We start from the raw sequence: 120097 nt of genomic DNA, 5'->3' as shown, positions 1-120097 counted from the left end.
TGTTGTTGTGTGGGACAATGTCAGCTTCCACCATGCACAGCTGGTTCAGGAATGGTTTCAAACACACCATATTCCCCTTTCCTCAACCCAATTGAGAAATTCTTCTCTACATGGAGGTGGAAGGTGTATGATCGCCATCCCCATGAGCATGTCTCCCTTCTTCAAGCCATGTGTGAAGCTTGTGGTGATATAACTGCTGAGCAATGTCAAGCCTGGATTCGTCATGCCAGGAGATTTTTCCCACGGTGCCTGAACAACGAAGACATCCACTGGGATGTTGATGAAAACTTATGGCCCAATGTTAATAACCGGCTTGATTAATTGTATAAAAGTGATAAAAATAAAATAAAAAATATATTGTGCTTATGTAAATGACTTGTTGTTTTTTCTCCCTTTTTCGTGTGTGTGTGTGTGTGTGTGTGTGTGTGTGTGTGTGTGTGTGTGTGTGTGTGTGTGTGTGTGTGTGTGTATATGTGTATATATACATATACATACATATATATATATACACATATACACACATATACATACATATACAGTGGGGCAAAAAAGTATTTAGTCAGCCACCGATTGTGCAAGTTCCCCCACTTAAAATGATGACAGAGGTCAGTAATTTGCACCAGAGGTACACTTCAACTGTGAGAGACAGAATGTGAAAGAAAAATCCATGAATCCACATGGTAGGATTTGTAAAGAATTTATTCGTAAATTAGGGTGGAAAATAAGTATTCGGTCACCTCAAACAAGGAAAATCTCTGGCTCTCACAGACCTGTAACGTCTTCTGTAAGAAGCTTTTCTGTCCCCCACTCGTTACCTGTATGAATGGCACCTGTTTGAACTCATCATCTGTATAAAAGACACCTGTCCACAGCCTCAAACAGTCAGACTCCAAACTCCGCCATGGCCAAGACCAAAGAGCTTTGGAAGGACACCAGGAAAAGTATTGTAGACCTGCACCAGACTGGGAAGAGTGAATCTACAATAGGCAAGCAGCTTGGTGTGAAAAAATCAACTGTGGGAGCAATCATCAGAAAATGGAAGACATACAAGACCACTGATAATCTCCCTCGATCTGGGGCTCCACGCAAGATCTCATCCCGTGGGGTCAAAATGATCATGAGAACGGTGAGCAAAGATCCCAGAACCACACGGGGGGACCTGGTGAATGACCTGCAGAGAGCTGGGACCAAAGTAACAAAGGTCACCATCAGTAACACACTACAACGGCAGGGAATCAAATCCCGCAGTGCCAGACGTGTTCCGCTGCTGAAGCCAGTGCATGTCCAGGCCCGTCTGAAGTTTGCCAGAGAGCACATGGATGATACAGCAGAGGATTGGGAGAATGTCATGTGGTCAGATGAAACCAAAGTAGAACTTTTTGGTATAAACTCAACTCGTCGTGTTTGGAGGAAGACGAATACTGAGTTGCATCCCAAGAACACCATACCTACTGTGAAGCATGGGGGTGGAAACATCATGCTATGGGGCTGTTTTTCTGCCAAGGGGACAGGACGACTGATCCGTGTTAAGGACAGAATGAATGGGGCCATGTATCGTGGGATTTTGAGCCAAAACCTCCTTCCATCAGTGAGAACTTTGAAGATGAAACGAGGCTGGGTCTTCCAACATGACAATGATCCAAAACACACCGCCCGGGCAACAAAGGAGTGGCTCCGTAAGAAGCATTTGAAAGTCCTGGAGTGGCCTAGCCAGTCTCCAGACCTCAACCCCATAGAAAATCTGTGGCGGGAGTTAAAAGTCCGTGTTGCTCGGCGACAGCCCCAAAACATCACTGCTCTCGAGAAGATCTGCATGGAGGAATGGGCCAAAATACCAGCTACTGTGTGTGCAAACCTGGTAAAGACCTATAGTAAACGTTTGACCTCTGTTATTGCCAACAAAGGTTATGTTACAAAGTATTGAGTTGTATTTTTGTTATTGACCAAATACTTATTTTCCACCCTGATTTACGAATAAATTCTTTACAAATCCTACCATGTGGATTCATGGATTTTTTTTTCACATTCTGTCTCTCACAGTTGAAGTGTACCTCTGGTGCAAATTACTGACCTCTGTCATCATTTTAGGTGGGGGAACTTGCACAATCGGTGGCTGACTAAATACTTTTTTGCCCCACTGTGTATATATATATATATATATATATATATATATATATATATATATATATATATATATTAGGGGTGCAACGATACACAAAATTCACGGTTCGGTTCGGTTCGGTTCGATACTTTGGTGTCACGGTTCAATATTTTTTCGATACAAAAAAATGTTCATGCCTTTTTAATTTGTCATTTATTAAAATTATAAATATATATTTTAACTCAAAAGTACAGTTTTTAAATTTAATGTTGCTGAAACAAAAGTAATTAAAAAAATAAATATATCTCAGGGCTCTCAAAATTTCAAAATCCCTGGTAGCCCTTCGGGCAGGGACTCTTCCGTTTTTGGTAGCCCAAAATAAATTTAAGTAGCCCGAATAAAAAAGAGCAATTTTTTTGATTGATGTTTTGTTTCCTTTACAATATTATACTTTAATGTATAATATTGTAAAGGAAACAAAACATTAATCAAAAAATTGTTTTTTTTTTTTTTTTGTTTTTTTTTAATGACATCAGAAACAGCAGTATGCGACATTACGTGATGGCAGAGCTTCAGTTCATCCTTTGTCTTTTTTTTTTTTTTTTTTTTTTTTTTTTTTAATAAATAGGACAGGGGGAATGAATGAGAGAGAGAGGGGGAGAGAAAGAAAGAAAACCAAAGGGGAGAAGAGACGGTGAGAAGGGGGGGAAGAGAGACAAAAAAAAAAAAAACTCCTGGGTCACCTGTATGGAGAAAAAAAAACAAACAAACAAACAAACAAAAACAAACAGAGGAGACAGCAAACAACAAAGAGCAACATAATAATAGAGAAAACAAAGCACCATCACAATAAACTAGCTAGTCATAGATATCAATATTTACTAAGTAATAAACGATATTGTGCAGCACGCAAGATAGACAGCGCACAGTGTGCTTTGAGGCAGCAGCCAAGAAAGCTTTAGTCCGCGTCTGTGAATACCCATGTGTGCATACCTGTGTGGATCAGCATGCTTGCATTCCAAAGGTTTCTCCATGTAATGATCTGCTAGGGAGTGTGGGGGGGCCACAGCCCCGTCCTCCAGGGTGTGAAGCGGGTATGGAGGAGATCAAAACTCCAGACATCCAGAGGCCCCCAGAACACAAGAGACCATGGAAGACCAACAGAGGGGCAGCCGCGCCACTGTCCCAGTAAGAGCTGAGGAGAGTCCCAGATGAGGGCTCGCCCAGCAGCCGCGGAGCAGAAGTCAGGGGGAGTTGCAGTGACGCGCCCGTGAGCTCCGCCGGCCCCCAGCTGCGCCTGAGTGACCGAGCCCTAGGCCGAGAGGCCGGGGGCACCCCACCTCCAAAGGGGCCCGAGCGAGCCCCAGGCCCCAGGCCCCGACAAGCGGCCGCCAAGGAGTGAGCCGGTGTGTACCCGGACGCCCACCCCCAGACACAAAGAACCACCAACACACCGACACCTGAGGGAGTCCGCCACCGGCAGGGGAAGTGGTGGTGGGTGGAGATAGGCCTCCAAACCTTGGAGGGCCTGAGGTGTCCCCAGAGAGGTGGCGTCTGATACCCAACCTGACATATAGACACAGACATACAGGCACACACAGACACAAACATCCATTCCCACCCTCATGCTCTCATATGCACTCACTCCACACTCAACCAACGTGGAGACAGACATAAAGAGACGCTGTACACACGATCACACTCCCCAAGCGTACTCTACAAACCGGGTCTAGGTACCCTTGCCCCTGGAGGGGGGAATTGCACCCAGACCCAGGTGGTGTTACCCTTTTCCCTGCGGTGGGGAGAGGCAGACCACCCCGACTCCGCAGCAGCAGGGAGGCCCCACACCCCAGACCGCAGTCGGACGGCCAACTCCTCAAATCAAAAAATTGTTGAAACACAAATTACAACATTGTATAAAAATTACAATCATCAACTCAAATACTTGGTTCTAATTGAACAGAAGTTTCTATCAACTTGTAAGAACTGTGTAGGACATGAATCAGTCTGTGTCAGATCCTGAATTTGAAATTTCCACTGAAGTCACGGGTAAGAGACAAGTGGAACCAAGATCTAGGACATTTGCTTTTTGAAGTTTGCAAAGACTGCTAAATTGTGCCAGTGGTAGTTCACTCTTTGCAACATAGTACGCTGTTCTAAACAGATTTTTTCAGGTTTATTTTTAGTATGTTATTTGCAATTGGTGTTTGTTCTGGGAAAAATATTGCAGACTGAGCAATAATGCATTTCTTGCACTTCTCATGGGTTCTAATGGGGGCCTTTCTTAAAATGACTGGTCCCAGTAACAAAGGCGCTTGTCGACTCAGAAATCGAGAGAAAACCAACAACACACCCGGCAGAACATCATGTTATTTACACGGGTGCACATAAGTGGTCCGCATGTGCGCATTCGCTGTCAAAATAAAAGACGCGCACCAGATAAGAAGTTGCAACGCGCGTTTGCGTCCATATAAAAAGCACTGTTTTTGTCCGCTAGAGTGGGATTTTCACGGCACATTCCGCACCACATCTCTGTGCGTTCATCATTTGTTTGAAGCCAGCTCACCTCCTGCAACCACTTTTCCGAGAATACGCGCTTCTTTTGTGGTTCGGACTCCTTCTGACATTTGTTTGGAGGTGGAGGAACACCAAAGCAATTGCTTAAAGGAGCTTCTTCAACATCTTTAAGAGTTCTAAACAAATGTCTGTCCACCTCCAGAAAATCTTATGTATGCAAACGCGCGTTGCAACTTCATATCTTGTGCGCGTTTTTTTTTTTTTTTTTGACAGCGAATGCGCACCTGCGGACCACTTATGTGCAGCCCTGGTTATTTAGCTCGTCATATCGCAGCCACAGAAATTCTTTTGTCCATGAAACCATAAAGCTGCACTTTCTTTTTGCCTTATAGTCTGATTTGTCATAACTTTTCCGTTTTGTGGTAAGCTTTTCTTTGGCTGTCACTTCTTCACCCTGACCTGTCTTATTTGGCTCAGCAGAACTAAAATATATATCCTGCTGCTTTTACACACACACACACACACACACACACACACACACACACACACACACACACACACACACACACACACACACACACACACACATAACGGTCAGCGATTCTATGCGCAATGAACCTCTCATATGTTTAAGCTTGCTGCAGGAGATTTCACTTGTCATGTTTGCATAGTGAGCTAACGATTAATAAGACGATGTCAGAGGAGTTGGTGCGCAAATTATCATCACTCACCAATCAGTACTGTCGCTCTCTATACACAGTTCGCGCGATTGCAAAGTGAAAGCAAAAAACAAGCGCAAATTCAAACGCGATTTCAATATGTCACATATTGACAGTGGCTCACCGATGCCAATGACATAATTACCCAGCTACATTTCCGAAAGAATGCAAAAGCATTGACATATATTTTCCCTTCCTAAGGTAGGCCGACGGGCAGGGCAGAGATAGATTTTGGTAGCCCGACTGGAAAAATCGCTAGCCCCAGGACGTCGGGCTAGCGATTTTGCGAGCTCTGTATCTGATTGAGGAATCACTCGTCTTTGGAAAAGAGAGTTTATTACAGAGAAATGTCTCTTTCCAAAATAAAAGCTATACTATATGCTTCTTCTGGGCTATATTCTCAGCAGCATATTGTAGCGGGTCAGGGCTGTTCGGGGTTCTGTTCGTACAGTTATGTTTTGTTTATGTTGCCATAGTGACGGGTGACGCCTTCTCGCTGCGACGGTGTGTCCTTCCGGGGTCAGAGGGCGCCCTGTGTGTTGTTGTTGTTGCCGTGCTGAGCAGTTAGCTAGCCAGTGTTCGTCTGCAGATGTCAATAAACGGCTGTGCTCCCTGGCTAGCTCACGGGAAGCAAGACCAAACGGCACCTCCGTCTCCACCTTGTCTGATTAAACATATCAGGTCCCCATAAGGAGAATCATGTGCTAACGGCTGTCTAAATGACTCGGGTAAAGTTTGTAGCATGCATGCTTGTTGTTTTTGTCTGCTTCCACTTGTCTTTGTACTAGGATTGATGTGGGCATAAACGTGCAGTCATATTCGTTGTGTTCCCACTAGTGCTGTCAGCGTTAATCTCGTTGAAATGACGTTAACGCCACAACACGGCAAATCTCCGTTAACGAGCTACCCCTGATCGCCCCATGCCTGGGGCTAGACCGCCAACATGTTAACGAGCTAACTGCGCTAACACACTAGTTCCCACCCATGTAATTGAGCATTGCGTGGCACATCCAACATACTGTTTTACTTTAGTCCATGACTCGCTTACCTTCAGGGTCATACGTCACATGAAAACCAAAATAATTCCAAACGCCAGATCTGAATGAGGGTGGGGGAGGTTCAATTTGCCATGTTGCAAGGAGAGCTTAACTTCTGTCTCGCTAGCTTGCCCTGCGCTCTTCCTTCTGACGATGCTGTCTGTGTTGAGCGCTCAGTGGATCTGCGCTCGACAGTGCAGCCTAGGCGGTTATGCCTGAACATAAGTGTAATATTTGCTGTGTAAAGTTTTACAGTTCAGTTACACTCATTCATCACCAAGGACAATTTGAAACGCTTACCTTGTATTATTTGCTCCTGAATGAAATGATTGGTAAAAGTACTACGTTGAAAAAAGATCTTACTGTTTTGTTTGGGTGATTAAAGCAAATGTTCTCAGAATATATCACAATGATCATATGTTCTGCAACAATGATTAAGTGGAATGAAAATATGTGCAAATACAATGAACTCATGACATCAGATTTGAAAGAATGACTAGTGGTGTTACAAATGTGATCAAATGTGAGTTTTGTACTGAGAGATTTGAAAATGCACACTTTAGTTGTGAAAATAGTACCAAACCAATTAAAAAAAACTGTAACATTTTACATTGTTCACACCAAACAGTTACTCTGATTGATCATCTGCCAGTTCCGAATCTGCTTCTTCAAACTGACTGTTGAGTCATTTCACCTCTCGGGGTCTGTCAAAATATGTTCTCCTGGCTGTAAGTTTCTGTGGCAATTGTGGTGATACTATGGTTACATTATTATAGCTATTGAACAGGATATCCACTCACGTCCCCTCATGCTTAACCACTCTTGGCTTTAATGATATACAGATGTTCAGAGCTCATCAGCTCTAAGGGAAAAGTAAAAGGGTGATTTGTGAAATTCTGCAATCTTTGGGGAAACGCTGTAAAAACGTTACACAGTGTAGCTGAGATTTTATGAGGCGGTGTGAACCTGATTGAGTTTTGTATAACGTGGAGGGACACCTCCCTCTAGTGGTTAAAGAATATTATTGCTTTAATGGACTTGTTTAAAAAAGTTTTATTTGTAAAAAGTTATTTATTTACAAAATGTCTGGATTGAATAAATACAATAAAATATGTATCTATTTTTAATCGAATGAATTTTAAAGCATGTCAAAGAAATGTTTTATACTGAAAAATAGAAATGTACATAGCATTAATGATCACTTGTCAACGTGCAGTTCATTATATGTAATATTTCGCACGGATCGCATTATTTGGTTCTTAGCACATTCTGATGGTACGCAATCCACAGAGAGCGCGATGAAGCAGTTTGCACTGTCATGTGATAGGCTTGTTATAAACGCCCACTAGAGGGCAGTGTTGCACTGTGTAAACTGTGAGTCACAGCCTGCTCACTCGAATGATCAGATGCATAAACCAGCATACAGTTCCATGACTAACCTCAGGAGGTTAAACTTTCAGTTGAACTTTTTTTGTGTGTGATTTGTGCGTCCACACCAGAGGATGTGAATGAACAGGCTGGGTCTCACGAGGTTAAAACTGTGCAGACGCACAACTTGAATTTTGCTCATTTGCTACATTAAACACGTTACAGTGCCACTGATGATAACAGAGTCGGCACGCCCTCCTTTCATGAATCTTCCTTTCTCTTTCCTTGTCGCTCTCATATAATTTTAAATCCGATGTCACAAAAGCTAGAAAGGAAGTGTCATCCCCTATAATTTATTCTTGATCAACAATTTCCAATTAAATGTGTCTTTATTAAGAAGCTATACTTGACTGAGCCTTTTTATTTTTCTTTATTTAAGATCATCCCTCTTTATTTCTAGATCCTTGCAAATGTGCATCCGTATGGTTAATCTGAAGAGTTACAGACTAACCATAGTTTGCGGATTTGAAGCACAGAAGGAAATAATCAGTCCATATACTGATTTCAAAACCGATCACAAAATTTTACTATAGCAGATGTTACTTTGTATAACGATTATCTGACAGTTGCCCATTTTATGCAAACTATAAGTCTTCCTCACACGTGAATGATAGTTAGAGAGCAAACATGCTGGCCAAGATATGTTCTTTAACTGCCACATTAAACAAATCTCTACAACTGCCTTCTTTCACCTGTGCAACATTGTACAGATTAGGAACATCTGGTGTCACAGTGATTCTGGAAAACTAGTCCTGCGTTTGCCAGTTCAAGCCGGAATTATTGTAATTCTTTATTTTCCTTATTCCTTATTGTCCATCATCTCCTGTGGAGTGTAGTAAAGATGGCAGCCACTCTCTGTGATGATGCAATGCATAGGGCTGGTTCCGGTGCTGCTTTGCATGTCAGTAGCTTTGTGTGTTCTGTGTCAAATCGCTCCTTGTCTGTCTGTATATGGCCCTGAGTCTGAAGCTGCTCAGTAGTTACTGATTTAAAACAACAACAAAAACTGCTGTTTGTTTGGTTTGCCAGTCAGTGAAGACAGATGGCTGTTTTTCCTGAGAAAATTCTTTTGGAGCTTTCTTCCTGTTAAAGGAAGTTTTTTCTTCCTATACTCCCCACAGAGTGTTTGCACAAAGGGAATTTTTTTAATAACATAACAAAGCCTTCATATGGCATATTTTTAAAAAAGCAAGCAAGATTATTACCACACAAAAATACAGTTATAACAATTTGATCAATGCAAGATGCCCAATGTAACTAACCCCAGTTACAGATCCTAAGATTCAATTATCTCTTTACTTCCACTTACCTAGTTTGAGGGGTTGGGGGTCGTTTTTCACGCCATAAACAAAAAACAAGATAAAATGTATGGTATTTATCCACAAAACTGTGAAATGATTGTGCTACAGCATGCAAAACATTAAGCATACACAAATTAAGTAGATATTAAGTAAATATGACAAAATAACTCAAGAAAGATATAGTAAAGAGACAAAAGCAGAAGTACAATTACATAAAAATGAATTTAAAAAAGTGAAATAAGATAAAAGAGATTGGTGAATTTAGCAAGGAGCTTCTAGAGATCAGTAGAGCGATGGCTGAACAGTACCAAATTTGACAAGTTTCATCAACTCATTAGCATAAAGTCTGTAGCTCAGGCAATAGAACGGGTCAGCTACTAACTGGGAGGTTGGTGGTTCGATCCCTGGTTCCCGGTTGCTCCAGTCTGCATGTTAAATATCTCTGGGTAAGATATTAACCCCAAGTTGCCCCATATAAATAAGAGCACTTATGTAGAAGAAAGTGCTTCTATGAATGAAGTGCTTCGAGTGCTTGGGTAGAGTAGGAAAGGCCCATTTAAACGAACTGGGAACAAACTTCTTCCTTCTTCCCCTCTTAATTAATAACTTTGTGTGATTCTCAGGATCAAAAGCTTTAAAAGCATAAAACACATAAAGAGTGATGAGTTTCTCACTTTATAATTATTTACAGTCTCCCTTAAAGAATAATTACACAAACCAGAGTCACATTTACAGACACACTGGTTCTCAGTAGTTCATAAAACTATTTAATCTATCCAGCAGAATTCTTACAGTTACCAAGACTGCTGACTTTAACATGAAGCGTCCTGAGATATTGGGAACTGGCTTTTAGAAAAACATTGTATAAAATGAACGCAGGTCTGCAGACTCAGGCCTGCTTACCTGTGTGTTTATTGTACGTTGCATCATGTTCGTACACTGATGCATACGGTGTACTCGAGTGGTTCGCAGGCTTTGAATTTCTGAAATATAAAGATAATCAAAGGAACTACAGAAACACTGTGTGACTAAACCCTCGTTCTTTTCCCTGTTGACTCTTCAAATACAGTCTTATCACGATGACATACCATTTCTGTTGACAAAACAGTGCTACAGTTGATTTGTCAGAACATTCCAGTCCACGCGGAGATATGTGACACACACTTCCTCTCAGTTTGATATGTCTGTGGGACTGATAACGCTGGGAGAAAAAATAAAAAAAGTCCGGTGTGTAACATGTGCATCATAATGTGATGCTTAAACTGTAATAAGCAGGCAGCTTGCATGGTGTCGATCGTTTGACTTGTAAAGTAAAATGGAGAAAATGTGGTCACATAACGAGCCTCGACATATTTCTATCATTCAATCTGAAGCACAAAGGTTGTCTGTGCTGGTGTTATCTGTTTCAGAGTGGAATAAAATTGCATTATTCACTTAAGGAATAAAAAGAAAAAGACTGTGCAGAGCAACAAAATGCACACTGTTCTGAGCGTAGACGTCTTGAGAAATCTGGAGGAAGAATGCACACGCTCGTATTCATTTATCAATGTGGGAAACCTTCTGTGCCTGATTCTCAAACAGCTGTGCAGGAATGCAGCCCTGGTGGTGACTCTTGGTCAGCCTTATCTGGCCCTGCGTAATCTCCCAGAGGTGTTTGGGTTCTCAGGAGAAACACGTACTCAAGAACATGCAAAAAACACAGCAGCATTTCGAGTGTGCAAGCAAATGCACGTACACACACACACACTAGAACTAGAGGGAGGAAGAGGTCACCTGGAGGTTTATGTTATTTGAAAGATTCTGTTAAACATTATGCGACAAATTCAAAGCCAAGCACGTGTGCGCACGTCTCCGGCTACGTGTATGATCTTGTTGGAGTCTCTGGTTTGTCTCCAGTTCTGTGTTGCACTCGAGTGTAAGAAGAAGTGTTCTTGATCCAACAGGGGAAAAAAAATGCGAGTGAGGATGCCAGCGTGAAATGTAAATGCCCCGTCTTAACTGTGGGCTTTCGCAGTCAAGTTAACACTTGTTTATGCTGTCTCTCTGTACGTATATGGAAAGTACTGAGACTTGAGCTATGAGAATACACGGTTCACGGTTAAGGATCATAACAATTCTTCTGTTTGGTTTACACCAGATCCTGAACAAAACATGTACAGCACGTGCGAAGGATGTTTTCCTGCCGCACATGGACACTTCTCACTTGGCCAAGTGGATAAAAACATAGATGGGTATGTTAGCTCCCCCCTGCTCTCAGCTCTAAACCCTGGAGCCCACCCCACCCTCCCTGCTTTGCCACATGACTGCTCTCCTCATTGTAGGGTCTGCTGTGTCCAAGCCAGGACAGCTGTGGTACAACAGGCCCCATTGTCTTCTGCTATATGACACTATTATGTAACAAACAGGACCGCGGGTGAGATCACCAAGATCTACCAAGCCTCTCTGGTCCCATCATGCGTTCACTGGTGTGGAGTAAACACAGAGAGCCGGCGATGAGGGGAAGCAAAAATGGAAGTCCAGTATCAGTCTGGAGCTGAGAAGGTGTAATTACTTGGAACAAACTGTTGTGCAAACAGGCGACCGAGCAGATTATGGGGGATCTGAAGAGCAAAGCCAGAACAAAGCCACAATACTTTGGCGTGAAAGTTGGCCGTGCTGTGGCCCTCCCTGTTTCTTTACAATTACATAACTCACAGGACACACACACGCGGTTATTATTTTAATACATTTAATAGTGCACTTTGATTAACCTGTACAGAAATAATATTATTAAAAAAGATAAAACATTTTCATTTACGTAACACAAAGCTTAACATGTACAATAAAACAGTATGATACAAAACAAACATATCTGAGGTATAAATATATTGGCTTTAAATTAACTGTCATTGTCATGCATTATTATTTGGCAGAGACACAGTTAAAACACTTGCGATGCGAACAATGGCTTAGTGGATTAATCGGACACGTCAGCGCGAACAACGCACAACCTCAGATTTAAGCACGAGTGTTACGAGTGAAGGTCAGCTGATACAATGTCTTTATTTTTTGAACACAGACGAGACAGCACAGCGAAAGAAGCTCACGCAAAGATATTTTCCTTCCTTCAAATTCACACATTCAGTCTGCCCTCCTCTTTACAGTAAAACCTGTAAAATCACCACCTTTATAAAAGGACCCCTCTTTTTTTTCCCCCTCTACTTTTCCTGTCGGACTACCTTTCTGTTCTCGTCTACATCAAAGCGACTGCGAAAGCATTATATGTTTTTAAAAACTTTGATAGCATACAAGCCTAAAATCTCAAAAACTGTGCTGTGCTTTAAACAAATCTAACACTTGTGACGGTGAGGAAAAGCTCACTGTGGGGAATCTACTGTTTTCATCTTGGGTTTTTAAAAAGAATTGGTCCATTAAATCAGTTTGGTCTTGCGTTTCGGTTCGTGACATCCATAAAGTGTGCCTATGCATCTCCGAGAACGCAAACAATGGCATCACACGCTCGAGAGACATTTGCCGCTTACTCAATTTGAATTCTTCTTGATGGAATTTAAGACATCTATCTGTATGTTAGTAAATGAGGCCCTTCCTTTGATCGCTCCTCTCAGTTTGGTGAGCCAGCCACCAGTACTCGTCTGTCTCTACCCTAAAACACTAAAACCCTTTGTGCTACCGGCCACCTGTCGTCTCACAACATCCTATCTATTGTCTCCGCTCAGTCTGCGCATTACCGTCTTTCTTCGCCCGTGGATTTATCAATCGGCTGACCATAATAATGTCTGCTGTGCTTTGCTGTAACAGAAAAAAAGGGGACAGAGGTAACGCAGGACATACGCCGACCTTTACTTTGAACAGACTACTTTATGTACACATTTTTCTGCTACTGGAAACCAGTATGACGAATCTGTGTTAACTGACGTATTCGCATACACACTCTCACGCATACATTAAATCCCTCTTTTGCTTCTCAGAAGCAATAGCACCCTTTGGACAAACCATACATCCTGTATCAACATCGCCTCCTCTGGCCCAGATAAATGTTTGTCTGACATAAGTCCTCTTGGCAGCACGCTGGGAGGCCCCAAAAGAACAGTTTAAAAACATAACATCAATCTTGTTTGGACATAGGGGGGGGAAAAAATCACAAAAAAAGTCCTTCAATCCAGGATCCAGAGTTTGTCCTGATGTGAGGATGGAGGCTTGGACTTTGACCTCCCTGGTGGGATGGAGGTCAAAGTCCCACCCCCCAAAAAAAATTCCCCAAAACTGCCGCCGTCCAAATTGCACAGCGCTTTCTCATTTGTCCATGGGTGCAGTGAATGAGTCTCGTATCCGTGCCACCTCGGCAGCGCACAAGTGTCCATACAGTTTATTGTACCACTCTGGGAAACGACCCCTGATTAGACAAAGAAAGAGAGGAGGCTGTTAGCCTACTGCGTTGCTCTAAAACTTGATTTGTTTGTGGCTCTGGAAGTAATCCACTCACCTGCAGTCGGTTCGGGAAATGTGTGTGAGTCGGGATTTGCTCGCTCCACAGGGCTCTATGAAGTAGCGTGAAGTAAGAACATTGGCTCGGACGCCCACCGCAGACGCCCCTTCGTGGTCTACAGAGGTACACACCAGTGCGCATGCTCCCTTTGGCAGGTCCGTTACCCATGTTCTGTTAGAAACCAATAAAGACACTTTAGATTAGAAACAGCATTAAATTAGATGTAAGATGAAAGATAAAGACAAAAGCAAAATAAACACAAAGAAGAGAAAAAGACAGCGATCTACCTGAGCACGACATGGTCTCTGGTAGGATGAGGCGCCATGGAGTTCCTGACATACTGGTAGACCTCTGTCCTGTCATCGAGGGTCTCCACTACACGGCTCTCGAGCAGGTCCTCATCCCAGTGTCCCTGCTCTCGCAGCACCCGGGTCAAAACCTCTTCGGGAGTTGCGGGAACCTCCACCGTTACTTTCCACAACCGCAGTGGATACCCATCATGGACCTAGAGAAACAGATGGCGAGACCCAGTTACTTTACTTGCAGTCCATTGATTTAAAGCACTTTATGTCATTAAAATCACAGAACAAAGACAGGAAATTACAGCAGACAGGAAATGTCATGCACACAGGTTCCTGCAGTTAGTTTTAAGGGCTTGAAAAGAAGGTGACTGGACTTGTTTAAGTATTTTCAAGACATTTCACCTCTCACCCAAGAGGCTTCGTCAGTTCAGTTTCACTCACAACCTCTGGTGGTAATATCTGACACCTTTTTCACAGTCGTGTAATAATGCACACGATTAATAATCAGTCAACGAGTGAGATGTCCTCAGCAAACTTAAAGAACACCAGTTGCCTTAATCTTATGCACAACAGCTAGGCTGTGTTTCAACATATTTCACTGCGCTCTGGCCAGGTCAGCTGCTTCTTTCTGCCATCATATGATAAAAAGCACACACTCTGTGCCTTGTGACTTTAAACTGGAGAAAAAGATAACCTCATCCAGGGCCTCGCAAACTGGACACAGGAAATGTAAGCCTGGGATAATGCAGAGGCTCTGTACGGGTTTGTGTTTGTGTGTGTGTGTCTCTATGTCAAGCTGATGTCATTCTGGGATGGAGTCCAGTACTGGGATGGGAATGAGATGCCAAGGGGCCAGGCCACTTTCGCACGGATTTGTTTTTACACAGGAAACCCTAACTGCAGGTTTTCCACTCGATATTTAGAGTTAAAAGAGAGGCAGGGCAAGGACTGAGAGGAAAAGAGAGGAGAGGAAACAGAGATGGTGTGCATGTTTCAGGAGTGACAGCTTGTTTACACTCTATAGAAAGATAATAAATCTTTCCTGTGAGCTGTCTGACAATTTTATCAATGTTTCCAGGCTGAAAGTAGCCGCACAGGCTGAACAGATGACATTTAAGAGGACCTAGAGATAGATTTTTAAAAAAAGAAAAAAAGAGGACCTACCTTCCTATATGCCAAGTCAGCATGCTCTGGCGTGGAGCAGCTGTCATATCCTTTGAACTTGTCTTTAGCCTCTTTGAGGAGAGTGTCCAGGCTATCTTGTAGGTACGCCCTGTAGCCTCCATGCGCAGCTTCTTCACCTGCAAGCTCCTCCAAGCGCTGCGGCAGCAAAGCCTGCTCCATATACGAGTTTCTGCAGCGATTCATTTCTTCTGGGATCTGTGAGAGAAGAGGAGATGGATGGTTAGAACAATTATTCATCTGCTTAGTCTGTTAGAGTTTAGGATAAAGAAATATCTTTTGGTTTGACAGACTTCTACAATTCCTACTGATGTTAGAGAAAACAAAGCACAGAAAACTTCAGAGAAAAAACTAAAAAATTAATTAAGACCCCCTTCACTAAAAATGATTGGCAGTGTGAGCTTACTGTGGGGAAAAACTATTATGTAAAACAGGTCTGATTTTAAAGATCTCAAAGCATTTCTGAATACGTGATTAACACTGAAGTCATGGTTTTTCTGGCTTTGTCATTATTACATTAATCCCATTAAACAAACTGGAAACACATCCTGTGTTTGCCTAGTGTATCCTCAATATAGTCTCCTTCATATCTTCCATTGTTAATTGCATCCTGACAGTGTTATCGTCAATCTTCCCTTTAAAAAAACCTCCATAAGCAAATGCAAATGTAATTAAAGAAATCATTTAAGGAGGTTAATTCGGTTTACTTGTGCAATGTGACCATGACAGGAAAGCAGGAAGCCTTTCCACAGCCTAATAGAATTTTAAACGACCTTAATGACCCACAGTGTGCAGCCTTTTAACATTTACTCTACCATGTCCAGAGAAGATGGCACAAGGCAAAGCACATTTCTGGCTTAATGTCAGTTTTAATTGGATCTGTAATGCTGTAGTTTTGCTGATTATTTCCTGTTGTGCTATCCATGTGGAGATGCCAAATCTCACTGACATGAATTTATGGATTTCTGACCCCTGTGATACTATGCTAGAGTTTGGGGGGCGTTTACTTGAACAGAGCTCTGGACAACATAGGTATTCAGCCCCCCGTAGCATGTTCACTTTCCATAATCCAAACTCCTCTTGAACGAATAACTGCATGAATTGGATCAATACCTTACATAACTGGGACTCTGTTTGTTGACAGGACAAACGCAGGGACACGAGGTATGCGGCAGGAAACCGGAGGTGACATTTATTCTGTCAGCAAACATACCCTCGTTACCTTAAATGGCAGTTTACTGTGAAGGTAGTAGCCAGTAACTCATTCTGCTTTTATTTTTTAAGCTAACTTTAAAAGTGAAGAGTTTGCTGCACAGGTTCTGCTACACGATTTTTAATCACTGACCCTAAAGAGTTTCCTGCACTCCTGGATCATGTGCGCCAGGCCGTGAGTGGCAGCAAGGTTTTCATTCAGGTCCCTCTGGTCTGGCTTTCCGAGTGTCTGCTTCCGGTTCATCACCCTTTGGGAAAGAAGGAAAAAGAAGAAGACATAATGAGGCTAATCAGAGCAATCACCACAAAAGAAAAGTAAAAAAAAAACTGGAGGAAACGGTTTAGCTGTATAAAGCTGATAAACCCTCACCTAGAAGTGCCAAATGTGGAACAATGCATGTGTTTTTTTATTTAGGTCTGGACGTTTATGTAACCTTTCTATTTCCTCTGTCTCTCCCCCTTCCTCTTCTCACCGGCTTTGCTCTCTTCCACACTATTCTGCCCTCGTGCTAGTTTGGAGTGACCCTTTCCTGTTTTCCAAAACTGCACAGGCATATTGTGCCCTTATGCAAGATGCTGCAACAAAAACTATTTTGATTAAAGGCATGAAACTGAACCGATTACAACGGCGCGCACTCAGACACACACCTCGGCGAGGAGCTCTCCTTCCGTCGAAGCGTGTTGAGGTGGAAAACGGATGGGGCCAGACAAACTGCTAGGTTGGTGGGAGTCATCTGATTCTCAGCCACGCTGGCCGTCACATCGCTGAGCAGACACAGCAGCGTCCGGAGTGCCTCTCGGTTCTCATCCGGCAGGAGCAGCACAGCAGCGCGAGCTGCCTGAAGGCGGAGCTCTTTAGGCATGTCTGGAGAAGAACATGGACTCCATCATCATTCCTTTTCAGTTCAATTTAGCACAAATTTATTTAGCTCCACAATAAGATTATCATATATAAAATTAAAAGCTCAAGGAGAGTCAGTCAGTACTAATATCTGTTGTCATACTACATCCTGTCATCGTTCTTTCCAGCTGTTGTTTAATTCAGGAAGTAGACCGTATCGGGCCTCCAATTACCTGCCAAAAACGAGTTATGATGGGATCTGTGTTGACCTGTTACATAAGCTATGTTACATAAGCTTATATGTATGGGTCCACTATATGCTTGACCTCTCATACATCACCTTACGCAAACGGTGTAGCGTCCACAGATGTGTGCTCATCTGTCTCATGTGTTTTTAACAGCTCTATGGCTACAACATCTAAAACAAAGTATGTCAGCTGTGCAGTTGCATACGTCAAGCTGCGCGAGGAAGACGACGTAGACGAGCCTGGAAGAACATTTTCTGTGTTTTGTGTCTTCTTACACTGATAGATCTGCAGGAAGGTCTCTGAAAGTTTGCTGGTAAGCAAGGGCTCTGGTAAATCTCTGAAGTACTGCTTCAGCATGTCGGCAACGTCATAAGCTGACTGGCCCTCGTAGTTGACTCCTCCCCCGTCGGCGCCGCTCGCTTCATTCATCTGACGGAGGGCTTGGATACGAGATTTTACGCCCGATTTCCTGAAAAGACCCACCTGGGCGGGGAAACAAAGAAGAAAAGGGTTACGTCTCACATACCATGCAGAAACCTTTGAACTATAAAGTACCCGATCAAAGAGTATCAAAAATGACTCTCACAAACACACACGTCTTTTATTGCGTTAGGCTGTTGCATTAGGAAAATAACATTCTTGACTTATCCACAAATCCGCAGCTTACAGTCAATATGGTTACATCACAACAGATCCTGTTGACTGTATTTACAAGGAGCTCCAACAACAGCCAGTAGGCATTCTTGTAGTGAATGCTGTGTAGGACCTCATCAATGGCCTTTTAAGGCTGTGTGAAATGGCAATGTTGGGGAGGAGAAAAGAAGAAGACTGCTGGCTTGTTCACTGAATATTTTCCATGAGCTTTCACACTTCCAAACAGAGGCACTTTGTCTGTCCTTGAAAAGAGAGCCATCATTCTCTTTTGCATGATGCCATATTAAAAGCCATTTTTCAATTTGACTGCACCTTTCCTTCCTTTATAAATGCACAGACTGTGACAGACTGGGTATAGATTAAAGCGACACAGGTGACTGAGCACACTGACTCTCCCCTGGCACACAGAAAGTGTTTACACACTGAGTGGGCATCAGACTTTTTCCAATTCCCTGCCTCATGTTATGTAACACCAAGAGAAATATGCACATGTATTTAAATTGATATTTTATGCCGTTTGAGTAGCTTAAAGAAAACAAGTTAGCTAAAATAGTACTTAAAGCTAAAGCTGAGGTGGCCATTACATGTAAACTTGCAATTCCAGTGTATAAAAAGGTTTTGCACACATCTGTGCATATTTCTGTACTATATGTTACCTGGTCGAGGCACTGATTTCGTAAGTAGCGCATGGCCTGCTGGATTCCTTGAGGCAGGGGCTGTCCCGTCCGCTGGACGATGACTTGTAGTGGCACACCAAACACATTCCTGTCTTTGTAGTCGCGCACCTTGATGCGCTTCATAAACTTCGGCACAGCCCTGCAGCATACACACAAATTTGGATCTTTAAAATGGGTCAACATTATAATGACATACCTTCATTCTCTCTTTACTAACTGAGAGCCTAGACTGTAATCAACAAAAACACATCACAGTAATCAGGGCTAACACAGACATTCCACAAACACCTATTCATACACAGAAAATTGAATCACAGCCGCGTCAGAAATGCGTCAAATGGTTTATTTTTAGTTCAGATGCAATGTAAAACTCAAACAAATCCAATTAGGCCTTTTATCACACAGCGCTTGAGCCTTTTATGTGTGTGCAAGGCGAGTGTGAAAGTGAGCGAGTGCAGAGGTCCATCTGCAGGGTTACGGGGGGCGTGGGTAAAAAGGTAAGGGAAAAATGGGGATCGTGGAAAGGAGATGTACAAACCCGCTACTTTGTACATCTCCAGTCGACGTCCGTCTCCAGATTTGTCACTCTGGGCGAGCTTGTGTGCAAGGATTTGGTTCCTAGTGAACAGCAAGTCTCCATCCACAAACCCAGAGTTGAAACATGCAACCCTGACCGTTTCACAAGAATGTGCCCGCAGATTTATGGCTGAGTATCTGTCTGCATGGGTGTGAGTGTGTTTTGCACAGAGATGTTATGCGTGACTCAGGACAAGTGTGTCTTTGTAAGTGCTGGGGTTCACAAGACTCGGAGTGCTTCTTAGAAGCACGGTTTAGAAAAAAAAAACAAGAAGAAGAAAAAAAAAGAGCATGTTATGATCCCGGGCAGAATTCTGACTATGTTGTGGGCCTCCAGTGGCCAACAATTGGACACTGTCTTTCAGTGAGCCTCGACCTGTCATAAGACTGTCATAATGCCTTCTATTCCCGTTTAAAAGAAAGCCTCGAGCAGAAAAATAACACAGAATTAATGTGATTTTTCCACTTCTAGTCATCTTTTTTCCTTAACTTTAGCTTCTTCAAAACAGCCAATTCTAGGTAGCACTTTGGCTTATAGCAATTTAGCACAATGACACTTCAGTCTACTGTAATGTGAAGAATGTTCAGTGACATTCAGCTGCTTTCATTTCAGGGAATTACATTAGCCCAGACCTTAAGCTTAGAAGTGGTACAGAAGATAGCTTGGAAGGACAGTTATTGCGTGCAGCTCTTTTCAGCCTCGAGCTCAACACCTCGCGTGTGAACTGCCATGATTGCCCCGTTGAGAAAAAGACTATGTACGCCCCTTCCCAGCAATTATGGGCCTGGGAAAAGAATGTGAAACCCAACCTCTGTGGACAGCCATCCCCACACTATACAACAACCTGCAGATGGAGAGGATTTGGAGATGGGTAGGATTGAGAGGGTTAATAGCTGGCTGAATGGGTATATTAAAGGGCATTACTTAGAGGAACAATATGGCAGTGGCAGAAGCCATTTCACATGAAGCTTTAAAAAGAAAGAAAAACACTTCTTAATGCTTTCACCCTCCATTTCCCGTCCACAAGCCTTCCCTACAGTCCACTCACCAACTGAAGCCATGTTTGTTTGTAGGAGTGTGTTTCTCCAGTAGAGCAGTGAGCTGCAGAAGGGAGAGTTTCTGCAGCAGATTCATCTGTAGCACAGACTGGCAGCTAATCTGAAGCTGGGCGGAGGCCAAGCTGGGCCGATGGGAGTTCTGGAAGCTGGGCCAGCGGAGTTTCTGTGGTCTGGAGTACATCGGAGAAGAGCAGAGCACAAATTGAGATGTGAGAAGAATACTGACGATTGAGAAAGAACAAGTTTAACCCTCGGGATCTGCCTCATGCTTTTGTTCATGCATAAACGTTGACAATAAAACCCACGGCCACACACAGTATTTGTAGTTGTTATGTGCCAAGTGATCAGTTTGGGGATTACAAGGACTTATGTACACATCAATCAAGAGATTGTCTTTGAGACTAAAAGCCCGCCGAACGCAAGTCTGCCTGTGAATTCCTGAAAGCACAGGAACGGTCCCCATGGAAACCAAGCAGCATTCCAGAGCGCTCGGTAGCATTACATAAGGAGAGAAGTCTCAGCGTGTCCCCCTGTTTATCCTATGCTGTCACTTTTTATGTAAAACTCTTTTTGTTGGTACCTCAGTGCTGCATTCAGGTTTGCTTTGTCCTTTTACAGAAGAAAGACTGGCAGCATGAGACTTTCCACTTAGTATTAAAACTAAAAGTAGCACATAAAATTTTTCTTATATAAAAATATGCATGAAATTGTATTTTTGAGAATGGCTAACAGTGTGGTCTGGGAATTATTTAGAGTCAAAGTTGCTGTTTAATCTAGAGCAGGAGTATGAAATGGACCTGAGGGCCAGAACTGGCCTGGCAAAGACTTCAATCTGGCTCACTCCATATCTTAAGAAAATATGTGGAGGAGAGCATAAATTTTAGACTTTTAACTGTAGTTTTGGCTCCAAATAAAGATTCCCCCCACAGTTATTTATACAGCATTTCTTTATCATGTAGAAAAAGAGACATTGTGTTGAAACTGCACTTCTTTTTCTTACATCTCAGGTATTAAAAGTGTAGTTAAACTTCTTTACATTGATAAAAAAAAGAGGGGTTTTACTGCTCGACCCACTTAAAATCAAAGTAGGCTGTATGTGCCCCATAGTGTAAAATGAATTAGACATCCCTGATTTAGGGACTATAGATATAAATGACCACATGTACTCTAACCTGGCATGTTTGCACCTTACTATAAAATGTAAGGATTTCAAACCTCTGATTTTTTTATTAAAATCTGGATGAACCGACCCTTCATTGATGATCTGCATTTGTAAAAAGATGGTTTTGAATTTTCTTCCCTCACCTGCTGGTTCGGGTTAGAGATGCTCCGACACCAGAGTCTCTTCTCTCCCTCATTCCTTCCTCCCCCTCGCCCAAGGGGTTTCCTGTGCTGTCTTGGTCGCTTCCGTTCTCGGCCTCCTCCAGGCGGTTCTGCAGAGGAGAGGATGGGCACGGGGAGGCCGAGTCCAGTGCTGAATCCGAGTCGCCTTCTTCCTCCTCATCTTCCTCCTCCTCCTCTTCACCAGCCGCATCCTCAGACCAGGCATTAACGAAACGCTGCAGGCCGCTGACGTGTTGAAGCACTTCCTCTAATTTGTGCTCATCCCCCTCTTCCTCCTCTCCCTCCACTCTCTCCGTGTAAGGGACGTTGTCATAAAAACTCAGACGGCTGTCGACCGAGCCCGATGAGCCACGGCGTTGACGTCTGCTGTGCCGTCCCCTGAGGATCACAGAGTTTCCATTATCATTAGTGCGTGAACTCCCATCCTGGAGGGCCTTGGGAAAGGTTCCAGGCTTATGGCCTTCTGGTAAATAGAAAAAGATCATGCCCTCCTCTTCCTCTTCTTCTTCCACTTGTCTGCTGCTGTCTTGCACGCTGTAGTTGTTCTTGCGGTTCTGCTCATCAACTGTCATCCCATTACTAGCGTGGCAGGGGATGGGTGGGGCAGATTTGGGAGCTTGCTGCTGATCTGAAGCTTGCTGGAGGAGGCTGAAAGGATCAAAACCTTCCAAATACATGCCCCCTCGCTTACTGGAGGTCGCTGCCGCACTGTGGCTGCGAGCTCGAGTCACTGGGCTCGGCGTGCTCACCGCACTCCCGCTGCTAGCTTCCGACTGGCTGCTCCCAGTACTTCCAGTACTTCCGTTGCTGGTCTGAGTGGAGTAGGATACAGAGCGATTGCGGTTAAGTGTCATAGTCTGGGTATTATTGCGATGGTGATTAAGATTCTGGTTGAGGTTGAGACTGGAGATGTCCACGCAGTTGAGCCTCCGCAGTTTGTCATCATCGAGACCCTCTTTGACGACAGGGCCGCTGATTTCTATTTTGCCTCCGCCGGTGCCCCCCTTCTTCTTTCTCTTAGAGGAGCTGCCACTGCGGAGCCGCAGACTCTCCATCCTCTTGAGAAAGCTCTTAGCTCTCGAACGTGTGCTTTTGCTGCTGCCGGATCCTCGGTCCAGACTTCCCCCTCGTCCGGCGACCCCCGTCTTTACATCAAAGGTAAACTGCCTGAGAGTCTCTAGGGGCGATGGAGGCAACCCGTCAGACAGAGAGTCCTCATTAGCACATCCTGACCCACCCGTGCCTGACGATGAACACATGCTAGCTATTGAGCTGGCACGGGTGGCATTAGGGGGCACAGCTTCGTTTACCAGAGCAGCACCGTGGGTCTTCTCTTCTCCTCTCCCTCCACTCCCACTGCTGTGGATGGAGCCGACTTCGGGCTGTTCACTGAGGTCGGTCAGCACACTCTCCGAGCTGTTGCCTTCTCGGAGGGTGAGCTTGCCCTTCTGGGATGCTTGGTCATTGGGAAAAGGGGGCTGGCAGGCATCTGTGGGCAGCGCGGAGAAAACCTCCAGCTCATCCATCCGAGACCAGCGCTTGCTGTCCCTCTGGAAGGTCCAGCGTCCACTGATGGCACAAGGCTCATCCTCATCTGAGTCCTCACTCTGAATGAATAAGGGGGCCAAGGAAGGGAGAGGGGAGAGAAAGGAATAGCAAGAAGAGACGGGGAAAAAAGAGAGGGAGGGAGAGAAACAGTTGGTGACATTATTCACTGCCACATTTTCCACTTCTTTTCCAGTATTCCTCACCTTGATCCAGGAAACTTTCTGTAGTTATGGAACTTATTTTAGAATGGATCTAATTTTAACCTACATGAAATATAATTATATACAATGGCTGTCAAAAGCTTCCATAACACAAGGCCTTTTATAAGAAGACATGTATAAATTTCAGCATGAAGCATGAGGTAATTATATTCATGGTCAGTCAGAAAACCTCAGAAAAATAAGTAGAATAAATTGGCCATTGCTGAGTCACATTTAATGTATATGAACCATTACAAAAATGCACACACCTCCCCCAGTTTGGTTAATCTGTCTCAGACCCCGAAGGGCGTTGAGGAAATTCCATTTTGACCCCATAGCTCTCAATGTAGCCGGCCAGACTGGGGTCACCCCCCGCCTACACCCACCTACACAGTCGTTATCTGATTGTGCACAGGCACTCATGGTTGGAGAGTAAAACAAGCGCCGTCACTGATATATTTTAAAATTTCTTATACAACCCACCTACAAAACTGGCGTCTATAGTATACAATCCAAGTCAAACACAGGCCTCAAATCTAAAATCTGAACTCATTAGAACACCAAAAACTTATAAATGAAGTTCCTATATAAAGGATCCTGGAGATAAGCACTTTGATTGAAAAAGGAAAAAAAAATCATCATTTTCAGAGTTCACAAAGGGCTTTATTATAGGCTTCGTTTCAAATAAAAGTGAATAAAGATTGTGATCTATCCTGGTACAAAGAGGATTCACCTAAAAAGAACAATTTAGTAATTTTGGCGACACTGCTCTATACGACCGTAGCCTGTTTCTCCAGTTACTCCGGTTGTAATGAGAGGTAACCAGCACTCACTGGTGATCATAGCTGGAACCATTTTTTACTGTCCACCCAGCAAATCATACTGATTGATACGCTGATTGCCACATCAATGAGGTCGCAGAATGAAAGCTATTCTTATAATCATCGGACAGTACGAGCAAACCACGAAGAACAGGAGACGAGGAGATGGAGATTTAAGAGAGGGAATGTAAAGACGTGACGAGATCAATGCATTCCTAAGCTGTCTGGGCGTGGGGGTGGGAGGCTGTTGTCCCGCAAGAGCGGAGGAGTCGAGGAGGCAAATAACCTCTTTGACTCCTCTGCTCTTCTCTGTTGACTCCTGAAATGAAAGGTGACACAGAAAGGGTCATCCTAATGAATACCACCACGCATAGAACAAGGATCTTCCTATGTAGCCCTTAAGGGCATTAGATTTGGTTGATTTGTAGAAAACAGAGAAATTCTTGTCACAAAGTGACAGTGTCTGTCAGTCTAGACTTTCTGCTTTAATTGAAACATGAGTGGTCTAAAAGTGGGATTTTTACATAATTATCCTAAGGAGGAAAAACACTTTCCACTAGGACGGCTTCCTTAAAAGAGACATTTAAGAGCTGGTGTTGGTGGGGGTTTAATTGGTGCGAAAAACTGCTTGAAAACATGCCTTTATAATACCTCTGAAATCATTGAAAGATGTATAAATACGAGGAAGTATTTTAGAAGAGAGAAGGTGAGCATACTTTAAATGAATGGGGGAGTTTTGGTCAAAGAAACCCCTTCATTTAGACATTAAAGCTCTCCTCCCTTCCCCTACTATCCCACAACCCATTTGGTATAGAAATGAACTCAACAGGTGCCTTCTCATTAAACGAGATGAGAGAAAATGCAGCTTTGCCCTGTGGCCAAGTGCGAACTGTGGGTTGAGGTGAGGCGGTGCAACTGTGGATAAGGAGATGTGCAAAGTGGCTTTTCACAAAGGAGGGTAGTTCAAGTGCTTGCATGTAGACTTACTCTTTTTCTTTGTGGCGAAATCTCCAGTCTCATTAAAGCGCACTTATTGAGGGTGTTCAGTCTCCTGCAAACACAAACACATGCACAACTGGTTAGATTTGAATTGCGTGGGCTTTAAATATTAAACCTCACCAACTTTCACTAGAACACAAGGATGTGTAAAGGAAGGAAAGATGAAACAAGGCAAAAAGGAACTGCGGTGCATCCAGTCTGGCTAATGAGATGCGGAGGGATAATCCCTACGTGGACAGGAAGAGAAGGAGAGAGTGCAAAGAGAATGAAATCTGCTGGAGTGCCGACGCAACCTCGGGGAGGGGACAGAAAGATTATCCCTTTAGCCACCTGGAGAAGGGGGTCCAACCTCTGAAGAGCTCTTAGAGCAGATCATGTAACAATGGAGAGATGAAGTGATGGGAACTCAAGGATAGCTGCGGATGTGGGGAAGGGATGAATGCTGCCAAAAGAGGAGACACTGAGATGATAGCTTCCAGATGTATGGAGGAACACCTGCTGTGGTTTATTACTTAAGGATCGAGTTCTGATGAAGAGGCTGAGTCCATTAAAGAACCATTAGTTCCCTCCTCATATGCTAAAAAGGACGGCAGGGGGACAAATTGAATGCAAACCCAGTCGTCTTCAATGATAATTGCAACCATTTGGATCACTTCACATATAAAATGAAGGCTCACAAAGCTCAGAGCCTTTTAAATGTTTATGTTTTAGGGAACAATTGCAGTCTAATTTTTTTTGTCCCCTACAACATAAAAAGAAAGATGCAGTGATGTAAGGAGAAAGATATGTGCCTGGGAGGATGGTACAAAAGACTCTAACGGCTAAGATAAACCCTATCAGTCCCAGATAAAGAAGAAAATAAAGGCGGAAGAAGGTAAGAACATAGTGAAACCAAACAGGGAGGGGAAGTGCACGGTTGCTTATCGTGCGATTCTTTTATCTCATCGGCAACTTTCCAAAGCATGGCTCTTTTTGAAGTCGTGCCCTCATGGTTTCATCAGAGGGAAAAGTAGTGATAGTACAAAAAAGAGAGAGAGAGAGAGAGAAGATGATGAGGAACAAGAAGAAAGGAACATACCATCAAAAGAAAGATAAAAGGCGTATGAAGGGTTTTAAGCATGACTTGTAATCTCACCTGCAGAGAGCCTCAATAGCATCCCGATCGAGGAAGTCGTGGTCTTTGGTGACTGAAGAAATGTCAATGGGAAACTGGGCGTCTAAAGAGAGAGAAGTGAGTCAGGTTACGTGAGGGCATCTCCCTGCCACTGATTGGATCAGTATGTTCAGATAAAACTAAAAGATACCACCCTCAGCTCCAAAGACACCCACCTACTCAAACACCCACCTTCCCCCTCTCACTCCCACCCACCCATACAGCCCTGATTAAAAGCTAAAAGAGGAAGTAGCGTCTTAGTCGACCAAACAAACACAGCTGCAGCTTTCAGACCCAGCAGGCAGGGGGGATATGCAGCACAGGGGGAGAGAACAGGGGACTGATTGAAGAATGACAATAGGTACTCCAATGTGGCTCAGAGGTCCCGCTTCCTTTTCTGCTTCTCACTCTTTCTCTCTGGTCTACCTGAATAACAAGGTCACTTGTTCACCCAGTTGCTGGGCTGGTAAAAGCAGAGTGAGTATGCCTTGAAATTCTGTCTTGAATGCCAAGAATGACCAACTGGATATTACAAGGTTTTCTGGAATGTCGGACCAACCCAAAATGGGACTGTTGCATCCAAACCCTCAGGGGTCATGTTGATAAGAAAATGCTATCATGGGGCCAGCACCTTTAACCTGTACTGTACTGGAGCAGGCCTATCAGTCTGCCTATCTTTAGTGGGGCAATAGTCTCGACGGCACAGACAATAAAGAATCTCTTATGGAAATAAGGAAGGGAAATGTGTGTCACGTATCAACAGAGCAATTCCTACTACTACTACAAATGAGTCAAGCGCAGTTTTCAGCACTTTTGTATTGCTTTTTTTTTTTTTTGTCTGAAAGGTCTCAACACCTGTACAGAAACTCAAATAGGAAACCTTTCACAGTTAAGTGGAAATAAGCAGTGACCTGCTGACAATGGCAGCTCGGTACTGCTGTCATCATTCTGTAATTACATAAAGGGAACTGGTATGCCCCTGGCATGCAGTAGTATAGAAGACCTACAAGGAGTGAAGAATGTTTTATGTACTTTGGTGCTTATTTATATTTCAAGGGTCATGCAAAGTACTCTTTTTCAAGCAGTTGTCATTGCAGGTGTAGCTTTAGATGGAGCAGAAAGCTATAATTATATAGGTTACACTGTATTCAAAGCATAGGCAATGTTTGCAATACAGTACAGCTCGCTGGGGCTTACATGGATTTCTTTTCGGATGTAGAGCAAAAAAAAAAACCCCACACACATCTCATTTGCTCTTCTGTAATGTTAGGCTGTGTGTTTAAATTTTGAAAACTAAATATAAAAATTATTCTTATTGCAAAGTGATAAAACCCAAACCCATCAGTCATGTACCAGTTTTGAGCAGGCTGCGGTGTCTCCTAGTGTTCCTTACCTTCATAAAGTTGGGCGTATTGCGGGAACCCTGCAGCTCGGAGCCACGTGCAGGCCTCTTTGGCTTCGATCTCTATGGAGAAGAACAAGTGAAACACACGTTAAGGGTTACAGAAGAACAGCATCATGTCAAAAAGCGTGTAGTAACATGAAAAGACATGAGCGTGGCTTTGGTAATAACATCACGAGTGTAAATGAAACATCATTTAATAAAGTTATCAAGTTTAAACACCAATCCAAGAAAACACTCTGGAACCCTCCAGCATGTTAGCAGCTTATCCAATGTGAACTGATTGACCTTATTAGCTATCTAACACTCCGTCACGCACGCCTCTCACATGTTTCTAGAGCTAAGAGCAACATACGTGCAAACTTCACACCATCACACTCTCAAGTGTCTTCCACTTAAGCTTCTTAGCTAGGTAATGCAGTGGAGTCACATATCTCTGACAGTAAACGTTGCCTAACCTTTTCCTCACGTGACACGAACAATGGTTGCCGTGGATCTGCATCCATGGAAAACATTTATTCTTTAAAGTATTAACATGTTACATTTTCTTTGCTTGTTGTCTAAGAGCATCTGTTTCCTCCTGTTACCATCACAAGTAAACTCTGAAGATTAGCGTGAGTATAGGAAAGGGAGTTTAACATTCAGATGTGTCATTCTGAGAGCTCGTACAGATTCTCCATAAAAGCCATTATTCCATACTTCTTAAAGGCTGACAAACAAATTCTCCCATAACTCCCTTAGAACACAAGCTGAGGTCTATAGTGTGTCACCGGTGCCACGAGGATGTCTCCCAGCTATCTGTGAAAGCTTTTTAGATGACATGTGCCAAATGGCTGCTCCAATCGCCATAAATGCTTCATTATCCCTGCAGCTACCTGTTTTTAGACAGGAGACTAAAAGAAGAGTTTTACAGTGTCCTAGTTCCTAGAATGATAGCAAGTACACACGCAGATCAACCTTGAGAGAAACAAAGCCTGAGTGACAAAACTGGTAAATGGCCTGTATTTGTATAGCGCTTTACATAGTCCCTAAGGACCCCAAAGCGCTTTACACTACATTCAGTCATTCACACACTGGTGATGGCAGCTACATTGTAGCCACAGCTGTCCTGGGGCGCACTGACAGAGGCGAGGCTGCCAGACACTGGCGCCACCGGGCCCTCTGACCACCAGTAGTGAAGTGTCTTGCCCAAGGACACAACGACGAGACTGTCGGAGCCGGGGCTCAAACCGGCAACCTTCCGATTACAAGACAAACTGCCAACGTTTGAGCCACGATCGCCCCCGAGGCACAAAGCAAGTAAAAGACTTGGAGGACAGTCAAAAGTTCTTGCTTTTACAAACTGCTACACTGGCAAGTTTAATTGGGTTACTGTGTCTGGCTGAGTGTAATTAGCTAATCATAACCACCCGTAAAGAAACTGGATTTAGTGCATTATATCTTTGGTTCGCGCATTAAGCAGTTACACCCCATTTCAAAGCTAAATCGCTCCACACGTTATATATATCTTCCCACAAGAACACAAAAAGAGAACAACCTGAAAGGCAAGAAAAGTAACGAGAAACAGAGAGGTCAAGGAAGACTACAGCTGCAAAGGGTCTGGACTAAGCGATATGCCGACATTTACATACCAACAACAAGCCTAGACGGCAGACAAACCCACTAACAACAAGGTGTGACACGACCAAGACAAGAGTCTCCCCACTGCCACTGCAGAGGCTCCAACTTCCTTTAAACAACTACCATGACACCAGCGCGCACCGCAGTGTCAAATGGCACATTAACAACTACACTCCGGCGTTATTTGTCAAACGTGCGCTATTTTTCCTCGTGGATGTGAAGCTGTATGCCTGAGAAAAAGTGTGTGTGTGTGTGTGTGTGTGTGTGTGTGTGTGTGTGTGTGTTTCAGCTGAGTATTTTTGGAGCGTAGTGAACCCAGAGGAAAGTACAAACCAAGCAATAATTATACCAGCATTCTTGAAAGCAAGCAGTGCACAGGGCCAGAGATTCCTGTGCTCGCTCGTGTTTAAATGTGTGTGCACAAGTAAGTCTGTCTGTGTGTGTTTGCATTGACTAACCTCATGTTTAAAGACAAACCACTCAAAAGACAGTAAAGCTATTGAAATGCAAATTAGACATGCAAACACATGGTTGGCCTTCCAACCCCACGCCCCCCTCCAGTCCCCAGAAAAGGAGCTACGCGAGCCAATAAGTGCCTTTTGCTGGGATGCTATGCAGTGACACACCCTACTGGGCTAGAATGTGTGTCAAATCTATTTTACAGTGAGATAATGTGAACTTAGTGTGCCGAGGAAATAAAATAAAGACAGCAGCATTCACCCCGCAGATGGATCCGACTGAATAATATTTGTCACTGAGCTACATTGTGTCCATTCATTCACAGAGTAAAAGCAAGAATATTTTTGTCTTTTGTTTGGCCACAGGAAGTGGACAGGGGCATGGGGCATCTGGCACAAACATTCTTAACAATAGAGCAGCACCCACTTGCACTAACATGCATCTGGAAGAATCAAAAGCCGGATCAACAAAGCAACAAAAGGAATTTACAAGAATATCCCAGGAACTCAGGCCATAAAAACATCATCTTTAACCAGACCTCCTAGCAATTAACATTTATGTTAGCTTCGATAGAAAAAGATTTGAGGGTGTATTTCAAATTTTTTCTTCACTCACTGTCCACCCTGGTTCCCTAGCCCTGATCAGGGAACTACCTCACTTCCCCTTCCTGCTTCCCTCACAGGAAGAAAGCTTAGCAGCGTGCAATGGCCACCGACCACTTGGCTGTGCAGCCCTGCCTTCATTTGTTCCAGACCAGATAATAGACGGGGAGGCAGCCAAGACAAACACGGGCCCCGGCGATTGTGTGTACTTACCAAACGTCCTCGTGGTTAAAGATGGCTACAAAGCCACTCTAAACAAATATCTTGCGGCACCCACTTAGAGCCTCAACATTGCAGTGAGAAAGCAGAAAAGAGAGTTTTATCACCCTGATAATGACCGCGTTATTCAGCACGCGTGTGCCAAGTCGGCTCAAGAAGGGATAACACATACAGAGTGAGTCAAAGGTTCAAAGCCAGTGGCACCACTCAAAATGCTACATGTCCTGGCAAGCTCTTTACATCCAGCTCACTTCACTTCTCATCATGTTCAGTCTAATTCCTGGAGGATTTATCTTCTTGCTTTTGAAGGAAACTTATTGTACACCACTCTATGAGAACTTTGTCACTTCGTGCCATTAACTCGGGGTGTGAATAATGATGCGATTCTCAACTGGAAAAGATAATTATGCCAAACATCTCCCATGTTTGGCTGCTTCTTTTTTTTTAAGCCAGTTGCCACATGGTAGGTTTGGCACACTGTGGCCACTACAAGTGGGACCACTGATGATTAGTGGGAAAAAATAGGCCTGAAGCCATGTATGATTTTTGTTTGAAAACTAAACAGGACTTTGCTGCTATAATACTTTGCTCCGTTTTGAATTTCAGTGTAGGGTGTGTTGTTTTTTCAGCTTCTAAGAACAAGTCTGAGAACCACTGGCGAGGTGACGGGCGCAGAACTTGGATAATCACAAGTTCAGAACAGACAAGAACGTCTGAAAGGAATGAGGCTTTGAGGTGACTTCGTCTAGACTTTCCAACAAATAATAAATATTCTGACATAATTAGCCACATTGATTTCTGAATCTTATAACCAAAAAATGAAGACAAGTCAGCTCCACACTAATCCTGACTGATATGAACAAGCAAAAACAACTCAGTGGGACACACTCCCTCTTGCTTGGAAAGATGAAGATGATTACAGAAGAACAGCAGATAACACAACTAATAAGATCCAAGCTGATGCTAATAGAGATTTCATATGGATCACGAGAATCTTTTCTCCTGCACATTGCCCAAAGCTAATCTGGTGAGCACCCAGTCAAGCTTTACCCACTTTCCCGAAGTATCAACTTCTAAAATTATCCACCACAGCTTTTCTTTGCTTTCCTTTTCCCTGCTCTCACCTTCATCTCCTGCGCTGTCTCTACTTATTTCAACTCTGCTCGCCACTTCTCTTCTCTCCCTTCCGGTAACAGGAAATTCTCACAATTGCCGACCACAGTCCCACCCCACCTCCCACCCCCAGTGCAGGAGGCAACGGGGTCTGGCTGGCTGAGTCTGAATGCTCAGCTCCAGTGGGAGTTTGTCAGCAGCAAGCAAACAAAGGATGCTGCTCCCCCACCTATAGCAAACTGGAGGTCAAGAGTCTCTATACAGTTAACAGTGATGCTGGGGCTTTGAAGCTGGCAGACTGAGAATAATGCTTGACTAACCACTGTTGTGAATTGAGGTGGCTTATCTTGAGTCATCTGATCACTGCTGAGTTTCCAAGTGCCCACTGCATAACAACCCAAAAAGCAGTCGTCAGATCCTAATGAAGTTCATTTCAGAGTGGGCCGTTCCAAAGGGACCGCAAAGTTGGTTTATATAGGTGATGTGATAAACCAGGCCAGACTGTGTGGCTGGCTCAGACGTAATAAGCAGAGCACCAGAGCCTGAATGCTGCCTTGCTTTTGTCCTTCACATAAGCACCGACAAGGATAAGCCTGTAAAAGACTTGAAAAAAAATTGAAATCACAACACACACATGTGAGAAAACCCAAGAACAACTGGACGTTGCAGATTTTTTAGCGTGACCAATGTAAAATCCCTCCTGTGCTCCACTAGTGGAATGTAAGGATGGACATTTTTTTTTCTTTCCTGATGGGTATCATGTTTTGTGATTCCACTGTGGAGACAGCTGGTGCTCACAGAGAAGGCCTGGCTGTTGGCTAAGTGATACGGTGCCAGGAATATTACCATCTGGCTGTTCTCAAACTATATCCCACTGACACAAACAAAAAAATAATCAAGTTACTAACATGCTCCATTCCAGTTATCAACCACCAGCTGGCGCAGGCATGCAGGCACGGATCCACGAGCACATCCACACGCAAACACACGGCTGTCCCAGATGGGTCATCGCAGCGCTAACCCCAAAGACCCCCTGACGACAGATTTATGCTCACATGGAGGGCCCTAGCCCTGGATCAGGTGACCAGGCATATTCAAAGCTTCTGAGAAGCTTTCAGCAACCAGATGACAGTCTACCTGCCTGCACCCCTCCCCTCCCTCCCTCCCTCCCCTGATAGCAATCCATTAACATACAGATCCCAGGACAGCCCAGTACCTTCAGCCAAAGGAAGGTGAGAGCAACAGCGAACATATGACTTTTCTCACAGGACATGAAGAAAACAGCTGGATGTAAATCTTCCAGATAAGGTCACAGCTTCTTCCTGTTTCACAAAGAATCCAGATGAAGCATGTTTCCTTCATTTAGAACAACCCCAGTCTAAGGTGGTTTACCTCATCCCACATAGGCTTGAAAAAAGAAAAGAAAATGTGGTCTCTTTTACACTTTTGACTGGATAGTCCTTCTATTCCTAGTTTGCATAGTAGAATGATATCAGCATTATACTATTCCTGGATTAGTGGTTACTGTAGATAAAGTTCATTCATCTTGCATCATAATGGCTGGAAATGAGTATATACTGTGTGTGCGTGCGCGCCTTTGAGCACGTTCTTAATGCCTTTATGGCTCAACTGAACCTCAGCGCTCATATCTGTTCCAAACCTCAGGCAGCTGATAAGAAGCCATGTGTTGGAACAAACGTTGAAAACGGCTGGGACAAAGGAGAAGCAAACAAATCAAGCTAAGCCTGACAAAACTAAACTGAAAACAGGACTTAAACAGCCACAAAGCACCCCCTCAATATCCCCCCTCCCCTGCTTTTCGCAAAAGGTCGGCCGTCAGGCAGTTAAGCAAACTGGAGGCGATAGGATGGCACTACTGTCGCGGGCTGGTACTATACCCAGGATAATCTCAAAACCAATTCAATATCAATAAGGCTACTTGAAATAGGCACATTTTGGAGAAGGTTTCATCACCACTATCGATTCTAACAGTGAAGTGTGCGCTGCTCTGCTAGAAACTTCTCTTGGCTGAGCGCGTAAAAGGGTCAGTCTTACAGTAGGTTTTTGGTTATGTGAGAAAATAGTCCCCATTTAGTATTGTGGAGGTCACCGATAAACAAACATACGAACAAAAACAAGCAAACAATCAAAGAAACAACAACAAAAACCGGACATATTCAGAGAATTGTGAACAGAGGTCGGGACTCCGTACGCGTCAGGCTGTGAGAATTTCTGACAGTCCGCAGCGCTGCGCCCCAAAGACGGTTTATCCAAAACCTCCACTCAAAACTAAACCTGCAGTAAAAGTTTTAAATCTTAAATTCCGAAAATAACCTTTAAAAAGTGCACTTTTGGGAACTCTTCACTCCCCGACGAACAGGAAACCGCTTCACTGGACGGACACGTTATTCATACAAACTGAAAACCATCACTTATCTAAACGCAGTTCGGTGGATAAGAATGAAATGAACTTACGTGTCAGTATCATTTTTAAGGTCTCAATTCCACCATAAAACCAAACTCCCGGCTGCACTCTGGCAGGGTAGACAGTTCAGTCAGATCTACTCCACCGTTAGGACGAAGTCCGCATGATAAATCCACTGTAGATAAAAGGCAAACTAGAGAATCGGGTGCAAATGTTCTCCGACCGTTGGGCAAAGCGGTAACTCCATAGTCCTAACTAATCTTGCTGCGGCAAACAGAATTCCACAATATTCAAATCGTCCCAACACCACACCGGACCTTGAATGAAGCGGTTCCCAGCAGGAATGTGAATGGAGAGAGTAAAGTGTGATTCAAGCTTTAGGAATGGGCAGCTCTGCCGTGGCTCCACCCCGCCCCCCCCCCCCCCCCCCTCACTCTGCTGCTCCACACCTGATAAGGAGCTGGAGACATGCAGATGCACTCAGAACAACCTCTGCAGTTCATAATGTGCAGGGACTGGAGTTTGTTTGACGATCAGAGACACAACTTTGTGTCCAAACGCACTAACAGTTACAAACTGAGTTCCCCGCTACAAATGGCGACTTCATTCGATGATATCCGTTTCTAATTCATTTGCAAATGTATTTGCTCAGAACCGTAAAATATATTTTACAAATGTTACATGTAGATAAACTAAAGTTATTAACCGAGTTATATATTTTTAAAGACTTGCGTACTCTTTTCAGCTGCAGGATCTCTCCCGCTTCTACCACTCCCATAAGAAGTATTTGACTTGTAGGTTGGCACCCAGTTTGCATATCATTAGAAACTAATGGAGACAACTGTGAGACTCTCTTTTGTGACGCGGGATTTAGTCTGAAAAGCGCAAGTGGTGCCTTGAAAAGAAGTGTTGCAGGTATGGTAATGGCTGTGTCCATGACGCGCCAGGCGCACGTACACCATGCTCAGGCTGACTGCAGTGACAACACATTTAAATTCCTGACCGCAGGGCACATAGGACGAGATACTGAGATAATAAGACTTACAGTTCACTCGTTTATGTTTGGTATACTTAGAAACAGCCAGTTGAGTGTTGCAGATTCTGCCACATGCTCCCATGTGTGGACTTCTCATCTTTTCCTAGATCTCGTCAACTCTGTTATTGCCATGGTAACTCACAGCGCTGAAGTGGTGCAAATAAAAAAAAAAGGGAGGCGAGTCAGTGGCACGGAAATATGTCTAATCCAGAGTTCGGACTGCCAGAAGGGGGAAAGGATGATGCAGAAAATCCTGGCTCTGTGCGCAGTCTGTCGCTGGCATTTATACCAGAACCAGCTGACGATGGAGTCACAAGTGATTCAGTCAGAACAGAGCCAGCCAACTACTGAAGTGAGCATGTTAGAGGCATATTGTTTTCATTTCTGATGGGTGATGAGAATAATTTGGAATTTTTGCCTTGAGTTTTCAGTTTTAACAAGAAGCAGTTTTTTTGTTTGTTTTTATAGCCCACAGAAGATTTCTAAACATTTAGTGTATGACTCGCAAAGACTGTCTATCATACATTTAGCACTGGTAATATGTCTAAAAGTCCCCAACACAAACATATTATTTCATTATATCTGGTCTTTGCAACCCTACCTCTAAAACTATAAAAAAGCGTGTATTGCTTGTGTTCTGCACTACTACTATTTGCTAAGTACTTTAAAGGCCTATCTTGTACTTACACAAATAATCAATAAAACAAGAGCAGTCCTTTATACATCCAACAAGACCTCCTATGTATACATTGAGTCACTAGCTCCTGAATTATGTATGGATTCAGATCCATTTGTGACATTTTCCTTGAAAACATAAAGACCACATTTCACACTTTTTCCTTTTTAAATTTAGTATGTATTTGGGAGGCTATATGATATGAAAATATTAGGTAATATGTCCAAATAATTTCCTGGATCCAGATCCGAATCAGTCTATGCAATCAAACTCCACCTTTGGCAAAATGTTCATGCCAAACTGTCAGCAAGTTTTTGCGTAACCCTGTAATAAATACACACACCACACATAACCACCTTGGCAGGTATTAAGCAGAAACAATGGATTTTCTCATATGCCACATGTGTGTGATTGATGCTGCCCATAATGTTTATACAGTACTATCCCTCCAAAAACTCCTGTAAGTACTTGTTCACAAGCTCTACAAGAGAGAGTTACACCTTTTTGGTGAGTGATGGAATCCAGACATTAGTACCTTCAGAATGACTATAGCATACACTCACCTTATCAGGTACACCCATTCAACCGCTCATTAGTGCAAATATCTATAACTGTCAAGATGACCTGCTAAAGTCCAGACTGAGCATTAGACTGGGAAAGAAAGGCGATTTCAAGTGATTTTGAATGTGGCATGGTTGTTGGTGCAAGATGGGCTGGTCTGAGTATTTCAGAAACTGCTGACGTACAGGAATCTTTCTCTCTAGGGTTTAAAGAGAATGGTTGAAAAAGACAAAATATTCAGTGAGCAGAATGAAAGGAGCCAAAGTGCTTTGAGCCAACAGAAAGGCAACGGTATATAACACAATATGAGAAATCTTGAAATCTAGGTAAGAGCATTGCTGAATGCAAAACACGCCTTGAAGAGGATAGGGTATAACAGCAAAAGACCACACCAGGTGCCACTCCAGAAGACTGGAAAAATGTTGCCTGCTCTTTATTGATTCCCAATTTGTGTTTCAACATACATATAAACAACAAGAGAACATTCTACCTTGTATCAACAGTTCAGGCTGCTGGTTATAGTTTCATGGAGTGGGGAATATTTTCTTGGCACACTTTGCAGCCGTCAAATCTGCAGTAACTGTGTGATGCTATCACGTCATTATGAACCAAAATCTCAGAGGAATGTTTTCAGCACCTTGTTAGATCTATGCCACAAAGAATTAGGGCAGTCCTGAAGAGAAAAGAGGATTTATCTCTGCTGACTTTTGGGGAGATGAAAATATCACATTTTCCATGTCCATTCACCATAACTATAAAATCTATGGTGATTCACGGTAGGGCAGTTTCGAGTGTTTGGAAAGAGCACAACAAGAAGCTCTTGGCCTCGAATCTGGTCGAGGCCTTTCTGTGTGTCCTCCCCAGGTACTCCAACTTCCTTCCACAGTCCAAGGATGGCAGTTAGTAGGTTAACTGGTAATTCTAAAGTGAATGTGATTGTATATGGTTGTAAGTCTCTCTCTGTTAGTCTTGTGACAGACGTGAAACTTGTCCATGGCAACTGAGATAGATAAGCACCCCTGGTGACCTTGAATTGAATAAGTGGAAGAAAATGGATGGATGAATGGATAAAATTCACGGTGGTGGTGATCTGTATAGTTTTTTTTTCTTTAAAATATATGTTTTAGCAATTTCTATTTTTAAACATTCCACATCAGATTTGTAAAAACCCAAAACAATCCAAAGTAAAGCCAATCTAAGCAAAACATACGGGACGGTACAAGCAGTCATACAAAAACATAACACACTCATATAAAAGTTCCTGATCCTATCTGATTTAAAAACTGAAGCTGTTTTCACACATGATATCCGGACAATGTCGGGACAGTCAGGTCAGAACACGGTTTACAGTTGTCAAATACAGCACAAGGCTGGAGAGACTTTGCATCAGCTGCACTCTCACTGCAGGAAACAGTCCAGGTTAAGCGATAAAGCATAAGCATGCAAATTATGCAAAAAAGATCAGCGTGATCACTGATGCATGAACATCAAAATATGCAATTTTATGAGCTCATAATCTGAAGGAACATCTCTTGTGATGACTATCCTTAACTTGTTACCTGAAGGGAGGAAGAAAGCTAATTGGGATTATTAGTCTGTGTGCGAGATAGAGGAAAAAGAGAGAAAGAGAGGGGAAAATGATAGAAGAATAGAGAGAGAAAGCAAAGAAAGGGACAAAAAGATGAAGACAGATTGCCAAACAAGGCCAAATCCCTGAGCCACATAACCCGACCACCCAGAGGCTGCAACCAAACCCCTAACCCAAAGCTACACTTGCTTGAGATGGGGCAACAACCCTGCAAAAAAATGAGGGGGGTGGGGGTTAACACTCTCAAGTTGGTTTGTGGCGATAAATGCACAATAATGCAAGTTGTTGTTGATGTATGTGTGTGGTAAATTGTCAAGAGATCAGACAAGCAGACTGCCGCTGCTGCCAGTTGCTCAGGGGAAAATGAGTGTGTCTCTCTCAAGTGTCTACAATTTTCATTCATCAAAGCTCGTCAGAGTCAGGCGTTTGTTTGGCTTATGATTCAGATACAGATCAAATACACATAAGTATAATGAGGGCTTTGGACAAAAGAAAGGAAATGGGGAGATGCATCAGTGTTGCACCAGACAGACACAGCGGATTAGAGCCGGCATTATGTGTAACTACCCTTTAGCAAAGGAATTAGAAAATACAAACATTACATTTAAGGCGGGGCAGTTTTAGTGGATTATCTTGTATAACGTAGTAAATTTTAAAACATGTCCCCTAGTGGTTCATAGTGATAACTTCCATACTGAAAGAAAAATAAGACCATTTTTAAAAACAAAACAGACATCATCCAGCGTTTGTAGCTGGTTGTCTTAGGTGATGCTACTGTTGTAGGTTGTAAACTTTACAGTGTCACCCCTGACCCCGAGACACAGAGGGAGGGCCTGGAAGAGGGAAACGGGGAAAAGGAGGGTTAAAAAAATCATAAAAAATGAGTTGAGAAGAAGAAGAACGACTCAAAGCCAAATACATCAAACAGCAAAAAGCTTGAGAAAAATGAATGAAACTATTTCCCCTGCTGTAGAGACATGGGACAGCCTCGGGGTTTACACTCAGTCTTTTGCCATTCCTAACCCCGAACAGAAAGGCCAAGTGAGGGTCAGTGCAGGGAGGTGTCAGTCCAACTCACACATACACAAACACCCAAAGGCCATGTCAAAAAAGACTCACATAACAGATAACCAAACTGTGGGTTTGCAAAGGTCAATGAGGTCCACTGGAATCGGCAAAAAACTGAAGTTCTGTATTTATGACGGCACCACTTTGTCAACTTATTGTGTGCCTGTCATGTGATCTATTCATAAGCAAGGTAGAGGTAATGCATTTGCTTCTAAATTGGATCTACACAACTGTGAAGTCGAATCCTCTGATGGCAAGCGTTTGTCCTCTGCATTTCACTGATACAAAATGAGTTAAAGACTTTGAGACACAGAGAGATATAGTGCCATGAAAAAGTATTTGGCCTCTTCCTGATTTCTTTCTTTCTTTTTCTTTTTGCATATTTATCACACCTGTATGTTTCAGATCATGAAACAAATTTTAATATTAGCTCTACCTTCCTGGCCCTGTGTGAAGGAGTAATTGCCTCCTAAACTTAATAACAGGTTGTGCCGCCCTTGGCAGCAAGAACTGCAATCAAGCATTTGTAATAACTGGCAGTGAGTCTTGCTGGAATTTGGTCGTATTCATTGCAGAATTTTTATAATTCAGCTGCACTGGAGGACTTTGGAGCATGAACAGCCTGTTTAATGTCATATCAAAGCATCTCAATCTGATTTAAGTCCAGACTTTGACTAGGCCATTCCCAAACCATCATTTGGGGATTGTGGGATTTTTTCTTTGTGATTCAGAGGTGGATTTTATGGTGTCTCTCAGATCATTGTCCTGCTGAAAAGACCCAAGTGTGCTTGAGCATAAGGACATGTACAGATGGCTGAACATTCTCGTGCAGGATTTTCTGGTAGAGCACAGAATGAATGGTTCCATCAATTATGGTAAGTCATCTGGATCCTGAAGCAGCAAAGCATCCCCAGATGTTTGCACTATCACCACCAGGTTGGACTGTTGTTATGATGTTCATTTTATAAGATGCTGTGTTAGTTTTAGGCTAAATGTAACGAGATTCATACTTTCAGAAAAGTTACATTTTTGCAGTTCATTGGATGTCGTTTTGGGTTCTTTTGTGACCTCATGTGATTTTGGTAGGCTGACCACTCCTGGGAATGTTCACCACTGTATCATGTTCCATTTATGGCTCACACCATGGTTCAATAGAGTCCCCAAGCCTTTTGCAACCCTTTCCAGACTGATTGATGTCAATGACTCAATTATTTCTCTAGATCATGCTTTTTGACATCTTTTAGCCTACTTCACTTTGTCATACAGGTTATATTTCAGTGATTTCTTGTTAGTGAAACTGAACTAAGCTTTCCAAAAAATGTGGTTAATCGTTTGAAAATGACATTCTGTATTTACTTGCATTATCTTTGTCTAATATTAAAATCAGTTTGATGATCTGAAACACGTAAGTGTGTCAAATACACAAAAAACTTAGAAATCGGGAAGGACGAAAATACTTTTTCATAGCAATGTATACAGAAGAGTTATGGCGTTTAGGTGGGGTGGATGATCTTTTCATAACAGGAATCTCCAGAAATAGCTCATCCAGAGTCTTGGGGATCAACCCAATGAGACACTGATTAGAGAAAGAGAAAGAATGAGAGAGAGAAAGGGAGAGCGAGCATATGCTTCCATACACACAATGGCCGGGAGGAAGTGTGAGGAGACAGAGGCTTGGACCAGCACTCACACAAACACACACACAAACAAAGGAAGTGTGAAGCAGACAGTGGACCAAATGCCTTGCCAATACCTTCTCCGGGCTTTGATGGACTGACCATGATCACAATAGAGGCAGGAGCTAGTCATACACACACACTGACACAAACAATGGATCTCTGCACAGGCGACTAATACTTTGTATTTTCATCCATAGGGTGTGTTTAAAAAAATATACATACTATGGTGGATCCAGTTATCCCTTTGGTTTTACTTGTACATCACAGCAGAAGGAGTGTATTTAGATTATGGAGGTACAAAAACCTAAAGCAGGAAGAATGAACTATTGAAGGAGGGCTGCTTAAGATCTGTATTGTGCAGGGATAATGGGCTTTTAAGCTCCACAGTCTTGCATGCGGTTTGTTTTGCACGTCCACTTGAGACCACGTACTTACGCACATATCGTATCGAAGGTTTTCAGAACATCTCACATTTGAGATAACAGTTTCAAGACTTTCATTTATACATCACACATTTGCACATTAAGTCACAAAGCTACAGAAGATCCAGTCTTGGCTAGCATCGATGGGTTAACTTGGGATCTGGAAAACAAGTTCAGGCCCAAATTAGAGATGTACCGATCTAAAATCTGCCAGGTTTGCGACTGGTGAAGGATTGGTCAGCCTCACGTATGCCTGATTACGAGCAGCCCTTTTTATTCATGTCCAACATGCATACAACACTGCAGGTAAATTATCACATACATACAGTAACACGCTAACATGTCCTTAGCAAGGAAGCTCTTCACTGTGATCCAGAATGATCCAGCGACGTAACGTAGTAACGATACGTACAGTTAATTTATGAAATTACTGTAAAATTATGCAAATACTTGACATTTGTTTCATTACATAATTCTGTTGCACATGCTTAGGTAAAATATGTCCGGTAAAGGTTGATGTAGAGCAACTCATTTTTTAGTTGCTTTTTTGTTCCTCTTTCCAGTAGCAGAATATTTTGTTTTCAGTTATTTAAGTGAGAGGTGATCTTGTAACTTAGATCAGTTTGGTGGAAACTGTAAAGTGTAATAGTTTCATTTATATTTATATTATATTTTATATTTTATAGATAATATTTTGCATTGGAGAAAAGCCATTTTTGTTGCATAAACTGCTGTAGTCATAGCTCTGAGAAAGAGAACTTCAGCATCGGCAGGGCAGACTTTGGAATTGGGCAAAGAAAATTGCAATAATTGCAACTCTAGTCCAAATTATTTCCAGCCTGATTCGATTTTAATTTGGGGATTTGTCATATTGAGCCCAAGATTCAGGTGCTTGTGTTAAAATACAGATCAAATAACAAAGAGGCTGAATGATGATGATGAATAAGTAGAAATTTAAAACTATACAAAATTTATAAAACTTCAATTGTAGCCCAGATCTGTTCAGATTAGCCTGACTTTTTATAAAGCTTAAAAGTGTGTGTGTGTGTGTGTGTGTGTGTGTGCGTGTGTGTGTGTGTGTGTGTGTGACTAGAACTATCCGAACCCTTTGAGCAGGTTTTCAGTCTATTTTTAACGTCAGAATTAAGAGAATCTTGTTCTTGTCATCACTGATGTCTTAAAGGAGTTAAATCACTGTTTTCTTGTTAAGCGCTACCATATGTGGTATCTACTCAACCTTGGCTTTCGGACAGTTGCAGAGGGTATTACTGGCGAACACTGATGTGTAAATGCAAATGCAAACTCTGTGTAATGTAGCAAATACACACGTGTACACCAAATGCACACATAAGAACTGGATATTTGCATAGATGTTCATGTAGATATTTTATTCTGCACATTGCTGCACTCTCTTGTGTGTAACGCTTCATTAAGTGTTTGCCTACAAAAAACAAAAAAACCAGTCACTTTGTACAGAGACCAGGGGTGTCAAACTCAAATACACAGTGGGCCAAAATTCAAAACGGGAACAAAGTCGCGGGCTAACAGTAATATTTATTGAAATATATTTATTCCTCCAGATATAAGAATGAATCTTTTCTTATGGACTCAAACACGTTTTCCTGAAAAACTGAATATGGAACAAGCAAAGCTTAATACTAAACAATATATATATTAGCTGTATAATACCAGCAGGCCAGCTCTAATAGTAATTTGGTATGGCTTCGCGGGCCAAATGTAATTAGGCTGCGGGCACAATTTGGCCCGCGGGCCAGAGTTTGACACCTATGCTCTAGACGCTACACCGAAACAGGCACGTACAACAACGCAGACATTTAACAATTTCAGTGATTAGCAAACCACTTTAATGTTCCGATTAACATGAAAAAGGAACACACACATGCACAGAGCTCCAGATTACCTTCCATAGTTTTCATATTAGTCATGCTTGAAGAAAGCAGATTAGTGACGGTTTGCTTTTGGGTGAGAGATGGGCGCCAGAGGAAGAGCAGATCCAAAGGTACATTTAAAGATGTTTCCAAAAACACAGATCTCTCATGGAAACAAAAAGCTGGGCGTTGAATTTGAAGGACATGTGAAAACAGTAAAAAGGTTGGAAGTCAGTGTTATAAATGTGCAATGATCGTGGAAAAAAAAGAGAGAAAGATTGAGAGAATCTAAAACAAATAATAAAATCTGTTATCACTAAGTGTTATTCCACAGTACGTGACATTTTAAATAAGAAGAAGACTTTATTCCAACTTCCAAATTTGGTAAAAAAATAACTGTGGTGGGCTTTCTGCAAACACTGGTTGATTAATGCCATTAATTTCACTGCAAAAGACTGAAAAACAATGTTTTATTACAAAGTGCAGTTGTTACTGGCCTAAAATGAATGAAACAATTTGGCTTGATTTATTTCTACAGGCTGTGGGACTGGTAAAATGGCACTTAATCACATAAAGAGTTACTGTGTGCGCAACCACAGTTTCTAAGAATTACAAGAGGTGGAGGTCTGCCTGGGAAACTGAGATGAATTCTTAGGGAGTGGTTAATGATGCCAACCATATGGCTCTGAAATGAACACATATCCGCAGCTCCTCCGTAATGCCTGGAAATCTCCAGAATTCCTATTTCAACTAAGTGACGTACAATAATTACTCTATGGATTAAGGTGTACTCTTACAGGCCAGGCTTTCCAAACTAGAAACACAGAGAGAGCAAAACAATCCAAGTGAGCTCAAGTCTTTCATCCCATATCGCTTCAAGTTTAACAAACTAAAAAAACGACATCTCCAGCTCCACATTACTTATACAGATCACAATATCATCAATGTTTTAGAACAGCGACTTGGATTTGTCATAAAATCAAAGAAAGACTTACAATAATCCTCCGAGTGCACTACAGAAGCGTAGTGACACACGTCTGTAAGAATGTACGGCCTGCTGATAGCGTCTGACATCATGATGAATTGCCCTGAATGAAGGTGGGGTTGGTATATATGCAGCACTTGGAAGAGTTGCATGCCAACTACCTTTCAGCAACAATGAATTGCAAGGCCTTGGGTGCAAAGTTTAAGTTGCAGTGAGATTGAAATAAGCCCAGCAGCTATTGTGGAAGTTTGAGTGTGACTGAGTGAAGGGCAAGGTGAGAACAGATGGACGTTTGATATGCCAGGAAGATGAAGAAATATGACATCTGGGAGAAAAAATGGCTGCATGCCTGTATATGTTTGTGTGCCTGTTTTGTTTTGTTTTGTTTGTGTGAGTGGCATGCTTTTTTTTTTTAAACATATCACCGCATCCTGCACGTGCATGTTCTTGCTGAGGCATCCAAAAGAAGCTCTAACAACTCCCCTCGTCCCCTTTCTATTTTCTTTCCTGTTTTTGACTTTTGTCTTGGAGTTCTAATTGTGTCGTGCAAAGACCGAATTCCAAAGTACCATATATCCATTCTCTCTCTGTTTCTCTCTGTATAACCTGCCTGTGAGTAACACAGGAAGTTCATGCTTTGGTTCTTCCCTGCCCTGACCTGTGACCTCCTTTGAACCCTGACCTACAGCGAGCCACGTGACAAAGCATGCAGACTCGAAGGCTGTCACGATAAACACAAACCAGGTTCAGCTGGGAGATTATCACTGATCCTGGAGCTTCTTCGGCCATAGAGCACCAAGCAGGTTTCAATTTCAGAGTGATTTCTGCCAGCTACTACTCCTGTTTCATGTGACATTGTTCAGAAAATGAGTGAAAGTGCTCCTGCAGATCAAAGACAGCTGGGATAAATGACAAACATACCATGACAAATAATATACCAGAAAAAATGGAAAGAAGTGCATGAAATCAATTTTTTCACCTTTCCGTCGTAAAAAAACAAACAAACATTGTTTTGAACTGAAAGAATTTTAAACTAGAAATTTTGGTCTCACTGGAAATCTACTTGTGAATCTACATGAAACATAATTTCTTTTTGTAATATTTTATTATACTTCAATCAAGATCACATTGATTAAAAGATGATTATTATTTGCATCTATAGTAACATGCTCCCCCCATCCCGAGAACAGAGGAGGCATCGACGGCAGTGACCTAGTCGGACACAAGGAGGAGCTATAGTGGAGGTGGGTTGCAAAGCAGCTTGCACAGAAAGCAGAAACTATAGGGTTGATACTGTAAATCAAACAGAGACCTCTATAAGATCTGTCAGTTGGATGTATAGACGGGTATCAGCTACCCGTACCTTCCAGCAGGTTTCTCTTTTTACTAGAGACCCTGCAAACAATCTTAAGTATGGAAAAGATAAAAAACTTGCGATGCAACTGACCATTGCATTTACTTGATAAAAATGCTGCATTTACTACATCAAATGCACAGTAGTGCAATAAGTGTTAGTGTTTACTATATTCTAGAAGCTAGAAGACTTTGTCTTTTTAAATGTCTCTTTGAGTTGAAGAACTTTGCTGATGAAAATAATAACCTTCCTCCTCTGGGTAAAACCCTGTGATTATTATTATTATTATTATTATTATTATTTTTTATCTCTCATTGCTCACTACTCCATTTCTGTGGGAGTAATTTTCTTCCCTTCGGCTCTGGTCTGTCAAATCACAGCAGGAAGGTCAGCCTGTGGATATTAACTCATTCCTCATGTGACAGTCTGACCTACTAAACTAGCGATGGACATGAGATTCACAAGACAAATGTCTGGCACACACAGGAACCTAAGGAGATTCAAGTAGAAACAATTTCACGTGTGTGCCTGTGCAAACCTACACGTACATTTATTTGCATGCTTGGCATTTTTTTACGTGGTCTTGTGTAAGCGCTGACCAAAAAAAGAAGCTTTTTGATATGTTTATGAAGGGCTGTAGTTCAATTGGGGAGTCTAAATGCTTGTCTTTATGCATAGCTGACCTGATTCTAGAGCATAGGAATCTAAGGAATCTGGTAAGCTAAATACAAATAAACTGAAAGAAGTAAGTGTATGTGTATAAGGAGAAGAAAGCAGCTCTGCACTTAGGCAGTGAATGGAAACATCTTGTAAATGGACTGCGACCCAGATGCAAATAGGATAAACGGGAATCAGGGTCAAGCACTTAATCAGCCAAATAAAAATGATCACTAATAAATGTGGTCCACTATTCTTACCAATTCTATTAATGAATTCTGTTTTAAATATAGCAGACTGGAGTTACATTAGATATAAAATATAAAAGTCTAATGTAGAAGGCTCTTATTTCTCGAGAGATTCTAAAACACGTTATGTGATTAACACTAATGCCCACATTCACCTAGACTGTCTTTTTGGCCTTCACAAAGCTGGTTTATTTACTTTGGGAGCTAATGGAAAGCACTGAAACGCTTTAGGGTGGGAAAACTATGTGATGAACAGGAGCCAGAGTTTAGACCTATGACTCCCCCCTCATCCCTCTGCTCCTCATTGGTCCCTGGAGGATGATAGCTCAAGCCTTGAGTACGGAGGGGGAATAATACCATCCAGCTGGAGGCTGGCAGCAGCGACAGAGCCCTCCATATGTCCAGCAGATTGGGTTATGGCTCTCATCACTGACCTTCCCCCATTCCTCCAGTTCTTCACATGTGAAGGAAGAAACGTGAGCAGATGGAAAAATTAAAACAGAGATGCTCTGAGAAAGAACTGTTTGAATGTGAATGAACACATTTCTGGCAACTTTGTGCTGCTGGTTTTGAATCTATCAGTGAGAGAATAACAATCATATAACAATCATATCATCAATATAAGGACCCACAAATATCAGCAGATACCTGGAGGTAGATCGCTGAAACTATAAAAGAAATTGAATGTAGTGGAAACAAATATGGGGAAAAATGTTTAACTTCAAAAAGAAAAAAAAATACCTGTAAAGATGAGTGGTGACCCAGGAGGGAAAAATGTCCCAGCATTTGGCACCACATATGAAACAACAGCTCATGACCTTGCTGTAATTAACATGTAATGCACCAGCATAAACATAAATGTAGGCAACAGCGTCGGTCACTGCAGAAGTCTTAATGAGGCATTAAAAGGTAGTATTTACGTGTAAATGCTGACATCATAAAATTAGTAAATAGGGATATACCGATTGTGAAATCAATAATTTTCAAAATAACAATTTAATTCTTGCTTATTAACCTATATAGGCCAAAAAGTGCGATTTTGGATGAAAAAAAAACTAGCAATATGCTCACAATCATAATGCATAAAGCATATAAGGCGTCAGTCATGCATGCATACTTGTCACCTCCAGTTGCTAGGGAACAATGTGTCCTCCATGCATACTATGGACATCCCAGAAATCTGGTCGTGACCACAAGGGTTTTTGTGCAACAGCCTCTTTGCAATCAATTTCATCCACTAACTACAAGGAACGTCCACCAACCACCCATCAAATAAGTTGGGAAACATAATTTTTTAAATCTTGAGTGGTGGTTATATCACATCTGATGTGGCGGACAACACTGAAGCAATGTGTGAATGATGTCACACAATGCGAGAGACCCCTGAAAGAGAAATCTGGCTTTCTTGCATTAAAACTGCAAATATAAGAGTTTATTCAAAGAAAAACACATGATGCTGGCACAAGACACAAACACCTGCCATTTTCTTTTTTCACAAACAATAATGTCCTTGTGACCAGGCAACAACCACACAACAAGAAACAACAAACAACAAACAAATTCCTCTTTGCGTCTTCAGGTGTTGTGTTAACAGCTTCATTGTGCAGTATTGAGGCATGTGAAGAGAAAAGGTTTCAGGGTTACTGTGCTCTTGGTTTATTCACACATAGTTTTAAATTTGATCTTCAAAAATGACATGCTCGGGAGGCACGAGTCATGTTTCAGTGAGCGCACATTGTTAGAGACACTCAAGTGGTTCACATGACAGCTACACTGACCCCGAGGAAAGACAGGAGAAGAAAATAAAAGACCTAGCATGTTTACCATTCATTAAGTTTCAAGTGAAAGGCATTTCAGAAAGAGACAGATGGTTGTGTTAGAAAGGAATTAAATAAATACTGCAGGTCCAAAGTCACCTCCAGAAGACTCAAACAAACCCTTCCTTTCATTATATCCTCAGAGAGATTTGTTCAGAACATTATAAACCTGCTGCTTTTATAACCTCGGGATAAAAAATGACTGTGTTCTTGGAAGCACGGGGCTATTGTGTAATCTGTCAGGGCAGTTAGCCCAAGGAACACTAAGTACACAATGCTCACTGACCCTGACCTCTACCACACAAGAACCAAAGACATTAAGGTGTCAAAATGTCACTTAGCTAACACGCTAACGCTAAGCGCCCCAGTGCTTCTTTTATTAGCAGCTATAAAGAGTTAAATGAAGTTTGGCTTGGATGTGGGGAGTGACAACACTTGGCGAGTAGCCTTGTGTTCACCTATTCAGGGTGGTAAAGAGGGTTAGGATCCCTGTGAAACCGCAAGGTAAAAGGTTGCAGGCAACACTTCCTGATGAAAAGGAGGAAGAAACATTCAAAGAGACTATTTTCAGGCTCCACGGAGGTCTCCATTGAGGCGTCTAGGCAACACAACAGAAATGTAAGTTCAGCTGGAGAGACCATCTGAAGATGAGATATTTTAAACAGAATAAAAAGCAAGCACTTGCTTAAAAAACAAGAAAACACTGTAGTAACCTTTTAGCATCCAACGCAACTTGTGATCGATCACACTGTTGCCCTGATAAACCTTTTCCTTTGAGATTCTCAGAAAACAGTCTTTAAAAGACCAGAAGGAGCCTGAAGGCATCCTGTCTCAGCAGCTTATCAGAGCAGCTGATGCATTTTTATTGGCGCTGTTCATGGGTACAGACTTCTAACCAGTTCCCTGACTGATGACCAGATTGTTCTCAGATTGATCAAAATGGCATTTAGGTAATAGTTTTGTCCAAGCAAATTTAACGAAAACTAATTAGGACATGGAAAATGAAGAACATCCTTGCTCGAGGACCCAGAGTGTCTGCAAGCCATCTCCAGAGATGGGCAGTAACGCGTAACGCGTTACTGTAATCCGATTACTTTTTTCAAGTAACTAGTAAAGTAAGGGATTACAATTGCAAAAAAGGTAATTAGATTACCGTTACTTTCCCATAGGAACGCTGCGTTACTGCGTTACTAAAACCGTGATTTTTTTGCGAGAATGTCTCATGACAGTGACGTAAGCAAGTGCGACGTTCGTGACAACAGCTGTGTGCAGATCAACAGTGGATCATATATCGAGTGCGGGAGACAGTATGAGCGTGCAGCGTTTAAAGCGTGGAAGTACTGACCTTACTTTGAGTTTGATTCCATAAAAAGTGACAAAAACATTAGTGTCCGTTGTGCGTGGGAAGAAAACATCTTTTTACAGCGAAAAAAACCCCTAAACGTCCAAGCAAGCACCGAGTGCGCAACGACGTAATGGGAAATTCAGAGAGAAACTCGCGGATTCTTCCACTGACCGCTGCGGCACACCTGCACCAGGGTAAACCTCCGCCTACCCCACTCCTGCTTTACAGGTGAAAATAGAGCAAAAGGACCGCTGAGTCTTTGATTTTATTTATTTTCTGCTGTGTTTTACTTGCATCTATTTGAAAGACTGAGTGTAAACACACAAAAAAATTATTTTATTTTATGTGCTGGAATGTGCAGAAAATAGGTTTAAATATTAAACTAATTTATTCAAGTCAGAGAATGGTGCAGATAATTAAATTTTTGCTTGATGCCTAAAGTTAAAAGATTAAAACTAATAAAACAAGTTTTAAAAAGAGACTTTTCCATTTGATTACATTTTGTATGATGGATTATGCAGAAAAAGTAGAATTGGGCTGAAAGATCTATCGCTTTATCACCTATTTGGGTTGTAAATCGTGTTTTTAAAAAGTAACTAAGTAACTAAGTAATTAATTACTTTTGAAAATAAGTAATCAGTAAAGTAACGGGATTACCTTTTGGGGGAAGTAATCAGTAATTAGTTACTGATTACTTTTTTCAAGTAACTTGACCAACACTGGCCATCTCACAGACAGAAAATAGGAGTCACTTTCCAGCTTTATGAAAATGAGTCAGAAACCAGATCTGGCATAAGTCGCAGGAGGTTTTTAAGCAGAGCGTCCTTGATTCTATTTCTAGATTTTGGAAATCCATCTGTAATTGATTTCTCTCGCTCCTCATATATCAATGATCTTCTCCCCATTTTCTATTTGGTTAAAAGCAGTATTTTAGCAAGATACCGGAAAGAAATTCAAACCACAACACTGGTACAGTACTTGAAACAAAATATGGGCCGTTCTGTATTAGCATGGTTTCCCCGTGTCTCGGGGTACTCCGGTTTCCTCCCTTAGTCCAAAGACACGGGCATGGGCTGTACCTTTCTCTTGCACTGTAACATGATTTAAATTGCACCTTTCCTATTCCCAACAACAAAACTAGATTTAGAGAGAAAGTTTCCAATTAATGGTATTCAAAGGGTCAAAAATATAAACAAGAACAACAAGATTAGCCAAAAAACTCCCGTCGACGGCTCAGTAAATTAAAGATAGCTAACCCCCTGAGAACTGTTAGAGGGCTGAAAGCAGCAGACACACAGGAAATGAAGGCCCACTGGAGAGTAAACAAGCAACATACCATAAGATCAGGCACCCCAAGAGGTAGTTAACTCACGAGAGATGAGACTGTTTTAATGGGGCACTAAAACTTGTTTTAAGTACACATCTGGAGTAGATTCTTCCAGAATGTGGCTGTTTTACAGCTAATGACCGGTGACGAATCGTCACGCCATCATCCTCTCTCACAAGTCATTTCCAACTATGAACAGCTAAAAAGGCAGGCACTAAAACTTGGAGCTTGTGAGACACAAAGACCTTGGACATAAAGTATTAAAAAGATTCTGACAGATGTGTAGATACACCTGTCTTGTGCAACTGCAGTACAGTTCATAGTGGGATTAATGTGCATTCACTGTGCAAGTAAAAGATGCTCAAATCGTTTTAAATGCACAATCACTCATTCTTACAGCTTCTATCCAGAGTGAATGTATCCTCATGATATTATTGTTTTTTAATTTTCACTAAAGATTATTATCTTATATAAAAGATACGAAGGCCAGATAAGAAAAATCTACGGCAGCAAAAACCTTAATAAAATATGGAGAACACAATAGTTTGCTCAATCATAATTAAAATATAAATATGATGCAAAAAGGAGCTCAAATCTACGATGAGGTGTTGTGGTTTGAGTTTTTAGCGATTTTAAGTATCTGTTCTTGAGGCAGCGGTGATGAAAGACGTGTTAGTGAAAGTGTTCAGCTGCATGTCTAGTAAGTGCTGGAGAGAATAGTTTGGATCCATTAATTATCCACATCCATTCGCCACAGATGCAGCCATTTGGATGAACTCTGCACCAACTGATGGAGCGTGTGGATTCAAACAGCACCAGCAACGGTGATTAATATGAATTTGCATTCCAATTGCATGAAGTTCAAAAATTCATCCCACAGAAATGTTCCTTTGCATTAGCGTGTCCGCGATTATGCTGCTTTTCAATTACGTGCAACCCCTCTGTATTTCTTCGTTCTACTCAGTTTAATGTTCCTGTACAGCTGAAAAGTCCTTAAGCCAGCTACGGTCACACTGCATTCCAGGAAATGTGAGTGTGGCAATGTCTTGCTGCAACGCTCCATGACATCAAACTACACTCGCTGTGTTCCCTCTGGTCTTAATCATCTCACGAGGCCTTCCATATTATTGATATAGCCATTGCATAAACACCTCCTTTTATTAGAGCACAAAATCACATGACAGGCTCACTTTGTCCTCCAGTGTATATTACATTTTTATATTGCAAACACAAGCATTCTATTCTCAAGTATTTATCGAGCCATAAATTCTAGCCTCCCTTTCTAGCCATAAAATTTATGGATTAAAGAAATAACTGTAGACGTGTCTGCAGACGTGAAATACGTGTTTTGCTCTGATTTACTCTCTCTCCCTGGTTCTGTAATTGACAGTGCATGACTCCTCTCAGCACGACACAACCTGCTGTATTGATTAAAGCTGGGGAGGCACATATTACACGGTGACTCAAGCTAATGTGAAAAGGTCCATGTCTGCTGACAAAGCAGCACTGCCCCAAAGAGAAATCACACATTTCTGCAACTGCAGGGAGTAAAGACGTAGGAGTGGACGGGCCACAAAAGACTGTGGTATGAAATCAGCAAGTACAATTACCAAGTAAGCAGGAGTGAACCCCACAATGTGTGCAAATATTTGTGCACATTGCTTTAGAATTCCCAAATTTTTGCCAGATCAGGAGTTCTGTGAGTGTCGACTCTGCAAGCATCTATTCAGCAAACAATTTCAGAGGATACTTGAAATGGCAAAGCTTGTTGTTCCAGCTCAGTCGTGCCCAGCCATTTGAGTCTGTGAGGAAGTGTGGGAGACTCTAGGAGCAGAGCACTGGCAGTGAATGGGACCATGAGAAGTCAAGAGCACGCATAGAGTGGGCCACTTGTGATCCTGCTGACAAGTGCTAGACATCCCACTTGAGTCATGGCTAGGTCTAGAGAAACAGAAATCAAAGAAAAAGGGTGATTAGGATTCTGCTCACAAAACAGCAGACTGAAGGTGCAGCTCCTCATAACTCTGGAGCGAACCCACGCAGACACGGGGAGAACATGCAAACTCCACACAGAAAGACCCCGGCCTGATGGTGAAATTGAACTCAGGACCTTCTTGCTGTGCAAGATAAAAGGCATGGTTGACCTAACTTTTATTTCACAAGCTCAAGAGATGCTCCCATGATCAAACATTTTCTCTTTAGAACTAAAGACAGAACTGATTCAATATAGCTGGATCAATGAAACATAATGGGAGAGTCAAAAGAGCTACTGAGTAATTTCATGGCTTTAAAAAAGAAAATGAGAAAAGCCTGAAGGAAGGAGAGGGAGCACGGGAGAACAAGCAAAGTAAACAAGCTTGGCTTGAGCCTACTGGAGTTACTGGGTTTAGCAAAACATTCCAAAGTCTTCGAAACAGGCGGCCTTGTGAGGGAGAAACAAGTGGGCTTTAAATCACTGAACAGGAACAGTGTTCATGGCCTCTAATTCAATCATGATACTAAGAGTGTTCACTCTCACACACCAGCAGTGACACTGAAGTGGCTACCAGGGCCCTATTTCAGGAAGCCGGTTTAGAAAACTCAGAGTGAAAAACGATACTCAGGGTTGAGTAACCCCGAACTGTCCAACTCGGAATATTCGGTTTCAGAAAGGCTGATAACAATTAGTTCAATCAACACGGAGTTGCTTTAACCCCAAGTTAAGCGCGCGCACGAGGATACATAAAGCCCTGATTAGTGGAGCACAGATTAAGTGAGTCACCATGGAGACGGAGGGAAAGAAGGCGCGGTCAATGTATTTTACAGCACTTGAGGCCGAAATTCTGATGGCAGCATATGCCGATAACATGCAAATTTTGCGGAAAAAAAGTAACACAGCCTCAGCTGCAAAAGAAAGGGAGCATGCATGGCAAAACATAGCCGACAGAGTCAATGCGTGAGTGTTAATTTAAACATTGATCTAGGGATTTCCACCCATTTAACACGTTATTTTATTATATTTTATTTTATTTTGTATTTTATACATTTTATTTTGTGACGTGATTTGAGCGCAGGTGCAACCCAACAGGCCCCAAACGTTCCTGGCAGCAAGTAAAAATGAAATATAAAAATATAGTCCAAACAGGTAAGGTGTAATTGTATCATGGGCCATAGTGCTTGGTCTGTTTGTCCGATGTAAATCAATTGCAGTTAGAGGCTACATTAATTTCCCCTCTGTAAGCACTTATTGAAATTATCTGAGCACATTACAAGTACATATTTGCTTACTCTGTATGCTCAAATGTGACCCGTTATAGCCAACAGAAAAAAAAGCGGAGGCCCGAAAAACAGGTGGGGGTCCTCCACCACCACCACTCACAGAGGCTGAGCAGTTGGCTTCCATATTTGTGATAATGTTGGCAGCATCACATATGATCTTCACAGTGCAGAGAACACAAATTAGCATCCATTACTATAATGAAATAATTTGTTAGTTTGAAATGCTACAGGGAACTATGTACCTGTGCATTAATGCTGTGGAAAGACTTCCTGTTCACATAGTCTCCTTCATTTACTGAAGGAGCAATGATTGGAATGTGAGTGCCATCTATACAGCCAATCACGCCTGGGAACCGTGAGAATAAATGTAAAATTTAAGTAGTAGTTCAAGTATCACCACATCATGAATTAAGTTTCGTTCATCCTGCTACCTGCAATTTTGTGGCATCCCTCTTTGATAAATCTTGTGGGTCTATGACCGGGGAACACCACAAACGAGTACAGGAGACGTTTCAGTGCAACTGTAACATTCCTGACTGCCCGACAGACGGTAGCCTTGGAAACGTGCTCAGCGTCACCAATATTATACAGAAAGCTCCCGTTTGCAAAAAACCGAAGTGCGATACAAATAATATGTACAGAACTGAGAGAATGTCCGTGATGTGTCACATGAGCAATATTAGGCCTGAGGATGTTATTCAAATAAATTATAGATTGTGCTGAAAAACGGTAACGTTCACACAGGAAATCATCAGGAAATGATAAAATGTCCAAACGCGCTCTAATCACTCTCTCCCGGCGGAGAGCTCTGCGGAGAATTTGGGCTTCAACATCTACTGGCTCTTCAAGGAAGGGGCACGCCATGTCTGACACTTCCTACAGTCAGGTTTCTGACAAAGAGGCGGAGAAGGTCAGGGTTAGTTGAAGTAAACCTGCTAGGGGGCAGGTTAGCTTCACGGAGTGTGTCGTCATAGTAACTCACTCAGAATTAATCTAAACTCGCTTTGTGAAACCGAAAACCCAGAGTTTTCGTTAACTCAGGGTATACTTACTCAGAGTTTGCACTAAACCGGCTTCCTGAAATAGGGCCCAGTACACTAACGTATAGAACGATGGGACACAATCAGTGACAACAATTGAGCCAAGCCTAATAAACTGGGAGAGGACAAAGTGATTTACTGACATGAAGGCACAGGGGATTTTACATTAAAACATATACATGTAAATATGAAGTAATAATACGAGGGGGAGGTTAATGGATGTAGTGAGGGAGTGAATGAGGGATGGTGCAACAGAAGAGGATACAGAGGAGGCAGATGATCCACTTTGGCGACTCCAAAACTGAGTAGCTGACATAAAAGGAAGAAAGACACTTGCAGCCTCAGAAACCATCCATCCATCCATCCATCCATCCAGCCATCCATCCATCCAGCAGCCAACCAGCAGCCATCCATCCATCCAGCCAGCCAGCCAGCCATCCATCCATCCAGCCAGCCAGCCAGCCAGCCAGCCAGCCAGCCAGCCATCCATCCATCCATCCATCCAGCCAGCCAGCCAGCCAGCCAGCCAGCCATCCAGCCAGCCATCCATCCATCCATCCATCCATCCATCCATCCAGCAGCCATCCATCCATCCATCCATCCATCCATCCATCCATCCATCCATCCATCCATCCATCCAGCCAGCCAGCCAGCCAGCCAGCAGCCATCCAGCATCCATCCGTCCATCCATCCATCCATCCATCCATCCATCCATCCATCCAGCAGCCAGCCAGCTATCCATTTTACAATTCAAGGTCTGGGGTGGCTGGAGCCTATCCTAGGTATACATACAATAGGCAAGCTAAAAAGAAGTGTCAAACTCTGATAGAGGTGATATATGCATTAAAGTAGATGGTATGAAAAACAGCATGACAATCTCAAACCTCGTCCATGAAACTCAGACAAGGTGCATTTTTTTAAAAAAAGGCAAAATATTTGGAATGCATAGACCTAGCATAAGGCTTTAGACACACATAACGCATTAAAGGTGTTACATTTTATAATCCACAGAAAGCTTGTAACACATTTTTTGAAAACTTGGTAGTACCAAGGTGGAAACTCAAACTTTTACAGCCCACTGCCCACAGAAGCTGGAGAAAAACAGACTTTTCGGCAAATTTAATTCATTTCACTTTCTCCTTTAATGAGGGAAACACACTGAACTGAAAGTGTGGTGTTTACTACACAAAACAAAAATCATGCAGCAATGGGAAAAGGTTGATTACGAGGCTGAAGGAAAATACAGTGTGTCCCTGGCATGTGTCCCATAGTCATGTCTAGTCAGGAATGACTGTAATCTTATATAGCAAACATACTTACGCTAACGCGGTAAAAGGGTCCGTGCATGCTTTTGCGTATTCCCTCAATTACTCACACACTTACACACCCACAAAAACAAACTGTTTTTATGGCTCTTTCAGGAGGTTCAAACATAGCACATATCCCTCAAGAGACACACGTGGGATTTAATAGAACCTCTTCCACTGAGATCACAGGAAAGGAAAGTAGTGTTGGCCTACTTTTCTTCATCTTCATGAAGGATGAAAAACACGCAGAGAAGTAGACAGCGGAGTGCACTTGATAAAATAATAAAGCCGTGCTATTTATAGTCACAAATGAGCAGCTTGACCTAAATGTCACAGCAAATGCTCAAATGTGACGTCTGAAACTGGTGGGTGCCCAGAAGGAACATCACAAGCCATTCTGCAGAATGCACGAATGGACGACCACAAGACAAATCACCAGAGGAGCATCTGCTGCGGCAAATTAACGATACAAAGAAAACCTTAGTGGAGAGTTTTGTCCTGAAGCCACTTTGACATCAAGATGGGAGTAGAAAAGGTCAACTTTAGAAACAAGGACCTCTATTAGAGTTGTAGCCAGGCTCGAAACCCTAAAAGATGCACGCAGCTGTGATGTCAGCCATTGGTCTGTTGACTTCTATTTTAAAGCCTTAAGATTAGGCTCAGCATTTGCCTTTCTTTTGGAATCAAGTGATCATATTCACAAACAGGGTCAAGTGATCCAGTTCAGTGATGTCAACCAGGTGAAGTGAAGCCTAGAAGCTGAGACTGGTTGGAAAACACCTCAAAGAGGCCACACCCCTCACAAAGCAAAGTCATAAGCCTTAATACAAGCTGAACACACCTACACAGGTATACTTGTAAACATAGCTTTTCTGGGTGTTTTTGTCTTTTGTCCTCTCGTAAATGGCTTTTCAGATCACTGAAAATGGAGCTTCTGAAAAGTTCCTTGACAATTTTAAGAAACTGTCAAAGCTGTGCAACTTAACCTCCTTTGTTGATGTCAGACTGTGAACTCCTTGATTGTCTGTAGGCTTCTGATTGGCCAAGATGAGATGTGACAACCTGCACAAAACCGTCTGGTACATTTTCATTGCAAATTTGAGTAACAGAAAATGAGTATACTTATACTTAGTATAAAAACCATAACTATGTAACACATCATATGTAGATCCCATATCAAATTAACAACTTTAAAACGAGATGGGACAGTAATCATAAGCTTTTCTTTTCCAGTTTATAAAATCTGTGCATTAAACATACTTTTCTTTCTCCGGGAAATACAGAAAACTTACATTTAGCTCACATGTACATATTGTGACAAACTGCAGAGAAACAATTAGTGTGACTGGTTGGTTTGTTGAGCTATTAGAAAAGTTGCACTTGAAATGACCTGCCACTTAAAAAAAAACCTTACTCCATTCATGCTTGCTCATCTTCAGTAGAGCTAGCTAGATGCTGAAAACGCGACTATTTACACGCACAATGAACGCATCACTGACGTGAGAAGACAACGGAGATGTGCTAAAGGTGTAAACAGCCGTGGGATGTCATTATTTTCTCATGACTGATCAAATAACTGGCTATCAGTGCCAGGTTACAGCACATGGCTAAATAAACCAGTGGACAACAGTCTGCCAATCACACTTGAATACTCATTAGTTGAAGGTGCAGGAACGCTGCTCTTGATCGGCTACCATTAGCCATTTGAAACGTGCTATAGACAAGTGTTGCGAAGACAAAAAAGTACAAGCTGCAACCCAACAAATAGTTCAGAATAACAACATAAAAGCAACAGCAAGGTGAACATGGTGAACAAAGTAGTGTGTGATACAAGCTTTTTCAGTCCCAGCAGTTAAAATGGACTTTGTCGAGAAAACACACAGAGTGATTTTGTCTTGTTTATCTGCAGCTAAAACAGCCGCTAAATTTTCCATTCTTGCTGTGAATGTATGTTGTTGAAGCTAATTTGTTACACAGTTGCCTTGTCGGTTTTCATTCAAAGAGGTCTATGCTGATGTCACAGTGGTGCACCCATTCTGACTTCCTCTTTGGGCGTCCTTCAGGCGTGAAATGACTCTGTTGGGTCCCTGTAGAGCCACAATAGGTCCAGAACATCTGTGTGGTTTAACAGTAGACAGAGTCTGAGCAGACCGGAACATGTCTATGGGCACCCCACTGACCCACCCTTCAGACCCATACAAAAGCCTGGCTGCCACTTAACAATCACACATGGACAAGCAGGGGCACAAAGACGCTCCCATATTGAAACACTAGCACTTAAATGCACTAATTCCTAACAGATAATTTTCAAAGTAACATGTCATGACCTTGATGTCTCTGTTTTGGCAGTGGTGAAAAATTTTAAGTAACATTATTCTTAGCAAGTGCTGCAGAGTTATTGGTTTCCCCAGTCCTTCATCACGCCCACACCACTTTGGTCCAGATGGTTATGTGTCAGCACCTCGTCAGCTTCACGTGGCACAAAGCAGGTTTTTGTCTCTGTGTGCTTCTGGTACAAGATGGACCCACTTATATAGTTCAAAATGGATGGAGCGGTAATGCAGATTTGGAAGTGCAGTTATTTTTGGTTTGTTCATTTTGGCGTTGAATTATGGCTCCACAAAGACTCGGCACAAGCAAACACAGTCTGTGCTTTTTTATAATTAATAAAGCTGGTGAAGCTGCACACACATAACGGCTGCTGTACTCATTTAAAATTTCACTAGTTCGCAAGATCTTAACAAGGGACACTGTAGTCACGCCAAATAACTTATTTACTATGCAAAAACCCCAAACATATATGTAATATTCATGGAAAAATGTGGCTCTTTTGGATAGACTCAAATATGAAATAAAAAGTTAGGAATAGGTTACACTATATTATACGGTTACTGGGACCTTAAAAGTCAAGGCTCGGACAAGAAGTTGAATTCTTTCATGAAGATATAGATAAAAGTTAAGCTAATTTCAACACGGCAACCGATTTAAGAGGTTGCTGTGAATAACAGTGCCTTAGTCTTGTAGTAATATTAAAGAAATTGCTGAAATGCTCTAAAATAACCAACTTAATACACCTGTTGCCTCCCTTCATAAATAGATTTATTGATCAAGATCTGGTTCTTATGCAACAGTATTACCCTATGAGCATTACAGTAGAGATAAAGTAGTTAGACCTCTATGGTAGCTGTCCAAACATGGTGCAAATGTAGAGCAGAAATAAGCAATCCATGATTACATCTCAGAAATGGCACAATGTTAAAAATGAGGTTCAACACAAAATGTGAATTTTGTCTAAATACAGCCTTCAGAGAAACTTCAGGTCACATGCATTGTTTTAGTGCACAGTTAGCATATGTATAGATGACACCTTTGTTAGGCTGATAAGAATTAAATTCAGCAAGATTTGATTTAAAAAGAAAAAAAAGGAATGTCAGACTGGCGACATGCGGGTGTACTGCGTCTCTCGCCTTTGACTGAGAAAACATTCGAATGGCTTTTGTCTGCAGCCTCATTGGTTTACTATCTGCTGACTTTCATGGTTAAATTTCATACCTGTGGCCTAAATGTTGCATTCATTGCTTCTTAAAGAAACGCTGTACTGAAAAAGTAGGCAGATTTAAGTTGGTCTTGAGAATAAATAGCTTGAGGAAGCGGTGATCTTTTTGCTTACGTCTCCAGTAGACAGTGTGTACAAAGACTGGACTAGAAGCTGGGCTTTGTCAGTGGATGAACTCTGCAGTTGAGTACATCTTTCTCCTTTCAGCTGTAAACACACTTAAATATGTGATGTAAGTGTAAGGATGACAAGGGTGGGAAATGTCAACAAGGCTATTGAGTTTCAGGACGTGTGATACTGTGCAGAAGTGAGATCCTTGAGGATCATACTGTCGGTGTTTGTTAGAAAATGCACATGCGTCATCAAGGTTTACAGACCAAAATCAAGTCATTGTCATGAGTTAAAGTAAATAAATATCATCTTACCCATCTTTTGTCCTCTAGAGGTCAATTTAGATGAGAAATCATTTTACAAGGGACTAAAAAGAGTCTTGTTGAAATGCTGTCATCTCCCACAGCAAGAGAAAATGTTGGACTCACACATAAAGATTATAGAAAACTTTCATTAAAGCTTCATTAAGGGGCTGAAGACGTGTTAAGCCTGTTTGGTTCCAAACACACTAAGGCACAACTATGAATGTTTCGGTTCAGAACAACATGTTCCTGCACACTAATGTCATGAATGACATCACGCACAGTCAAAAGTTAATTACATACACATTTGCTGTTGAAAGCCTTAAAACTGAGCTTAAATCTTGAGGAAGTGACGTGTATTGAAAAAACAAAAGGGAGAAATTAGTGTCACAACAGGAGAGCTGTAATTAGATCCTGTCATAATTCTTTAGCCTACTTCTCTAGTCTTCTCTCTTTCATGTAAGATAGTGATCTATGCTGCAGTGTGAGACATATCTGGAAGTGTTTGTCGATGGATATTTATTACCTGGTGCTCTTTACTTCTACTGAGGTTAGGTCCACAGGGCACTCACCTCTGGATTGATGGGGATTTTGTGTGACCCCCTTTGAAAAGGCACATCCAACAACCGAGCTGAGTTGCAAAGAACACAGATTTTAAACATGACGCAAGGACATAATGTGGCCTTAAATAAAGATACCTTTTTCTTAAAAGCACTTTGAAAAGACCTGAACTTGTAGTGGATGTCAGCCATCTGGGGCCAGCATTCCTAAAGAGCATCTCTGTAAATGCACTCTCTGTGCTGCTGCTTTTATATGATCAGGGACTATTTGTATTATTTAAAAGCAAGCTTACCAGAGACCTGGAAGTCTATTCTAATGGACTCAGTCCTATGTGTGCATAACCAACTCATTAGTTATACATGGGCCAAACCTGGTCACTAGAGAGACAGAGTAGGTATGACAGCAACACTGCTCTCTTTAAAAAGAAAGCGTCAGCCATGTTCACGAACATCTACCAAAAACGAGAAAGCTCTAAACATGACACAAACCCGTCAAAACAATCCGAACTGCTTGTTTCCTTCTCTGAGCTTCAGTACCCCACCCATCCATTAAATCCCAGTCAGCTGTTGTTCTATTGATCTGTTTGTCAGAAATACAGCTGACTTTACAGAAGCCTGGCCATAAATCCTGCCTCCTCTCTGAGACAATGACAATGCATTTTTGTCATAATGTTGCGCATCATCTTAGAGATGATAAACTACACGTGTATGTTTTGTATCTAAACATTCATATATGCAAACCGTTAAGAGGAAAGTAACGAGAAGAAAGGATGTGCACACTGAACCAGCAACAACACGAACATGCTTTTGCCACTCACCTGCCAGACGAGCCTCTCGAGCGGGCTTGCTGAGCATATCTAGGGCTTTGGAGGTAGAGGACCTGATGTGGTCACTGAAGGACCTCTGCAGTAGCAGCAGCCTCATGGAGCGAGACATGGTGATCCACCTAAGCTTACCAATGTCAGACTCCCACTCTATCTGCACACTTATTCCTGACTAAGTTGTCTTTTGTGCATTTCCCTCTCGTCAGTTAATTGGATAATATCTATCTGGAATAGCTTAAACATCACTATCATCAGTGCTCAAATATCCAAGCGTAATCTGACTAGTTTCTGCATCTACCTGGTTTTGAGCTATCTTCTGCATTGGGCTGCTTCTCCTTCTCCTTCTGTTCTGTTCGAGTCTGGACTGTACACTCCCGTCTGCTGCAGCAGGCATCAGTGCGGTAACTGCTGGGACACATCCAGCCAGTGCTGCAATGCTCTCATATTCTATTCTGCCAGAGTGTGTGTATGTGTGTGTGTGTGTGTGTGTAGTGCTGTGTGTTAAGGTGAGTAAGTGCTTTCTGACAGAAGCTTCATCCCTCTCTGTGAATAAATGAGTGGGTCACAGTCACGACTTGCATTTTATCCTGTATGTCTCTCTATTTTTGCCTCTTAACTGTTCCACCTTCCTTCACATCCAGTCTATTTACACCTGCCCTTCCCTGTCTAGACACAAGGAGCATCAATGCCTGTTATATAATGTATTTCCAAGCCAGCATGCTTGTTCTGAAGTTCCACCTGCCCTCACCTTAAAGAAATAATACGAAATGGAAGTGACGGCAATGAAGGGGTGCAGGATAACATCTAGATCCACTCAGAGAGGACAAAATGTTAGAAGCAATTAAAGAGTGAAAAAAAGTGAGTTTAACTTGCTTTGACCACAAAAACTTCTGTCATTCCCAACAGTCAATAATCACTTTCCTAAGCCAATCCTGTGTTAAACCGTCCGACTCATAGCATGACTTACTGTAAATATATTATGGACAGACGAGAACATACAGTGAACACATACAAACACACACGTCCATAAACACAAGCTCAAGTAAATTCTATTAGTTATTGAGAAACACACATGCACTGCTGATTCTTACATAACCAAACTTAAGCTTCTGAAATGGCCAAAAACAGCATAATACAATCCGTTACTACTTGTACCACCGCGGTGTTGATCGGATAATCATGATTTGGCTTCTATTTAGCAAGTACAACTCTCTGAGATCAGCGAGGAAGCTTAAGCATTGGCTGAATTTAAAAAAAGAAGCTGTAGTAACATTTCGAAACCTTTAAACTGATTTTTGTACTCTTTTATTTTTTGGTGTTGATTTGGTGTCACATTGCAAAGGTGGGGCTACACAAGCTACTTTAAGCCTTTGAAAGATCAAATCTAAATAGGAATGTGCCTTTCAGTCAAATAAAAGTTTGTTATTACATTTTAAATGGTTTTAATATTTCATGCAAATTTAATAAAATGCTGTAAAGACAAAGAAAACACAAACTTGCACGAGAGCTACGCTGTGTTTTTAATGTTAATGCTTAGTACTCTATTTTTACATTAAAAAAGGCTCATATTGTTACCTGTATGTGAAATGGTAACTTCTTTTTAATTGAATGCTTTTAGATTCACCAATTTGCATAAACTGCAATTGTAAATTCACCAATCAATAAACTAAGGGCTGTGGTTCAAAAGGTGGAGGGTCATTCACTAATTAGAAGGTTAGTAGTTTGGTACCTGGCTCCTCTACTCTCTATTTGCCCTTGGGCAAAATACTAAATCCCAAATGACCTCCTATGCATCCATTAGCATGCTTGCTAGGAAACTGGGAGATACTTGCAGTATTTGTTATGACCACCTTTATTCTTCAACCTATCTTTCTTGTAATCTTTTCAGGAACAGTTCTCCAGATTTATTTCTTTCTGAGATCATTGTCATGCTGACAAATCGAGCTGTTGCCAATCAGATGTTTTCCAGATGGTACTGTGTTATAGATTAAAATCATAATGTGGTTTTCTGTGTTCATAATCCCATAACTTTTAAAAAGACTTGCAATAACATTGTCACGATCCTGGGTCTTATGACCCAGTGTTTTGAGTTTTAGTTCATTTTGATGTTTTAGTTTATGTAAGCCCTTCAGGTTCCTAAGTTCATTTGTTATCATGCTTAAGTGTTTCTAGTTCTTATTATTTTCCCCTCGTGTTTCCAACTATGGTAAATCTCCCCTGCTTTTCATGTGTTTCATGTCTGTGTCTTACATTGTGAAGTTTGGGTTGTCATGTCTACGTCTCATTATGTTTCCTGTTTTATTGTGAAGAGGTCTGGTGTTTCTGTGTTAATCGTGTTCAGTTTTACTCTTCCCCTGTGGCGTTGTTATGTTCATGTTGATCTACTGTTCCTTTCTGTTCCATGTTTCAGATCCCTATGTTCTGTCTCCCCCAGTCTGTTAAGTTCACATGTCTTGAGTTCCGTCAGTGTGTTTCCTGTTTTACTTTCACAGTCTGTTCTATGTTAATGTTTCTAGTTTTGCTTCCCTTGCCTCGTCCTGCTTAATTACTCTCAGCTGTGCTCTCCTCCTGTGGCTCATTCCCCCTCGTTATCCCTCAGTGTATTTAAGCCCCATGTTTCGCTTTGTCAGTGTTGCGTCCTCCATCATAGCTGTGTGATTTTTCCCTGTGGCTCCTTGTGCTTTAGTTTTTCCAGTTTAGTTTATTTTGTATTGTTTTTCGTGTCCCACTCCACGCCAGCAATAAAGCTGTATTTTTTGAGTTTACCTTTTGTCTCTGTGAGTTTGCGTTTGGGTCCTACTTTTGCCTGCACACAGCCGTACTGTGACAAACATTGGCTAAAATGCAGCTCCAAACTACGACAGGCTTCGCCATGTTTTACAGATGGCTGCAGAGGCTCTGTTGTACCTCTCTCCTGACCTCACCTGTTGTTGTGATAAAGATTTGTTTCAAAGACTTGGATGTATCACTACATAAAAACTGTTGCCACTGGTTTTCAGTCCAGTTCTTGTGTCATATGTCATACCTGAGTCAAAGTTGTGCTTGAATGACTCATAAGTCAGTATTTAGTGAGATAACTGTGTTTTCCAGCTACAACAGGACATTATTTTCAGTACAAAGGCAAGCAACAAGCTAGTGATTGCAATGGAGAATTTAGCAGCTAAAGCGCAACATATTTTCTTCAGAAGATAATGAAAAGACAAGACAAACAGTGATTGTTTGACCAGAAAGAAGACTGCAGAAAAATATATTATAAGGTGATAATAATTTCATTTGCATTCAGTTTGTTATGCTGCCCCCAAATAATCATCCAACCAGAAAAAAAGTTAATATCTCACAGTTTACTGAACTTAAAAACACTCTATCGTCTTTTAGACCCAACAGTCTCATACTCGTGTGTGTGTGTGTGTGTGTGTGTGACTATTTGTGTTCTGCTAAACTGCATTTTGTTACATTTCACACTAAGCTCACACTTGAGAAAGATCAGCCAGTCATGCTGATTGCTCCAGCAAGTGAAGGTAATGCTTAGGCTAATTGCAGTTTCAAGATAGCATTGTGCTCATCACGGCCAGTTGACTTTATGGTCTCCCGGGGTTTGCTGAGACTCATAACGTTGGATTGTTGCATCTTAACCTTTTCACAACCTTTTAGTTCATGCTCCCACAACTGTGGACTGATGTCCTGGACAACCTAATAAATAAGGATTAGGGCGTGATAAAGAAAAAGAAACTATGGAAGTATCAGAGTTTCCGTTCCTCCTTCACACACTGGTTTGACTCACATGACATGAGTTGTTGTTTTCAGGCGAGTGCACTTGTGTGCGTACACCAGGACACAAACAGAAACCCTCTGGGTCAGTGTGTGTGTATCACAACATATTGGTGGACTTTCCCTCTCTGTCTCCAGTATACCTGTGATAGGGGGCAATACGCAGACTGTAACCTGGATATGAGGGTAAATATGCTGAAGCAGAAAACAATGCAAGTCTCACACCTCAGGAAGGAAAGCACTGCCAAATGCCTCCTTTGTCAAACAAGTGTACAGCCTGCCAGGAGTGTGCACGAATACCAGAATCCACAGAATACAGTCTGGAGAGGGTTACATGCCAACATACTGACCCAGATATGGAGACAGGGGTGTTGTGCTTTGGGAAGACTTCAAACAGTGCATAGGAACAGTATGCCAGGGTCTTCCATCAAAATGTCTATGAAAAACAATGCGCCCATTGCAGAAAAGCCAAAGATGTGTTATGTGTGTGTGTGTGTGTGGCACAGTGTGACTGTAATTGTGTGCAAGTTCCTTTGATGTGACCACCCACTTGATTTCTTAAGCTTGATTTAGACTTCTGTGATAAACCTACATCCTAACTTACATAGTAACCGGAAACTTCTTTTGTCCCCACATTGCAAACTTCCACGGCATTCTAGTCATTGTGCTACGCGTTGACCTGACGTGTAGATACAATTTTCAGGAGGTGCTCGTCAGGTTACGCAGAACTTTGCTGCGTAGGGTTAAAATGGAGTTCCCGTTATGGCGTAGGTTATGATGTAGATGCAGAACTATACACTCCCTCACATGCTAGCTACCAGTTAATTCAAGGTATAAAAATGAAGTTTCCGAAATCACGGAAAAAAAAAAACCCCCCAGACATCTTAAGATATATAAAGGAAAAAAATCCACCGACTGAGTGAGAATCTGAGTGAACCTCAGTCTCTCTCCCTGACAACCAAACAAGGGGAATAAACCAGCCAGGGAGTGACAGAGCCTGCTGAGCCAGGACTGATTCATTAGCCTCGGGACAGCATTGGCATGCTACACCATCATCACTGGGGAGATTTACAACCTCCTGGCTATGGATGAAAATTCCTCCAGGATTATTTAAGATAAAGAATATATTTAAGAGGATATACACCTCTTTGAAAATGATAATAAAGAGAATAGGGAGTGACATATCCAGAATGGCATCAATTGGTTACTTAGTTACCTCCCAACTTATCCATGTTTCTTATTTGAAGCAAAAACCAAAAAATATTTATTTAATGTGATGAAAGCCTTTGCAAAAAATATTCTCACATCCGATGTCTAAAACTAACTTTTTGGTTTCCTGACCAAGAGACAGACAAGCCAATCCACTGGCTAAGCATCGCAGAGATCAAATTTACATACATACATTTACATAGATATTTAGGTAATAATTATGTATGCAACCTTAAAGACATGGTCATTATTTGAAACAAATTATGAACAAACAGAAGGACCTGTATAATTCATATAAATCTACTTTGCTATTAAATGTATTCAAGAATGAAACCAACTTGATGGTTTTGTTAAACATGTGATGTTTATCGACCTTCTATACACTCTCTGCAGTTACCCTGTTCCATTTACTCACCTTTGTGGTGGACAACCTCAGAGAATTACCCGCCAAATGGAAATTTTTACCCACATTACACCTGTTACCCGCCCTTCACACAGGGAGGTAGAAGGTAAGTGCCAGAAAGGTCAGAGAGTGTTTTTTAAACCACAACAGAACTTATTACCTCAACCTTAACCTAATGTCATGAGTTTCTATAAATGGTGACATTAAAAATAAAATACAACCAATATCAAAAAGGTTTCTTTATGCAAAAAGACTAAAAAAAGACAATTTTCTTTTACGTCACAACAGCAGGTAGCTCCAAATGTTTGATTTTGCTGATGTTTTTTTCCTGATGCAACCCCAAAGGGATTTGTGTCTCTGACTGGGATCAAGCCTAAACCCATTACCAAAAAACTAAAATAAAAAATCAGTGACAAATATAAATTTCTCACCATCCATGTAGAACATTTACTCGGCAGCTTCCATGATAGTCTTCTTCTTCTACATACGTTGCATGTATTGTGGGTACTGAATCAATAGCTGTTGAACAGCTATAATAAGACTGATGACGCAAGGCCTCTTTCACCTCTTCTGGCTTATTTCTATAGAACAGGGGAGACTTTTGTTGTTGTAGGTTCGGGAGTTTCAGGAGGAGTTCCTGTTGTAAATTCCCCTTCATGTGTGGTTTCCTTTTCACAGTAAAGGAGATGGATGCCCAAAGAAAGAGCTCTCAAAATTCACAGGAGGAACACTTACTGTAATACAATATGATTCAACCAGAAATCTGAAGTAGCAGAACAGTGAAAGATCAAATGCTTCCAAACTTTTTTAAAATTCCAAACTATCCCAGATATCCTTTGACATCAAGCATGAGGAAACTGGATTATGTACATTCAAAGGGAACAGTTGTGATTTGCAGTTGTAAATCTTTCCACCTCAGACTCAAAAGTTTGAAATATAAACCAACTCAGCTGCAGTATGTTACACTACAGGTCTCCATACAGGAAGTAAAGGAGAGGGTGTCAAATGGGAGGGGAGAGGAGGGGCTGGTTGGGGGGGGGGGTTAGGCCATCAGAGACGGATGGGGGAGGCCAGGAATGTGACCTTGCACAAACACATTGACTCCTGTACTTGGTATGAAGTGGGGAGGGCAAAAAGTGGGATAAGGCAGACTCAATTAAAGAAGAGGAACAAGCAGCAGAAAACAAACATCAGTCATGAGCTGCTGTTGACTTGGCTCCAAATACGAAGAGCTTGTTTACATCTGTCAGAGCGCTTTCTCAGATGACAGCGCTGCCGTTAAGAGGGCACGCAGCTGCAGGAAAGAGGCAATTGTCGCAAATGAGAAAAGCAAGTTGTTCAACTCTGCTAACTGTGATGTTCTCTGAATTAAGTGGGACGCTGTGTGGGAACGTGGTCTGTTGGAGCCAAAATGATCAGTCACAAGATCTGCAGAGAAAACGTGATCCTTAAGACACCATCTGTGCTCAGAGGACTGATTTACTTGTTTGCACAGATGACTAAGTCTGTCACATATTCCTCACAGATACACCATATTTCTAAGAACTTCTACTAAAGGAAAAAAAATAGAAAAATATACTTAAATTTCTTTTTCCCCCCGTTTTATTAGATGAGTGGATCAGTTCTGTCTCTTTTACACAATAAGCCTTCTGTCTATTTATTGAGCCTTGTTCTGCTGAAGGTGTATTCCTCTTAAAAGGGAATTTTTCCTTCCCACTGTCACCAAGTGCTTGTTCACAGGGGTCACCTGCTTGGTGTGGTGTTTTTCGCTTATTGTAAAGTGTATTACTTATATTATAATAGACCACTTTGAGGCAACTGCTGTTGTGATTTGGTGGCGTATAAGTCAAACTATTAAATATAGTTAAAACATCTTTTTAGCTGCTTCTTTCAGATTCAAATCTTCACATGAATCATATTGACATTACAGATCAGAAACTATTGACTTTATCCACACGCTGATATCTTTTCACTTGACCAGACGGCTGTGCCTTCAAAAGGGAGTTTTTTTGATGTGAGATTTTCTAATGATTCATTCTGGGTTCCCCACAATTTAACGCTCAGGTCACTTCAAATAAACAATTATCTTACCATCAGCCGTAAATACCAGTAACATCACTGTAACTGGAAAGAATAGTGACTAACAGGGAAACAGGAAAAAAAAACAGCGCCAGACAGACATGATGAGGCAAGTTATTCACAGTCGGAGTATGAAGAATCCCACTGAGGGTATCTAACCCTCCAGTTTCCTTATTCTTCTTATCGCCAACTGCTAGCCAAGACACGTAGGTCCAGGTAAAAAGCCGGGATTTGACCCTGCTATTGGTTGGATGCCCATCATTGTGTTTTATATTTGCACTGGTTTATATTTAGATCAGTTAGGCAGATCATGGTGCCTCTAAACTCAACTACAGCCAAGAAAAAAACACAGAAGACAGACCGACTTTGCTATCAGTAATCTGCAACGTGGATTTCTGACATGTTTACAACATTGCAAGTTTTCACATCAGTGAACATTCAGTTTAAGCTTGTGTGTTATTACCCTCAACAGTGTCTATTATTATCAAACTTAGTTTGGATATCAAGTTATATTGTGGATCTGGATCCCATTCAGCAAAGAACCTGGATTCGTTTCATTTTGTAGGCAGCACATATTATCTTGTTTTGGCAAGACCACTGTCACTGGTTCAAATAACAGAAGCTGTTGTTTGAATCATAAACAATAAAAATGCCAACATTTAGCTTTTTTTGTTACTTTGTGCTCTATCTGCTACACTCTGTCTTCTCTGTCTTCAAAAATTAAAACACCATCATTTAGCTGTTAGCTATTTTCTCTTTAGCTTGCAAATTATGAAATATAGATAATCAAATAATTTAGGATATTGGTAAAAAAGATTTGTTTTCAGTAAGATAATTATCATTACTGTACTGGATACGGATTTAACCAAGTGCTATAATAAACAATTATGTTTTTCTGCTTTCACATTTCAGTTTCTGGTTATGACATGGAGGGCGATGTCTACGACATTTCTAAGTCATAAATTGGCAATAAAGGTTACTCCCAGATGATCCAATAGTACTGTAAGAAAAGCTTCACAGTAGCTAACCCTAGTTGTTAAACCTCACCCAGCCATACCAACTATGTGCTACCTTAACCTGCTCAAATAAAGAGCAGATAAAGGAGTGCTTGAAGTGTTCAGGCCTACAGCAGAAAGCATTAAAAATATTAAATCCTCCAATATAGGCTGTCTTTGCTGTTTTCCTTGTTGTGTTTTTACTCCACGAGGCAAGTCTGTCAGCTTCCTATCTTTTATCCAAGAAAAAGTTGCCTCTGAAGATAAACAGAGGCTTTTTTTGTTTAACAAAAATTGCCTCTTTGTTATAGTAATAATACATTTGTGGTAATGAATAAATAAATGAATAAATCTGAGTGTATTCTTAGTTTCAGCAGCATAACATACACATCGCATCTCTCACCTCATCATGACTGTCCTTATCCTCCAATGGTATGCGGTATGTCTTGTGTCTTTTCTTGCTATTACAGTTAACTGGTACTTTGCAGGCCCTGTAAAATCAGGCAATAACCAGCAGGACAGGAGCTGTAGCTCTGCAGAGCAACAGACACATGGTCTTTGTGCGCAGCCAAGCCATAACACTGGCTAAGGTACATCCAGTGCCACAGGCAGGTCATCAACCGTGCCATTAGGGAGCATGGACTGTGGAAACGTCTTGTTGATCACTAGTGAGCTTCTGTTGTTGCACACATAGTAAAATTAACCATGAATGAGCTGTCTTTCATAGCAGTGCAGCAGGAGCCTTCAGGGCATGGCGTGTGATGTAACACTGTCAGAAATGTGTCATTCCAAGAGGCCTTAAATGCTGGCGATACAGAGAGGGCTTTGAAGTGCCACAATGAACACTGGGCCTTGTGCACCCCCCCCCCCCCCCCCCCCAAAAAAAAAAACAAAAACCTCCCATTGTAACCCCATCCTCCCCCTCCATCCACATCCACGGGCCCTATCACACAGACGCAAAGATTGAGGTTACATAACTTGCTTACAGGGAGTCAGAGTGATTTAATTTAAGAAAAATGAAGAACAGACTTTGACCCCATTGAAGCTGGCAAAGTACTTTTTTCCCCCAAGCTTTAACTTAGAATGCAGGTAGCACTCACATATGCACAGCATGCACACACACACAGACACAAGGACATATTTGGGACATTTTCCATTCAATAGTGGTATTAATTAGAGAGAGAAAGGGACAGACAGAGCAAGCCTGAGTGAGGACTCTCATCAGGCTTTGAGACAGCAGGGGGCAATATGAAAGCCTCATCTCCTACGTCGAACCACCTCTCCGGTATTGTTTACCAGCATACTGACGACATGGGGGGGGGGGTGTTTAATGAACACTGCTCCCCTGCCGTCTGTCTGCAAGTAGGTCTGTACATCCACAGTTTCCTGTGCACTATGTGATAGAGAGTGGAGGGAGCATTCACTACAGATTTGAGTTTTTTCTTTAGATCGATTCATAATAAAGTGGCCCATTGGGAGAATTGCAATGTAATGATATAACATGTCAATAGAAATAAGTCTTTTCATCAGATTCATTCATTCAGAATAGATTATTTGTATTGCTAAATTATTCGATAAATATTGCTTAGAGAAACTTGTGTGCTGCTGTATGTATTTGATATAAGATCATTATTTCTATTTGCTTTTTTCCCCCATTTTTCTTTTTTATACAGAGTCTGGAAAGTGAGGGCAAAAGGTAAACGAGGGAAAGGTTCAAAGTTTTGGGCACAGACTCGACATCCAGTCTGGCTCTTATCTCGGAAAGGCGACAGGCTTGATGGTTTCGTAGATGAGTCTAGGATCTTATCTACACTCATATCCAGAGCCTCATAGCACCACAGTCTGTCCTTGTTCAGTCAAACACTCCACCTTCTCTTTGCAACGGATCCATCGCAAATTGTCAAGAATCTCCTCACATAAACCACTTTAGGCGCAGACCAGACACACTGAAGACAACTTTCACAACTTCTACGTGACCGAAAAATGAACAAGGTAAAAAATAAAAAATTATAATAAGATTCATCTAGGCAGGCACAAATGATAATGAAAAAACAGCAAGCACTTACCAGCTTTTTCTTTCTCAGGAACAACGGGGGTGCTCTGGGAAAAAGAGGAGAAAAAAAGATTATAGTCACGATAGCTTGGCTATGATGCATTTCCATGATACTTGATGCCACGGAGTGATTCACACAGGAAACTCGCTTGATTTTTCTTAGCACTTGTAAGCATTCCTAAATAAACCTTGACCTAGAGAGTGTAATTAAAATAAGCATTCATCCTGTGTTATTCCAGTGTTTCAGCAGCTACTTATTTCATTCCTTTACATGTTATCCCTCTTATTTGAGGAGCATCTGCAGTTTTATAAACCAGTGTTTTAACACGAGCTCAGCAAATTGTATGTATTTGCTGAACTGCTTGTTCGTGTCGGTCATCTGGCTAAAGAGAAAAGCATGCCAGTCATTGCATAAAAATAAGTGTTGATCTTCGGTATTAACCATATATGCTTCTAAGAATCTTGCCTAAATGGAGCGTATAATTACACCACATTGTTTCATGACATACCGGGTTTGAGATACCAGGAATGTGGTTGCCAAAACCCAATATGCATAATTTTATGATGTGTAAACATTTTAATAAATGGTTACAGTAGATAACAAACCTACCAAAGAATTCTGAAAAAACCACATCATTAAAAGTGTTCACACAGCACACTTTCCTGTGAGTTAATGTTGATTCAGCTCTCACGTAGGTCGTCTGGAGAGACATTACTGATAAAATCACAACACATTTTGTAGCTGTAGTAGATTCTTATTATTCTAGTTGCTTAATATGACCTTTTTTGGATTTGTTGCAGGTTTTAGAAAATAATGCTGCATCAACAACCTTTCTGGGTAAAAATAGAACAGTCTGTGTGTCGTTTCAGTGGTAAAGTGCATGTGTGTCTGCACGTGCGTAGAGTGGAGCATTCAGCTGGAATGTAAAGGTCTTTCTTGGTGCTGACTTTTGACCTCAGGGTCTTTTGCTGATCTCCACACCCTGACCTGTTTAATCCAAACTCCCCTGGAAGAGATCAGACAAAGTAAGCAGGACCATTCTTACAATGCTCTCACACTGCCCAGAGAAGAATTCTGTTTTCATAAAGTCTAAACATTGTGATATTATATGCGATATGATATTTGTATTAGGATGAGTTTACAACTCAATGTTTATTTTCCCCTCAGAAATAGCTAAACAGCTTTAATGATGTTTAAGTATGCTGTTACAACTTTGACCTCTTTCATTCCATCCTTCTTTTAGAGCGATAATGCCTCAAATGGCACCAAAATTCAAATTAATCACATTGAGTGGAAGCAAAAGAAATGAATCATTCTTGTTTCACCTTCAGGTGATTAAAAAACAGCAGAAGTTAGAAAACGTCAGCCAAGAGACCAAAGGTTGTGTCCTGTCTGAGAGCTTGGTTTCACTTATCACTCACTGATTTGTTTCATTTTCACTCGCTTATTAGTTTAGGTTTAGACACCAAAATCTACTTGGACAGGTTTAGGAAACGCATGTTGAAAAATAACACTTTCCTATTGCATTTAAATGTGATGCCAAGGGTGCACCCATATGCAATGAGTTTGGAGTGAAAGACCTATCCTACTAATGCCTAAACCCACATTGTGGCACAAATACCACAGGACAGCTGGCTGGAAACATGTAGTTTGGGTTAACAGTTGAGGCAATTGCCCACACACTCACTTTGGCTGAAGAACGATCACATTCTGTTCTTCCGAGAGTCCTTACTCAGTGATACTGGCATCAGAGATTGGCATAAGGAGTCCTTTGGTGATGTGCCATAATGGACTCAAAAAAATGAAGATCCTTTAAAGAGTGACTATTTCCTTAAGGAAAAAACTCCATTCAAGAAAGAAGATATTTAGTGTTTCCCTAAAAGACCAACTTGTAACTTGTGTTTTATCCTTTCTGTACCATCCGTAAGGTTGGGAAACACGTTACCTTGTAAACATATTTCATTTCAAACATTCTGGACTAATGCTGCATTTCATTTACCTCAGAGATCGGGTTTCAGAGCTGTGAGTGATTTCACTCATGAATTGAGCAAGTTTTAGTAGCAAAGTCAGTTGTTTTACTTCCTAGCAAGGTAGAACTATTCATGCATCACAAGAAATACAGCACAATGATGCTTTTTTGCACGTAAAAGATCTCCAGCGTGATCATGGAAAGAGCCTAGTCAGAGCTCTGCGTATGGCTTATTTATCGAGTTAGAAATACACAATAGTGGCTGTACAGTTTTAAATCTTTACTGTTTTACTACTGCATATGTTCACGACTGCCATCATGTCTTGTTAAGTCAGTGTTGGTGGGGCTGCTCTAACTATTCGAGTTGGAAATTTGATTTGAGGGGGTGTTCCAGTTGGAAATTCTGACTAGGAATTTTGAAATTGAGCTGGAATGCACTACAATGCAATACGATGCCTCTATCATCATTTATCACATGTAATTTTTGGATGACGAGATACCGCAATAAGCTTACAGAGAACCGGCGTTACGCTAGTAACCAAATAATTTCCACTGTTTCCTGAAATTTGATGTCAACACTAAACTTTACAAATCTGATTAATACAAACTCCCGGCCTTGTAAATGTTTCTTTTTTTCTCTGTTAGTATGAGCACAATATATTTTGCCATAAAGGGAGCATTACTTTGATTATTAATCACTTTTAATTTCATTGGCATCAGGCTGCAGTACGGTCACATTCAAGAAAGAAACATGACTAATCATTACAGAGCAAAAAATATGGCTACAGGCGATTTGCTCCTCCAGTCTCAGAGGCAGCCCCTGTATTTTATGACTGAATAACCACAGGTATGACACGGTCTGGCGAGTATGAACACAATGGCTGCTCTTATGCACGAGTTTGTTTTTGCTAACGTGTTTGCTGATTCACGCTGGATAAATGAATTATCTTGGTCCTAAATCCAGTTTTTAGAATCCAACGAGTGAATTATCTGCTCACACATAGTTTAAACTAAAATCCACACAAAATCGTAACTAGATTTTTATCTGGCGATGCATTTGTTTATGGTTGTTGAGTATGCATGTGTACGTGTTTATGTCTGCACATGTGTAACATATCATATGTGTGCTGAAACAGCAGTAAATCATTTGTCGGTCACTTTCAGACGTAACACGGGTGAAGTTTCCTCTGTGGACAAACAGCTTCACAATTTATTGCTAATTAACAGCCTAAAAAAGACACCAGGGAGAAGCTGAAGGCTCCTGTCATTAAATTATCCGGAACAAACAGAACATCAGCAGTGAGGTGATGCCAGACATACATTTATACTCAGTGCTGTTTCAGCTGTTGCACACGGGTAATATTAGCTCTGCTTTTTCAGCCACAATGTTTTGTTACAGGAAAACATTATGAATGGTATGAGACTCAGCTAAGATAACACAAGCCACCTGCCCCATTTTTGCCTTTTCATCAGCTGGATATAGGTTAGAAACAGTATTTATTATTCTTGTTTCGCCACAATATACAATTTTATTTGAAATACTACCAAAATGCCAAAATATATCCTCAAACAGCGTTTTATATTTAAACAGCACCACATTAACTCAGATTTTGTACATGTACAAGACATGTTATTCCTTTATATTGTAGCAAAAAGGTTCTTTTTAAAAAAAATCTGAATGGCTAATGTTTTGTATTTTCATCTACAACTCTGAAGGATGGAAATATGGGAGGTCTGTGTGGCTTCTCTGTTTAGGTCTAACAAGACATTTCAGTTCACCAGTGCACCCATCTTATTGTGTAAACACGACACCTTTCAGTGACCCATGAGATCACTTACACACAGTGTAAACCTCAGCTTTCACATACTGTTGCGTTTCACTTTATGATAGCAATTACAGATAATGAATACATTTAGAAATATGTTCATATATTTATGAGAACAAGAATGTTAACGAATACACGTAAGTACCAGTGATTTCACTGCACCACACTCACATATTTTCTTAATGCTTTTCTGTTCTCCCCCACTCTGCATGCCACAGTGCAGGTTCTCCCAGTGTGGGGTCGCCCAGGCCGTGTCAAGTGTCCACTGGGGAGCTGCAGGCTGCACAGCACACAGGCATCAGCTGCCTCATTTACTGCCACTAATTTACTGGAAGTGGTTGGTGTTGGGGCACAAGGGGTACGGTATGCGTCTGCCTCACATGAGTATGTAGTGGCCTGCAAGCATGCGTGCCTGCATGATTACACACTGTAGGGTTGTTAATTAGGGTCATTACTCTAAGCAGCAGGCCGGTGAAATTGTTTTTGTCTTGGTTTGGGTTTTTTTCTCCAACAAATCACTTTTAGTGAATACATTTCAAAAATCCAGGTATGAAACTTTTTTTGTATTTATGTATGTATTTACTTTACTAAACATTTTGGATATTTTGATTGGAATAGTATGGAGAACTTTGACACTTAATATTACTGCCTTACTCTAAAAGCTGTTCAGTTATTCTAATGTTTGTTAAGTGCTCCTGGCAAGCAGGAATCAGGTATATATTTTTAAAATATTTATCTAACTATTTGTAGTATATGTCCCCAGAACAGATGCTTGTGACACCCTTTGATATCAAAATTCTGGAAACATGATGAAAACACAACAGAATTTGTTCTTGTAGTAGGAGGAAGCAATAGTGGAGTTCACTGGGAACAGGAGAACTGAGTAAAAAACTCCAAAGATTAAACAAATATAGCATGAGAGCAGAGAAAGATGCAGTGGACACTTTTCATTGCTTTTAACACTTGTTTTCACCTCAGCTTTTTGTAATGTTAGAACTTCACCCTTCACTCTTTCTTCCTGTCCTTTGTGCTGGTGTAACAAGTGAAGTTCCCCAGTGTGGAGTTGTTGGTCAGTCATTTCTGCAACTGACTGACCAACAACAGCACAAGCAAGCATGGCCCAAGGCCGGTTGTAGCACTTACTTTGTACACTCTCTCCATCTGACAACAGAGCTTTGCGAGCTGGAGCAGAGTTACATGCATGTTACCTCTGCTGGACCATCCTTGTATAATGGAAATATGGGAGGTCCTATTCACCAGGGGTCGCTACAACGGATGAATCCCGCAGGTTTGATTTGGCAGATTTTTAACACCAGACGCCATTCCCGAGGCGACCCTCTCTCACTTGAAACAGGGCACTGCACAGCTACAAGCATTTTACCTCATGTCATACTTTGCATGGTTGTGTGTGTGACAAATAAAATTTGAATTTGAACATTCACATGTTATATGAATATGTTAATTACAAACCTTCAATGTAAATAAGTGTTAAATAAATGGTCTGCTACAACAATGCTGGTGATAAAAAATTACTTTTTAATACAGGAGTTTACGTTAAAGTACATGGGTTTGGTGCTGTTACCAACTACTACATTTCTGGTATTGTGACATCAGCCCTGCTTCTGACATTCATCTGGTTTGGGACGTCGGTCCGTACTTGCCCAGATTTTCTGGTAATGAGAGGGGATTACAAAACCACTCTTAACCCTCCTGGAATGCTCGCAGACTCATTGGAGCGTTCTCAATAATATATAGCTTGTCTGATATTTAAGAGTTAGAATTTAGATGATAACAACTGCAGTTACACTGGGACATCCACAACAGCCAATGTGAGAAAATGTACAACTAGACAAGTGAATGGGAAGAGGTATGAAAGGTAAGATGCTAAGGACATACGAACGAACAACCAGTAATAGGTGTGTTAATCAGCATCAGACACCAACCTGTCAACCTATTTTCAAGGAAAAAAAATGGCTAGATGAGTCAAATAATGTGTTACTTGTGTAACAGACTGACCACTTGAGAAAAATGAATGCTATCTTTAAAGAGGCTTTGAAGCATGGCCGATGCTTCCTCACAGATGGTCTGCTGCCTGCTGAAGAGACGTTCAAAGCCTGGGTTCAGTAACTGAAAGGTTAATTTATCTTGTACTATGGAAACATGACAGCTTATAGACAAATAAGTAAAGACTTTCAATACTCAGTCCTAGTAACAAATATTATTTTGTCTCTTAGTAATGGCCCCTCATTGTGTGTGGCATGCCTTTCTGTGTGAGTGAGGTAGTCAGAGTTGTTAAGCAAGCCACTGGCATGTGGCTCTTGCACAACAAACCCAAGCAGTCCACCAGGCCTGTTCCAACCCCACCGCCAACCTCTCATCCCCACCCCCCTCCAGCACTGCAGCTGCAGTGTGTGTATGAGTGTGTGTGTGTGTTTGTGTGGATGTGCGAGTGTGTGTGACCACCCATGGTTTGTGCTGGCCAAGGATTAGGGGGCTCAGGCAAACCCAAACTTTTTTCTCAGCCACTTAACGCGAATGGCTAAATCGGTGCAGATGGCTTATGCCCAGGTAAGCTTGAGTCTCCAGCACTAGATGCTTAAGGTGTGTGTCTGACAGAGGAAAGAGAAATGCATCTGACTGTGTGTGCGTGCTTTCCTAGGAACATTGGAGATGTTATCTGGAACTCACTGTATTTTGACTGGCATTCATGTGCTCTTTTTGCCCTGCATTTACAAAGGAATTTATTCAGAGCCCAAGACTCCATGTGTGCAGGGAAACGTGGGAAACAATTTCATTTAACCTTCTCCTTTCCAGAAAAGCCCCCCTCCCACACACACAGTTATCCACCCCACACATTTTCTCCTTTCTCCCCTGCATCCCCTTCCCTCATTTTAATAGTCTCCATATGTCACACTTAGAATGTGTCAACAGGAAGTGATGCGATGACTTGGTTTAATGATCCACTGGAACATTTCTTGTAGAAAAAGTATAGTAGCGTCCAGATGTTGGATTTAACAGTGACCTCGCAAAACGAGGTGATGCTTGAAAATGTCTCTGTGACGTTTACTGTGATCTTTTAATGCAGTAAAAAGCTCAAGTAAAACCTACAGCACGAATGGGTGCACTTTCAGTCTTTAGCTGTGTGACGAGGTTAATGATTTCACCGTACAACCTGTGCACTTACTCACATTCACACACATGCACGAGACTGCCAGCTGAGACTTTGTTCCCTCGCCCAACCTTGAGTCATGAGTTATGTTCTGTACGTGCTGATGTCCACTGAAAGGGAGTAAGAGAGGGTGAGATGTGCACAAACGCAGACAGCCCCATACATCTGACTCTGTTTACACACGTAAGCCAAAGCAACGGACTTCTGGTTTCAGGCGCTGTTGTGGAAGGGTTTAGTGGTGGAGCGTAAACTGTGAACTGTTCAGTGGCCCTTGGATTCCATCACCAGACAAGACAATAACTCTTCACTTGTCCGACCAGGACCGTTTTTCTCCCAAAAGGAAAATGTTGTATTTTTCTCTCTTTGAATAATGCCATTGCTTTACCTCATATGAGTAAAGCATTAAGGAAACCACTTTATGCATCTTAAGGGACAATAATCCTTTTCATGCTTGTTGTATGACCAAGCCTAATGAGAGCAGCAGAACCAGAGCAAGCAGGTGCCAAAAAGAATCTGAGCTGAAAATGTGCAAAGTGAGAAATATGATTTTAAAAGTTTTAATTTTTACGAATAAAGAAACCGATAAGGTGCTATGAAAGCAGGCAGTCTAATGTATATGTTTTGACAAGTAGAACAAATAACCACACCTTAGGCATATGTTTGAACATGCAGAGCATATACTGATGCAGCTCTTTTCCCTCCATTTTTTGGTTCTTTCAAAACAGAATGGTTGGCACCAGATCGAGGCATACGCACAATCATATCTAAAACTAATTAATCACTCTGTAAGCCTAGTTATTGCTTTTTGGATTGTACTCTAAAGTAGCTCCACAAAGGGCAATGTGAAAAAAGTGGGATAAAAAGTTCGGAAACCACTGATTAAGCCACACAAACTAGTTTTATAATTTTAGTTTTACATCTCTACAGTGTCACTACGCTCATTAAGGCACTAAATGTGTCACCTGCTTCTTCTCACCAGGTCACATTTGTGGGTTATGGACCAGAGTTAATAGAGATAAGCTAAGATCCCAACTGCAACAACAATGCTGCCCACAGGATTAGGTGCTGACATTTTTAAGGACAAAGCTGAGAGTAGGTTAACAAGGGGGATTAGAATATCCTCTGCACAAGATTATGGTGGCCCTGTGCTGTGGCAAAAACAGCTACTCGATCGCGGGGGTCACGGTTTTGTAACATCTACTTTAGGTTTAACCATTCGCTTTTCAGGGCACTACATCCAGTCAAAGAAGGTCACTCAAGTCTCTTCTCTTGCATGACCTAACTGTAAACCCCTCACCTGTACAACTTCAAATGCCACAAGCACATCTAGCTATAAACACAAAACACCAGTGGGCTGCATTCCTTCCTTAAGATATTAAGGAAAGCTGAAGAATTGAGCAAGAGGTTCAAGTATCTCTTGACTGAGGTAATCTAACTTCAAGGCAAATACGGATGGAAAACAAAAAAATGCAAACACACGCTTGACTTAAACGTCCCAATTAAAACCTCAAACCGCACGCCTCAGTGAGTGTATCTTGAATTGCACCTGGTTTTACAGTGGGTTCATGTGTGCGTCTGTGTTCCTGAGACGCTGTTTATTTGTTCTGTGATTTACTGCACTTCATTATCTGTGTATCTGTAGGGGTATTTCCAGATGCCTGCATTTTACAGTCATCCTCATGATTTAGTGTCAACAAGTACCATCATCTTGCAAATATTTGCTACACGTTCTGCAGTGTCCTCTATGAAATCGATTCACGCTTCAATTCACTGACTCAGTGCGTTCCACGATACCAATAGTGAAGCGATTTTTTAAATGTAATTATGGATGAAAAAGTATGATTCATTTAAGTAAAAAAAAAAAAAAAAGCAGCGATATCCATATGGAGGCAGTAAATCGCATTGATGATTGGGCTGGTGTGATTTGGGGGCGGTGCCACGACATGTTATTATAAAAACAGAGAGTTGCCGTTGAGCTGAGTGTGTAAACACTAAGAATCATGTGATATTTGACATTCATGACACTGCTGAAACAGAGCACTCCTTCTGTTAAAGAGTTAAACACATCAAATGCGTCAGGCTCATGTATGTGGACAATACCAATATCTCTAAAATACACCATGTGTTGTGCTTTCTATTAGAGTTTCACTTGTGATTATATTAATATGATATTATGGGGTGGCTGCAGCTCAGGAGATAGAGCAGGTCATCTACTAATCGTAAGGTTGGTGGTTTGATGCCTGGCTACTCCAGTCTGCAAAATGTCCTTGGGTAAGATCCTAACCCCAAGTTGATTTGTGATGGATAGTGAACATTGGATAGAAAGCACTTACGTTTCTGTAAGAATTAATCCTTTAGTTTGTATAATATCTTTAATCAAAATTATATTTTTAATGCTAAAATATCAATCATTGCTGTTGAATTGGGGGGCGGGGCTGGACCAGCTACCATAGGGCAAGAGGCAGGGTCCACCCTGGACAGGAGGCCAGTCTCTTTCAGGACTAACACATAGAGACAGACAACCATTCACACTCACATTCACACCTATGGATAATTTAGAATTACCAACTAACCTAACCCCCGTAATTCCATGTCTTTGGACTGTAGGAGGAAGCCAGAGTGTTTACCCAGAGAGAACCCACGCAAACACGGGGAGAACATGCAGACTCCTCACTGAAAGGCATCTTGCCAGGACCTTCTTGCTGTGAGGCAACAGTGCTAATCGCCGTGCCACCATGCTGCCCCGTTTTACAAAAGAGCAGAAAAAAATAGTTACACACAGTTAATATATTTTGATTACAATGCCAAATTACAGTTGTTTACTTAAAAATAGAATTTTAGTGGTTGAATGTTATGCACAATTCATTTCTTACTGAGTCCAAGGTGCTGGCTCAAATTTGGATATAAACGAGTTCAGATTGATAAATGATAAATAATGATACATTTTTATGAGTTTTAAATATGTTTTCGACAGTTGCTTTCTTGTTTTTGTGACAGGTAGTCTAATACATTTATTGGGCACTGAATCAATTCCCTTGGAGTACTTTATGCACTGCCTTTAGCCTTGATTCAACAGGAATTTCCTTATGGGGCATGAGGAGAAATTCATTTTCCACATCCTGTTCCAAACATAAGCCTTTTCTTTTTTCTTACCCTCTTTTTGGAAACCACAGCAGGTCCCTGTTTGTCTCCTTGTTACAGCTGTGCTCAGCAGAGAAGTGACCTTGAGGACAATGACACTACACAAAGCTGCTAGCATGGCCATGGCCAGAGCCACTGCTGGCAGCCCTTGACAGACTGAATGGTGACTGGTTTCATAGCTCCCTGACTCATTATGGCCTACTACAGCCTTTAAGCCAATACGTGGGTGGAATGTAGGCAAACATAATTACGCCTGTTGCCCATTGTGTCGACTATTGACCACAGACAGGAGTGGGAGAGAGTGGGAGTAAATGTAAAGATAAATAAAAGGCAGTGAAAGTAGCAAAATACTCAGACTTTTATCTGCCTGGGACGCGGAGAAGGTGTGGTCTGGATGTAGGATGTTTGGGGACTGCGAGGCTGCCAAACCGGAACATGGAGGAAGGACAGAGCAGAGATCTGCCAGTGACCTTAGCACGCAAACCACAGCACTTCTATTGTCCACCAGACAGATAAAGAGCCATGTTCATACATAACCTACTGACAGGGAGTAGAGTCTTTCCGTCATTCTGAAATAGAAATATCTCTCAATCAATCATCCCTCCCAGAAAAAAACAAAACAATCCCATGAACCCAGATATGGAAACTTTTACTTTCTAAATTCACTGGCAGTGAAACCAGAGGTAAAATTGAATACTGTTGCTATGGAGATAGAATACAGATCCAAACATACGGTCAAAGGTCACCGCTCCATGGAATGTTCACCGAAGACGGATGAGAGGTGGTGCCCGCCAGCACCTTCCCTGTCATCGTGTGCATGACATGGGAAACACCCCTGTGCTAAATTTAATGGGCAGTTATGCGATTTGTTCAGCAGCTTCTGTGTTACATGCCTTACTCATGGGAACTGTCGCTGCCCAAGGTGACTGATATGTTGTTTCCGACTAAAAAATTAAAAGGCAGGTGGATAAGGGTCAGCAGGCTCCGCCTGCCTCTGTGACTTGGCACATCCTTTGCAGCGGCAGAGCCCTAAAAATAGTCTCATAACAAATACTTCTTGCACTGCGGATGGTGCAGTAATGTCACTACAGAGTGCTTATCTACTCTAATTTTGGACAAATAAATACTCATTTTTATACTAGGATTGTATTAGTTGAAAATTATTACACCTGTTTACTGGTTTAAGATGGTCAAGCATGAATAATTTTATACTTTTTACTGTTCTAGTCCTTTATAATGTAAAATGAATGCTCTTGTGACTTTTAGAAAACAGTTGATGAAACCAACTTGTAATGTAATCAGTGCATAATCATCAAACCAAAAAACAAAAATAATCATTATTTACAGCCATGAATACAATATACATTTGAATCAGTGTACCCACTAGTCTATAAACCAAATAAAACCCACCTGTTGCAACACAATAATGCAAGCTAACCAACAGTTCAAGACACCTGCCACACTAAGCAAGTAATATAAACCTGCCAACAAAAACACTCAGAGTAAAGAATAGCAGTTCCAGCATAAGAACAAACACCTGCTGCAGCACAACATCCGCTAAGTGTTCGGCTCACATTCTATGCAAGAATAACAGCCACCTGCTGGAGGCTAACAATACCCACCGTCTAAACTTGCAAGGAGCCAAGAATGCATTCGCATGAACCCAATACCTTATCCACAGCAGCAAAGGAATGATACTGCGCATGCCAAGTGAATGTCCACTCATCACAAACAGATACAACCCCATATCACCTTTAGCGTGGTTACGTAAAGGTCGGGACAGCATGAGACAGTGCTTCAGTAGATGCGGTGTGTTTACACCCGAGTGTTGCACTGTGTTTATGGAGGTGTCATGGGGATAGTGTCAGCACAAACACCAGACACATCTTGCATAATCCAGCTGAAGAAATGGAAGGAATGTTAATGCAAAAATGATAAACACTTTACTTTTAGCACATCCTGCACAAACATACACACGCAGAAACGCATGCATGTCAGCGATGAGAGTGTCACTCTTTTTCACCACAGCTTTCCTGATGCTTTGATGTACATGTGGGAATCACAGAGAATTCAGAAAGAATTAGAACTGCAGTTAGACAGTTATTTCAAATCATACTATGCCCATATTTTACTTTCTCAGATGGTCCAGACTGTGCTCTAATTGCTTCAGCTTGGCTCCTCTCTCTCGTAAATTACAAAAGCGTGCATGGTAGCGTTTTACCTTCAGTCAGGCTGCGCTCACCCCCCGGTTTGCTAAAGAGATATGTTGTTTGCTCTGTCCTGTGTAAACTTGCAAATACCTTCCTGACTGATGTCAAGAGATGCTCACGGCAACATGTACAAATGTTGGTGAAAAAGCGATGCAGAAAAGGGCGAGAGATTTCCTAATAGGGTTATTTTTTTCCCTTTTAATTTTACAGCAGGCCTATCTGAGATTTTGGTTGTTTCAACATTTTTGTAGTGAGACAATACAAGGCTTGTTTTATGGGTATGACCTGATTGTTTGGATATGTCAATTTACTGTGTATGGGGCAACTAAAGTACAGGTACCTCCTAACTGTATATAATTCAGAGGCTTTTCAATAAATCCTATTATTCTATTGTAATGCTTAAATATTGGCGACAGTGTGTCAGAGGGGTGGTAATTAAACCTGATTACGATTTAGATGCCTTTTGTGATGATGCATTTGTACTTCTGGCAATTCAGTCAACACATGTACAATCTATAAAAGCTGTCATTAGTACAGAATAAAAGTTAATACTAGGAATTAGGATTAAGCTATTTCCTATTATAACCTGAGATTACACCCACACAAAAGAAAAATAAATCTTAGACAGTTGCCTCGTACTGCCTTTCCTGTAATCTCTATTTAGAGTTGCATGTGTGTTCATGTCTACAGGTAAGTGACAAGACTGTTGATAGTAGAAGGTTGTTTTGCAGTCTGAATTTATATTAGAGCAAACACTGGTTGCATGTCCTGGTAAGGAGTGGAAAAGTAACATCTCAAGTGCAATCTCAAAACTACCAGTTAACCAAAGTTATTATACGTAACTAAAGATAAAATAACAATTAAAACTATCCATCCATCCATCCATCCATCCATCCATCCATTCATTCTCTTCCACTTATCCTTATTAGGGGCATCGAGAGGCTGGAGCACTATGCTAGCTACAATGGGCCTACCCTGGACGGGTCGCCAGAATATTGCAAGTCTAACACAGAGAGACAGGCAACCATTCACATCTATGGGCAATTTAGAATCATAAATTTACCTACTCATATTAACTTCATGTCTTTGGACTGTGGGAGGAAGCCAAAGTACTCAGAGAGAACCCACGAAAACATGAGGAGAACATGCAAACTCCACACAGAGAGGCCCTGGCCAGGTGGTGGATTCAAACTTGCAGTGAGGTGACATTGCTAACTACCGTGCCTCCATGCTGCCCCACAGTTAAAACCAGTTTTTACTAAATAAAATAAAAATAAAATGTTAGCCAAAGTTGTTAGCCAAAGAGTAAGCACTTATAATCCTTCGTTTTAAAAAATATCGTAACCAAGATTTACAAAACAGGCTTTATTTTTTATCTACTATGACTCAAAATGTGTCTAAGGCCAGAAACCCAACAGGAAAGTGTTCCCAAAGGTCAAATCAGAAATCTGTTTATCTATACACTTCTTTAATACTTGAAGTCTTTTTGCAGCCACAGCCATCACCATCTGGTGGCCCTGAGATAGAATGCAGGTTTAACCCTTCTTCACTGGCTTCATTTTTCCACCCAGAAGCTTTGTTCATCTTTGATAAAGTCTACAGACCTGACAAATACCAACAACCTGTCAGTGTTAAAAAAATGAGTCTAAGCTGAACTGAAGCATTTAAAATAAATAAAAATAATCAAACAGTCTTGGCACAGATATCTGCTGGCTATATCAGAACCCCTGTCCTCTCCAGAGGCTGAACCCACCAGAAATAGCCAATAGGTTGCCAGATTGCCTTTCCTGTTTTCTTTTAGGAAAGGCCAGTGGATTTGTATTGTGTAGGTAAAAAGATTAAGTGGGTGTCACAACATTTTATGTCTGAAAGGACCCCTGCAACTATGAACTACTGAGATCCCCTTCACCAAGTCTTCATCTCTTTGGCCTCAATCAATCACTCCACAGGGCCACCACTGTAAAAGGCCTTCTATTAGGCACAGTGAAAGCTGTGTTTACCCAAGCCTAGTGAGTTACCTTGGGTTACTGTAGGAATGGAGGTTGTGGAAACTGCTGGCTACAGACATAATAAATCACACATCACTGAGGATGTTGATATGTACCCTTTAAATGAACCAAGAACTGTTCTTATGTTTTTTGACGGCAGGGAAGATAAACAGCACACAGCAATGTCAACTGTGGCATTGCAACAGATAAATCGTGAAATTAATATATATATATATTTTAAAGTAACTCAGACACTTCTGTAAGGTTACAAAGTTATACTCTATGTCATTTTAACCAGTTTTGACATAGAAAGGCTTGCTTGAATGTAGGCAATGGCTATGCAAGGCTGACAAAATCATTAAGTGAGCATGCAAGGGTTTTAGACACACGTCTCACTCGAAGCGTGTCCCCCACTGCTCCCTCTTGCCCTGGCTTTTCACCTCCCAGACCCCCCCTTCTGACCCTTTTGATGGGGTGAAGGGATCTAGATCTTTGGAACCAGCCAATTAGAGAGTTTTAACGTCTGCTTTGCTAAGCCCTGAGAGCTGAGGGACATTCCTACAATTGGAAGATTGAGTATGTGTGTCTGTGTGGTCCAGATATTACTAGTGTTGTGGGGACCTAAATCTGTTTACTCAGTAAGATTATGGACCAATTTGGAGTGGAGGTCATAGTTACATCATTCTGGTGGCAGTAAAGTAAAGGAAAACCAGTGAAAGCCCCAGAATAGGAAAACATGTCTCTTTTTTTGCTGCTGTTCATCAAAAAATATTGAATGTATTTTTCTAGTATGATATGATAGAAGTGGACCTCTGAATGGAGACAGATTGTGACACAGGTCTAGTTTCTGTGCAAGTCTTACCCAGACTAATGCAAACTAAGGTTTTGTTGCACGGCCTATAAATATTAAATGGCATGTATAGAGTAAGAGGAAAAAGTTGTACACTTGGTGTGCGTGTGTGAACTGGGAGCCTAACTGAGTGTCCAACTCAGTGATTCTCAAAGATCAGGTTGCAACACTGTTATGTGTGTGAATGTGTGTGTGAATGGGTGGATGACTGGTTGTGTAAAGCGCTTTGGGGTCCTTAGGGACTAGTAAAGCACTATACAAATACAGGCCATTTACCATGTTTTATCTATAGAGTTGCAACCAATCTCCAGCCACTTGATTGGAAAGACAGTAAGTGCACTCAGTTTGGCAACCTTTACTTTTTTTTTGCTAAATGTTAAAACCTAGAGCCTTCACGGGTGTTCACCGGATGAAGCAGGTGACCAATATACTGTTAGGCTATTCCAGAGGTCCAGGTTCAAATATGCCCGGGGACATTTACTGTGTGTCCTCCCCTCCTCTCTTTCCAAAGCTTCCTGCCCACTATCAGACCATTATCTCATCATACATCTCAGTGGAAGCAAAAAAAAAGTCTTCACACCCAAGCAAAAAGATAACCCAAGACCCTTCCTCTTTGCCAAATACTTGCATTGGGTATTTCTCCACCATGCCATTCTGTTTCACACCTGCAGAGGATGTTAACTGCATCAGGTCTTTATGTCTTGAATTACATGCCTGAGATTGGGATTCTTAGTAGCTGTCTCATCTATTCTAGCACCACTGAGTAACTTAACCACTATACCACTTTAGTCATATGATAGGCATATTTGTGTCCTTGACATTTTACAATGAAACACCCGTGTCAGCTCATGTCTTGCGAAATAGGCCTCAGGACTAAAATCTGGCATCAGGGGCCCAGTTTAGCCAGTGTTTCGGAAGTTAAGAGTAGTGCCTGATTTGTAGTGTGCTGTTGTGGCTATAGAGGCACAAGCAGGTTATCGACTTATTGCCCAAGTATCATCGAGCAGATCACCAGACTGTAAGCTGATCGAGATCAGGCGGGCGCCTTCTGTGGCAGCTCCATTACAACTGGCATGTGAACGGGTGACTCACATTGTAAAGTGATTAGTTCGAACACTTAAGCTAAACGCGAAGACTATTTCCTGTTACAGTTTTTTTTTTTGGGCATACTGTGAAAGAAAAAAACTATTTTATGTTAGAAATGTACCTTTTTATATGCAGGATATTCTTTATATTTCATTAACATTTATTTGATCTTTCACCTTGAAAAATTAGGTGTTTTATTGTCACTGCTTTTTAAGTTGATCAGTCAGTTGGAATCTGGAACATTGTTTTGATTTCTATATACATTCGGGTGCTGACTTACCCCACTCTTAGGCTTTGCTCCAAGGGCTTGTGGAGATCCTGAAGACAAAGCAGCAGCAGCAGCAGCAACAACAGCAGCATGTGGATGCGTGGGTGGTTGTGACGTTGCTGAAGAGGATCCTAAATCAAACTCCTGCACAAGTAAAAAAACAAACAATATAGTTCACTGAGAACGCCGAACTGCTGCACAGTTTCAAATATAGAAAAAACTGCTGTCACATCCAGCTAGATAACTCAGTTGTGCGGGTACCGGGTGATGCCGTCGATGGAAGGTGGCTGTGCTGTCCATGGAGGAAGTAGCACTGAGGGCATTCTCAATTTCCTGATCTAGCTGGTCCAACTTCATCAGCAGCAGCACCATCGAGTCCAAGCGAGCATGCCCACGCTGAGACAGATCAGTGGAGAACAGTCAAACTCACAAAACTATTAAGACCAGCATTAAATGTGCCGAAATCAATTTGTTCCACTTCTCTAAGGAAACTTTTTTCTCCAGTGTCATCTGTGATCTCTGACCAGATGATCAGGACGAGAACAGAAACATGAAATATATATGTGAAACGTAATTAGAAATGTGACCGGAAAAGCAAAAAGTCAGTACTATACAGTAAGATCAGAACTATTCACAGAGTCGGTGACTTATAACTTTTAAGCATGATTTAAAGTACAAAATATATCTAATTGTTCCTTTGTTCTTTGTCCCTCTATGTTCCCCAGCAACCTTCCACTTCAGCCAATTAAAATAGCTGATTTACACATTGTGGCCATTTAATGGCTATCTCTTTTGTTTCGCCTCTGTCATTACTTTAACACTCCACTTATTTGCCCTTTAATATGCTGTGCTAATTTATCCATCTTAGGGCTGTGATAACAAGTCTCATACTGACCTCAGGTGGTTTGACTTGTGCAAGACAAGCAGACCGACATGCTACAATCCAGCATTGCATCACACTCCACCTACCACTCTGTCCTCTGCTAACCTTAAGCTCTATGTTGTTTTCATGCAATTTGAGCAGGAGTAAAACGTGTAATATCCTTTTCTTCACTGCTTAAAGCAGTATGTTTTCATTTCCCTCTGCCTGTCTTATCTTGGCACCGGGTGTGGCTCCCTGCCTGAGCTTTACCCTTGAGAAGAACCCGAGGAAATTTCATGGCTGGCCCATTACCCGCAAACAAACCTTGTTACAATCCCCGCTAACAGATGCTGTTAAACTCTTAATGAGAGTGAGCTCATGGCACACACACAGCCACTGTGACTGTATGCTTACGCAAAGCTACAAAAACTAGTGGATGTGAGGCTGGCTTTCATGCCTGGTTTGTCTCTACATGCAGTACCTTGAAGAGGAATCTTTGGGTTATGCACTTTTTACAGATCATAAATGTGTCTGCTGAAATGGTCAGCATGGTTTAATCATAAATGTGCTAATAGAGTCAGGATACTAAAGGTAGCCTCATCCCTGCGTCTGGCTTCCAGCTCCAACCCTAATAATGTCTTATGACTGCTTCTACATTTATTTTCCAGTTAGTGCCCAATTTGGCTGTCAAAGTCAGATCCTATCGGTTTGCTGAGAGCGCAAATAGACATGCCGTGTGTGTCGGGGAAATGCGCTTCACACTGATGCATTCACTGACATTTCTAGCTCGTGGCAGCGCGCAGCTCGTGGCAGCGCGCAGCTCGTGGCAGAGCGCAGCGCTACGGTCCCATCTTCTTGGCAAAGTATCACAATGAAACATTGTACCGTTGTAAAACAATGACATCTTTACGAGGCCTCGCTGAATGAACAAAAGCATCTGGCTCGGGATGGCAAAAACAACCACAAAACGGCAGAGTGAAAAACAAGTGCAAGCGTAAACTTCAGTTGCCTCGGAGGCAACGTTTTTAGGGGCATTCTGGTGGTTTGGGTGTTCTCAGAAGGTTTCTTTGCTGTCTTTCCCATGTTTGAGGTTTCTGTCACATTCCACTTAACTTCCTGTTTTTTTGAGATGGGAGATGTTTCCCACACTGTTTGAACTCTTAGATCCCTCCTTCCCCTTAACTTGTTCTTTTTTCAAGACCCCTCAGTCGCCTGTCTTACAGCCAGTCTGCATCCCATTTCTCAGACCTCTGCATTGAGTGGGCTCTCTTAATTAATACAGACAAAGAGGCCAAAAAGGAAAAGAGAGAGCACTGAGGGTGATGCTGCCAAGTTGTCTGCTGACTGTTGAGCCAGTTTGGCCTTGGGGTCAGGATAAGGCCTTGTTGCTAAAACAAATAAACACAGAAACAAAGCCCAATATCAGCTTAATCTCAAGCTGTTATGCAAACCAGATGGGTTTGTTTTACAAGCTGAATCTGTAACAAAAACTTGGTCTACTGGGGGATGCAATCATTAGTCAGTACAATATCTTGTCAGAGATCATTCCAGGCTGCTTCTGTCATTATCCACTAAAGAAACTAACATAAGCTCAGTAATTCTCTTCGTGATATTGAAAACACTCTTCTCCATTTTTTATGTCCCGTGGGATAAAGCTTTACATTTTTAATTTATATTTTATCAGCATGGTCTTCTATACGGCACAATTCCTGCGCTAAACTGGACACACAAATCACGTTGCTGTCAAAGATGAGGCAAGCCATCACCATATGGTAGATGAATTGTTGGCTTCTTCCACTGGCTTAACTGCTCTTTTCAAGTTCCAAAATCCTGCTTTTTTGGTGGGGTATTTAAAGTCATCATTTCTAAGTTTGAAATTAGAGCCAGGGGAAAATGTGGCACTGGTTTTCCATGTCTCCCTGTTGGAGTATGACCTATTGTTTTTGGCAGTTGGTGGACTGACTTCAACATTAGTCATGGCTAAAAGTGGCTCCAAAGTTTCTAAAAAATTTATGTGGAAATAATGCTATGATAATCTTTAGGATTACACAACCCATAGGCTTTTCAGGAACACAGCTATAACCAGAGTGTCAATATATGACACATAAACCACTCAGCACCAGCTGATTTTATGGTTTCTATTCTAGACTACAAGCCAAATATTTTTTTTATTGTATGCCTGCATTTTATTCTACTATTAGGAAGGGGTTGTGGTATATTATTAGGGTCATGGCAGCACACATCAATAGATTTATATACAAAACAACTGAATATGACCAAACAATAGCACAATAATCAGCACTATTTTCACATTATGTAAACTATAGCCAACAAGCTATAGTTAACCACACACTACACAGTTGCGCATGGACTCCTTTTGTTTCAACAAATAATGAATGAGTTGTAATAACATAACTTATGTCATCACATGAGAAATTATAATTGCTAACAATACGGTATATTCAAAAATAGAACCCAACCGATATATCAGCCATGCCAATACCAGCTGATATTGGCTATTTGCCGATACATTCATTTCAACATTTATAACAGGCGATACATGTAAAAAGTAAAGAAGATTCAGGAGAAATACTCTTCAACCATGTTATGGGTAATAATGCAGCAAACTTTGCCCACCACTCTTAACTTCACTTATGGCAGCATGTATCTGGGGACATCACAAACACAAGAGCCAGTGGATTCGAGCAGAGTCAAGAGTGAACGAATAATCCACAACTTGTGACGGAAAAAATGTCATATTATCTTAGTAGGGACCCATCAATAACTACACACAACAGGTGTTAGGGAAATCTATTTATGCTTTGTATCTCTCAACGAATAAATATCAATTGGCATATCAGATATTTAAATCACCAAACACTGGTATGAGCCTTAAAAATCCTATATCAGTGAGTCTCTATCAGGAAATATCTGTGTGGCTCTTTGCAGTTACCTTGGCATTCTTATAAATGGTGTTACTATAAATATCTATACTTCTGATTAATGCAAAATAGGTGAATTAATATGAATATGAAACGTTCCATGAGTTTTTATAATAAAACAAACTCAGATGTGTCACTGTTTACAAGAGTGTGATCAATTTGATCTTGAATGTCACACAAGAATTTAACTTCTCACAATACGTTTCTTGTCCAAACAACATGCCTTCTTAATGGGCCCTGAGTTGAAATTAATGGGCTTCTTACTGTTATTTTAAAAGGACTGAAACTACAGCAACTTATTAGCGAATACAGTTTCAATTGTCTGATTGTTGCTTTGCTTCACTGATCCCAAATCCACGAACTGCTTCTAAGATTTTTGGTATATTTTTGCACCACATAAGCATGCTGCTAACAGTGTGAAAACAGCACAAGATACAGTATTTGCTAGAGAAAACAGTTTAAGCATTTCACCCTAGAGATTACTTTGAGCTTCCAACCCCTCTGCGTTCATGGTCTCCATGCCCTTATAGGACCTTGTTTTGCAATGAGCGGTTGAGAAAAAGTACAACATTTCACAGACCCCCCCCCCCCCCCCCTCCACACAGCCCCCTCACAGATCTGTAAGCATGTGAGAGTGAAGTCAGTGTTTTCCGAGACACTTGCCAGAGTGTGGGACCAAAATTATGTGTGCCCAGTAAGTGTCTGTTCATTAGAAGCATTCAGGTCGCAGAATTACAAAGACAGAACTTGCAAAACTGATCTAAACTAGTATACATGTAGTACATGTAGTAATTGTACATCCATTACACTTCTGTATCATATTTATTCTTACCTTTCTCAGCCGCACTTTGAACACGTTGTCTTCCTTCTGATCTGCATGCTCATATGTTCCATCTAAAGCCGAACTGCCGTCTTGTGTATCGTTGTATATAACTGAACGTATGTCTTCCCTTGACGCCTCCATTGTGGCTCCTGGCTGGTGGTGTTCTCTGTGACCATCTGCCACCTCAGAGGCAGGTGACTCACTGAAGTGAGGACCTGAGGCTCGGTTACCATGGAGTCCCTCGTTGACCTCTGTAGAGCATGGTGGCAGGTTTTGCGTGTGTTGTTCAACAACCTCGTGTTTATCATCCAAACAGCAGCGCTCAGCAGCTGGATTTGGGGTACTGTTAACATCATTATTCTTTTGAGCATGAAGTAGAGAGCTGTCTTTTGCCTCCACAGGGCTGATCTCTGGTATAGTGTCCAGTTTTGAACAACTATATTCTGTCTGATGAGGAATGGCGAGATCCTCACTAACAGGCACTAAACTTTGGTCAGTATTTCCCAGTGACTGACTTACAGAACCTTTCACATCCTTATCTGCACACTGTGTCGTGTTTGTCCCAATGGCATCTCCTGCATGTCCAGAATTCATTTGTTTAGATGACACGTTGCTGTCTGCCATTAAAGAGCAGCACTGATTTATGACACTAACATCAGATGATTCAATAGGTCTGACGTGTCCTTTTTTCTCGCTGCTTTCTGCTTGTGCACTTTTCACTCTCTGGGGCCTGCTCTCCGCTAACATTTCAACATTGTGCTGCTCCAACAATGTCTGGTTGGATATTTCCCAACCATGATCCTTATCCAACGGTCCAGCACAGTCTTCATGGTCCCGCTCTTCTCCTATAGTGACTCTTGAGAGACAGCTCAGTCCTGTATTTTCATTTAGAGTTCCTAGGTCACTCAATCCATCTTGCTTGTCAGCAGAACATGCACTCCGGCTCTCAGATATTCCTTTGTCACATTCTCCATCTGCTACTAATGATTCCACAGTTTTGTTGATTAGCGCCAGTGCTTCACCACCCTCCATATTTGCTGAGCTTAGCAGAGCATTCCTACCAGGCTGGTCAGAGATGACAGTCTTGCTTTCCTCAACATCTGGGAGATCGGTTTGAGGTTCCTGTTCGCCAGCAGAGCAACAGTTTACTGTGGCCCCAGTGATTTCAGGAGGTCTGCTGTAACCCTCTCTATGGCTCCCCTTTGTATCCTGATGGTTTGGAACTTTGCCAGGTTGCTCACCAGCACATTCAGACAATGGAGGCACATTGTTGGAAGAGATAGAGACGTATTGTTGGTGAGAGATATGTGTACTTTTAAAGACCCTGTCATCGCACATGCTGTGATTCTGGCAACTTTCTGTGCCCAAATCACTTTTATTATCGATAGTTTTATCACTGCTATCAGTTGCACAAGAAATATTTGCACTAGACATACCACTGTTTGAATTACAAAACTCTCCAAAATTCCCAGGGCTTGCGGTTTGGAGATCCTCTGAGTCAGAGTCAGTCTTTGGGAGTATGCCAGCACCCACCAACTCATAAGACCGATCCACTGACTCCTGTAAATCCTTTCCATTGTTTTCCATTAGTTTTAAGTGTTCCGGTTCAGTATCATCATTCATCACAGAAGCTCCCCCTTCACAAGTCTGAGCAGGGTCATCTATAGGCAGCTGGTGGCATCCCTCTGGCATAGAGGAACACCTTGCCCGTCTACCTTGTTTCGAACCCGCAGAAGCCATCCATAGCCCATCGCCTTCGACCCCATGACAGCAGACGAGATCCAGATCATCATAGCTGTACTGTAATCCTGACGGGTGAGTCACATGCTCCTCCCAGCTTCTTTTACGTATGGCAACTGGCATGATGGGCAGCCAATGCTATCCCATAAAGCTGCTTTTGATGCCAGGTTAAATAGAAGGGCCAGATCTGGTGCAACAAGAGGAGAAAAGGAGATAAGAAATAGCCAGTGTTGCAAAGTTTTCACTTTGCAGGAGCTGAACGTACAAATAATGCTTCAACTTTCAAGTAAGCAATCCAAGTGTATTAATTTAACCCAGGAAACCGATTTCTTTTGAAGTTTTTCCATATTTCAGCTTGGCAACTACAAGTAAACTACTCTGATCTCTAACAATTGTTTAATTTTTTAAGACGGAGAAAGTTTAAATCGTTGAGATTAATGTAGACATCCCTCCGATTGTTTATCTTATCACAAACAGGAAACTGTAAACAAAGCAGTTTGTCAGATTTGCACCATTTTAACAGTGAAAAAAAAAAAGAGTCTGAAAAAGTGCTGGGTGTTAGTTAACAGTCTTTCTGCACCCATTCACCTACAAAAATAAGAGACTGAAGTAGATTGAAGTAAAACTGGAACAGAATCCAACACTATCACAGAACCAAATGCAAGTCTTATCACAGAATTCAAAGTAAGATATACTGCATTACACTGCTCTGTGTTTTTTCTTCCTTTTGTGGTTGATTTCAATTTATAGATGTGAAGAAACATAGTGTAAATCATGGAAGATTTACACTACTCCGTAAATCTGCTATGTGTCGAGACAGACAAATAAAATATTTTGATTAAAGAGAACCATTCTGTACTATGTAAATAACACAATTCAAAACAACATAGCATAGCCACCTTAAGTAGTCTGTGACAAAGAATCTGATTTTTTTTAAGTGTATTGAAAGTATTTTAAAAATGGAAGACCTGCTTGAAGAGTTTCTTTTCCCAAATATTCATTTTAAGTCATAAGGATGGTGGTTCTAACTGCCATTTGCACCCTTTGGCACAAACATGTACCAGATTTGGTTATATGTAAAATAAGGGAAAGATCCAAAAAGCAGTCGCTCCTCTTACTTGCACTCCAACGAACAGCTGACAGCCGAACTCCACATTCTACAGTGGAGGAACACTGATGTTTACTTCTCATAAATACTCCAGTGATGACACATTGTTTAGCAACATAATCTGAAAGCTTTTGTGGAAATCCAGAAGTGGAATATATAATCCAAACCAAAGATTGCAGATCAATTAGTTCCTGAAATGCAGTTTGCCAAGAGATGTTACTCAAGCTGACTTTTCATTCATCCATCAAAAGAAATCTGTCCACGTTTGGGAAATTTTACTTCACTCTTTCCAAGCAAGAAGTCCTTACTTTAAGCTATACGAGCCTTTTTCTAGACTCGAGTCAGTATCTTCGCAGTAAAACTGTTGGACAGGCACTGAAGCCCCCAGAGGAAGGCAGAAAGCCGGGAAGCAGTGAAAAGTCCATGGACAACTTCCATCTTGATCACATTATGGTTTTTGCTGACGCTGAACGCTCAAGAGTCGGGGTGGTGTAAGAGGGGCTGGGTTTTCTTTTCTCCCGGCCCTCCCTTCTCTCCTCCGCTCTATCCTTTTTTCTCATCAGGTCCCCTCCCCGCTGGTTTTGACAGTGAGTCTGAGTCACATCTCAGGAGCCCCATCCCCCGTCTCACAGCTCTCGAAGCACACCATACACTCCACCCTCCTCTACTGTACACTCACTACTCGCTATTTCAGAAATATTGCTTCTCTTTTCAGGAGACATTTTCTTCATTCTTCTTTAGCTCCCTATTTCACCGAGCTGGGAAGGAGGAGTTGGCTTTGATTAGTAACAGACAGGCTGCTTCGTAAGACTTCGGGCTGCGAGCCAACTGAGATTGCTCTAATGTTTTGGCAGTCATATCTGCAGCAAATTTGTCATCTTGTAACTACAAGTATTCTTAGATAAAAATACTGGCACTCGTGAAAAAAATACAAGGCAAGATATCTTTATAGTTAATCTGGTTGGGGAGAGGTATTTAAAAATACACTAAAATGGTAAATCATATTTCAGCATTAAAACATACTTTATAATAATGGAGACGGCTTTAAAAGTGCTACGAACCTGACAATTTTCTTTTCAAGGAGATTAAGTGGGAAGAAAAAAAAATATTTAGGACCAAAATACCAGCAATTCATTTCCTAATATAGTAATTTCTCTGTGAAGCACTTTGCAGAAAGAAAGGGCAAAGCTGGCAATGACTGCTCTTCATATCACAAAGACCAACTGACATAATTTGTTTTTAAACCCATAGTGAAATTAGGATCATAGCACAAGCTGAATATTTCATTTGGAAAGCCCGGACCAGTTGAAAACCTCAAAACGTAAGTAATCTCCTAATTTCACTAAAAGTTCAGCTATGATCAGATTTATAATGAGTGTTTTTTGTGTTGGGTTTTTTTTTTTTTGTTTCAGTTGGATCAGCTGCATACCAACAGGGACAGTCCAAGCACAAGAGAAAACTGGAATGAAGCCCCCTCCAACTATCTCTCTAACCCCAGCCTCTAACCTCTGGGTCATCCAGATGTGAGTTGAAGCTTTGGATGAGTCTTTTCTTAGGGGCTGCACTGGGAAACTGTGCACTACCATAAATGTTGCCTCTCCGGGGACACAGATGGTCGAACTCAAGGGCAAGCCATCCAAGTACAACAAGACTCTGCTGTTGCATGTCACATGATGCACTCTGCACTCTTACACCAAGTGCCATGTAATGAAATGCAGATTTTTTTTCGGTTACAGAAGCTTCCATGTGGATACAGTTGGTGTTTGAAGTGCGGAGCCCGACACAGAGCATGACTCAGGCTATCCACTCATTATCTCCTGCGGACGTCCAATGCTGCTCTATAATTTAAAAGGCTATGCCTTCCCCTGCCAATCACACCATCTTGCTTGTCCTCAGGGCAACTGGTGTACGTCACAATCTGATACACCAGTGATACTGTGAAAACACATATTTAGGCAACAACATGTGCAAGAGAAGATGCCCATCAGCAATGTTTCTGTGTGTGCAGTTGTGTGTGAACTGGAAGAGCAGCGAAGCACTAAATGTGGGAGGTTAAAGCAAAATGTAGCTTTGATGTGAGTACAGATCTACAACTACTGTGGAAGTTCAGGGAGGGACTAAATACAAGAATGTGAACATACCAACCATGACGTAACAATATGTATGCTGACCTTCAGCTAGGAAACTGTTAGGAATGTTCTCCATTCATGAAGACAAAGCTTGCCAGCATGCCACCAATTAATATTTAACACTGAACACAAAATACAAGTAGGCAGATTTAAATGATGTACTTTGCAAAACATACATGAAAATACAGTATATAAAAACATTTCTACATTTCTAACACGCTTGAAAGCCAATATTTGGTATGACGACCTTTATTCTTCAACACAGTTGTTTTAGGCAGGCTTTCTTCTAATTTCTTTGAGAAGTCTTCAGGAGTAATTCTACAGGCTTCTGTGAAAGACCTTCAAAGCTCTTCTTTGGCTTTTGGCTGCTGTTTGTTCTCTTCCCTATCAAGATGATCCCGTACTTCTTCAATAAATTCTGGGCTCTAGTCAGGCCTGATAATGTCCTTCTATCCAGATATGCTTTTACTGCATTGGCAGTGTGTTTGGGATCATTATTGTGCTGAACAAATGAAGCCATTGCCAATCAGAAGCTTTCTAGATAATATTGCAGGTGGATCAAAATCTGACAATGCTTTACTGTATTCACAATTCCATCAAGAACTGTAGCTTCATTTGCTGAAATACAGCCCCAGTACATGACAGAGCCTCCACTGTTTTACACCCAGGCACCCACAGCTGACAGTCTCTCCTGACAGTCTCCCCTGACCAGCTACATATATATTGACGAGAATTTGAAAAAACAAAAATTGATTAATCACTCGATAAGACCCACTGATTTTCAATCCAGTTCTTATGTGATTTAGAATACCCCAGTCTTTTCTCCCTGTTTGTCTTCCTTAAGAATGGCTTCCTGACATCCAACCTTCCACTGAGACCATTTCTGATGAAGTTTTGGCAAACAGTAGATGAATCAGCTGAAGGGCCAGATGTATCTCTCATGTCCCATGTCTGGTCTTTGCTGGAGTTTTTCCAGTGACTTTTAGATGCTGTTCATCTGCTGCAGACATTTTTGTTTCTTTTTAGGTCTCCCTCTCCCTCCAAGCACTCTGAAATTGGATGATTCTTTTTTGTATCATTGTGTAGATATTTGGTCATAAATCACAAAGCCAGTTTAGCATTCAACTACATAAATAGAGACAATATTATGACACAAATCTATGACAATACCAGGACAGATCATTTGTTTTTAACTGATCTTTAGCAGGAAGCACAAAAAGGATATGAGATATTTCAGGGTTTTTTAATTGGACTTTCTTCATTTATATGGGCACAGCGGATTTATCCAAAGGATTCTGCAATATTTCAGTCTGGCTTTACCAACAGATCTGCCATCCATTAAGTCATGCCATAAGTCGTGTTTTTTATGGGAACATGTATTTGCCTTAGGAGTCACTGTTGCAAGTCAAACTCAAAGTCCCACACAAGAAAGGATGAGCATGACCATTTTTATAGGCATGCAATAGTGCGGGTCACAAGTCTGGATCAGTCACATACATGGATAAGAAAGGACCATTCATGATTCACCCTATAATCCCCCACTGTTCAACCCGTCAGATTCTTAAGTGGAGCAACGAGGGCCCAGAGGAAACAACCCCACATTCCTCACTGATATAGTTTATTATTGGAAAAATAAGTCAGTCTAAATCATGTGCATTGAAGAACAGTGTTTGCCCATGTAGGAAAATCTAGGTGACGTTTGCAGAGAAGAAAAATACTGTCCCGCCCATAACTGAGTCATTTTCAGTGCTTTCATATACAAAGACGGCTTTGAGTAGATCTTGTTGCTCTTTTTTAGGGTTTCTTTAAATAACTTTAAAAAAAAAAAAACACTGTACTTGCCTGGTAGTTATGAGAAGTTGTGAAAATTGATCTTAGGTTTATTAACACTAAAAATACAACAAAACAAAGTTTCTCATCAGATGATCTAAATATAACATCTGCAAACCACACCGAGCTCTTTGCAAATCTTTCCTGTCACTTGCTATGCCCTGTGGTTAACAACTCTTTTTGTCTACAGTCATGCTAGTCTAAATAACCGTGTTTGAGGGCTGGGTGGGAACTTGAGCAGTCACAGTATTCTTGAATGAAATATCTCAATGAATATGATGCAACTTAAGAGGTTTGCCTTGATGTTTTGATTTTAAAAACTGCTTTTGTTCATTTGTTGATTTTGACTTGCTTTGTTTATGTGGGTCTAACCTCAAAGACAATGTTGTGGGAGAAACCCAGAGGCCCACTGATCACAGGTCATAGTGTGACTCCAACCGTGGGAACAGGAAGTACAAGTTATTAAGAATACAGACCATAATAGGCTAAAATAATCTAATCTTCCTAGGGAAGGGGCTCTGTGTCTGTGTGTGTAAATGATGCAACTGAAGGACATTATAACTGTGCATGATGGCAGTTATATACGGTGTGGATGTATGCAACTGTAATAGACTACATTTGTTTTTCAAATCAAATGATGGGCTTTACATTTGTATGACAACAGTGGAAACAAAATCCTCACACACTCATAAAAGTCCCACCAGTGTTCACAGTGGACCATCCGGCCTTTCTTTTTTTGGTCTCTTGCATGGTTAAAGAGCTTGGACAGCCAGCATTGTATTGCCATTTCAGAAGTCTCATTAAGAAGGCACCCCCCCACCTTAAAGAGGTCCCAGCAGATGGCTGCCCCTTCCTGAATCTGGTCTTCCTGGATGTTTCTTCCTGTTAAAAGGGAGTTTTTCCCTTCCCACTGTCACCAAGTGCTTGCTCATAGGAGGTCTGATTATTGAAGTGTTCTCTGTATTGTTGTAGGGGTGGTGAAGAGAAAGCTGAGCGTAAAAGCGTAGCTCTCAATTTACTGTTTAGTCTACTTTCCTACCCTCACCTATGGTCACGATCTTTGGTTAGTGACCAAAAGAACGAGATCACGGATACAAGCAGTGGAAATGAGCTTTCGCCGAAGGGTGGCTAGCCTCTCCCTTAGAGACAGGGTGAAGAGTTCAGCCATCTAGGAGGGGCTCGGAGAAGAGCCGCTGCTCCTCCACATAGAAAGGAACCAGTTGAGATGGTTCAGTCATCTTACCAGGATGCCTCCTGGGCGTCTCCTGGGTGAGGTGTGTGAGGGTATGTCCCGCTGGGAGGAGGCCCCGGGGCAGGCCCAAGACACTCTGGAGAGATTATATCTCTCAGCTGGCCTGGGAACACCTTGGTGTTCCCCGGAAAGTCTGAAGGAGGTGGCTTGGGAAAGGGAGGTCTGCGCTTCTCTGCTTAGGCTGCTGCCCCAAACCTGGCACTGGATAACCAGAAGAAAATGGATGGATGGATGGTATTGTAGGACCTTTACCTTATGATATAAAGCATCTTGATGACTGTTGTTGTGATTTGCTGCTATATGAATAAAATTCAATTGAATTTATCAGAATTTTTCTGAGCTGAATTGAAGTGAATTGCACAGTAACTCACTCAGTCACTCACTCAGTCACTCACTCAGTCACTCATTCAGTCACTCATTCAGTCATGCTGGTTATGGTGTGTTGGCTTTGTCTCACTGTGCAAAACCAGGCTGATGGAGAGCAGACACACACTCCTGTGTAAATACATAAATAAATAAATTTGACTCTGACTGTCATTCACTGCATCATTCAAAAGCAGGAACCTGCAATGTGTGCTACCGTACCATAGTGGAATATTTATTTAGCCCCAATTCTTTTAAACAACACATATTTTCAAAATATTAAATATATAATAATATATAAATGCTGGAGTTATGGCACATCTGGCCAAATAGGACTACCTGGAAGGGGGATTTGAGTCTTGCATGTATTGCTATGTTTGCTATGGGTGATTGTATTCTTAAAAAGCTACAGTTATATTTAAGTTCCTAATTATAATTGTTTACAATTATTCTATAAACCTTACATTGGCAGAAACAATAAATGCTCTATCTAGCTTCAGAGTATATGTAACCACAGCGAATGCTGAATTTCTTTTTTTCTTTACTTTCACAACTCGCAGTCTTTATATAAAGCCACTTTCAGCTGCTCCCTGACTACAAATGACTACAAATGCAAACAACTTATTCAAAACAAGATAGTGACAGCATCACAAACTGGCATCTTCCATTTCCCAGAAAGTCCCCTCCTAAAAAAACAGCAAACTTTTATTGGTGACCTCATTCTGGAGAAGCAGGCATACTGTAAACAAAAACAGCAGCCAAGAAAGCCATTTCAGTTTTTTTTATTTTATGAGGGGAAGTCCTAAACTATCCAAATAAAGGACTTAAAGAAGGAATTGTAATCTCCACAGAGACCTTTATGAAACTGTTACTTCTGATTGTGACCGTATGAGAGTTACTTGACACTCCTTCTAAAAAACAGCCTTTCTCTACTAAAGCTGATGTTGTTTACAGTTAGGAATGTGAATTTCAAACATCCTGTTTAGGCAGTAACTTTTTCATCTAAGGAAGGACAAAAAATAAGATACAACTTTTTATCTTGATGCTTGATGGCCCAGGTAAAGAAATCACAGAAAGTTGATTCTGTTCACTTGTGCTCTGCGTTTTGAGTGGGAGAAACGTTTCATCACTCATCCAAGTGAGCTCTTCAGTCACTAAAGAAGACTGAAGAAGAGGCTGTAGAAGTGAATGACTGACAAAATGTTTCTCCCACTGAAAAAACAATGTCCAGATGAAAAGAACCAACTTTCTGGGATACAACTTTTTAAGTAAAGGCAGACTATTCCAGTGGTTCTAAAATTACCCAGAGGTTCCTGAACCACAGCTAGTGGGTCTGCATAGCATCTATTCATCGGTTTTCTTGCACTTGTCCATCACTAGGGCGCCATTCATTCCACCTAACACAAGGCATAAAGCAGGGTATACCCTGGACAGGTCGACAACCGTTCATGCTCACAATCATACCTAAGTACAATTTAGAATTGACAATTAATACTGTAAAAGGATCCCAAAACAACTAACGAGAGAAGCCATACAAGCATGGGGTAAACATGCAAAATCCCCACAGAAAGGTTTCAGCCAGGTAGTGAATCCAAACCCAAGACGTTCTTTCAGTGAGGCAATACAGTTAGGTTCCCCCCTGTCAGAGAGGAATGGATCAGGCCCCGCGCTGCACAGCTCTGTTTTGAAGTCGGAACTTTCAGCCAGATTACCTGTCAAATTGGTGTTAGTATTATGAGGCAGCAGAGAGGTCTTGTAAATTTCTCTCCCCTTAAAAAAGTCACTGGCCCCCAAAATTTTGGATCTCAACTTTATAGATCAAAGCCTGGTAAGGTGGTGATGACAGCTGGATTTGATCGGTACACTCTGGCTCAAACACATGCCTCAGAAGCGTATAAGCGTCTGCACCTCAGCATATTGTAACACCTCTGTAGCCTTAAAGTAGCACAAAGAAAGATGAATTCTTACATATACACAAGCTTATACGGTTCTGCAAACACACGGTCATGAGGACTTGCTAAAGTTTACCAGATTTATAAAATAAAAGTAAATCTGTCTGTTCTTGAATCATATTTATTTAAACAAGATACAGACAAGTGATAGAATTACTTTACTCGTCTTGAAGACATTTTGAAATGTAAGCAATTTATCAACGCTTAGTAAAATGTACCAACCTTGCAGGATTCCTTACACAATCCCAAACTGGACAGTGTCTGCGAAGTGAGAAACTGAATATTTATCCTGAAGTCTTGTTGTTCATGAGGAATTACTCTGCATGCTGGACCAGACCCCGTGCAGTCCAAGTTAGTGAGGTACTACACCCTCCCACCCAGAATTCTGCTGAACATATGCAGCACTGGCATTAATTCATCCAGCTGAGAACCAGAAAAAACGTGTTGTCCTTGGACACTGTTGCCACAGCAGCATCAGCAGGAAATACTTCAGACCAAGAGTCAGAAAATGAGGGGCCAGGAGTCGTTTCATCATATGATGAGCGAGACCTCTGAGCAGCTATGTTTCCGCTCCGTGTTCATTTGTGTTTCAGTTCCAAGCGAAACCTCCCTGCATCTGCACCGGTGCTCTTACATACACTTGAAACTGCTATTCGGGTGTTCTGCAGGATCTGAATTAGCTTGCTTTTATTATATGCTGATTTTTACTGAGAATGAAGATTTGCCCCTGTGTTCATATGGACTTCAGAGTTACTAAAATATCTTTATGTGTGAAATTTTACTTTGCAGGAATGTTGAATTTGTCATTTAAGAAAGACTACTCCTACTCACAGTTACTTTTCCTTACAGTCTCCCACCTAGTGTGTTTATTGCAAAATCAGAAGCAAAGCATTTCTTCATCATGATATTGTGTGCGTTCAGTCCACTTGGAAGTCGTGTCTTCAAACCTTCACATTAAGACAGGAAACCTTTTGGGTAATACATTAAACTATGTTATTGTGAACTTGGGCATATTGTAAGCTGTTTGGTTATCAGCTTACAATATGCAAAAAAGTTCAAAGAAAACAAAAATATGACTCACAAAGGGGCAGATTTTCAGGACTACAAAAGTAGTGAAACAAAACACCTCAGACTCTACTGAACTACACCTTGCCCTTACTTGGACTAAATTAGCGTGCATCTGGGATGCTAATTTAGTCCAAGGGTTAGGGTAAGAGTTTGGCTAACCCAGTACAGTGTACAGTGATTCAATCTGAGTAGTCATGAGCTAGAAGGTCTACAAACACCCTATCCTCACATTTAAGCTGAGGCCAAAATTCAAGCGCTGGAGTACTCAAACAGAAGGACTGCAGGTGTTTGCCTGTAATTAATCAGGTAAATACAAGTTGATGGTCTTAATGGGATGACCTTTGCATTTCCTCAATATGTTACATACACATGCTACTTGATTCAGAGCACAAAAGTGAGCGAATTTACCGAGCCGAGCGAGATTGTGAGGTCCATTCGCCAGCTGTACAGACACTCCCTCCCTTCCCCGTCAGAGTGAAACTGCGCTCACGACGTGCAGTGGGATAAGTAAACGTTTCAAGTGCTATACAAGCTCACTCATTTTTATACAGTCAAAGAACAGCTTTATCAGTAAATCACTCATTTTTATCACCTGAACATTAACTACCTTTGGAGGCTAAATACCAACCACAGAGGTGGCACACTTACCAGACCGGAAACACACCCGCGTAAGCTTAATTTTATTCTTCATTAAGCCTCAGCACTCATTTCAAAGATATATTTTGTACCACTAGGAAGCACGCGTTATTTGCTGCTATTAAGCTACTTTCATCCACTATTAATCACGACCACAAACAGCAGTTACGTCTTTACTCCAGCAAACGGCGCCAAATTCCACACAAGCCGCTGGCGTGCAAGCCGATGTGCTGCGTTCAGGCACAATGCGACAAATATAGATATTTTTAAGGATTTTTTGTTAATAAAATACCTATTTAGCATTCGTTAGTTTTACTAGATCAATGTGTTGTGGCTAATATTTTATAAGGTCCGGGGGTCCCCAGCTTAAAGTGTTCCTGGATAAGTAGTCAGTGGTCTTTCAGAAGAGTGTGCTTGGTGGTGATTCATGTTTCATGGCTGTGAATGTTTGGTCAACGGATCAAAAAAAAGAATAGAAATTGAAAATTCAGGCTTGGACAAGTTCAAGTGTAGTGACTCGTCTACAAAAATGTCGTGCAAAAGCTCAAAAGCGTCAAGGACACCTTTCATTGTTGCTGCATTGCTAGCTCAGTATTTGGAGTATTTACAGTAGCCCCTAAACGTCGCATACAAAAAGTTGTCTTCTTCCGTGTTTACCTGTAAGTGGAAGGGCGTAAGTGGGTGTTAGCCAAAGGAAGGAAAATCCTGCAAACAAATTCGTGAATTTGCTTCATTGAGGTGGTTAGAGTGAATTAGTGTTTAAAGAGAACTGAACATGAGCCGAAGGAGTTAAGAAATTTAATAAAGTTTAGGCACTTCAAAGTTTTTTCTGTTGAAGTTGTGTACTCGTAGTTCGACGATGGGGTGTTGCGGGAGCACAGAGGTAAGTTAAGCTAAACCTAAGGGCGCTATGGCCGCTTTTAGTTTGAAAAGCCGAACAGCAAAGCTCGTTTAAAGCTCGTGCGCAGCGTTAACGTCACTCTTTGAGCAGCAGAAGCAGCTCTTTGTTTTTGTTACTTCGTCTGGTACCAACGAAGTCGCTAGTTTGCAGATTTTTGGGAGGGCAGTGAGGCAGGTACTTCTGGGCGCTCTCCACAGAAACGGAGTTTTAGGATAACTGTTATTTATGCCTTGGCAGAGTAAACGTGAATGGAAACCGCTGGAGGAGCACAGCTGCACGGATATCCCATGGCTCATCATATTTACACTCTTTTGCATTGGCATGGTAAGTCTTTAGGTGAATGAGAGCATAGGCGTGTGGGTGATTCTGCTGATATTTTAGCCACACGCCAATGCTACCTTTGAGAAAGTTGTGATATCTCCTTGTTTTTTTTTATCTAAAACTATTTTATGAGGTGTTGATCACACTTCGCGGTCCTTTACGGAGCCTGCTGTGTAGCTGTGTAATTGTACTTCTCCAATACTTAACAGGTCAGCAGCAACTCATCTAAAAGCAACATCAGTAAGAAACTTAATGAGTGCAGGGTTCATTGCAGGTCTTCTGCATTAACTCATGTCCCTTCTTTGTTGTGCTGGCCAGTTAGTGAGTTAGACAGCAGTGAAGTTGCTGCCTTTCATCAAATAGCTGCTAACCTTTGCAGTAACAGCACTGCTGTATATCCAGTTTGGCAAAAACAGTTTTTGCGAGCTTGAGATTCAGTGATACGATGATGGCTTTTGAGGCTGAGGTTTGTCGTGTTGTTGAACTGTGCCGTAAGAGGGATTTTTAACATTTAATAAACACTCACTCGTATAAATTTTGTGGCTATGTTGGTCAGATCTGAATATGTAAAAAAAACTCTGTTGTAAATTTAGAACATTTTCAAAAAGTTGAATCAGCATTCTTCAATAAAAAAACATAAAGTTTTGCCATCATTAGCATTTATTACAGATTAGATTAGTTTTATTTAATGTGGGCGTACCATTAATAAATTCTATACTAATCTCATGATGATATCATCTTTGATCCGTGTCACCTGCAGGCATGTATTTGTGGCTATCCTATTGCCACCGGAGGTGCCGCCAGACTTGTTTTCGGATATGACAGCTATGGCAATACCTGTGGTAAGAATAACACCAAAATTGAGGGAGTTCCTCTTAGTGGCCGGGACATGACGGAAAACAAGTGAGTCTGATTGGTTACATATGACTTTGCATGCGGCATAGGTTTAGAGTGTTTTTACACTGTACTCATCATTTTCAGCTATGCAGACCCTTTGTTGCAACAGTCTAATTCTTAAGCTCTTTGCATTCCTTGATGAATAGTGTAGTTTATTAGCATACCTTCTTTCTGTATAATTTGCCCAAAGAAAGTCTTAGTTAATGAGATTTTTTAAAAATCACGATTTGTCTTTGAAGTCTTTGATTATATTTCGCGTTTTGGGGTGTAGTTTTCCATCAGCATGCAGCCTGTGGGCCACATTTTACTGAAACAATGGGTCATGCTTTATTGATGGGCTGATTGCCCATGGAGGCTTTGAATAAAAGGCGTTTCTGCTACAAAGAAGGATCTGTCTGACAGAGTAGCAAATGTCACCATCTTTCATTTTCTCACCAGACAGAGAACTCCCAACTGGCATAATAATAACCAAACATGATATACAGATGAGGACAAAATTACTAGCCTGCCTCAAGATTTTCCAAGTCGCTGTTTTTTAAACAGACCAAGGGATTTTCAACATAGCGTTTCTAAACACACTAGTTTTATTTAGAATGCATTAATGATCTGTATTTGCACAAAATAACAGTGTTGTGCCAGGAAAAAAACCAAAATGACCACGGTCAATATTTAGTCCTCCATCTATTTATTGACGTATAGCACAAACTATTGCTGTGCAATGATGTGCTTTAACTTTATAAAGCGCAAATTTGTAAAATCAAGTTCTAAGAGAAAATCATGATTTATGAACAGTACACAACCTAACCAAGGATTTGAGCTGGCACTTGAGAAAATATGCTAAAAACAAATAAAATCAATTTAGACTGTAGAAGAAGAATTGATACTAAAGGAGCAGGAGATGGATATACAAAGTTATCACAGTTTTTCCAAGTGTAAAGAACTGGAGTGAAAAGGATCATCAAGAAATTGAGAGAGAGCCACACAGTACTGAAGAAACCTGGCAAAGGTAAGAAAACAAAAGCTTTCAAAGACTCTGGAAAGAAAACCATTGAGAGCTGTGTCTAAAGACCCCAGAACAACTGCCAAGACACTGAATGACTTGGCCAAGCTGGGAATCGTAGCCTCAAAGAAGACAATCTCCAGAACTCTGGCCTGCAAGGCTGCAGACCAAGAAAAATGTCTGCAGAAGAGACGCCTTTAAGCCAGATTGAAGCACATTAAAGACAACCCAGTGAAAGATTAAGCATACTAGAAGTGGGTCCTTTGGTCAGATGAGATGAAACTAGAGCTCTTTGGTTATAAAAACTCTCCTTATGTTTGGAGAAAGGAGAAAGAGGCATTAAACCCAAATGCTGTGGAATGCTTTCAGCACAACAACAACCCAAAACGTACGTTGCTCCTGATGAAGAACTACCTCCAGACGAAAGTGAAAGTTATGGACTAGCTGTACAAAGCTCTGACTTTAATCCCATTCCAAATCAGTGGAATGAACTGAAGTCCTACCTCCATCAAATCTGGAGGGATTGAGAGATTTGCCAAAGAAGAATGGGCTGGGATTGCTCAGGAGACGTGTGAGAGTGTCGAAAACTATGACTATGATCTGCAGGAAAGGACACACAACCGACTATTAGCATCTATTAGCATTTTGACTCTTAGTTAGTTACTTTCTTATTTAGTTAGTTTCATTTTTGTGAAATAATTGTGTTCCTATGTGTAAAGCAAAATCATTTAAAAATCTAAAATGAAAGTAGGATGTTCAAAAAAGTAGTTTAAAAATTCCTTGCTCCGTTCAACAGCTCATGGGAAATGTTTTAAAAAGGAAAATTTCATAGTGGGGCTAATATTTCTGTCCTCATCTTAACAGATAGGGTGATATTTTTTTGTCGTTTTGAAGTAAAGGGCAGGAAGTATTTGGTATCAGATGGGCAATAAATCAAATTGTTCTTCCTTTTTTAGGTTTGTTTTCTTTCTCGATCCTTGCAACATTGACTTAATAAACAGGAAGATCAAGTCCATTGCTTTGTGTGTTTCCAAGTGTCCATCTACTGAGCTGACGACATACTCTGATTTAAAGCAGTTTGCGTTGAATAATGGTGAGAAATTTCAGAAGTGCAAGTATTTTACAGAAAAGATTGCTCACCAACATCCTTATAATTGTATGTTGAAGCATTTTGCCAAGTTGAACATGTGATATATTTTTTTCTTTCTGTTAGGCTCGAATCTCTGCTCCTATGATCTTACTCCTACAAGATACACAAGCTATTCATCAGAAAAATCAACCAAGTGTCCAAAGCTGCCTGTTCCACCAAGGTTATCTATCTATCTATCTAGAGATATAGTTCTTTCATTAGTTTTAAATTAATTCATTAATTCTCCTGTACTCTTATTAGCTTAAATACATTCCAGGACCAACAGAAAAATGGTTTTCCACAATTTATCATTTATTTCTTGGAGACCTAGTCATTAGAAATGAATAAAAATCTGTGTTCTGTGTCTTTTTGCTCTTTGCAGTAAATCTGTCCTGCTTTTCCGGCGTTGTATTCCTACGGATATCAGCTGCTACACTCAGTTCGCCAAAGCTTTTATGACATTTGTCAGCGACAACACTGTGTTGCAGCGTGTCATCTCTGGGGTGATGGCCAGCAAAGAGATCATCATAGGACTTTGCATTCTGGCTTTAGGTATAACTCCAGCTTGCAGTATGAGATTTGCTTTTATGATTTCTGCTGCCCCTCTTGCACAGCTCGAATTTCTCACGAGGATTCAGTAGGAAGGAAACCATTGGAAGGGATGCTATTTTTGTCCTGAAAAAACAGGAAATGTTTGAGCGGTTACAGTCGTCGTATCCACTCAAGTTCTGCCCGCAAGCTTTAATTTAAGGTCTGCTTTAACTCATCCCCATGAGACAGAGCTGATCTCATGTCAGCTTCAGACGTCTTTCATCTCAGTTATTTGATGTGCCTCGTTCTGGGGTTTTGGTTTTCAGTGCTACAGGACAGACTTTTTCATGTGATTCAGATTCAGAGTGACTTTCTCTACAATAATAATAATAATAATAATAATAATAATAATGATTCCTGACAAATAGCCCTCAAATAGTTTTGTAACAGTTGGACAAATATTTGAAACTTACAGATTTAAAAAAAACAACAGATACAGAAGGAAAAACAGTGATTTGCAATAGTATGTAGAGTGGATGTAGCCACATTGCTAAGGCTGTGATTAACATTTGAGTCTTAAGCCTAATTTCTTTATATTTTGCTTCCAGACCTCCTTGTATTTTTTTAAGTGATCTTGAGCAGTGGTTCTCCAGGCTTTCTGGGTTTTTTTTTTTTTTTTCAAAGCTTTTCTTTGGACATTGGCTGCTTTTTCCCACATTTTCACTCCAGCTCTTGTACCTGACCATTTTCAGTAATATTTTCTTTTTGGTGAGCTGCTTAAAACTGACCTACAAATCATTCCAGTGCAAAAGCAGCACCTAACTCAAGGGCTTTCCAGTGTTGTGTCTACACATACAAAACCAATTTTCTAACTGTAGCTTTAAAACCACTGTTTCTTTAGTTGAATCAAAGAAAAATGCCACATATAACAAAGTCTGACAGATATAAAATAGTATAGAAAGAAAAGGGAGCAAAAAGCAGCCAACATTCAAAGGAACAGCTTTGAATATCCTCTAAGAACCCTGGAGAACTATTCACTTTGGCCTGTGATGCTCCTGATAACCATGCCTCTGCTGTCTATCACAGTGCTCCTTATTCCTCTATAGCCAGTAGCTATGTTTATGTTGTTTTACATTTAGTTTAACTTTCAGTTTGGTTTGTGTTTTAAAATTATAAGTTTTCATTAGTTAGGTTAAATAGCTTTTTTAAAATTATGTCGTGTCTTTTTTCAGAAGAGATAAAATACAAAATGTTTGTTTTTGTTCAACCTAATTTTCTCATGCTTGGTTTATGGTTTATAACATGGAGGGAAAAATGTTTTTGATATGCCATGTGTCTGAACCGTGACCAGCAATATCCCAAACAACTAAAAAAAAAGTTTTTTTGTATTATAAAACTATACATGCTGCATTTCCGTGTTAGTTAGGCTGCAGATATTTAGGCATTTCTCTTGTTAACATTGTTTTCTGTACTCACGTGATGTCGTCTGTTATTTCTCTGATGCAGTTCTCTCTTTGATCATGATGGTCGTCATTCGTTACATCTCCCAATTGCTGGTGTGGATTCTCACAGTTCTGGTGATCATCGGCTCCACAGGTAACATCTTTTAATCCGACGCTCTGAGTCACAGCAACAGAACATTATAGTTTATCTGCTTTAAAAAAAAAAGAAGCAACATTTACGTGGGTATGATCTTTTACAGGTGGGACGGGCGTTCTGTGGTGGTTCTACGTAGACCACAGAAAGGCTCTCAACAGTAACACCACATCAGTGTTTGGAAAAGAAGTGGCATCGGATAATGTTAAGGCTTTGCTTTTCTATGCCATTGGTGCTACTATTTTCACGGTAGGTACACATACGTGGATGCTTTGCTATATATTTACAGTTTAAGAAATGCAGTGATTCAGAAGAATGAAATATATACAGTGGGGCAAAAAAGTATTTAGTCAGCCACCGATTGTGCAAGTTCCCCACTTAAAATGATGACAGAGGTCAGTAATTTGCACCAGAGGTACACTTCAACTGTGAGAGACAAAATGTGAAAAAAAAAATCCATGAATTCACATGGTAGGATTTGTAAAGAATTTATTCGTAAATTAGGGTGGAAAATAAGTATTTGGTCACCTCAAACAAGGAAAATCTCTGGCTCTCACAGACCTGTAACGTCTTCTGTAAGAAGCGTTTCTGTCCCCCACTCGTTACCTGTATGAATGGCACCTGTTTGAACTCATCATCTGTATAAAAGACACCTGTCCACAGCCTCAAACAGTCAGACTCCAAACTCTGCCATAGCCAAGACCAAAGAGCTTTCGAAGGACACCAGGAAAAGTATTGTAGACCTGCACCAGACTGGGAAGAGTGAATCTACAATAGGCAAGCAGCTTGGTGTGAAAAAAATCAACTGTGGGAGCAATCATCAGAAAATGGAAGACATACAAGACCACTGATAATCTCCCTCGATCTGGGGCTCCACGCAAGATCTCATCCCGTGGGGTCAAAATGATCATGAGAACGGTGAGCAAAGATCCCAGAACCACACGGGGGGAGCTGGTGAATGACCTGCAGAGAGCTGGGACCAAAGTAACAAAGGTCACCATCAGTAACACACTACAACGGCAGGGAATCAAATCCCGCAGTGCCAGACGTGTTCCGCTGCTGAAGCCAGTGCATGTCCAGGCCCGTCTGAAGTTTGCCAGAGAGCACATGGATGATACAGCAGAGGATTGGGAGAATGTCATGTGGTCAGATGAAACCAAAGTAGAACTTTTTGGTATAAACTCAACTCGTCGTGTTTGGAGGAAGAAGAATACTGAGTTGCATCCCAAGAACACCATACCTACTGTGAAGCATGGGGGTGGAAACATCATGCTATGGGGCTGTTTTTCTGCCAAGGGGACAGGACGACTGATCCGTGTTAAGGACAGAATGAATGGGGCCATGTATCGTGAGATTTTGAGCCAAAACCTCCTTCCATCAGTGAGAACTTTGAAGATGAAACGAAGCTGGGTCTTCCAACATGACAATGATCCAAAACACACCGCCCGGGCAACAAAGGAGTGGCTCCGTAAGAAGCATTTGAAAGTCCTGGAGTGGCCTAGCCAGTCTCCAGACCTCAACCCCATAGAAAATCTGTGGCGGGAGTTGAAAGTCCGTGTTGCTCAGCGACAGCCCCAAAACATCACTGCTCTCGAGAAGATCTGCATGGAGGAATGGGCCAAAATACCAGCTACTGTGTGTGCAAACCTGGTAAAGACCTATAGTAAACGTTTGACCTCTGTTATTGCCAACAAAGGTTATGTTAAAAAGTATTGAGTTGTATTTTTGTTATTGACCAAATACTTATTTTCCACCCTGATTTACGAATAAATTCTTTACAAATCCTACCATGTGGATTCATGGATTTTTTTTCACATTCTGTCTCTCACAGTTGAAGTGTACCTCTGGTGCAAATTACTGACCTCTGTCATCATTTTAGGTGGGGGAACTTGCACAATCGGTGGCTGACTAAATACTTTTTTGCCCCACTGTACATGTAACATTGTAACATGTTTCTGCTGGTATTAGAGAGAAAAAAATCACAATTATCATCAAACTGAACACCTCCACTGAACTTGTGAAACGCTTCAGGTTGTTCTCCTGCTGGTGATGTTCTTCATGAGGAAGCGTGTGGCTCTCACCATCTCCCTGTTCCATGTGGCGGGTAAGGTGTTCATCCATCTTCCCCTGCTGGTCCTGCAGCCTTTCTGGACTTTCCTTTGCCTCATACTCTTCTGGATCTACTGGATTGGTGTGCTTCTCTTCCTCGGGACAACAGGTTAGAAGAAAGGCCTATCGGAGACCACAGTTTTAGTTTCTTTTTTATGTGTCTGTTTGTCATTATTGAGAATTCTTTGAGTTGCTGTTTGCTTCAGTTTTGTGTATTGACATTGCAATGCACCAGTTTTTGTTTTTTTTTAGCGTCAGATGAGTTCAAGCAAGCGGAATATTAATTGTCGCATTGTGACATTTTGTCTTTGTTTTGTGGCATGACTGCACTCCCACATTCGGAGTCTTGTGCAAGTCTCGTGATGTGGGAGAACGGACAAAGAAAGAACCACTTCTTCCTTCTCCTCATTCTCTTTTTCACAGCGGATTTTAAATAGTATTTAAATGAAAGGTCAGCACAAGAGCAGCAATTCAGTTGATTTCAGTTTGCACAATTTAAAAGTACACACACAAGACAAATAACATACTGTGAAGGAGTAATAAAATAATCCAGTGGCTTTATCTGAAAGTCTTTTGTACTCCTAGTAATGTCAAACTAGGAGTACAAAAGTTTTGTGAATGATCCTCAGTAAGTGTACATTAATAAAGGAGCATTAGTTGGTACACATGGGTTCATAGCTGTCCAGCAGAAATGAGACACATCTCTATGAATGATGTTTTAAAAGTGGTTACAAAGTATTTTAAATACTGCTTGTAACTTTTAAGTGGAATGTGTTTTTAATAAATCAGAGGGAAACAGTTTATAATTTAGGACTCTTAAATCTTCTAGAAAAAAAATCTAGAAAATAGATCTCTGGAAGTAAGGAATTTAGGGAAAGAATGATGTGACACTTGACAAGCAAGTAAGAACGTAGCTGTGCGGTAAAATGGTGAAGTCTTGAATTGTTTATTTGTTTTATTTGGCAATTACCAAAATCATTGCCTATGTTTCCGTTGGGGATAATCCACCAATAGTCTCAAGCTCTTTAATCAAAATGAAATTCTTAATGCTAAAATCTAATTCCTGTGGTTTTAATTGCAGCTGCTCAGTGGCTTTGTGTCTTTTACAGTAAAGTAGGCTGTTACATGCATGACATCACTGTGTGGCTTTCATTTCTGTTGTAGTTACTAGCATTTCATATGCATATCATTGAATCAAACCTGCATCTTATTAAACTCCAGTGATTGGCTGGCAGCAAAATGAATGAAAAAACTGCAACATTCATATTAAAGCAACTGAAAGTCATGCTGGGTTTTTGTTTTTGTTTTCCCCTCATAGGAACACCAGTAAAAAACAACTCTACAGGTGTGGTTGGGTATGAAATGCAAGGGCCTCTCCAGTTCCTGGTGTGGTATCACGTCGTGGGTCTCATCTGGATCAGTGAGTTCATCCTTGCCTTCCAGCAGATGACTATTGCTGGAGCTGTGGTCACCTACTATTTCACAAGGTACAAAAGAAGTAACAGACAGCACTTTGGGTTTAATCTCACTAGATGCTTAATGCTGCATTAGCTGATTGTAAGGTTCTTCTGTATTTGTTTAACTTAAGGAACAAGTCCCAGATGCCAGCAACTCCTATCATTTCCTCTATGGCACGTACTATCCGCTACCACCTGGGTACTTTGGCCAAAGGCTCCTTCATCATCACACTTGTTAAGATCCCTCGTCTAATCCTGACATACATCCACAGTCAGCTCAAAGGAAAGGTGAGCTTTAAAAGTCATGTTTAAAGCTCTTAAATTATATTATAATACATATTCTAAAACTTTTCATCTTTGTACATGGATTGCATTTTGTTTTTGTCTGTTTTTTAATAGGAAAATGCCTGTGCCCGTTGCATGGTAAAAGCCTGTGTCTGCTGTCTGTGGTGCCTTGAGAAGTGTTTAGCATACTTGAATCAAGTAAGAACTCACATTTTAATGAACTGTATGTTGTGTGTAGATTATCCCAAGTATTTACCGTCTGCATTTCAATGTCAAATGATTTCAGAACGCTTACACAGCCACAGCCATCAACAGCACAAGTTTTTGCACCTCAGCTCGTGAAGCTTTCCTTATCCTGGTGGAGAACGCACTCAGAGTAGCCGCCATTAACACTGTCGGCGACTTTGTCCTCTTCTTGGGAAAGGTACCAAATGTATCAAATAACTAAGTTTGAAAGCTGACGTTATCAACACATGTCAACATGTCTGTGTTTTCATAACTTGTTTGCTCTGCCCCCACGTTGCCTAGACGTACATTTTTGGTCCACTTTAATACTTGTTGAGGTGTGTTTTCTAACCAGCTGTGTGTCTTCATTCTCAGATTCTTATCGTCTCCTGCACAGCTTTTGCCGGCGTTCTGGCTCTGAACTACCAGAGGGACTACACGGTGTGGGTGCTGCCTCTTCTCATCGTCTGTGTCTTTGCCTTCCTGGTGGCCCATTGCTTCCTTTCTGTGTTTGAAAATGTGGTCGATGTCCTATTTCTGTGCTTCGCTGTGGACACAAAGTATAATGATGGCAGCCCTGGGCGAGAGTACTACATGGACAAGGCGTTAATGGTGAGATGAGGGATTGTCCTTTATCTGAGGTCCTTTTTTATTTTATTTGAGAATATGAAGTAACAGAAGACTAGAGACATTCTGTGCTCATGTCAAAATAGGCAGGAGGTTAAGGTGTATAGCAAACCTTTGCAATTGTTCTGTCTCTCTAAAATAGACAGGTAGCCAATCATGCTTATATTCACACCTACGACCAATTTAGACCCACCAGTTAAACCAACATGTTTGTCTTTGGACTGTGGGAGGAAGCTGGAGCGTCCAGAGAGAACCAAGGCATGGGGAGAACATGCAATCCACAAAATAACTTTTCTAAAAAAGAAAAAAAGTATCTTTGATTGATATTGGCAGTTCAGATACTGTTTACCCAAAACACTTAACAACCCCCCAAACAAAACTGGCCTTCTACTCCTGGACTCCATGGAAAGACATTTCTCCTGCCACTTAATCCCTCTAACCCTACATGGCGTTTTGTAAAAATTACTATATTGTTTTACTTGAATATGTGAATAAGATTAAAAACTTCTAATTACTAATATTGATTTCTTAGACATTTTCTTTTAAATTTATAACTTTTTGGCTTTGAGTCGCAGTGTTTGCTCAAATGTTTTCTCATTTGCTTTTTAACCTTGCAAGAAGATTATTTTGACCTAAGAGTTAAATCATTTTTGTATAACTCTTTGTTCCCCTTTTCAGGAATTTGTTGAAAACAGTAAAAAAATGGGTTGGAAAAAGCCTGATGATGGAGATGGTCGTGAGATGAAGCCCATGGTGAGCTGAAAATTTGTTTACAATCCTGGAACGAAAGATCCAATAAGTAAATAAGCTAACCACTGCTGTAGGTTTGGGTTTTGCATGCCAGATGATGTAAAAGTGGAGTGTTTTTGTTTGCTTTTCTTGCAGGCACGTGGGACTTCAGCTTGATACTGTGTCAAACATCTAAAACCACATCTCCAATTTTTAACTCAGAGGTTGCCAGCGTCACACTGCAGGGACATCCACCAGATAGATAACAACTGACTTTGTACAGAAGTTTTACATAGTTTTGCAGAAGATGTTTCTTAATGTTTATTTTTCAAAAAGATTGTATGAGAATGTAAAGTTTGCCTCTAATGTAACATGTTTATTTGGGTTTATGTTTTTGTTATTAATAATAGGATGGCTTTTTTCCCTCACATATGTGGGTTTCCCTTGTGGAATTTTAAGTAATATGATGGTTTAACGTGTTTGATAAAAAACAGCTACCATTTGGATGTTTGAGTGTACCTTTTTAAACTGGTGGCTAACTATGTTACAATGCATAAACTGTTCATGATGTTTGTGACTTATTAAATTTTATACCAAAATAACACAGCAGAGTTTTATTTATCTATTTTATCTGTTTATTTATTGTTTTTTTTTGTTGCCCACAACCACAGGACTAAATTAAATGTTGATCAGCTCATCAGCCACAATCACTTGCAGGCAACCTTTGTGATTGTCAGCTTAATCAGTCAGTTCAAGTGAAAAGAAGTAACAAATGAAGATGATCAATTTTAAACTTGTCCTTTAGAGGAGAGCTCATTTGTTGTGGTTGTAAATGAGTGTTATCAATAGATGGCATCATGGGAAACATTTAGGAAATAGCACTTAATAATGCTCATAGATATCGGGAGCTGTCACAGTAAGTCCAAATTCTGTACTATGGAATAGTTAGCGTCGATCCATGTTTAAAAATCGTGTCAGACTATCACATTCATTTTCCCAAATCTTGAACACTCCTGGTGTTGGCTGTTCATGTACAAGAATGTTCCAGACGGACAAAAAAAAGGTGACAAGTTCATTCAAGTGTTAAATAAAAGATTTCTTATTTGTATTAATTTTATATTTGGGCTTTAAAAGAAAACACAATTTATACAGTTTTACTCATTTACCTTCTGTTGTCAACATTTGCAGTTCCATCAATTAAAGAGTATTCTATAAAACAGTAACGAACCGCTAACAAAGGGCCAAACAATCAGCTGTAGTTTCTAACTTTCATCACCAGAGGGCAGCAAATTTCTTAAAATGATTGCATCTCAGTTGTAAATACAGTGTAAGATGTTACCATAACCCTCCTAATATAGGAAAATTACACTACTGAGACAAAATTCTTGAACTACCCCTTATTTTTTCATATTTTACAAGGAAAATGTAAATTAGGTGCAGCAGTTTATTGAAGCAATTATACAAATATACACAGAAATACAGTATATGAGGGAAAAATGGTTTGTACAGTTCTAAAAAAATTGAACATCAGTATTTGTATGACTATTCTGTAACATAGCCTTTAACTCTCAGGCAAGCTTCTTGTAATTTCATCTCATGTCTTCAGGAATAGTTCAATGGATTTTGACAAAATCCCCAACACCCCTGGCTGAAATCCAAACCATGACAGAGCCTCCACCAGGTTTTACAGATAGTACACACTCACTGTTTCACCTCTGTCCTGACTTTGTCTCTACAGACGGAATCAAACCAGTCATCAATCAAATCAAGTTTGGATTGATCACTCCATAAGACTTGTGTAATTTGGCACACCTGAGTCTTTTCTCCTTGTTTTACTTCGTAAGATCAGCTTCTTGACAGCCATGCTTCCACTGAGACCAACCAAGCAGATGGATCAACTAAAGGGTCAGATACATCTGACCTGATACATCGGGTCCTGTGTCAGGTCTTTGCTGTCAGCCCCCACTTTCTTAAGGACATGACTTTCAGGCACTGTTCGTCTGCTCTAGGTATTTGTTTTCAGGCCTGCTGCTTCTTTGGCCTCCACTTGTCCAGTTTCCTCATTTTTTTGACGACACTGCGTACCATACAGAGATATGACACGTTTTCATCACTGGTTGATGCCTTGTGTTAGGGGACCTTGTTTGCTTGAATGATTTATTGGTCAGTGTTAGGTGTCCTCAGATCCACTTAGAGAAAAAAAGATTAATATTTTGATTTCTCATAAAGTGATAAAATATTTAGTAACTTTAAATTAAACATATTTAATTTGTTACTAATCTGTAACTAATCATGTGTCACTATTTATTGTATTTTGTATTATAATTTATGTATTTCTACATGTTCATGTATCAAAATGTAGTTTAAAATGAGTAGCCAATTAGATTTTTTTTTTATCCCAGATTTTTAACTTTGCAGGTAAATTATGACACTTTGTTGATTAGAAATATTTGTGATCACCATGGAAGCAGACTATCCTGCCATAAATCTGCTTATTAGTCCTCCTCCTATTGATGTATAGATTACATGTCCTCCAATTGAGTGCTGAACAGCCAAGAATCAAACCACTAAGCAGTTAGAAGTTATTGATGAGAAAGCTCTTTCTGCGCATTGCTGTCCACCTCTATAAAATGCAGGAATCCAGAGGAAAACAGCTCAATGCATGGTGGTGAGTCACACTGAAGTGATTTCTGTATAGAGCCATTCCCAGAAGCT

General features: G+C 41.2%; 2 protein-coding genes across 4 annotated transcripts; one reads left to right on the top strand and one right to left on the bottom strand.

Moving 5' to 3' along the window:
* Positions 1 to 11816: 11816 nt before the first annotated feature.
* Positions 11817 to 105715, bottom strand: dlc1 (DLC1 Rho GTPase activating protein). 3 transcript variants are annotated; one of them, XM_086295718.1, is made up of 18 exons: positions 105588 to 105715; positions 93507 to 95424; positions 89132 to 89266; positions 88883 to 89014; positions 72376 to 72409; positions 27799 to 27870; positions 26388 to 26469; positions 25241 to 25304; positions 21646 to 23291; positions 20331 to 20510; positions 18685 to 18844; positions 17650 to 17857; positions 16934 to 17150; positions 16419 to 16533; positions 15056 to 15271; positions 13877 to 14094; positions 13587 to 13760; positions 11817 to 13496 (listed from the first exon to the last, which is right to left on the bottom strand). In XM_086295718.1, exons 2-18 carry the CDS (start codon positions 95358 to 95360, stop codon positions 13397 to 13399), a joined length of 5607 nt encoding a protein of 1868 aa, XP_086151844.1. In that variant the 5' UTR covers positions 95361 to 95424; positions 105588 to 105715; the 3' UTR covers positions 11817 to 13396. The 3 variants fall into 3 exon arrangements, with proteins under 3 accessions (XP_086151844.1, XP_086151843.1, XP_086151842.1); XM_086295717.1 differs by lacking the exon at positions 105588 to 105715 and adding an exon at positions 96654 to 96799; XM_086295716.1 differs by lacking the exon at positions 105588 to 105715 and adding an exon at positions 96356 to 96796.
* A 502-nt stretch (positions 105716 to 106217) lies between these two features.
* Positions 106218 to 117986, top strand: slc44a1a (solute carrier family 44 member 1a). The gene is made up of 16 exons (XM_086295715.1): positions 106218 to 106458; positions 106714 to 106800; positions 107558 to 107700; positions 109651 to 109787; positions 109908 to 110004; positions 110206 to 110375; positions 111861 to 111950; positions 112057 to 112199; positions 113982 to 114168; positions 115378 to 115546; positions 115648 to 115804; positions 115916 to 115999; positions 116088 to 116225; positions 116402 to 116638; positions 117332 to 117406; positions 117539 to 117986. Exons 1-16 carry the CDS (start codon positions 106435 to 106437, stop codon positions 117557 to 117559), a joined length of 1959 nt encoding a protein of 652 aa, XP_086151841.1. The 5' UTR covers positions 106218 to 106434; the 3' UTR covers positions 117560 to 117986.
* Positions 117987 to 120097: the final 2111 nt, after the last annotated feature.

The sequence above is a fragment of the Aulonocara sp. 'chitande type north' Nkhata Bay genome, linkage group LG6 (assembly GCF_057382095.1).
Source record: "Aulonocara sp. 'chitande type north' Nkhata Bay isolate Kocher_YH1m ecotype deep benthic linkage group LG6, A_spYH_male_GT1.1, whole genome shotgun sequence".
NCBI lineage: Eukaryota > Metazoa > Chordata > Actinopteri > Cichliformes > Cichlidae > Aulonocara > Aulonocara sp. 'chitande type north' Nkhata Bay.
The sequence above is the reverse complement of the archived record's forward strand: the minus strand, read 5'-3'. Positions and strand labels throughout refer to the sequence as shown.

Bases quoted from the DNA above. Each gene is read 5' to 3' on its own strand.
- dlc1 (XM_086295718.1), bottom strand. From the start codon at position 95,360: ATGCCAGTTGCCATACGTAAAAGAAGCTGGGAGGAGCATGTGACTCAC. The intron at 23,292-25,240 runs GTAAGTCTACAT...TTATTCATTCAG, and splicing joins TTTCGCCACAAAGAAAAAGA to AGTGAGGACTCAGATGAGGA. The intron at 20,511-21,645 runs GTGAGGGAAGAA...GATGTACTCCAG, and splicing joins TCTCTAACCCGAACCAGCAG to ACCACAGAAACTCCGCTGGC.
- slc44a1a (XM_086295715.1), top strand. From the start codon at position 106,435: ATGGGGTGTTGCGGGAGCACAGAG. The intron at 106,801-107,557 runs GTAAGTCTTTAG...TGTCACCTGCAG, and splicing joins CACTCTTTTGCATTGGCATG to GCATGTATTTGTGGCTATCC. The intron at 114,169-115,377 runs GTTAGAAGAAAG...TTCCCCTCATAG, and splicing joins TCTCTTCCTCGGGACAACAG to GAACACCAGTAAAAAACAAC.